Source organism: Nuphar pumila, chromosome 2, assembly GCF_984573655.1.
Source record: "Nuphar pumila chromosome 2, dmNupPumi1.hap1.1, whole genome shotgun sequence".
In the NCBI taxonomy this organism is placed as follows: Eukaryota; Viridiplantae; Streptophyta; class Magnoliopsida; order Nymphaeales; family Nymphaeaceae; genus Nuphar; species Nuphar pumila.
This window is the reverse complement of record NC_143250.1, coordinates 140,615,837-140,738,054: the sequence shown is the minus strand read 5'-3', so window position 1 is coordinate 140,738,054 and position 122,218 is coordinate 140,615,837. Positions and strand designations below refer to the sequence as shown.

At 37.2% G+C, this 122,218-nt stretch overlaps 3 protein-coding genes across 8 annotated transcripts; 2 read left to right on the top strand and 1 right to left on the bottom strand.

Moving 5' to 3' along the window:
* Positions 1–5,675: 5,675 nt before the first annotated feature.
* On the top strand, positions 5,676–13,058 carry LOC149847347 (aspartic proteinase Asp1-like). Of its 5 annotated transcripts, XM_089998389.1 has the most exons (10): positions 5,676–6,086; positions 6,186–6,338; positions 10,619–10,736; positions 10,859–11,088; positions 11,175–11,411; positions 11,934–12,063; positions 12,164–12,358; positions 12,456–12,522; positions 12,606–12,693; positions 12,798–13,058. In XM_089998389.1, exons 3-10 carry the CDS (start codon positions 10,635–10,637, stop codon positions 12,913–12,915), a joined length of 1,167 nt encoding a protein of 388 aa, XP_089854515.1. In that variant the 5' UTR covers positions 5,676–6,086; positions 6,186–6,338; positions 10,619–10,634; the 3' UTR covers positions 12,916–13,058. The 5 variants fall into 5 exon arrangements, 4 of the variants coding, with proteins under 4 accessions (XP_089854515.1, XP_089854514.1, XP_089854513.1 ...); XM_089998388.1 differs by lacking the exon at positions 5,676–6,086 and having other exon boundaries at positions 6,249–6,338; positions 12,450–12,522; XM_089998387.1 differs by lacking the exons at positions 5,676–6,086; positions 6,186–6,338 and adding an exon at positions 9,600–9,946.
* A 4,269-nt stretch (positions 13,059–17,327) lies between these two features.
* On the top strand, positions 17,328–21,799 carry LOC149847346 (aspartic proteinase Asp1-like). Its single transcript, XM_089996952.1, has 9 exons — positions 17,328–17,672; positions 18,228–18,345; positions 20,013–20,242; positions 20,361–20,597; positions 20,836–20,965; positions 21,056–21,250; positions 21,357–21,429; positions 21,517–21,604; positions 21,679–21,799. Exons 1-9 carry the CDS (start codon positions 17,491–17,493, stop codon positions 21,797–21,799), a joined length of 1,374 nt encoding a protein of 457 aa, XP_089853078.1. The 5' UTR covers positions 17,328–17,490.
* A 5-nt stretch (positions 21,800–21,804) lies between these two features.
* Positions 21,805–105,583, bottom strand: LOC149847345 (P-loop containing nucleoside triphosphate hydrolases superfamily protein). Of its 2 annotated transcripts, none has more exons than XM_089996950.1 (26): positions 105,321–105,583; positions 105,093–105,190; positions 102,181–102,270; positions 89,815–89,867; positions 80,180–80,245; positions 80,044–80,097; positions 74,330–74,389; positions 73,683–73,761; positions 73,205–73,272; positions 66,154–66,216; positions 65,879–65,983; positions 53,539–53,643; positions 53,223–53,330; positions 52,992–53,138; positions 50,836–51,015; positions 50,416–50,589; positions 40,023–40,262; positions 28,954–29,094; positions 28,725–28,850; positions 27,645–27,695; positions 27,489–27,536; positions 27,037–27,306; positions 26,140–26,886; positions 25,681–25,770; positions 23,041–23,104; positions 21,805–22,274 (listed from the first exon to the last, which is right to left on the bottom strand). In XM_089996950.1, exons 1-25 carry the CDS (start codon positions 105,551–105,553, stop codon positions 23,084–23,086), a joined length of 3,417 nt encoding a protein of 1,138 aa, XP_089853076.1. In that variant the 5' UTR covers positions 105,554–105,583; the 3' UTR covers positions 21,805–22,274; positions 23,041–23,083. The 2 variants fall into 2 exon arrangements, with proteins under 2 accessions (XP_089853076.1, XP_089853077.1); XM_089996951.1 differs by having other exon boundaries at positions 21,805–22,258.
* Between the last annotated feature and the right edge of the window lie 16,635 nt (positions 105,584–122,218).

The following is a 122,218-nucleotide window of genomic DNA, read 5'->3' as shown; positions in this document are numbered from 1 at the left end:
TGGTTTCTAAAACACGGAGGGGGTGAGATTTTGCTTTTTTGAACTTGTTTGTTGACAGGCTTGCTAGCTTTAACCATCGCATTTAGTTGTCACCATTGAGTTTAGAACATTCAATAAGCTGTCAGTGATAAACACCCATTCGGGTCACTCTAGTGGTAGTGGGCTTGGGGAGAAGGTGCTGACTCTTTCGTCCTAGGTTCGACCTTCACTGGTGAGCTCCGTAAGGGCTTGGGTGTTGGTGATCCCACCCGAAGATTACCCGCTTTGGTCAGAGAACTTTGTCACAATATAAGTAAATAAACTGTTAGTGATAAGCCAAAAGAAGGTGAGGGAACCAAAACACATTATTGTTGCAATAAAAATGCAATATTTTAAAAAAACAGGTGATATTTTGAACATATGACTTGTTTGAGGATTGTATTGGTGCTTAAAAATATGATGATAAAATCACAATATTTTTCAATTAGCGTCCATATTTGTTACTAATAATCCAAACCAAGCATGAACATGGGCATGCTGTTGCACCCCAAAAACAAATTGAAAAAAGTTGGTGAAGTTTGCCATCTATCAAGAAGCCAAAATTATAGGCCCTATCAAAACTTGAATGCGCAAGTGCAGAATTTCTGCAGGGTTATGTGTACGTTGTTACACTCAAAATCGCCAGGTAGATAGACACTTTCAACTCTCTTACACTGCAGTAATTCTATCTCAGTTAGAGAGTTTTGTATTTTGAATAATTATGTGATGTATGTTCCCATACTACTGTACTCCATTTATAACTTTGGAAAGAGTTAAGTTTGGGACACATTCCTGGGAGAAATCCCTTAAGCCCCAAGAGACACATCTCTTTGCCGTTCAAGCATAGTGACCGTTGGGATAGCTTCTCAAGAATCACCTTATGACCATATAACCTTACATCTCCCACTTTACTATAAGGGATATCATGCGTTTTTATGCTTGTTTTCAACCGGAATCATAATTACATACTTTCTGAGTGATCTTTATTTACTCACCACTTAGACATATCTGAGTCACATCTGACTCACATGTCTAGTGAAAACATCCACAGTGATTGCCTTGGTTAGCGAATCAGCTACCATGTCACTTAAAGGAATATGGTCCACTGTTATTTCATTTTTCATAAGCATATCATCAATATATTGATATTTAACTTCAATATGCTTACTTTTAGAGCTATTAACTAATGTTTGTATCAGTCTTATAACAACTTTATTGTAATAATAAAGTTGAACGGGATCTTTTGGAATATCCAATTTCAACTAATTTAGAAAGTGATTTATCCACACACCAAAAGTAGCTGCCATGTTACAGGCAATATACTCAGCTTCCGGGTTATGTTGTGCCACACATCCTTTTTTCTTGTATAACCATGCAATTGCCCCACCTCCTAACATAAATACATAACCAGAGGTGAACTTTACTTCATCTTTATCACTAGCAAAGTCAGCATCTGAATAACCTATAAACTTTAGACTATCTGACTGATAATATAGCTTGAGTTCTTTAGTTTCCTTTAGATGTCGAAAAATTCTTTTTATTGCTTCCCAATGAGAGAATCCGAGATTACTTTGATATCTACTCATTAGACTTACAACAAAACTTAAATAAGGTCTAGTGCAAAGCATTGTATATATCAGGCTTCTAATTGCTTGAGCATAAGGAATATTCAACTTTTCTTGTTCATCTTTTGGATAATTATTCTTACTAAGTTTTAGACCTTTTACTATAGAAGTACTCGTTGCCTTGGTACTTTTCATTTTAAATTTCTTTAGAATGTAGTCAAGATATTTTTCTTGACTTAGACATAACAATCTCGATTTTCTATTTATCTGTATTTTAATTTTAAAAATATATGAAGCTTCACCCATATTCTTCATTTCAAATCGAGAACTTAACCATGATTTAGTTATATTCATCATGTCTATATCATTTTCTGTCATTAATATATCATCAACATAAAGAGAGAACACTGTAAACTTACTCCCATTATTCTTGACATATACACAATGATCCATACTATTTGCCTCATAACCCAACTTGGTTATAGCATTATCAAAGTCAAATACCACTGTCTTGGTGACTGCTTAAGTTCATAGAAGGATTTATTCAACTTATATACTTTATTCTCTTGACATTCAATTTCAAAACTTTCTAGTTGCTGCATAAAAATAATTTCATTTAGTTCATTGTTTGAGAATGTTATTTTCATATCTATTTGATATATGTCAAGATAAAAATAAGCTACCAATGCCAAAATAATACGAATAAATGCATGTTTGGTTATAAGAGAATAAGTTTCATCATAATCAATATCTTCTCCTGGAGAATAACCTTTTGCTACTAATCTTGCCTTGAATTTATCAATAGATCCATCTGCTTTGAGTTTTTTCTTGAACCCACTTACTACCAATTGCCCTATATTCATTAGGAAATGTGGTTGGTTCCTAAACTCCATTTTTTTTTATGAAGTCCAACTCATCTTTCATTGCTTCCTTTCATAGATCAGATTCTTTTGAAGCAACTGCATCTTCAAAACTCAAGTTGTCAAGAGTTTCATCCAAATCCATGAAATAATATAATTTTTCACTCAAGAATGTATAATAATCATTCAGATAAGATGAAAGAGTTCTTGTTCTTTTCTGCTCAATTACCAGTTGTGAAGTTTGCTCATTATTCACAAGTAGATCGTTATGCTTTAACTCTTGAGTAGGTACCTCAGAATCATTTATGATATCTAGAAGGACACCATTATCTTCAAGATCAAAATTACTTTCTTTGATTTTCAGGAACTCTACTTCTCTACTCTATAAATTATTTTTTAGGATTATATAGATGATATCCCTTTGATCCTTTTAGGTATCCCATGAAGATGCATTTGATAGTTTTGCTATCTAACTTGCCTCTCATCTGACTAAAAATCAACACATGAGCAGGTGATCCTCACTTTCGCAAATGACTCAAAACTGACTTCTTGCCCATTTATAATTCATGGGATGTAAGCTCTATAACCTTAGAATGAACCTTATTTAGGATGTACATGGCGGTGTATATTGCTTCTTCCTAGAATTTCTTAGGAAGATTTGCATGTACCAACATGGACCTTGTCATATCTATTAGAGTTCTATTCTTTCTTTCTGCTATACAATTTTTTTGAGGTGTATAAGGCATACTTGTATGAGGAGTTATATTATTATCGTTGCAAAAAGTCTTAAACTCCTCAGAGTTATATTTACCTCCTCTATCAGATCTAACAACTTGGATTTTTCTTACTAGAAATCCTTCAACTTTATATTTATATGCCTTAAACTTTTCTAGAGCTTCATATTTCTTAGAGATTAGGTATATGTATCCATACCTTGAGTAGTCATCTATAAATGTGATGAAATATGATTTTCTTTCAGGTGTTTCTTCTGTTAAGGGTCCACAAATATCTGTGTATACTAAAACTAGTAAGTCGCATGACCTACTTCCCTTAGAAAATGGTTTTCTAGTCATTTTTTTTATATACATGGTTCACATCTTTCAATTCTATATTTTTAAGAAAAGGTAATAATCTCATACTAATTATTCTTTTCATTTTATTGACATTTACATATCCTAACCTTAAGTGCCATAAATATGCATCAATATTAAATGCACAATCAATATAAAAAAAATATTCATTGCATTATTTATAGAAAGAGTTACATTTAAACGAAAGAGACCATGACCAGTATCATAGCGACCCCTGAGCTTCACTTTTTTATTTTTTCCAATAGTGACATTGTCACCCTGAAAACGGATTTCAAAGTCCTTTTTAGCAAAATCTCCTACTGCTAAAATATTTTTTCTCATGAAAGGAACACAAAATGCATTTATCGATAGTAGACCAATCCTTTCTATTTAGAGCATGTAGGTTCCTGTCTCGACTATATCACTATAGGTGTTATTTCTCATATATACCTTGTGATCTTCAGGCTTCAGCTCCTTCATCTCCACGAGTCTTTCCTTTGACTTAGACATATGTTGCATTGCTCCTGAATCAATCCACCATCCTAGAAGATCACTATCTGCGATCAATGATTTAGACACAGTGTAAACTATTTCATGTTCTCCATTTACTTGTTTTCCTAGATTCTCTTTATTGATTCTATTTGGGCAATTATTCTTGAAATGCCCATTTTTTTGCAGAAAAAATATGCTCCCTTGATTGTAGTCTTAGAGTTCATAGTTTGTACTAGACGCTTCTTGTTGAATTTATTCTTCTTAAATTTCTTGAAGAATGTGCCTTTAAGCTTGAACCTATGAGAGGTTTCTGTGAAGGATTCTTGGGTATTCATGATTTCGCCCTTTCTTTTGACATGTGCTCTTGCTCAAGAGCTAATTGCAGAGGGAGCTCAGTTAGAGATAGACTTTGTTGGTTTATCCTCATGGCAATTGACACCATCTTTTAAGTTGGAGGAAGGCTATTCAGTATGGTGGAGATTTGCATTCGCTCAGGGATATCATTTCCAGCTATGACTAAATCCTTAGCCATTACTAGCATTCAATTCACATGATCGACTACATTGTCTGACTCTTTCATTCTTCATGAGTTGTATTGCTTCAAAAGAAATTGAATATGGGTTTTTGAAGTCATATCATGTTTTTTTTTACTTCTTCCATCTTTTTCTTTGTAGTGTCAAAGTCTTCAAATACTCAAATGAGGTCATCTTGCATGAATGTTAGAAGAGATGCTGGAACAAGTTGATCATCCTCGCTAAACTTATTATAAGTTTTCTTCTCTTCTTCACTAGATTTATCAGTTAATGAAGATTTCACATTATTCAATACATGCTCAGTCTTGTCATGTGTTAATAGATATTTCATCTTTCTCCACATTCCAAAATTCGTTCTATTAAGTTTTTCGATTTTAGACAACCCAGTCATGACTACTCAATTTTTCATTTTTCTAATTATAAACAAATATTAGGATTAGTAAAACTTATTTCAACTAATATTTATGAATGTAACCCGTTTTGATCATTCGAAACTAGTTTAGCATATAATAAGATACTTAAATGTGCAAGAAATGCATAAAAAATGCTAAATTCTAAACACTTTTGACAAAAACAAATACTAGGTGGTTTTCAGAAACTCAAGACTATCTTTCTGTAATTTCAGAGAACAAAGGAAAAGGTTTAATGTAAACAAAAACACATAAACTTCTTTTTGCAACTTTTTGAGTTGAACAAAAAATTTTGACCCACTTTTTGTAATATAAAAAAAATCAGATGCCTTGTTCTGCAAAAATTCAATAAAGCAGAACACTTTCTGAAATTTTTTATTTTATCAAAAAAAGAAGAATCACCTTTCTAGAATTTCAAAAAAATAGAAGCCTCTCTAAGCAAAAAAATAAAGCAGAAACCTCAAACAAAAAACTTTATGACTTAAACAGAAAGTTTCAACTCTCTTTCTGTAAATTTAGAAAACAAGAAGTCTGTTTTTGCAAAAATCGATAAGCATAGACTTATTTTAGAAAAAATCTGAAAGTAAGCCTCTTTCTGGAATTTCCAGTAAACAAACCCTTTGAGTAGAATTTCTAGGGGATCCTAAATGGAATTAACTAAAATACATGGACTTAAACAAAAAATTAATTTTTATTTATTAAAAGTAACGAAAGAAGACGGGTTCTCGACGACGAAACCGACAATCGATCCGACGACAACACACTGCACTAGAGGTGGTGATCGGTAGCCACGCAAGATCTCAACCAATGAGGCCACCACCAACGACCGTAAAGAGGCTCTGAGGGCCGAAAAAATTTAGTCAATAATGTCTGGTCTACGACGTCACTACCAGCGCCCCCGACGTCGGATCCTGCCACCAAATCGACGAAAAAAAAGAGATGAGCAAAAAATTTTGAGCCCTCTATTTTTTTTTCTTTTTTGTTTTCTCTTTTCTGTCTCAACGGCTTAGTCGCCGCCCCTATTTGCTTATGCAGGCATTCTCTCGCGGGTCGAGCCCCTTCCCTTGGGTAGATCACCTCATAGTGAACCCCAAGCCGTTAGCCATAGTGAGAGGAAAGGCAGAGAGAGAGGAAAGAGGTAACCAAGCCCTCTTTCTCTCAAGATTTTTTTTTTTGTTTTTTTTTTAAATCCTTAAATTTTTGTGATTTGTCCCCTTCACCCTTTCCGATGATGAAGTTTCTCCATGAGTGGCTTACGGTTTGAGTCCTTCACAAGACTCGTTGCTGTATTTTTAGACGAAGAGCCCTATTGAGAGAGGCAACACTTCTTCGCAGAGATAGAGAAAAAGGAGCCCTCCACCCGCGTTAGTTCTGACGAGTGTATATAAAGGTAATCCGTAAAAAAATTATTTTTATTTTTATGGTCTGATTCTGTTTTGTTTGCATGCCGGGTGGTTATAGCAACATCTGATGACTAAAACTAGAAATTTCTAACCCTTTTCAAGTTTTTTTTTCGAGTTTCTTTGGTCCACCGATTTGCCCAAAACAAAACAAAAATAAAACTGACTTTTTTTTGCTAACTTCTTGTTTAATTTTGATTTTTGGTTTTGTAGTGATGCACGCGATTTCGACTGGCACACACAATCACCGATAGGGGTTCACCAATGTTGAAACTTGAATGCGCAAGTACAAAATTTCTGCGGGATGAAGTGTATGTTGTTATGCTTGAAATCGTCAAAGAGATCTTAGGCTAATCCCTAACATAACAACAGCTGGGCCTTCAGCTTGACACAGGACCTCGCTTAGCACATAGGATACCACCTGAGAGAGGGAAACGGGACGGGCAGCTTGGCAAGCAAGCTACCAGCAAACTTGATTAAACATACAAGTCAAGTAGGAACAAGGAAATCTCAGTTCATATATATATATATATATATATATATATATATATATATATATATATATATATATATATATATATATATATATATATATATATATATATATATATATATTTTACTCAGAGAAACCACTCCATGCGCAGAGACCTAGCTGCGCTGGCTCAGCAGGCCCAAGCTTGGCTCGTTAGGCTTGTTTTACCAGCCGTGTTTAAACATGAAAACACTATTGATGTACTTTTTGTTTACGTATTGTTTCCTTTTTTTCTTGTGAAAATATATTAAAATCCAATAGAGGTACTGTTGTGTAACAATTTTATTTTTTTCTTGTTTTACGAGAAAATTCACTTAGCTTCAATGGAGCATTTTTGAGTTTTGGGGGGATTTTTTAAGCAACAAAAGTAATTAGCTTTATAATATATGTCCCAAGGGCCTGTAAGGTTACATGGTCATAAGGTGGCTCTTGGGAGCTATCCTAATAGTCACTGTGCTTGAACTGCAAAAAGATGTGTCTTAAACGTGAACTCTTTAAAAGGTTATAAATGTAGTACAGTAGTACGAGAACATACATGACAGAATTATTCAAAATACAAAACTCTCTAACCGAGAGAGAATTGTTAGGTGTAAGAAGGAAGGGAGAGAAAATTCAAAGAAGAAAATGGGTTGTTTAGAGATAGTGGTCTTGATGAGGTGGAATAGTCCCATATTGCTTTTGCTTGAGTTTTCTGAGGGCTTTATAAGCAATTAGTGAACTCATACACTTGTTCCTGAGAACAAGGGAGTGGGATGACCACCACACACACGCGTGCGCCTGCCCGCCGCGCCGTGCCGAGCCAGGTTCGGGTAATTGGCCCTTTAGGGCCATATCCAATCAAGACAAAGTATCTTTTTACCCAAAGTTTCTTCGGTTATTTGGATTCGGTAACGGGTTATGGGAATGGATAACGGGTCATGACTCCTCGTATTCCGTGCCCGTTATGGCCCCTCGGATTCCGTAACGGGTCTCGATCTTTCGAAGACCATTAACAGATCACGTCTCCTCAGAATCCGTAACGGGTCCTTCCACGTTTCATAACCGTTCGTGGGTTATAAAAGCGTGGTGAGGGCTAGGGTTACGAACAAGGCTGAAACAGACAAATTCCTGGAGCTCTGTGATTTCCCATCTCCCCTGTTACTCTCTCTCTCTCTCTTTCCTGTGAGTTATCCCGAAAGGAGTTGTTCTGCAACTTTGGTTCGAAGAGGCTGTTTTCGAAGGACGATCCGCAGGAGTGCACCGTTCGGTTCATCGTGGCTATTGTATCTTGGGGGAAGGACGCCGGACCCTGATCTGCAGGGTATGTGGGGGCGAATCTTCTCTAAGGGGAGTACTTTTGTACGCCTTAGCCTTTTGCACAGTATTAACATGCTTTCGTTGTTTTCATTGTGTTCTATGCAACTGTTTGTCTGTTTGTTGTGGTCTGGATTTTGGTTGCTTGCGGAAACCGACATGCCTGCACCCTGTTGTTGTTTCTGTCGTCTGTTAATCATGCTATTTACACTGTTGTATTTCATGATTTATTTCGTGTTTTATATCATGATGACGAATGTGAAACTGTGTGATCCGAAAAATGATCCAACAAGAATTACTACAGTATAAGAGAGTTGAAAGTGTAAATCTCTTTGACGAGCCCCAATGAAAATCTCTTTTAATTTTTGTACAAAAGGCAGACAAAGCAATCTGGCAGGAGCCACTTGTGATCGTCACCTAGTTGATAGGGTGTCACAAGTTTGAAACCTACGGGTGGCATCCCTTATCCCAAGGTCTAACTTGGGTGTACTCAGCTGTGGGCAGGAAGAACTTTCAAGGTTTTACCAACTTGAGCTTAGCCAATGTTACGATGGGTGATGGTTTTTTTTTTTTAATGAATTATAAAAAAAAAACAAAAAACAAAGCTATCATTAAAATTCCACGTTCAATTAGTAGCTTTGCTTTTTTTTACCGCCCATAAAAGTGCATGGAATCGTCCTTGAAAAAAAAAATCACATGGAAAGCCTTAGCTTTGTATTTTGTAAAGCCAAAAGTGGTTGGTACAAGAATAAAGAATGGGCACAACTTAAGGGGAGGCAGTAGATAGGGAAAACGGGGCTCCACCATGTCTTGCTCTGTTTGGACCGGGAATGGAGGATATGAGATGAGGATGGATGTTAAAGTAAAAAATCCTTGGTGGAAATGGACTTACGCTTTCCCCCGCCCCGCCCAATCTTCCGTCCCGATCCCCGTCTTGCCCCATCTCGCTCTGTCTCCAATCCTTATTTAAGAATACCAATGGACTGAAGGGAAATGTGACCCCACCCCACCCCACCCCACCCCACCCCACCTCACCTCACTCCATTTGGATCAAAGATGGAGGACATGAAACAGGAATGAAGGCGGGGATTGAGGTTAAAATCAAAATCCATGCAAAAATGAAAGTGGAGATGAAGGGCAGGATTTTGAAACGGGGCAGGGTGAAAACCTTGTCCCGACCCCGGTCCACTGGCATCCCCTAGGGGAGTCCGACGCTTTAATTGCCCTTACCGTCTCTCAACTGCCAAGTAAAACCCCATAGTGCGCCTTTTTTTTACCGAATCCAACTCATCAGATTCCACACAAAGTCAGAGCTCAGAGAGTTTCTCGGAACCACTGGTGGGTCCATTCGTTTCCATGTCATATCTATAGTGGGTACAAGATCAGAGACTTAGTCGTGTTTGGTTCTCCTGTTGTACTTGCGATCGCTGTTCTGATAACGTAAAGCTCTATGCGCTGATCCCTCACCCTCGAGTAGTCGCCAGGCTTCGGCTTCGGCTTCGGCTTGGGGTTGGGGGTGCTCGGTGTTTGCTTTATCGCAAGTAATAAGCGAGAAACAAGAGGAATGAGGCGCTCTTTTCTGCTGCCAATTGTTGTTGTGGGCATGGTGTGCGTGGCAGCAATACTAACACAGCAGCCCAGCTGCTCTCTCGCCGCGCATGACGGCAAGGCGGTCTCTGCCAAAACCAACAAGAAGGATGGCTCTCTCCTTGCCACCAAACCCCCCAAGTCCACTGTCATCTTCCCATTGAAAGGCAGCGTCTACCCTGATGGGTATAATTCTCTTTCTCTGTCTCTGTAACCAAAACCGATTTTGGGTTCTGTAATTGCCTCTTGAAATTCAATATTTTTTTCAAGAAATGGCGGAGACGTGAGATTTTATGAGGGGTCTCCATGAAAGCAACTTGAAATTCAAAGTTATTTCAAGAAATGGTGTGGAATGAGATTTTATTTTTATTATTTTTTTTTTTTGGGGGGGGGGGCGGGGGCGGGGGGGAGATCCATGGTTTTCATGGTGACCCAAGTCGTCTTCGTTGTCGTCAGCTGGGTGAATCGGATGGTCCTTGGATTTTTTGCAGTTTCGTCTTGAAATTCAGTGTGGTTTGATCAATGAAGTTGGGATTCTAAATTGACTGAATTCAATTGGTTTGTTCCCAAAACGAAAAATGGTATATGGGAGTGATGGGAAGGGCAACTGTACGTTCATCATCAAATTGTCCATAATTTTTCTTCATAAGAATATCATCAATTTGTCTAAATCGATTCAAGGTTCTAAGATCACCCATTTTCTTGGTTACCATGAATTTTTATTTTTCAACATTACGTCCTGTTTATGACTGGAATTCAATCAGAAGTTTGAACCGAATTAGAATGAGGATTTGGTTTTGAAGAAATCCATTGATTGACCCATCATCATCATCTAAATGAATGGTTGGTAATTTTCAGGTTATTCTATGTGACTATGTGGGTTGGCATGCCCCCAAAGCCATACTTCCTTGATGTAGACACAGGGAGTGACCTTACATGGCTCCAATGTGATGCCCCCTGCGTTAGATGTTCTAAGGTAAGCATAATATACACAATTCTCCCAAAACCAAGCTATGATGGTTCCCATTACATCTTTGTTTTGTTTTTATCTTACTGAATCTCTCCTTATTCTTGTGGCCTATCTGTGCATGTTTTTAGGGAGCACACCCTCTTTACAAACCAAAGAAGACCAACTTGGTTGCTTGCAATGATCCCCCTTGCATTGCTTTGGGCTCATTGAAACAGTGTGAATGCGAAGAACCCGACCAGCAATGCGACTATTTGATTGAATATGCAGATCGCAGTTCGTCGCTCGGCGTCATCGTCAGGGACACGTTCCACCTTCGTTCCGCCAGCAGCACCGTGCTTCGACCTTCTCTTACATTTGGGTAAGATGGTTTGCTTTGGAAGGATGAATGGACATAGGGTGTTGTTGGATCATCATGATTGATTCAGTTTGTTAATTTGTTTGCAGTTGTGGATATGACCAACAAGGCTCCCAAACAAATCTCCAGACTGCTGCTGATGGAATACTAGGCCTTGGGAGTGGGAAACCAAGCATTGTTTCTCAGTTGAAGGATCAAGGGATTACCACAAATGTAATTGGCCATTGTATTAGTCCACACCGCAGAGCAGGGTACCTTTTCTTTGGTGATGATCTCATACCTTCTACGAGTGTTGAATGGATTCCAATGCACAACCATCCATCAAAGTAAGCTTTCAATTCACACTCTTATTATAATCAGTAGTATGCAAGCCTTGATGGTGTTTCACATTTGTATGCAACTAGATATGAAGACGTAACATAAGTTTATAGTGTGTTTGTTATTCTCAAAACAGAAGCTTCATAGGGTGTTTGGTTGGACCCTCAAAATGTATTTTAAATATAGTTGTTGTAGAATATACTACTTTTACAAGTTCTACCCATTTGGTGTGTCCCTGCCTGCTCACATAATGTGAATTGGCCTGAACTTTGGGGTAAAACATGAATGAGATAGAATTTGGTGTTCCTAGTTTTATCTAAAACACGTCCTTTCCAAAATAATACTCTCCTAAGACATGCAACCAGAAAACAAGCAAAACAACCATCCTGCCTAAAAGGTGCTAGCAGCCTTGTATGTCTCACTTTTATGGACGCATGTTTCCTTGCTTATGAATTGCAGAATGGAGTAGAAACATTGGTATATCAAACTTTTTTTTCTGGCTAAACTTTAGTAAAATCTTCTCTATTTAGGAAGTACTCGCCTGGACCTGCAAATCTAATCTTGGGGAAGAAGCAGGTTAAAGATCTTATGGTTGTGTTTGATAGTGGGAGTTCGTATACTTATTTCACTTCTCGTGCATATGAAGCATTACTCAACGAGGTGAGTCCAAATGAAACAATCGGAAAGAAAGCAATTTTATAGTGCCTGATTCAGTTCTGCTTTTCCATTTCCTTGATAAACACCGTATTTGTGTTCTCAGGTAAGCAAAGGTCTTGCAGGAAATCCTGTTAAAAGAACAAGTGAAGATGTAGCACTGCCTTTGTGTTGGCAAGGACCAAAAGCTTTCAGATCTTTTTCTGAAGTCAAGAATTATTTCAATCCATTGATTCTGAAATTCAAAAACAGCAAGAAAGCTCAGTTTGAAGTGTCCCTAGAAAATTATTTGGTCATCACTGTAAGGGCCTCCATCCTTAAATTTGCATTCTGAATCTTTCTATTGCCCTTTAAAGTTTGCAAAGAAAAAAATAAGAACCTGAATTCTTCAGGCACAGGGAAATGTTTGCTTGGGCATCTTGAATGGCACTGAGGTAGATCTTGGACACCTCAACCTCATTGGAGGTAACAATGGTTGAATTAAACTGCAATTGTCACTGTCATAGGCACTGAACCCAACTCGATCTTCTTTCAATCCCTTCTTGCAGATATATCCATGCAATCACATGTGATAATATATGACAATGAGAAGCGTCAAATTGGTTGGGCTCCTGAAAATTGCAACAAACTTCCAAGGTTCGAACTCACTCTTTGTGAACTTATTTTGTGATTTTAACATTGCTTTTTGTTATTTAGCTAACTATGCACAGGCTTCTTAGAATTCTTTTCTTTTTGAACAGCATGGATGGTGCCATTGAGGATCTTCTGTCTCAGCGTTGCACTGCTGTTGAGGCATTGTCAAATGAGTTCAAGCAGTGCCCTGCTACCTACCCACTTGGAACAGTTGAATGTGGTTAGTACGCAATAGGAAAGGCTGACTGCTGTAACATACCATTTTTCATTTACATGTAAAAATAGTGGCGATCGTGGGGAAAAAGCATTATACACAGTGTAAAGGCAGAACACAAAGCATGATAATGAGAAAGCAGTGCACTTTGCTACCTTCTGTTGCTTTTATGGTGCATCTAAATTTAAATATATTGGTTTCTCATCTAGTAGGGGCAGCTTGTGAATGTCATCAAGTTGGTGAGACATCACAAGTTAGAAACCCACAGGTGGCCGCAAGGTTGAAGCTTGATGTACTCCCTGGTGGGTAGGGGGGACCTCAACGGTTTTTACTGATAGGAAACCAGTAGAACGCTGTTAGTGATGGGTGTTTTGTTTTTTCGAATTATATCTATTGATTTCTTGAAACTTTCTTGAGAAAAACAAAGTTTTTAAATTTATTGAAAGATTTTCCTTTGCCGAGAAAATCTTGATAATGAGATTTGTAACTATGGTATCATCAATATTAATTAAGATGTGATCATTTGATTGTAGAAAGGGGTGGACATGGGGTCGGGTACACAACCCGTGACGGGCCGGGTCTGGGTCATCTCGATGGAGCCTGATCTAGCCTATCCTGTTTACTACTTGGGATGAAATTTTTACCTATTGAACCTTCTCCAGGAAATAACTGTACTAGAATCTTTTTCTTCTTGTTACCCTTGTATTTCTAAAATAAATTTTCATGAGTTTCTAAAGGATTCGTTAGAAGTGGATCCGTGCTAAACAGAAAATAGAACAGCCAAGTTGAAGTTTCATTTAGGTAGCTCTTCAAAGATACACTTGCAACTCAAGTAATGCTTTGAATCTTTTGATGCACATTGGTAGCAGTAGCAGTACGCTACCAAGCCCAGGGCTTAACACTTGCTTTATTGGAGACAAGAAGATCTCACACATGGGCTTTAAACAATGTCTACCTGTTGCTGGTTTAGGAAAATGATTTACATCAAAGGTTAGAGACGTATACTAAAACAAAGCACTTGCTGGTTTAGGGGAATGATTTATATGAAAGGTTAAACCGTCAAAGAGGTAATACTAAAACAAAACACAACTAAATCCTGAAAATGCAATAAAATCATGGCAAGCTAGGAATCTAAATTAAGGTGGGCACAAATGCACAGTAATCTAAATATAGTGCCACAAAGTTGTTTTCAATTAGGGTTAGGTTACATCAAGGGCTGCTTTAAACCCATACCTTTTTTTCTTTAATTATGGACTAAAATTACATCTTGTATCCAAGTAGAAGTCCCTTGGTGTTGTAGATGATATAGTATTGGTTAGTCAAAATATTGCCAGTACACAGAAGCAACTAAAACTTTAGATGAGCATGTTGGAGAAAAATGGCTTATGAATTAGTAGAACAAAAACTTAAGGGGTAAGCCTTCGGAATTTTATGCTAACATGGACAGAGACCGTAGTATGGCAGGCTGAGCCAGCGCAGCTAGGTCTTAATATATAGAGTACAAATTTAGTTCAGAAGGTAGTGATAGCAATGTTATTAGAATACAAGAAATGCCTATTTAATAATGATATACGTTTCAGTATTTAGGGTGTATATTATAACAAAATGGGGAATTTTAAGAAGATATCACTAATAGGATCAATGTCGGTTGGGTTAAGTAGAGAGAGGTTAGTAGTGTTATGTGATAAAGGAATGTCTCTACAATTGAGAGGACATTTCTGTTACTCCAACCTAGTGAAAACAGGATTTCAGAAAAGAGAATTCAAGCCTAGAGGCACGTTCTTAAGATCGCTATCTTTAGAACTTCAATCGCCCCACTCCGGAAATTCCGAAGATGCGAAAAAGAATTTTGTTACGACTGAGTTCCCAGGATACAACTAGGCTTGAACCTCAAGAGAGTCACTGCTTCGCAAGAACAGATGACCTCTCCCACACATGAACTCTGCAAGCCAAACCGAGAAGAAAGAAAGGAGAAAACTGGAGAGTCAGAAATTCTGATATCCAAAAGACGAAAATAGAAGATATTTATAACCTTTTAGAGAGGCCAAAACGTTTTGCGATAAATGAGATTAAAGGCCATAAATCTGACAGTTTGAAAATAGGATGAAAGGTACCTGAACGGTCACCCATGCGCCTCATATGCACCTCGCACTGCGCCATCAAAACGCCACATTGCGCCTCAAGCGCCCTTGCGCACGCGCGCGTGTGCGCGAACGGCGCGTCCGTTGCTGCACGATGCGCAGCAACGTCCACAATCCACCTAAATACTCAAGGCTTACCAAAGTAAAGAATAGATTACAAACTCTCTATTTAAACCTCTTGAAAAACTTTTCTCTCTTAGATATGGGACTAAACTTTTCAAAACACTTTTGGTAGTAACCATTAATAATTTAAAACTTTCCTAACAATTTCTACAAGACTGCTCGAAAACCAGCACTATTATATGAAGCTGAATGTTGAGCGACAAAAAATGACAACAAGATAGAGTGCATGTTGCAAAGATGTGTATGTTAAGATGGATGTCCGAGGTTACAAGAAAGGATAAAATTAGAAATGACTATGTTAGAATGTGCCTAAGAGTCGGGCCAATAAAGCAAAAAATTATGAATACCATTTAAGATGGTTTGAACATGTTAGAGACCTTTCAACGCCTATGAAAATGTTGGCATGGTACAAGTAGAAGGAATCTGGAAAAGAGGAAGACCAATGAAAGACTTGAAAGGAGACAATTAGAGCTAACATGGTAGATTGTAAAATGACTTAAGTTTTATTTCTGGATAGACAAGAATAAAGAAACAAGACTCACAAGGCCCACCCCATTTACTTGGGATAAGGCTTGATGATGATGATGACAAATGCACAGTCAAAATGAAACAAAAAAATCACACAAAAAAACCTAAAATTATAACAAAAATCAAACATGGAATAATGATTATTGCCAATTAAAAAACACACAAAGAAAACCATGAAATTCTAATAAAAATCAAACATAGAATTATGATTATTGTTAATTGAAATGATAATTGTAAAAGAAAAAAAAAGAAAATGATCAAACCCAAATTAGATATTTATGTCATTTGAAACAATGCAAATTAAAAACCTAAATCCTAACAAAAATCATAGATCTCTCATCTATGCTAATTGATAAAAAAATATACAAAACCGCCAATATTCTAACCAAAATCAAGCATTTATTAGTCATAGATTTTGTGCTTAATGCTAATTAAAAAATTAAAATAATTAAAAACCATAATTAAACATTCATATCATTTAAAAAAAATCATAGCAAAACCCTAATTCTTACAAACACCATATATTATGCATTTAGCTAATTGATATAAAAACTAATGTTTTATCCAAAATCAAGCATTCATTATTATGGATTCATGCCTAATGGTTTTTCATTATGGATAACTGGAAAAAACCACCTCACTCGTGGGCGTGAGGTGTAAAAACACCAAGTTCCCCTTGCCTACCAGGGAGTACCCCTAGCTTCGGCCTTAGAGTAAAGGACACACTGGTAGGTTTCAAACTCATGACATCTCTTCAACTTGGTGTCATTCTCGAGTTGCCCCTACCAGATGAGCCGTGCCCTAGTGGGCAAACTTTAGGTTGATTTAAATAGAAACCAGTAATGGGTCATGAGAGCCACAAGAAGATCCAGAACTGAGTTGCTACCTTCACATTTTTTATGTAAATTTAAAAATAGAGTGATGTAATGCATTTAGAAATTCTGGATCTTTATCAGATTTAGAATGAAACATATCCAAACTCGGCTCATTCGGCCCATCTACCATCTCTCTCTCTCTCTCACCTATTTTTTGTACAATATTTTGATTCTTTCCAAACTATATGTTTGAATTTAACGTTTTAAAACTGTATTCATATTTTGATGAACCTTTTGCCGCTACATTCCCATAGTGGCGTTAAAAAAGGCTATATGGATATATGCACTGTCAAAAAAAAAAAAACTCGGTTTGTCTTTTACCACATCGTGCGAACACAACCACACTCACAAAAGGGCTATATGTATTCTCAAGTTCAACAAAGATGCCACTTTCTGGACAGCACAGATCACAATTAATAGACTCCAAAATTTGTTTGCCTCCCTTCCACACCACCTTGGTATCATCCCCCAACAAAAAGATGTGCAAAACCCCTACTTTGTGGTAATAAAAAGTGCTTGGAGTGAGAATACAGAACCCCCTAACAAATCCTTCACCCCAATTAACAAGAATTGAGATGCAAATGCCTTATTCCCTTCCTTCTTTGCCTTGACTACCAAGCAAAACCTCATCCTAGACACCCTTTTATATAAGCTTTCTCCTCCACCACAACCCAGTCATCAACTTCCTAAAGCCAATCTAGCATACACCCCAAAAGATGAGGGCCAAGAGCTTGCTTGGAGAAAAAGTTCCTAGTGTCTGGGTCCATCTTTTTTGGAGTCTCTCTGGTATTTGACTTTTTTGATTGAACAAGACAGGAAAGAGAACCCATACTGTCTGTCAGTTGAATTATCTATATTTTGGAGGCCACAATAGAAAGTCCTAAACAACTAAGAAATTGTGCAAATTAAAGAGAAAGAAATGGGGAGGTTCTGGTTGCTGATTGTGGTGGGAGTAGCATTGCAGGCTGCCTGCTGCCTGCTGAATGGAGAGGGCGTAGCTTCCAGCAGCAATGAGGATGGCTCCTCCATATCACTCTTTGCTAGCAAAACCCATGACTCCACCCTCATCTTGCCCATGAGAGGCAGCGTCTATCCTGATGGGTCTCTCTCTCTCTCTCTCTCTCTCTCTCTCTCTCTCTCTCTCTCTCTCTCTCTCTCTCTCTCTCTCTCTCTCTCTCGGAATTCAGCTTTAAATTCAATGCCACTGTGTGAGAAAGTGCAGAAAAGTACTCAAAGATATTCAATTGTTTGGTGATGATCCATCGTCATCAAATAAAGGAATGCTTTTGGGCTTTGTTATTTAGTTCTGAAATTGAGACATGATGCAAAGAATTGAGGTTATCCCTTGTGAGATAACCGGGGTTTACTCTATACAAAGGCAGCCGTCGATTTTCATGTTCTGGCATTGTGATCATGGTCAACATGAGAGGTTGGCAACTTGGCATCACATTCTTGTCATGTAATTATCCATGATTTTTGTAAACAAGGGAAAATATTCTTGATTTCATGGTGAGTGAGATAAACTTCATAATAAAAGGAGCCAGTGGTAAATTCGAAGATGATTTCAAAAGCACTTAACAGAGACTCTTTGTTATGAAGGGGTTCAGTGGTTTCAGGAGGAGCCATCATCATCTAAATGAATGGTTTTTTCTTCAGGTTATTCTATGTGACTCTGTTGGTGGGCATGCCCCCTAAGCCATACTACCTTGACGTAGACACAGGCAGTGACCTCACGTGGCTCCAATGTGACGCCCCCTGCATCAGATGTTCTCAGGTAATGATCTCACGAGAAATGGGTCCGTGCTAAACCAATTTGGTGCTAAACCGCGTGTTAAATGGGTTTTTCGAGCTTTTTTCATTTTATTTTTAAATTCTGACTGTACAGATGTGATCTATTTTCTTGATTTTAGTGGGATCAGCTCTTGAAGCGTTTGATTCCAACACACTGGTGGGTTTTTATAAAGTTCAAAAAATCAACAGTCCAAAATCTTTGTAAAGTTTTGAGGCTCCAAACATCATTTTTTTCATGATCCATGTGTGGACTCTTAGTAAATCGATCATGCCCAACACATTTATGAGGCCGGAACCGCATAAAAAGCACCGAAACAGCCCAAAAAGCCCATTTAGCATGCGGTTTAGCACCAAATTGGTTTAGCACCGAATCATTTTCCATGATCTCACTCTCCAATTAGATCTCATTCTCCACTTGTCCAGAAAAGGTGGTATAAGTTGGGATATCTGTCACACGATGCACTACCCCAACATTTTCCACCTTTTTGGATAAGTGGGTGCACTTGTGTTACACTCCCATCCAAGGGAAGCCTCTTTCCTTTGAAAATGGCACCATTAAAAGAGGTATGAATTCATTTTGACAAGAAAACTACTTTTTTTTACATTTATTATTCTAGTCCACCACATATTTCTAATGAAAATGTTTGTTTCATCCCTTCTAAGAGAGGCCTTATTTCCTATGAAAGAGAGCTTCTTTCGTAAGAAATGGTATGAGAAGAACGCCCCCTTAAAGGCATGTTTTGTGAGCAAACAAAGTTGGAAACCCAACCCCCAGTGCAATGTTGTCAGTATAGGTATGGGCCCATACTCAAGTGAATCGTTCTGTATTGGCCAAAAAAAAATTTATTATGTATCAATCATAATGTGACACGTTAAAATAATAATAAAATTTAATTTTTAGTAAATTTTGCATTTATTTTAAAAATAACCCATTCAGGAGTGAAGCTTATCAGCCTATACACTCCGATACCGATAACATTGCCCCAGAGGAAACATTACCGCAGAAACAAAATGGGAAACCCACCCCTAGAGGAAACACATGCCCTTAATAATTTACTTGTTTCATCAGATTGAATGTGGCCTGGATTGCACAAATGCACTCCTTAAAATTCGAAGGATACCCACAAAAGGCTCTGGACACCTGGTTAGGTGGGTTGGCTTAAGCCTTCAAGTTGAAGGCCGTCCAGAGTTTGATCCCAGGATGCAAGTCGCTTGCCACAAGCCTAAAGTCAATGGGAAATGTGGACACTGAAACAGGGCCACATTCAACTTAGCACCTCTCGGCCCATAAAAAGGACATCCAAACCACTGCTTCTTACCATCGTAAAGGGGGTTGGCATAGTGGGGTGAGGCCTTGGCTGCTAGACAGGTGGTCAAGGTTTGATTTCCAAGGGCGCATCTCCTCTGTGCAAGCCGACACTCGGCATAAGGCCCAGGGGTGGGGGTCCTAGCCTCGGAGTTTTACACCGCTGTCATGATGATCATAGGTATGACAGGCTGAGCCAGCACGACCAGGTCTTTGTACCAGGTGCGATTTCTCGAAAAAAAAAATGTTTAACCTCTAAAAAATAACCATGGTCGATTTTGATAGCTTATGTTTTATTGTCATTTCATCCTATTGAATTGTGAGTCTTTCTGGGTATGTTTTAGGGACCGCACCCTCTTTACAAGCCAAGGAAGATCAACCTTGTCCCTTGCCACGATTCCCTCTGTATTGCTTTGGGCTCACTGAGAAAGTACAAATGCGAAAGACCCGGCCAGCAATGTGATTACCTGATCGAATATGTCGATCTCAGTTCATCGCTGGGTGTCCTTGTCAGGGATGCCTTCTACCTTCAATCTGCAAATGGATCCGCGCTTCAACCATTTCTTGCATTCGGGTAATTTGGCGCAATACCTTGGGGGAGAGAGTCTATGGGGATGTTAAGGTTTTGATCATCATGAATGAACTAACAAACATTCTCATCAATTTGTAACTGATTCTTGAATGTTGAGCAGTTGTGGGTATGACCAACAAAGCCCCCAAGCAAGCCTTGTATCTGCAACAGATGGAATCCTGGGCCTTGGAAGTGGAAAATCCAGTATTAGTTCTCAGTTGAAGGAACTAGGACTAGTCAGAAATGTAATTGGCCATTGCATCAGTGGACAAGGTGGAGAAGGATACCTTTTCTTCGGCGACAATCTTGTACCATCGTCTGGTGTTACATGGATTGCAATGCAACCAAACACAGCTCAGTAAGCTTGCAACCCGATTAATCTAACCAGGAATAGTTTCTGAAAATGTTGGAGTTTGGAGTTATTTTTATTTGTAGAAGAATAGTTTTTCACTGTTGCAGACTTCATCTATATGCTAATATATGAAACTTGTGATTGCAGTTCTCATTTATATGCTAGAGATCTTTTATCGAAACGAACTAAAGATTTAACATGATATGTGCAGACTGATGAAATGTTGTTTGCATTTTCCTATCAGGAAGTATTCGCCTGGACCTGCAAATCTAATATTTGGAAAGCAGCGAGTTAAAGATCTTATGCTCGTATTCGATAGCGGAAGCTCGTACACATACTTCACCTCTCGTGTTTATCAAGCTTTCATCTCCGTGGTTAGTGAATGAAGCAGGCAACATGAAAGAAGGTTGTTTTGATTTTAGCATGTTTTATGTTTTCCTGACAATCATACCACATTTTCTCAGTTAAACAAGGATCTAGCAGGCAAGCCAATTAAACGGACATTTGAAGATATGGCATTGCCCTTGTGTTGGCAAGGACCAAAGGCATTCAGTTCTTTCTCTGATGTCAAGGATTTTTTCAAGCCCTTCATATTGGATTTCAAGAACAGCAGGAAAGCTCGGCTAGAAATACCCCCAGAAAATTATTTGATCATCAGCGTAAGCATTTTCATCTTAAGAAAGGCCATAAAAATTCAAGGTCCTATGCCTTTCAATTTACTCTTTTTCTCATTGCATTTGGAACTCAAGTACTTGCATTATCCAGTCACAGGGCAGCGTTTGCTTGGCCATTTTGAACGGTACCGAAGTTGGTCTCAGAGATTTCAATCTCATAGGAGGTACAATGACTCGGAAACTAAACTCCACATTTTCATAATCAGTGAAGGTAAATCCCTGACAAGTGGACTTGAATCCTGAAATTGCAGATATCTTTATGCAATCGTATATGGTAATCTACGATAACGAGAAGCATCAGATTGGTTGGATTCCTGCGAATTGCAACAAGCTTCCAAGGTCTGCAACTTATTATGTTATTAAATGTTCATCAGCTGTATGCAAAATTCTTACGACCATCTTCTTTTGAACAGAACGGGTGTCTCCAACAACGAGGGTTCTAAGCCAGATGCCACAGTCAGCATGAATATCCTAACAAATAAGGTCACCCCATGTTCTGCTACTTACCCACCAGGAACAGTTGAATGTAGCTAAGTGTAGAAAAAAAGATTGTTGCTGTAATAATAACAGATTTCATTTACAGGCAGAAACTGAGATGATGATAGCAAGCTCTATTCCATCAATGTAAAAAGAAATACATGAAAATGATGATTAGCATCAATGATCTTCACTGTGCTGGTTTTACAAAAATGATTTGGATTTTCAGCAAACATTCAAGATTAATGCTGATAGGGAAGATCCACTTGTGATATTCCCATGTGATAGTCATTGTGATTTGCCAAAGATCTGTGCAGTGTAATCGATGGTCTTCCATATATACATGAATCTGCTGACTGCAGAGCAACCGTAACAGTGTTTCACTCTCTCGGTTGATGTTCATAGATATCAGATGTTATCTTCCATAGCCATTTAATCATTCTCAACCATAGCCTTGTGGTCATAAAGAAATTTGCATCATTGCTTACATCCACAGCTTCATGGTCATTGAGAAGTCTGCAATGAAAACAACCTAAATACTAAAAAAATGAGCTAACATGCTTATTGGAGGTTTACCTGAATGGACGCATGATGCACATTGGTAAAGAAACAGTGACTCTAAACAATAGCATGCAGCAAAATATTGAAAAAAAACAAACGAAATCTGAGATGTACACAACACATCCATTTTTACAAAACCATCTGTGTAGAGAATAAAATACAGAAGTATAAAAAGCATAGAAAACTGTTATGCAAGAATAGTACCAGCAACTGACTTGGAAACAGGTGTGTCTTGGCCCTGAGACGCTTCTATTTGATCTATACTTGGTTTGTTTAGTAATGAAACCAATGACATTTTAGAAAAGAAAACACGAGTAAACACAAACTAGACAATGAAACTCATAAAAGGAAAGAGACAAGCTGGAGACAGTGTTGACTATGTCCATGAAGTTTCATGGTGCGTCTGGTGTCATGTCATGTTGATGCAGAACTAGCATGCTAAGTGAGGTGTCTGTATGACAGATTGCAGATAAAACAGAACAGATGCAACATAGGGATGCCCTATCACCACAAAAGGTGTAATCACAATGATTGGCGAAATAAGGTCTTTCATAATATAAAAGAACATATAAATACAAGTGGGAGTCTCTAGTGAAAAGAGCAAAAGTAATCAACAGATACTCTGCTCACCATGAATATTGTTGAAAGTTGGCAGAACAATGATCACTAATTCAAAACTAAAAGAAAAAGCATACCAATGATCACTAAATCAAAACTAAAAGAAAAAGTATACATACCAGCAAAAATGCAAAGATTTTGAACTGCTGTTATATTCATAGGCTATGAGACATGATTTGTACACTGCAAGGGGAAAAGGGAATAAACTGATGTGAATTATTTGTTAATGACAGGCACAAGCATTGAATAAAAATAAGTTAGCCAAACAATGAATAAGGTATGTCCCTACGTCACGCAGACTCTTCTAACATGGCACCGCACCCGCGTCACACCCGCACCCGGGCGGGTGCGACACTTGGACACAACTTCCTTTGTGTTAGGTGAAGTCAACCACACTGAGGTCAATTTCTATCCAAAAGTAGATTCAGTTAAGCTTAATCAAGTCCATTTTTATCTATATTATATATATAAATACATAATTGCACACAAATACACGTAGTGTTAACTTAAAACTGTTAAAAATTATATATATATATAGATATATATATATACTCCCCGCACCCCCGCACCCAAGTTTTTTTAAAGTGCCGCATCGTCGCATCCGCACCCGCACCTATGTGACATAGGTATGTCCTGTCCAAAACAAAAATATTTGTGCTTTATTTTGTTTTATCAAACATTTTCATTAACATGCAATTTAGAAAACATAGAACATGCATCATAATAGTTATCCAAAGCAGTTTATGTCTGTTCATCTGTTATCCTGAAGAAACCTATCCCACATAAGTTTGAAAAATAAAATACAATGACGGGAAACAGCCATATAAAATACATAATGGTCAATGAAGAGGTTCACTATGGAACCATTATCATTCAACAAAGAAGAAAGAAGTATTTTTACCATATCCATAACTATGGACATGAGACGAGATATAACATGGATTGAGTTCCGATAGTACGCAATAAGGTTCAAAAAAATTGTTTGTGACCAGTGTGAGTAAATGCAGGTTGAACATTGGAATTTATTGATTTAGAGACAACTATCATGTATCCCATAAAATACTTTGGAGAGCTGGTTCACCTGACTTTTGGATTTGTCATTTTTTTCTAAATTCTTGGGTGATTCTTGAGTCATGGAATTTTCAAACTTCTCTTCAAGCCTATGGTGGAATCAGCAAGCAAATTTAATGTGCTCCAACCATTTTTTTTAAGACAAAAAAAATTTACTAGATAAAGAAGCAGAACAGGTAAAAGCTACAAATTGGCAGACAAGCTATCTGCCATAAGAAGGTTAAAAGAAATGAGTTCCCAGGTGTCGGCATTCGGCCAGGGAAAACTGTAGGTAGTGCTCGCTTTCCAAGATTGCATCTTGTTGGAGAATATGTTCACCGCATTCCAATGAGCCTCTTTGGTTATACAATTGACTAAAGGAAAGCAAGATGACTCAACAACAGGAAGCCAACTTTGCAACCAACAATCTTTTGGTATTTGCAATGGTGGTCTAGTCTGAATTGAAGAGAATTAAATTACACTCTGATTCATTGATTGAAAGACCAGCAATCATAGCGAAGTACATGAAAATCAGAGAGATTCTGTACATTTGCACTAAAGAAGCATCTCTAAAGATCAATATATCATCTACAAACTAAATGAACGACACATCTACACCGTGCAGTGTCAAGGGAACAATAAAACCCAGGTTAGCTGCTTTCCTGGAAAGAGTCGTGAGTCCTTTGGCCACAAACATTGAAGAGAAGAGTACATGGGTTATGAATGTAGTTGATAGAGGGTCTTTGCAGCCAGACACCTTGAAATAGAGAGATTATCATGCATGACAAGTAAGCTAAAAGTTTATATGGTTTAACTATAACTTTTAAAATATTTCCAGTACAATAAGAAGCAAGCAAAAGGTCGTGAATTTCATCTCCTTTACTGAACGTATTAAAACCCACTCACATAACGTGCCACTCATCAGTTACTTTACCTTCTTGACAAAATTTTACAGTAACGCATATAGGGATCAAGTACTGGATTTATTACTGCAATCAACTTTCTCTATTAGATTCACATTTACAATACCCTGCAAGCATCTATTTTTCGAGTTAACTAATAATGCCAATACAAAAGTTGAACGAACCATTGATGGTAGGATGGAAGAAAATGAAGTGTGAGATATGGAAATCAGGAGAAGCAAGTGTGGACTTCCGGAAGGAAAATGCAAGAACTTCTAAATGATCTATTCATAAGGATGCATGCAAGAAGCAATTGAGAAGTTCCACATCAGCAATTCATCACTATTGAAGAGTAGGAATTTCACAAATACACAACATAATTGAATTCAAAACCGTAAGACAATCCTGGATGACAAAGACAACACACATGCAACTATGCATCTGCATGAATATTTTGACATGTTAGCCAACGAGGAGCAAACCAATCACACAACAAATTGGGGAAACCAAGCAGGGAAAAAGAATAAAAAACACGTCAGAAGGTTCCACATCCCCTTAAGATTTCGAAGGAGAAAAAAGAAATAAAATATCAAAAGAACCTGAAGAAGAAAAATTAGTGCAAAAGCCCCACCCAGGGTTTTCCCTCGTTTCGGCGAGGGTTCCTCGTCATAAAAAAATTCTGTGCAAAAGATATCAATACAGGAGAACTGCTTGCTTGGAAAAGCACACAATGTAATATGATTTTGTTAGTTCAACAAGAAAAGGGAAAATAAAGAAAACAGAAAGCCAAAGGCAACATGTTAGCACCTTTGCATGGCAGATTTTTGTTATTGCTTCAATATGCAGGCTCTGCAATTCTTCAAGTGTAGCGACATCAAGACCAGCAAGGTCTTCACCCTGGCATGACAATGAAGATGAATTAAGCAAACATAGGCACCATCAGAGAAAATGCATTAACCTGCATCTTCACAGGTCATCTTCACATATGGTAACTGAGAAACTTCTTGTACATAAACATCACTAAGGGTGTGTTTGCATCACACAGAAAGTTTATGGCTTCCACTGAATCACACAGAAAATGAGGTGTTTCTGTGTGGCTCATCAATGAGAGATGCACAGGGTTTGTTTTCTGAGAAGAAAACCCAAAATCAATGCTCTGCCCCCCCCCCCCCCAAGTCCCTGTGACATAGCACAGAATTATAACAATTCAACTCTAGATTCTGCATGCAAGTGGAAGAAACAGCATAATCAAATAGTATTATGTACCTTTAACATAGAAACAAAGGATTCTAGCTCTTTGCACTTTTTCCTCTCAGCATCATAACATTCACGCAGTTCTTTCAACAACTGCTCACCATTGTACATATTAGTTTTTCCTTCCTTAGACTTTTTACTTTCTGTGCCATTAGATGATGGCACATAGTCTTTGCAACTTCTTTGTGACATGTTTCCTGAATTCAACCCATCAAATACTGATTCTTCTGGGACAATGCCAGCCTGCCTCATTTTTGCAAAGAGCACCCACATGTTTGCAAGCTCATTTTCCAAGTCTTTTTCTCGATGCTTTGCTTCCTCAATTCTTTTTTGCAGTTCTCCTTCTCTTTGTCCTTTTTGAGACAAGGCAGACTCCAAGGAAGCCTCTCTTTGGCACCTAACAGCGAGTTCATTTTTCAATTCTTCGACCAATACATTATTTGACTCCCTTATACATTCACCAAATTGTCCACCATTACTTAGCTCATGATTCCCATCATTGAATGCCTTCCCCTGACAGCAACTGTTTCTGCAGAGTGACTGTTCCTTAGCTGCTGCTAGGTCACTGTTCAACCTTGCATTCTGATAAGAAAGTTTTGTGACTTCTTCAGCCAAATTCCTAAGCTCAACTGCTGCTGCTGATGCCAAGTCCTTGGCATAGGATGCTTCCTCTCCAAGCTTCTGGCAATGAATTTCAAGCCCATCTTGTTCTTCAAGTAATCTGATTTTCTCTTGCTTAAGTTTCTCAGTCTCCTCAGCCTGAAGAAAGAGATTCATGAACAAATCAAAAACAGAAAAGAAGGGGGAAAACAGCGTAAATTGCAGATAGAGATTACATAATGAAACAACTATAATCGATGAACATTTTCAAAAAGATTGAACAAAGAGACACAGAGGACAGTGAATAACCAGCAAAAGATTTTTCTCTTGCAATGGGTGATTATTCTCACACACTGCACAGGTATCCTGTGAGGATATGGCAGATAAGTTCATAACACTTGTTGGTGTATTCACATCAGTGCCACCTTCATCAAATGAATGACCAAGGTCAATCCATCTAGCCACTTCCTTAGATCCATTTGTGATTTCTTTTTGTTGAGTTGAGCTCTTATCCAACAAAGAGCTTATCTGTTGCCTCAGAAGTATAATAGTCGCCTGCATTTCTGTGTTTTCAGATAACTGACATGATTTAGGAAAACATAACGTTAGTATACAAATTTTCTGGTCATCATTAAAAAACATTTTTATTTATTGAAGACAACAAAACATGCAAAAGTGCAGTACCAGAAGAATATAAGTTGAAAGTTTCATAGGGGAGCAAGAGTATGAAATGAAGTTCATGTGAAGCATAGAAAATTTACCTTCAACTGAAGTTGTTCTTGGAGAATCCTATTGTCTGCAGACTTGATCTTAATAGTTCATATCACATGGTAAAAACGGACACAACATAACATCAGGACACCATGAACTCATGATTGAACCACAGACAAATAATAACATGAATATAAGAGAGGTACCTCAAGTTCAAAAGTTTTTTCATTTAACTGAGTTGTCAGCTTTGAAAGAGCCTGAAAAAATAAAGTTTTAATTCATGAGACAGGAACTAGCCACATAGAATGTGTAATTCAACACTCAAAAACACAGAAAATATAGCAACAAGCTACAGGAAGACCTAAATGTGGCCATCAAAATTAGCCTTGGCAATATCTCAGCAAGGACATTTCTTGTGATCTATGTCACATGGGTGCGGGTGCAACACGGATGCGGCGCAATTTTAAAAATTTTGGACACGGGGACTCGGCTATATATATATATATATCCTGTGTGCATATATGTAGATATTGTCCTCTAAAGTTTGGGACCAGCATGAGTGTTTTTTCTTCTGAGGCTTATGTTTGAGACTCATGCTATATATATATATATATTTTTAAAAATACATAAAAAGATCATTTTTTTTTGGCATAAAAATGGACATTTTTGGACTCAGTCAACGTTATACGAGTCCAAAACAAGGACGGACTCAGACTCGGACTCGACTCGTTGATCGAGTCCGACTCGGCGTTGACAGAGTCTGGGCCGTGTCCGAAGCCACACCCGTGTCGACTCGGGTGCAGAGCCTCCCTAGCCGAGTCTGTGTGACATAGCCTGTGATATTATATGTTTCTGGCTTGGGAAAATCTCAGCATTTTAAAAACAAGATAAAAATAATATAAAAAACTAGATTTTAGCTAATCGTTCACAATATTATAAAGTTCATAAAAAATATCAAATAATACAGAAGAAATATAGGGAATAATAAAAGGAATCATACTTAAATTGCATTAAAAATAACAAACAAAAAAAATATCATTGTAACATTGTCATCTTGCATGATATTGAGTTTTTCAAAATGATAATTTTTTATTATAACATCATAGTTTGCCTTTCTGAATTTTTTCAGTGTTGCAATACTTTCAAATTTCACCTTTATAACTGTGACTATGACTTGAACTATACAACAAGAGAACAAGTCTTACCACCATCAATAAAGAAACACAAATGTAACACCATTACCCCATAAAAATGGGGCAAAAAGTATCCCACGTAAATCAAGTTACCTGAGAAATATCAACTGTACTAACAGATCGAGGAGTCACTTCAATTGCACCTAGCATTCGCTGCTCGAGAACATGCATTTGTAGTTTCTTTTCATTGATTTCATCTTTCAGTTTCTGCATTTGTCCCTACAAGAATGAACATGGACATCTCATAAAATCCATTCAAAAGAGAAAAACAAAAAACAAAAACCAACACATGCAGGTTTCTCCACATGGCTTTTTTACATGCCTGAAGTTGAGAATCATCAGGCTTTTCAGCTACTTGCTCCGCTAATCGTTTCAAAGAACTTGTACAGAAGGCAACTTCTCCAGCCAACATTTTAACTTGCTCGCGAAGTAGATCCATCTGATCTGTAATAGTAGTACCAGTCTGCAGACAAAAAGGTAATAAATCATCCGCCTGACCAATTTCAAACTCTATCCATGATAAATACCCGTGCAGGCATGCTTCTTCTATCCATGCATGTGGGCAGGCACATTGCATGCATATGATAAATACAGATGCAGAGATATTTGAAAATGCATTACATACATATGCACCTTATGCATGTATATGTGTGAAAAGTATGCTGGATGCTTCCATGGATGCATGTTGGCACATTGCATGCATCCGACAAATACACATGCAAGATAATTGTCATATATATTGCTGTTGGCATATTTCATGAATCCGATAAATACACATGCAAAGATATTTGTCATATATATTGCAAGAATATCATAAATGTGCACGCAAAGAGAGAGGTGATTGAAAGAAAGAGAGTTATCAAAGTCAACAATTCAAGTTTGGAAACCGGTCCCTCTCACCTCTCATTTAATTTCTAGAAAAGTGCAATAAAGGAAAGAGGAAAAAATATAGTTGGATGGAAAAAGATCCAACAGTTCAAATGAGGGAGTAGGTGCACCATGAGCACCCTATCATTACTAAATGATTAAAGGTCACGGTCAACTTATTGGAAGATGATTTGGCCTTGCAAATCCTTTATTAGTGCAATCATTATTTTGGTTCAAAACAAAATATTTATTGAACATTGCAGAATCAAATGCACTAGTATGTCACACGTTTGATGTAATTCAGCTGTATACCGGCACTCAATGCCTAGAAGAACCAAAATTATTTGCTGAGGACTTGAAGACACATAGCATAGCAAAAGAATACAACCACCATCCTGCTCAATGTGAACCAGGTCTAATCCAACGCCATGATAGCAATAAATGTTGGGAAGACATTGGCATAGTTTTTCTCCAGTGAATTTTTTAGAAACAAGTGGGGTTCCAGAAAATCTATAGAATTACAAATGAATACCTGAAAACTAAAAAATTGTGAAATTACCAAGAAAATATTGTGATAATGTAATATCGTGTATTTTCACACTTAGTTAAATTTGAGATTTTCGAAAATTTCGCTAAGTATAGAAGAAAAATCGTTTGATTCTCGATATTAGACTGATGCTTTTGAGTTTGGGCTTGGCCCAGGTCTCATCAACTAGGTCTAAATGAGCCACTTAAAACGTGAGAAAAGTTTAATTTTTGACTTTTCAATTCAAGTGAAATTCGAGTTATTTTCGAGCGAATTTCGGAAGCGAAACTCAAGTTATATATCGTTGGATGCGTCTCAAAATTCTGAGCGCAATGATATTTTATTTTCCTCGATTCGAGCTACGGTTGGCCCGAAAATCACATTTTTTCAAAAATTGAGCAGTATGTCGATTCATATCCGAATTTGGATCGGACCGAATCTTATGAATTTGATCCAAATTAATATGGATCTGGACTCTACGTAAAACCCATACTAATCTAGTATTGATCCAGCTCAAGACCATTTGGATTTTTGAAATGGATTTGGATCTTGGATCCGGATTCAAATCCAAATCCATGCCCAATGATTTTTTCAGCTTTAAATTCATCAAACACCTTTAAATCAGAGTTTATTAATATTAAAAAGCCTCCTAAGTTAATTTGGTAATTTTTGGAAGCTTTCAAAAATTTATTTAATATTTAACATTAAATAATGAATTAATTTAATGTAATTCCGAAAATTTATTTTGAGGGTTGTTTAGGACTCTTAATAGAGACCTTAAACATACCTAGAAACATCTAAGAAGGTTGGAGAAGCATGAAGTTTCAAATAAAATAAAACTTTAAAAAAGTTAAACTTAAGAGTTCCGAAATTTTCGGAAAACTCTAAGAGAGAAGAGAGTTCCAGTTGGGGCTGCACTCTCTTCTCCAGCCCATCTAGAGCTCTATAAATAGATAAAAAAAAGGGTAGAATAAGGAGAAATAGAAGAAAAAAGAGAGGAAGAGAGAGGAAGAGAGAGAAAGAGAGAAAAGGAGAGGAAGAGGAAGAAAAAGAAGGCTTCCTTCTTCAATCATCCATCATTTTCACCATCAAAACTATATTTATTTTCGATCTACGGTTAAGGTACGGGTTCTTTCTTCTGATTCAAATAAGGAAAAAGTGCCTAAATCTAACTGTATTAGGGGAAAAACTATTTTCCCATGCTCAAATTAGGGGAAAAACTATCTTCTGAAGCACAATCATCCATCATTTTCACCATCAAAACTATATTTATTTTTGAACGGAACCATGAATCTGCTTCATTTTCCCATGCTCAAATTAGGGGAAAAACTATACATATTCAGAGTATGGATGTATATTTTAGATTTAGGATTCTGGTTTTCGTATTGAATGTGTCATTTACTAGAGATTTATACCTATATGCACGGGATGTACGGTCAAATCTGGAGCCATAGTGATACTGGACACATCAGATCTGTCCTGTCACTTAAGCTGCCAGACCTGGACAGATTTGATGAATCTATTAATGCAGAAATATGTATGTGTATATGCCTATATACATATATTTAAAAAAAAAGGCTTTTCAATCAGCCAATATATATATATATATATATGCAGTTTTGTAACTATATTTTTTTTTGGTTAGTTTAGATCCTTTAAAAGAATTATGTTTTTGACTCAGTGGACTCATTTTTTTTTCTTTTACAAAGTTTGGGGTGAATTAAACAAAAAGAAATATATATGTGGGCCCAGCCGACTGTCGGCTGGGCAGTTATTGGACTGAGCAAGCCCAGCCGACTGTCAGCTAGGCAGTCACTTGCCTGTCAAAGCTCAGCTGACTGTCGGCTGGGTAGATTCAACAAAAAAAAAGGTTATTTCTGGCACATTTAAAACACAGGAAAATTTCTAGGCAGAATATTCAAAAAAATATAGGAATATGTGTATGTAAATCTGAAACAAAATGGGGCAGATTTACATTGCTATTAAGCCCAGTCGAGCACAGGTCGGCTGGGCAGAATAATGTTACTGTTCAGGCCCAGCCGACCTGCTGTTCGGTTGGGCAGATTCCGAGCCTGTCAAGCCCAGCCGAACGCTGGTCGGCTGGGCAAAGTTGAAACAAAAAAAATAATTACAGATATTGTAATAGTGAAATCACTTATCAGATGTCCTACCATATGAGATCATTTACTACTATAACAGATTAGTTGAAGATAGATAAGAATGTATTGGTGGAAAAGTTTAAGCTGCGGAATAATTTAGATTGGCCGCCTAGATAAATGCAGGAATATGTTCAAAGCAAGTTATCAATATTTAACCACATGTTTTCAACTCGTATGGATGTTGTTGAAACGTGAGAGCCATATGGTCTTGTCGTCTTCTAGCAATAGTTGTCCTTTACTTGAATATTTTCTTTAAATGCCAGTTTGATTCAGCTTAGGGCCTAAATTTTAATTATTCGATAACTGAATATGCTATTAAGATCTGACCGTATAAGGCCATTTCAAGGAATGGCAGCAGATGTGGTTTCCAACAAATAAATTACACTTTATCTGGATCTTGTAAACCCCTTTCACATCAGAAGGGCAGATTCAAAAATCTGTCAAAGCCCAGCCGACTACATCGGCTGGACAGTTGCATAAGCTGTCAAAGCCCAGCCAACTCATCGTAATGTTAAGTATTTTTAAATATGAGATTTTCGAAAATTTGGCTAAGTCTGGGAGAAAAATCGTTTGAACCTCGATTTTAGATTGATGTTTTTGAGTCTGAGTTTGACCCAGGTCTCATCAACTATGTCTAAATGAGCCAATTGAAACGTGAGAAAATGTTTTATTTTTTACCTTTAAATTGAAGCAAAATTTGAGCAAAATTCGGGTTATTTTCGGGCAAAATTTGGAATTTGATATTCGTGTAATATGTCGCTGGATGCGTCTCGGAATTCTGAGCGCAACAATATTTTACTTTTCTAAATTCGGGCTATGGTTGGCCCGAAAATCGCATTTTTTCAAAAATTGAGCAGTTTGTCAGATCAAATCTGGATTTGGATCGGATCGGATCTGAGGGATCTTATCCAAATTAATATAAATTTGGAGCCTATCCAAGACCCATATTAATCTGGGTTTGATCCAATTCAAAACCCATTTGGATTTCAAAGATGGATTTGGATCTTGGATCCAGATCCAAATTCATGTCCAACGATTTTTCCAACTTTATCTAAAACCTTTAAATTGGAGTTTAATTATGTAAAGAAGTCTCCCACATTATTTTGGTAATTTGGAAACTTCCAAAAATTTATTTGTAATTTAATATTAAATAAATAAATAATTTAATATAATTCTGAAATTATATTTTTATGTTTGTTTAGAACTCTTGCAAGAGCCCTTAACCATCTCTAGAAACATCTAGGAAGGTAGAGAGACTTAGAGTCCCTTTTTAAACCAGGTTTTGAAAAGGCAAACTTAGAGAGTTCTAAAAAAACGGGAAACAAAAGAGAGAAAGAGTCATAATAAAGGAAGGCTCATAATAAAGAAAGGCTCTCTCTCCAGCCCATTTTAGAAGGAGCTGGAGAAGGAAGGGCGACCTCCCTTATGGGGTCAATAAAAAGACCACAAAAAAGAGAGAGAAAAGAAAAGAGAAGGAAAAAAAGAGGAGAGATAAAGTGAGGAAAAAGGAAGAAGAAGAAAAGGAGTTTGGGCCATCTCCAACCATTTACCCACGTTTTTCAATATCTATCATCGTTTTCTTCATCTCGGATTCATGGTACGGGTCTTTCTCTTGTTTCGAATGAGAAAAAGAGCATGAATTTGTATTCCATGTAATATTTTCTATGAAATCCATGAGGAAGAGTAAACTTAATTATTTACTCTAAGATCCATGACTAAGATTTATGTATTTTCTTCTTTCTCAAAATTTATTTTGGGGATATATATATATATATATAAAGTGTTGTTTCAAATGGCCGACACCTGGATGGCTAAACTGCAAATCGAAAGTCACCTTGAGATTGAAAAACTATATGATGACTTAAAAACATCATATAAGAAAATGAAAAGGCATAACATAAACGGGGCATCATCACTTTTCACACTGTAGTCGGAGAATTTATTAAAGTCGAGTATCTATAAAGAACCATTATAAAGCTTGGTAGGCAACATATTAGTTTCTAGATGATGGAGACGGCTACAGAGATTTGCACAGATGTACCACATTGACCAGAGGTCTGTGTATCTTGTAATAATGGGTCCAGTTCATTTTTAGACTCAAATAACCAGGCTCATGAATTATTTAGGCTTTCATATCCAAGACTCAGATGACCAACATGCTCAAACGACTCAAACCCAAGCCAACATAATCTAAATTCATATACCCATTTAGTTCCTCCAGCTTGAGCCAATTCTGATTCCCTAGATGTGTCATCCATTTCAGGCATTGAAAACTTTTGGCTGCAACAAAGAGCTCCAAAATGTATTACCATCAAAAGTTTGACTATTACAGATAAATGTACTGACGTGTTGTGTCAATTTCTCTAGGCTATTGGTGAGTTGTGAACTTAAACTTCCAAGGCATCAAATACCCTTACTTTCAGGACAAAATTATCCCAAGCTTCAACCAAGATAAATAAATATCACAGTGCAGAGACTTAGTTTATGCACGTTTTGGACTAAACTCACCCTTATCCCAAACCTGTGAGTAATGAAGAAATATATATATATATATATATATATATATATATATATATATATATATATATATATATATATATATATATATAATCGAACTAACAATTGAGTCATAACCAACAATACCGCAAAAAGGAATCTCAAGCACGTCTTTGCAAGGCAAAGTACTACAATGATAAATATATATAACATCGGTCGTTACATATGATCTTATGAACAAGACTTCAATTAATATAAAAAGAGAGCTACACTGTTTGGGTCGGGCATGCAGCGTACCAATAGATGGTCATAGCCCACATATAAAATTTATTTTTGCATGTTCAGCTTATTCCTTTAGATCCACAAGAAACTTCGATTTCAAAAAAAAAGAAGACGACTTTGAGTCATGTGCAGCCAGCCCCAATAGTCTGACTCGGCTGGGCTGGGGCCTGACCCAGCTGACCGAGTCGGTGGGCCAAGTATAGACAGTGTATTAGACCCAGCCGACTGGGTCGGCTAAGTCATCTGATCAAATATATATATATATATATATATATATATATATATATATATATATATATATATATAGTTGGTTATTGAACTATGAGTTTAATGTTTGCTGTTCTACCTGCTGAAATGTACTGATTTTTCCTATACTGTTCATGCATTGGATTCCAATTACATGACCAGGATTGTGCCTAACCGATATTCAGATTTATATATGACTAAAGTTTTGATTCACCCATATTGGGTATGCCTAGTTGAACATGAATAGAAATTCAGCTTGATGCACAAATTTTCAGATTTTTACTTATGACAATGGTTCTAGTTTTATGCATGCAAAAGAATGATATTTTCTTGCATTCTTATGCGTGTCAAGGGATGCACGTTTGTAATAGTAGTGTGCAGTTGTTTTCTATGCATGTGCATACATAAAATTGACAAGTGCTTGCATATAGTTAATGACATGAATGTTCACATGTTTAGTTGAATTGATTCATGAATAAAAACATGCATTGATTCTCATGTATACTTGAATTGGTTTATAGATGAAAATATGCATTGGGCATGATCATGTGAACACATGCATTCGAAAAGTGAATGCATGCATTTGAATATTGTTGTTTCATGCACATCTCTGAATTCTATTGTTGCCACGGGTGGTAGGCCGTGAAGAGTTGCGCATGCTGATTTGCGAGCTTATGTTTGCATGTTGATTTGCAAATTTATGGAATTGATATTAACAACAAGATAAGAAAGAGAACAGTGTAATTAAGGTTCCCTTTATGTTCCTTCTGTGAAAAGGTAATCTTAGGCTTAGTGGTTTGAGGACCGTGAGGATACTAAAACTCTGTGCGCGTTGTTGTCCCTGAACCCGATATTGAGGTTCTTTTCATGACCACGGTTTTAGGGAGAGTCCGCTACTTTGCCTGAGGATAGTGTGTAGACACAAGTGTTGTTTTGGTATACGAAGAAAGCGGCACTTGTAGATGAGTGATCTCTGATATCTCCGACATTAGATGCTGATTTCTAATGTTCTGATGGATGGTGTTGATTCCTGATATCGGTCGACGTCTAAGTTTGAAATTCAGTAATAAAATACAAATTGTGTGCTAAGCAACCCTAGGAACCTAACTTGACCTCGGGGATTTTACCCGTTTGGTGTATCCGCGGACAACAGTAATTAAAAAGAGAAACTTAAATTGTGTGCATTTAATAGAAACATACATATGGAAAAGAAAACTTGACTAAAGATAATAATGTGTCCATACATGTGCATTGAAATCATGCATATTTACTTGTTTCCTTAATTGTGATATATGTTGGTGAATGCATGATATTGTTCTTTAATGCATGCTAAATGTCTAAATTGCTTAACTTGTGGTCCCTGTAGATTATTAAATTGTCTCTCATGCTTAACAATTGTTCTCTATTGCATAAATAATTAATTGAATTACGAATTTGTCATAATTGCATCACTCTAAATTATTGCATGAATTTTATATATGTTCTTTATGCTTATTTGTTTCATCAGAGGGATTCATACGCAGAATTCTTTGGATTCTGATACCTTATTTTTTGTGTTTTTTGCAGCCTCAGATGCCTAGTATGAAGGACTTGCTTTTAAGAAGAGTCACGAGAGGACTACACGACTGCAGGACAGATTATTGAGACAGCGTGACTCCTTTTTGCTTTCTTTACTTTTATTTACTTATGTCGCAGACTCTTTACATTTAAATAAATAAAGTTTGGTTTGATTTTGGTTTGGTATGAAAGATGAGTATAAGATCCCTTGTGGTAGTGGTTGTGTTTAACTGTAAAGGCCTCGGTCTCTGAGTTTGTTTTCGCACTTGTTTAAAAAAAAATCCGCATTTTTTAAGGAGTATGAGTTGGGGTCGTTACACTCATAAGCAGAATCAAATATAAAAAAAACTAGTGTAGTCTGAACGGATTTCAATAAAAAGAAATATATATATATATATATATATATATATATATATATATATATATATATATATATATAATGAACATGTGATTTGTATGTCTGTACATGTTTAAATTTTGTATGTTTATAACTGGGCACCGTCCATTGAAGATACATCCCCAACTGACATATAGTTCGGCCGGGCAATGACTTTCGGTGTAGCGTATGCTGTTAGAACGCCCAACTTTGGACTGCTTAAAAAAAAAAACTGGACTCGGTGTGACCCAATTCGAGCTGAGTTTGAAAAAGACTTGTATGGAAAAGAAAAAGTTTTAAAGCATGAAACGGTTGTATGGATTATGTCCAAACTTCCTGTGTGATTTGTTCATGCCTCAGATCCCATTGCATGCTCAGTTTATGCATAAACGTGGTCCGGATTGTACTTGTTAATGTTCAACTTGTGCTCATCCTATGTGCTTATTTGAATCTGGAATAAAAATTCAGTTTTGGTATGTTAATTTTCAGATTTGTCCATTGTAATAGATTTGGCTTTATACATGCAAAAGAAAAAAATTTCTTACATGCTTGCACTTAGTATATCATGTTTAATCAAAGTATTATTGCATAGTTGCCTTCATGTGCAAGTGCATGCGTGAATTGATGTGTTCTTGCATGTAAATAATGGCATAAGTGTGTGCATGTTAAATTGAAATGATTCATAAATGAAAGCATGCATTTGACATGGATATGTGAGTTGAATGAAAGCATGCATTTAACGTGAATGTGTGAACTCATGCACATGCATATGAATATTGTTGCACATTTCTATATTGTTTTGGGATGAAGGCATTGTTGTTGTTGTTGTATGCACATCTCTATATTGGCATACATGGTTGTTCATTGAAAAGCATGTGAAATGAATGCATAGTGGCATGTTATTCATGATTTTTGCATAAGAATGCATTGATGATCAAAATTGATCATCATGAGCTGTATGAGCCTTGAGCATGTATTGCTCTTTTTTTGAGATATTTTGCATTACAAAATATCAAATGTGATATTATTGTTCTAATTGCATTATTCTATGTTGCCACAGGCGGTAGTCCCACCAAAAATTTTGCATGTTGATTTGCGAGCTTGTGTTATTAATTCTGCATGTTGAATTGCAAATTAAAGAAGATGAATTAATAACAAGATAAAAGAAATTAAAAGAACAGTGTAATCTACGTTTTCTTGATGTCCTTTCTATAGTGTGAGAATCTTGGATATTACGGTTCTGGGGAACCGTGAGGATACTAAAACTCTGTGTGCGTTGTTGTTGCCTCTGACCCTGAAATTGAGGTTCTTCTGACCACGGTTTTAGAGAGAATCTGTCATTTTGCCTAGGGGTGGTGTCAACACAACTGTTATTTTGGTATACCAAGAAAGCGACACTTATGGATGTTGATGTCTCTGGTTTCTCAACATTAGATGTTGATTTCTAATGTTTCGATGGATAGTGTTGTTTCCTGATATCGATCGAGGGCTAAGTTTGGAACCCAATAATAAAATACAACTTGTATACTAAGTTATCTTGAAAACCCTACTTGACCTTTGGAATTCTTACACGTTTGGAGTATCTGCGGGAAACGGTAATTAACAAGAGAAACTTAAATTGTTTGCATTTAATAAGGACATGCATATGAAAAAAAAATTATGATAAAAGATAATAATAATTTATTCATGCATTGCACTGAAATCATGTATATTTCTGTTATACATTACATCATGCATATTTAGTTGTTTCCTTAATTGTGATATATTGGGGAATGCATGATGTTGTTCCCTAATGCATGTTAAATATTTGTATTGCTTGATTTGTAATTTCTATTATTTATTAAATGTTCTCTCGTGCTTAATAATTGTTCCCTATTGCATGAATAGTTAATTGAGTTATGAATTTGTCATAATTATATCTTTCTAAAATATTGCATGAATCTTATTTATGTCTTTTTACTTATTTGTTTCATTAAGAGGATTCGTACGCAGAATTCTTTGGATTCTGACACCCTACTTTTTGTGTTTTTCGCAGCCTCAGATGCCTAGTTGAGCGACTTGCTTTTCAAATGAGCTACGAGGGGACTATACGATTGTCTAGCGGATTCTTTTCGACAACGTGACTCTTCTTTTTGCTTTATTTATATTTTATTTGCTTATGTATCAGACTCTATGCATTTTAATAAATAAAGTTTGGTTTGGTTTGGTTTGGTTTGGTTTGGTATAAAAGATAAGTATAAGATCTCTTATGGTGGTGGTTGTGTTTAACTTTAAGGGCCCCGGGTTTCTGGGAATGTTTACGCACTTGAAAAAAAAAATTGCCGCTTTTTCATGGATACGAGTTGGGGTCGTTACAGATAATATCAAGATATTATCACAATTTTGTTCCAATATTATGTATTTTTGAGTTTTTAGTTTCTGATAACATTTTTTCAGTTCTTCTCAAAAAGGCCGTAAATGTGAGCAAGCATGGAGTTATGGTGCTAGATCTTTTTTTTTTCTGTTTTGCAATTATTAAGAAAAGCTCTTAAAACTATGGAACATGAACCTTTTGAACAAAACTCTTAACACTCCTAAGGTACCATGAATAATCACTAGTGGGAACTATGCTGTAATGCAAGTCGAGTAGGACTTCAAGAATTACAGAGAAAAAAATCAAGTATGCAAGAAGTTCTAACCCAAATAAATTAAATCAACCTCTTATATAACTGCACAGTTCACATAATAAACAAACAGTACAAGACCTAAACAGTAAACTTGATATTTCACATGCAAATCAATGCAGAAGTAGCCCATACAAGGCAATTATTTATGCACCCAGAAAAACACTAACAGGTGACACATTTCTCAAATTATTAGAAGTGAAACTGTTGCAAGCTTACAGGAGGAAGACTGCGTCCTCTAATTGTAGCAGAAAACAAGTCCCCTGCATGTGTTCTCTCTTGAAAGGAATTGACAATTGAAGAACCATCATCACCCATTCGACTCATGGACTTTCTCTGTCCATCCTTCATATCCAGAACTAAATCCTTCTGTTGAGATGATCGTGAAGATGCAGGAGAACCACTTGCTGAACTTTCACAATCAGTATTAGATGATACCCCACTAAAATTTTCAGGACGCTGAAAAAAAAACATTAATATGTCAAGTGACTAAATTTGAGTAACAAAAACAAGCAAATAAAAGACATTTAAGCAAATGAAGCAAAAGAAAATTAGACACACTGGAAATCCGCTGTTCAGAAGAGTAACAAGGAACCAACTGAAACATGAATATGAACCTAGTGGTCCACACTAGTTCATTAGTAATTTAAAGAACAAAACCAATGGAATTTTGGAAAGGTCAGCAGAACAAACAAGAAAAATATGAAATAAATACTAGTTGCCACAACATATCAAAACTAGAAAATTTGCAAGACAAAATGCATGTCAGGTCAGCAAAGCAACAGGAGAGCTTACCAAGGAATTTAAAAAAGCAGACACATGATTAACATATACAAGAAAGCAAAATGAAGTAATTGCAATTAAAAAGAATAAGAAATATAAACCACTGTTTTATCAGCAAAGTATAGAAGCAAAATTCGAAACAAATTGCAAAAGCTTCACAATGTGGATATGGTGATGCATTTTATAAATCCTAGTTAAATAAGAATTTAAAACAAATAGTAGAGAGCTTCAGTAACTTGGCTAACTGGACATAAAGGTCCATACTTAAAATGGGACATGAATTGGCAGCACCATTCATAATTAGAAAAAGAGAAAATAACAGTGGTATGCCAATATCAAGCAAATGAGCAAAAGACTAGAAATACAAAATAACGGAAGATTAGCAAAAAGAACACTGGAAGTAAAAGCCAAAAGAAGGGGTACCATGTATCTTGGTTTGTAAAATGCATTTGAAAACACAAAAACTTAAAGATTAAGAAGAATATAATGGTATTTAAAAACTCTGGTAATTTAAGAACTAGAATCATACCCAGCAACATGCAATCATGAAGTTATCTGTAAGTCAAAAGAAAATTAAAAGACAGACCAGAACAAAAGCAAGAACTAGGAAATGACGATACTGCATGGATTTAAATGCACAGCAGTTCAAATCGCAGCGGATAAGAAACAGGAAAACCAGAACTGGAACTCTAAAACCAGTACACAAGCTTCTCACTTTGATTCATCTAGTTAACAGCAAAAAGTTTCAGCTACTAAGGACCCAGCATGTGTTAGAAACACAAGAACTAATGCACAAAGCAGCTATAGTTTCTAAAACTATTTTTTGTAAAATTTACTCGATTTGCTTCATAATAAGCATTTGCATTTGGAAATGTGAATGATCCCCATCCGGATCAGAAGCATTATGATACAGGTTCAATGAAATCTTATAACCAGATGTAACAGTTGTTAAAATATATATGCGTATATGTTGTCACATAGGTGTGGGTTCAGATGCGGATACAGGTGCAGATGCGGCGATGTGGCACTTTAAAAAAATTTGGATGCGGTGGTGCGGGGAGGGTATATATATATATATATATATATATATATATATATATATATATATATATATATATATATATATATAATAGTTTTAAGTTAACACTAATGAAATAAAAGCAATTATCATTATCATCAATTCATTATGAATAAATTCATACAATAAATCAAACTAACAATCTACAATTGTTATTCCTCATCAATAAAAATAGCACCTCACTGGTACGGAGGTGCGTGTATATATATATATATATATATATATATATATATATATATATATATATATATATATATTGTAATGAAATGAGGGATCACAAGTGATATCCCTAAACATGCAATAACAAGTCACTAATGGGCAAGATACATAAAGTCACAAGGCCACTAATGGGCAAAATACATATTCACAAGATGTCTAGGCACAATAGCACAAGAGAACATAAAAGAAATGTATTTTATTGATAATGCTTTAAAGAACCATACAAATAAGAGGGGACAAGGTCCCTTATTTATACAACAAAAGGGAGCTCAATAGAGCTGTTGGGAGGCCCAACGGTCACAAAAATGTGACCTTTGGGGAGATTAGGAACAGTCCTATAATATGGACAATTTAGTACATGGTCAAAAAGTCAAAAAAGTAAAGATAGAAAAAGTAAAAAATAAAAAGAGAAAAAAGTTTCTAATGGACTGCGCTAAGTACATATGATAAGAAAGACAAAAATACCCCTGAGGGTTATATATATAGCATACACTTTAACACCCCCCCACCCTCAAACTTACGGTGAGATCATTGAAAGTTTGTTAAGTTGAAAAATAAAATGAGTGGGAAGGGCTTTGGTGAAGAAATTTGCAAGTTGGTACTTCGATATGACATACAGTAACTTAATAGTTCCTTTTAAATGTTCATCACAAACATAGTGGTAGTGCATCTCAATGTGTTTGGTTCTTTCATTGAATATGTGATTGCTTGCTATGTAGATTGCACTTTTATTGTCACAACACATCTTCGAGGATTTCGAGATGGAAACACCCATGTCTTGAAGAAGAGATCTAAGTCAAACAAGCTTCATTGTTTTTGTTGTCATTGCACGATATTCTGCCTCAGTTAAAGATAATGAAACCTTCTATTGTTTCTTACAATTTCAACAGATCGACGAATCCCCTAAAAAATACAAAAACCAGTAGTTGCGATTCTATCATTTGGGTTACCACCCCAGTCAACATCAGTATAAGCAGTTACATTTAAAGATGATGAAGAGGATAAGAAAATCTCTTTTGAAATGGTGTTTTTAATGTATCGCACAATCCTCATAATTGTTGCCATGTGCACTGTGGTAGGGGCATGCTGAAACTGACTTGCTGCAAGAACGACATGAGCGATATCAGGTCGGACAATGTAGAGGTAAGTGAGAGATTCAATCAATTGACGATATGAAGTAGGATCTTCAAGCAATACACCATCTTAGAGTCTTAATTTTGCATTTATGACTTCTGGGGTCTCCACCTTCTTTTCATCTGAAACTCTTGACCTAGCACATATATCAACAACCAATTTCATTTGGGAGAGAATATATCCTCCGAGAAAGTAGGCAACCTCAATTCCTAAAAAGTATCACAAAAACTCCAAGTCAGACATATCAAAAGTTTTCTTTAAAATAAATTTAATTTCAACACCTTTGTCATTTCCTGTGATGATCATATCATCAACATATAGAAGAAGAATCACAATTGCAGTACATGTTTTCTTGACAAAGAGAACAATGTAAGTATAACAAAAGATAAATCCTAAATTAATCAAAATATTACTAAATTTATTATACCAAGCCTTAGGAGCTTGTTTAAGACCATACAAGGCCTTTTTAAGTTTTAAATTTTTTTCATTTAAATTAACCTCTAGGGGGTACCATGTAAACTTCCTCACAAAATTCTCCATTTAAAAATATATTTTTAATATCTAATTGGAAAATGGGTTATTTTTTAATCGAGGCAATACAATGATCTGTCACTAGTCATTCTTGCGACGAGAGCAAAGGTTTTCTCATAATCTATTCCATATTCTTAGACATACCCCTCGGTGACTAACCTTGCTTTATATCTGTTTAATGATCTGTCACTTTTGGTTTTGACTTTAAACACCCATCTACATCCTACAGGCTTCTTGCCTAAAGGAGGATCAACTATTTTCCATGTGGCTTTTCTAAGAGCATTAAGTTCTATTTCCATTGCTTCATTCCAATGAAGGTATTGTTTGGCATCATTATAATGAGATGGTTCATAATAAGAATAGAGAGTTATTACACATGCTCTAAAGCTTGGAGAAAATGAGTCATGATACAAATTTACTTGGAGCACTAGAGATTCGATTTGATCTCCTAAGTTAGGATTCTTCTAAGGGTATGTTTTGAGAGAACTTGTCAAGGGCACATGGATATTACCTTCCTCCCGTCTAGTATACACATGCACATCATTTGATACATTTTCATTCAAACTTTCATGTCGATGACTAACTTCATCAACAATCGGATGATCAATACTAGAGTCATTGTCAAAAGAATCAAACACCTCAAACTCAACATGTCTTGGCGATAGATCAAATAGAAATGAGTAATCAATTTCTTCTTTAGGTCCTCTACTATCAAACACATTTTCATTTTCAAGAAAGGTGACAATTTTTGAAACATAAAGCTTGTTATTTATTGAATCAAAACATTGATACCCTTTTTTATTTTCACCATAACCCAATAAAACGCATTCAATGGCTTTTGAAAATAGTTTATCATTTTTATGAGTAAGCGCATACCACTTACAACCAAAGATTCTTAGTCTTTTAAAATCAGAAGTCATTTTAAAAAGTTTTTCAAATGGAGAAACATTTTGTAACCAAGATGAAGGAGTTTTATTTATTAAGTTGAGGTTAAAACGGCTTTGGCCCAAAAAAAATTTGAATGTCTCTTGAAATTAAAAGAGTCCCAGTGGTTTCTATTATATGTCTATACTTTCTTTTTGCTAACTCATTTTGTTGTGGAGTTCTAGGACAAGATCTTTGAAGACAAATTTCATTTTGTTTCAAGTAACTTTGAAAATTATTTGACATGTACTCCTCTCCCGAATCTGATCTAAGAATAAATAAGTTGCTAATAAATTGTTTTTTAACCATTATATGAAATTCCTTAAATAAAGAGACTCCCCTTGAATCTAAACGCAGGATTCTTACTTTAGTTGCAAATTGAGTCTCAATATACACAAAATCTTTTGAAAATGTCAAACAATTCACTATGATATTTCATAAAATATATCCATGTATATCTGGTAAAGTCATCAATAAAAGTAATAAAATACATGAACCCTCCTTTGGACACAATAGGGGAGAACCCCATACATCAGAATGTACTATCTCAAAGGAACTTACAGACTCAATTTCCCTAGAGCTAAAGGAAAGATCATGACATTTAAACAACCTACAACTCTCGCAACACCTAACATCACTAGAGACATCATGCTTACAAGTATTTCCAAGAAGACCAGAAGATACCATAAATTAAAGCTTATAACTAGACACATGACCTAACCGACAATGCCATAATACAGAAGAGTCCAAAACTGCAGCACCAACTCTACATCCACCATCTTCATGACTTTGATCAAGCTGATCCAGAAAATAAAGATAATATTGCAATTATACTGAGTGATCTTACCAACAAAAAGTAAATTCATGGCAAGAGATGAAACAAGAAATACTTATGGAACATTAAGTTTTTCAGATGGATTGGATTTAAAAGTAACAGAACCAACTTTTAAAATAGTCAATAAGGAGCCATTTGCAGTGTGAAAGGCATTATAACATGATTTACTATTGATTAATATACTCATTTGCAGTCATATGACATGACGCTCCTAAGTCTATTAATCAACCTGGTGTCATGCTAGGAATACCTACACACGCACAACCATGTGTACCAGTAAAAGCAGATACACTAGAGGAGGTAGACAAAGAGAAAAGATGTTGGATTTGTTGTGCTAGCTGATCAAGTCTAAAAGCAACAGAGGCTTGAGCATCAGAAAAGGAGGTGGAGGTAGAAGCTGCAACAACTTGATTTTCTCCCTTTTCAATGCTCTTTTCTCCCCCAAAAATCCCTGAAATTGTCTCACTTACTCCCATCTTCATCCCCTTTAGTACAAGGCATGATTTCTTAATATGCCCCATTTCCTTAGTGGTACCGTACACTACTCATGTCATACATGAGAGATCCCATCTTCGCCCCACCATAGTTGTTGAATTGTCTGGCTGCCACCATAACTGAGTCACCAAAAAAATAGGACTGAAGTGATTTCATCTTAATTTTCTCAACAATAATTTCAGAAAGAGCCTGAGTGACCTGAGGAAGAAATGTCCTATGAATAATAGTACTTCCGACAATGTCAAATTCATAATGCAATCCCATAAGAAACTCAATTATTCCTGTCTCCCTAAATTGCATTTTTGTTTTCATACAAGCCTTGCAATTCCTTGCACTTCTCATACTTTCTTTGCTGTCAATCAAGGACAAAGAATCCCATATGAGTTGCATTTCAAAATGATACTCCTTAACTTTCTCCTCTGCCTTAGAGCTCTCAAATTTTGCATCAACTGATGTTGCCTTGCCCAGTTCTCCTGCATATACACTTGCTTGAGATAACCCAAAGAATCTTCAGCTTCTACAAACTTCAAGATATTCATAGCAATTCTTGGTTCTACAAAACCAAAAATCCATAACTTAACTTTGGCATTGTTCATCTTTCACTCCTTGACTACATTTTCATAATTAGGATCCCCAAGTTTAGGCTTCACTGCAGTCCCATCAAGGAAGCCTCCTAGCCCTTTGCCATCAACTATAGCTATCATAAAGTCGGACAAAAAAAAAGTTGGTTTCATCCAATTTTACTAGAGTCATCCCTCAGATTAAGTCCACCATCATGTGCTTGGAACCAATATAACAACCTCATTCCTCAAATACAATTAACATGTTGCATACAAGCAAGTCAAATCATACATTTTCTAACAAACAGCAGTTAAGCACTTATCCCTTTAGTTTAATTTTTCTTGACATACCTAATTTCCATTGTCCACAAATCATCGGACTCAAGTACCCCCATCGGTACTTATGTATTAGGTAAAAACCCAAATGGTTCACTTGGAATCATACCATATAATCTCAATGGTGTTATAACTGGTTTATGTCCGTATCAATTTTATGCACAACATACAAAATAAATTCAATGAAAACTTAATCTATCTTTAAACCAATTGTTGTTGATAAGTAAGTAATATATTGCAGCCCAATCAATGATGACAGTAACAGTAAATGTTGTCGAGCAAATTGCAGTCTAATCAAAGATACATAATCATGTGTTTATATTATTTTTTTTACCATGTAACATAATCACAGCTCCGAACCCTGTTTGATGAAATTATATACATGTTGAATCGTAATTAAAGATTGTCAAGTTGTCCTTACTAAAACTCATTCTACTTCAATTCATCAAATTGCACATTCTCAAACCAGAACTCAATTCAATATTAACTTTCAGAACACAGACTGATACAGTCTGTTTATATACAACAAGTCATTACCCGATTACACAGGGGCGCAGAATAATTCACTTGAGAATAGGCATCTGCCGATTCATCTGAACACCGATAATAACAACATTGTGCCACTCCATGTCATATATTTTGCGCAAAAGACCATGCTGTCATCTGTCTCTAAAGAGCCAAGTTTTCAGTCCTTAAATGAGATATTTAATTTGCTTGTCTGAGTTTGCATAGCAACAAGAAATCACATCTTAACGGTAATGAAATACAAAAAAATCAAAGTTAGATTAAGAAAAGGATAAGTTGCCACTAGTCCACTTTCTTGTTCAATAAAATTATTCACATATTGTACACCAAAATGTTTTTCATATAGAAATGGTACATGACTTGTGTACTCATCGATAAAAAATAAACAAACTATACGTTAAATAATAATCTTTATTAAAGTACTGGTTTATATAATGCAAATCATTAATTGGCTTGTCCATGACATGGAAAAAGATAACATCTCCTATGTGTTAAATCAAATTAATTGCGTCATAAAATAGATCGTATTAACAGGAGCAGAAATTTTATTGAAAAGTGATCTAGGATTGGATTGGAGGATGAAGAGATGAACAAAGATCATGATGACAATGATATCGTCAAATTCTTATTTCTACACCAAGAACCAAAAATCTGTAACAATACTTCTTGCATCGTGGAATTCCAACAGAAAATCATAGAAACATTGACAGAAACATCAAAATCCTATAGAGAACTTTTTCCACCGTAATATCGTGCATACGAGACATCCATATATGCAAAACACTGAAACCCATTACCTATATCCCAAGGGTTTGATTTGGGCTTTTCCCCCAATCGTGATCTTTTAGGCAGCTGAAACCCCCAATCAGTCGATGTGGGGTTTTCAGAATCCATAACCCCCACCCCAACTTCAGGTTAGGGTTATACATGAAAACCCCCAAATTTGGGTCGCAACCACCGAAAAAACCGATATCTTACCATCTGTGGTTTTCCGGCAGCCAAGAACCCCATCCAGAACGCTCGATTATGCGATAGCAGGGTTCTTAGCTTGACTGACCCACACACACCCGGATGCAATCAACATCGACAAGAAAAGTGCAGAAACCCTACCTTTTTCGGCGACTGGAGGAGGAGGTGGTTGTTGCTGCAAGAGGAAGGTCGTCGGCAACTCTGGTCGTAGGCGATGGCGGCAGCAGTTGGTCGAAGCTCCCGTCGACGTGCGTGAAACCAAAAGAGAGGGATGCGAGCAGCAGAGAGAGTGAAGCCGAGAGGAGGAAGAGAGGTGAGAGGTGAGAGAGCGAGACCCCCCTCCATTCCCTCTTTAACGAGCCGAAGTCCCCCCCCCCCTCCCTTCCGAGAAAATCGGAGGGAGTTGGTTACGACCTCCATAACCTCCTCCCCCTTCTTGTTTTGCAAGAATCGTGCTTTATTAATAGAGGGCCGGGTCCGGGTCCGAGCCCCGCGACCCGCGATGCCGGATCCACTCTAAAGTGGATCCGGGTCGGCCAAGAATGAGGGATCCACATGGATCTGGGTCGTAAGGGAATGGTGGATCCACATATTGGATCCATTTGGGTCCAACCCCAATTACCCAATATTATTACGTATATATTTTTAATACCCATTTATATATTTCCTTTTGGATCCGGGTGACGGATCCCTGGTGCGATATGTATAAAATCACTCAAATTCTTACGGGTATTACACCCCCACACTCCATTATCAACAAGAGTAACCATTTTTCATGCAACTAAATGCATTTTAATATCTTTCTGTCCTTTCCAAAGGAAGGATGAGAAAATCCTATTAAACCACTTTTCGACCTTCTTAGGAAGGGCAAAGATGGAAGGGAGGTAACATGGGATGCTTGAAAGTACATGTTTAATCAGAACAAACCCCCCAGCCAAAGCAAGATACTGAGTAGATTAGGATTGTAGCTCTTTACTAATTATGTCTACCACCATTGTCCAATGGCATGCTTTCCAAACAACCTTGACTAGGTTCAAACCAACATATTTCTTAGGTAGTAACCCTATAGAGCATCCAAAAAGTAGCTAAGACGGCATGTTTGTCACTGTCATCAGAATTGAAGACAATCAGTTTCACCCTTGCTCCTGTTTACTCCTAAACCAAAAACCCAAGAAAAATAATACAGTACAAACACAACCATAATTGTTTAATAGCCAACAGTATCATCTGTCAAGGGAAGATGTCTCGGTGGAGTCATATCTGGAAGGATAGTGTCTTTGATGACGCCAATCTATAAGAAACTTGAACCTTCACACAGTAAAGAGGGTTCCCTTGACAAGCAAAAGGAACTGATTAGATCCATTGACTGAAACCGAGACCATTGCTAAATTGATAATTCTCACTATCCATCTGCCATTTTTCTCAAAACCCAATTCCTTCAATAGACAGAGTAAGAAAAGTACCAACTAACACCATTGAAGTCTCTCTCTCTCTCTCTCTCTCTCTCTCTCTCTCTCTCTCTCTCTCTCTCTCTCTCTCCAGATCCACCCTTCAAAGCAAAGACCTTCAGATTCTCCGAACAGATAGTGTTGATTGCCTCATTTGCAATGATCTCACATTCTTGGTTCTCTGGACCCACACACGTTCTGGTTGGGACTTGGGAGAAATAATCAGGAAGTTTAGGATTTGTGACGAGTCTTGGACATGAATTTAAAGGTGCTTCTTAATATTCGCGGTATGCAAATAAGATAGAGAATCAAGCTCAAGCATAATGTGTCACAAAGAAGAAAAGGTCCTTATCTCCAAAACGTAGAAGAATAACTATCAAACAAAACAGAATCTAACCAAAAACCATTATTATTTGCAGTGCACTGTAACTAGATATCAATACACATACCATAATCCCTTTGTATAGTTTTACTTACCAATCAGAATGCAGTCACACCAAATGTTCAAAGGATTGACAATAAATTCACAAGCATCAAGCAAAACAACACAATCAAATAAAAAAATCGCCATTCCTCATGAACAATCGAAGAAAAACACTACAGATTCAATGCCTTCCAAAAGAAATCAACTCTTTCAAGAGGATTACAGGATTGGATTTTCTCAAGAAGGCATATGAAACTGTTCATGCAACTAAAATAATCAACCCAATTGAAATTGGAGTGAATAAATAGAAAACATTAACACAATACAAGGAATTCAAAAAGTGAAAATCACCCGCGATTTGAACCACCCAAGCATTCCACGCCTTCTTCCCTTCTTATCATCTTTGTTGAATTCTTCCAAACCCATGCTATCACATCGTGTTCTGGCAGAGAATTCTGAATCAAGACTACCAACATCATCATCATCAAACAAGTAGTCCCTTTTCCTGTCTGGTAAATATATTAACTGCATCAGAAAAATGTAATATATCAAATGTCAGTATAAGAAGAGAACATAGATAAGGTTCACTTTTAATAGAAAACTATCTTTTAAGTAAAAATTTAATGCCTAGATGAAATATCTCGGTATGTTCATTTACCTATAAATACTTGAAAATGGAAAATAGAACATGTTAAACGATTCAATTGTTAGTTTTTGCTTTTGGAGATTGGATTTACGTAAATCAAGTATATATATATATATATCAATCACCTCATCTTCTCCGAAAGAATGTCTCCTTCTGTGACCGGCCTTCACTGGAGGGTTGGGCATTACATTCTTTGTTGATACCAATATTAGCTTTGTCAATCGTTGGATCCTTCCCATAAGAGCTGCCTTTGCTTGTTCTTCCTCTTCCAATCTTGACCGCAATTTGACTTGACCAGCCTCAAGCTTAACAAAAAAGTAAATTGTGCATTAGATAAAAATAAATAAAGAATGAAATCCACATATCCATCATGCTCACTGGACCCACAATTAACAGTACAGAATGATATCAAAATAGGGTTTCACAGAAATGATACTACAAGGTAGAGAACCAGATAAACAGAGTGATCTCGACGCAACAGCATAGTACAGAAAATTTTCAGTACAACAAGTCTAGAAAGGCAAATTGGCTTTATTTGTCAATGCAGAGAACTGCACATTCAACAAAGAATATTTTAAGCTCACATTACATGCTTAGCAGATCAAATAGCTAGGATTAGGGATAAACTTCTTAACAATGCTGGGAAGAGCAATGATCACAACTATGGATGTTATCCAAAGGAAATCACCAAGCCGTTGATTTTCCATCAAGAAGATGATGAGAAAATGTTTCTTTTTTTCTTTTGCAGCCACAAGTAAAAGAGTTGAATTTTAGTTCATGTCAAAAGTAGAAGTGAATGAGATGTGGCACAGGGCATTCCACCCAATGATAGTGATCATTGAGCCCTCATACCAAGAGCATCCTGAGATAACTTACCTTCAATATGGATCCAAAAAATGGCCAGGTTTTCATCATTAAATAAAATACATATATACATTATGTATGAATGGACATACATACAAAAATACATGCATTGCACATACAGCCATACATCCACCCATGCATGTGTGCATTCATACATGCAAAGATAAATCTAGAACACCAAAGAATCCTGCATATAAGAACTCATGTTAATCCACTAAAAAGAACATTAAATGCATGGATAGAGATGAGCTTCTCCTTCTATTCACTATGAGACATGCATCATGCACCACCACCTAAAAAAGCAGCTGATGTTTCTTCCTTGATGTGAATAATTTAATAATCTGTTCAATCACCCTACTACAATAACAAGTCCCAGTTTCCACCAATATATCAGGACAAGTCCTAGACTTCACCAGTACGAGTTGACTATTCCCAAATGACACTGTAAGAAAAAGGCCAACATCAAGCAGGAATACGGTAAACTAGCAATGCAGAACATCAGTTATAATACCAAAGTAGTACTCACATTTAGGCACAGTAAAAAGGAGATAATGCATTCAAAGAATGCAGCTAATCATATCTTGAGTGTTTGGCAGCATAGATAGTGATTCGGCACAAGAACAGACTCAGTAGATGCAGCAATATGGCCACATGCACCCCCCACACATCTTCATCATTATCGAGAAATAAAAGAATGTTCCCACTAGGAAAAGAATTATCCTTTGTAAAATTCATACTCTCACAGGTTCAGAATGATAGTAGCCCCTCAATCAAACGAGCTTCTCATTAAAGGGCACACAAAAGATTTTGCTCATCGTCTGAATTTTTTTTCTTTTTGAGGAGCAAGTAAATTCATTTAAATGAAGAGTGACGAGGATTCACAAAAAATACAGGAAACAGCAGCAAAGTAACAAGGCAGTTAGTGAAGATCCATAAGACCAATTCTAGGTGGCTCAATTAGCCCTTCATTGAATATAAAAAGAACAATCCACTATCTCCAGTGATCGGCCGGCGACAGCAGCCAAATACTAACCAGTTTGACTATGGAAGCCGACTGAGCTAGGCCAAATAGCTGTGATCACGAAGATCACAAGCTTCTGATCAAAGGATCAGCCAAAAGGGAAAATGAGAAAGCCAAATTTCAGCAGCAAAGTAACAAGACAGTTAGTGAAGGTCCATAGGACTAATACTAGGTGACTCAAACAGAATCCATTGAAAATAAAAAGAACAATAAAAAATTTATCCATTTCATGACTTAGGAAGAAATTTTCCCAGTTTTGAAAAATAACGCCCTTGATTCAAAATGAAAGGACATCAATTAAGACCATGTATTGGAACTAGAAAAGTGAACTAGCAAAAAGTGAAAGACAATGGAATACTAAGATTGAATAAAATATTAAATCCTAAAGCCAGGTACCTGTAGCTTCAAATTGACAAGATCCTCTTGATTAGACACAAGCGAACATGGCCTTTCCATCATACCACGCTTTAATTGTTGAAGCTCTTCTTTTAAGCTCGAAATCTCCCTCTGGTATTTCTTTATTAGTGATTTTTCATCCATTATCTAAAGTACATAAATGGGTTAGATTCACATATAAATAACAACACACAGAAAGACACAAGGAACTTTTAAGCATCAAATAAATACCTTATTCTGAGAAGCCTTTATTTCGACATGTTTGCTCCGATATGCAAATTTCAAAGTATTGTGTGTCTCCTCACTATTGCTAGACGCCGGTGTAACAGTGCAGATCAGCTACTTAAAAGAGAAAGACCACCCAAGTGTTAACGATCTTAAGAAATTCACCTTGTGTATCATTTCTAAAAGAGAGTGCAAAGGAGAAAAAAAAATCTCAAAAGATCAAACCCTCAATAAAAAATTCCCTACAATCAACCATTGTACCATAAGTTTTCAGGTCTAGAACCAAAGCAGACAAAAAGAAAATCATGAGTCTGAGACTTACAGAGATGCGCCCATGTCCACTTAGGGAGGACTGCAACAGACGAGTAAGCTTTGAATCCCTATAGGGAATATGTGTCGCCTTTCCATCAGTTAACTTAGCTATAACCTGCAATATTTAATTAAAGAAGCCCATTTTGAGAATGTAACTCCAAGTTCACATGATTATTCAAATACAGAACAGGACAAAAAACTTGAGTAAACATAATGGAAAATAAAATGTTCAACCATATACTAAAATTGCTTGAGAATTAACAGTTAATCAAAATTCTTAGGCCCATCTTAAACATTGATTTTTACAAGCATGTATACAAGTTTACTGGTCTTGTTACAGTCAGATATTCTCCGAAATGAATTTACAACTAAAAATTGTAAAGGAAAAGAAACACATTGAAGTAAACATCGAATGATATTGTATACCATGCAGAGAACAAGCCCACCTCGAAGGATAATTAAAATTCCCCCCACATATGGCAACTCTATGCAAGTTCATCAGGATTTAACTTCTCCGATTGGAGAATTAATGAACAAAAGTAGTGATTTTTTTAACATACTAATGAGATTTAGGGAGACATGAGTTGCAATAAATTTGAATATAAACATTTAATTGCCAATCACATCAATTTGCTAACAATAAGTGACACTTTTTCTTAAAAAGCAAGAGACCTCCCAGTACAACAGCATGCATATCCAGAGAGCTTTCTCATTTAAAGAAACAACAATTTGTGGAGATACAGAAGACTAGCAAATATTCAAAATGGTAAGTGTCAAACAATCTGAAGTAACTTAATTAACATTAATTTACTGAGGAGTCTAGTTCATACTGTCTCATATTCTAGTAACTAAAAGAGTCCCACCAGAGTTTACTATTGACAGGAATTATATGCTTGCCAACATAATCCCATATCCTACAAAATGACATCATATTCCCAGTGTTTGAATACCTAAAAAACAGTAATTTAAATCAATTTAAGGTATGGCAACCATTACCAGAACTGAACCCTCACTACACTACCCTTGAATACTCCCCACAAACACAAGTTTGATTCAGTGGATACAAAAGTTTCATTCCTGTGCCTCAGAAATACAGGACGTGATTATCTTCATCAGTATAGAATCAGCAAAAGAAACTGCAACAATCAATACGAGGAACAAATAGGATCAGCCATTCATGTACTTGCAGTTGCACTTGACATGATTTCCATAGTACAGTCAGATTCCAGGTGCAAATCTCCAAAACTTTTATAGGCTAGTAGCCTCTTTCTAGAAAGCTAGTTTCAAGGTGCTACTTCGAAGCAACTAGGGATATCAACAGGTCGGATACGATTAGAAATCGGATTCAGGTTCGGTATTGAGTTTTTCATTAAAACCCGACCCAAATTTGACTAAAATCCGAACCCAATCAAGTGTAAATATCGGATTCGGTTTTGACTTTTTCCATGGGATTCCGAATCTGATTGTCGGATCCGATTCGCTTTTTATCTTTTCCATCCGAATCCAACCCATTGACATCCCTCACAGCAACTAATTTTAAGTTGGTGATCAAGTAAAAAGCTGAGTCTGAACTCGAGGTAATGAATAGAGAAGGGGCCTATGAATCAGGCCTTTCAAAAGGAGTCACTCATGTGACCTTAAGCTCGTAACATCACCATCCCACAGTGCAGAAAATATTTGAATCATAAGAGATGTATCCAAGCACAAAACAAGATGGCCAATGCTACTTTTCTAATAAACTACACATGTGGACCATGTTAAAATATGTATATATATATATAAATATATATATATATATATATTCTTAAGTCAAATACCCGATAGGGGTATTTTTGTAATTCCCCATGTATTTTTTACTTTTAGGTTTTTTTCCTTTATTTTTCTTTTCTTTTCCTTTTTCATTTTTTCTTTTTATTTTTTAAAACATTGTAAAAGGACCACTAGGGGGCCCACCTTCTAGTCGTTGGGGCTCCCAACGACTAGAAGGGAGCCCCTATGTGGTCCCTCTCTCTACCTCTTTCTCCTCTACAAAAAGAGGGCTCTCCCTCTTGCATTGTATGGGTTTTTAGCCCACTTTTTCTTTCTTTCTTCAATATATTTTTGCCTTTAAGGCACTTTACCCCTTACTGGGTTATTTGCGCACTTTACGTGCTTGTGTTCTCGGCTCTTTGTTTGACTGTTTTAAAGAGTTCGTTGGATCATTGGTGCTTCCGCTATTTTCATTACATGGTATCAGAGCCATTGGATTTTCTATATTCTTGAAAGATCTTTGGAGCTCTTCATATTCTATCATTCCCATCATCAATAGAGCATGAATCAAGAGTTGAGTTCTCCTTCAAACTCAATGGCGCAAACTATCTTATGTGGGCATCGGCTATGGAAAATCATCTAAGAAGTTGTGGGGCTTTGTGATGGGCACCACTCTTGAACCCACCTTAAAGCTCACCAAAATTGAAGGAGGCGTTGAGAAGCCTCTAGATGGTGATGACAGCATCGAAACCATTAATGAGCACCAATCCAAGGTAGAAGATTGGGAAAGTAACCATGTCAAGATTTTGACATAGTTTATGAACAATGTTGATATTAAAAATTGTGCCAACATTGCTAAATTTAGGAAAGCCAATAAAGCATGGTTATTCCTTAAGGGTATGTATACCCAAAAATATCTAGCTAGACAATTTTTTTGTCAAGAAAAAATAAGATCTACTAGACAAGGGGACATGAGTGTCCGTGATTATTTTTGTGCTCTAACCCCTCTATGGATGAGCTTGCTCTTCTTGAACCCAAATCGGTGGTTCCAGAAGATATTGAGCTTAGAAGAGAACAAATTGAAAAAGAGCATTTCTTTCAATTTGTTCATGGGCTTAGGCCCGATTTTGAACAAGTTAGGGCATCTCTTCTTCATAGAAGTAAAGCCTTACCTATTGAAGATGCTCTTGCCGAAGTATGCCAAGAAGAAACTCGTCTTGACATAAGTCTTAAGAATGATGAAATTTTGGTCGTTACTAAGCAGAGAACAAATGTTAAAGCCTATAGACCGCCCCATTTTTCAAAAAATAATGGATATAGAAAAGGGGTGATTTGTCACTATTATAATGAACCGGGACATATTAAGCAGGTTTGTCCTAAGCTTAAAGGAAAGGTGGCCATGGTTGAAGAAAACACTCCAAAGAAAGAAGAAAATATCAATGGAGGAGATATCAAAGAAACTCTTTGCCAAATTTCCGAAGTCCTCCAACATCTTCTCAAGACTTCTTCAACATCTACTTCTGGAGCCGCTATAGCCCATTCATCATCACCTCCAGGTATGTGGATACTAGACTTTGGTGCCTCCTTTCATATGACATCTCATAAAAATTCTCTTTCAAATCTCATTTGTGACCCTATATCTTTGTATGTTTCAACGGCCGATGGGACACTTTTAAAAATCGAGAGTATTAGAACACTTAGACTTAAAATCCTCTCAAAAAAATTTTGTCCCAAAAGTAAGAGTTGTTCCAAAAGTCAATTTAAATCTTTTTTCGGTCTCTCAAATTACCGATCATGGTTGTCAAGTCTCTTTCTCACCTAAAGATTGCACCGTGCAGGATCTCCTGTCACGGAAGCTGATTGGGCAAAGCCATAAGAGGGGCGATCTTTATTACATGGATTTTTTGTCTCTTCCATCCAAGTAGTTTTGTAATTTTATAAATGTCAAAAGTATTGAAGTTTGGCATAAGAGACTCGGTCATCCAAATTTTTTAAAACTGTCTCTTTTTCCTTTTTTGGACAATACTTGTAAAGACAAACATATGACTTGTAAAAATTGCATTTTTGGGAATTCTAAAGCTATTCCATTTCCTCAAAGAAATTATGTTTCCACACGGCAGTTCGAACTTGTTCATTCCGATGTGTGGGGTCCTTCTCCTGTTACATCCAAAGGAGGCTTCTCATATTATGTTGTTTTTGTTTATGATTTTACTCGATTTACATGAATTTATTTCTTAAATCGCAAATCTGAGGTTTTCTCTTTTTCAAAGAATTTCATGCAAACAACAACAACAACTACGCCTTCATCCCAAAACAATTGGGGTCATTTCAAAGAATTTCATGCAATGGTTAAAAATCAATTTTTAAGAAACCTTTCAATTCTTAGATCTGACTCGGGAGGTGAATACATGTCCAATGATTTTCAAACATATTTGAAAGAAAATGGAATTGTTCATCAACGTTCTTGTCTAAACACTCCGCAACAAAATGGTCTTGCGGAAAGAAAGCATAGACATATAATAGAGACAACAAGAACTCTATTAATTTTCAAAAATATTCCAAAATCTTTTTGGGCCGATGTTATTGTGACATCAGCATATTTAATTGATAGAACACCCTCAGCTTCTTAGAAAAATCTTTCTCCTTTTGAAAAACTTTACAATATGTCTCTCGACTATAAAAGACTAAGAGTTTTTGGATGTAAGTGTTTTGTTCTAACTCACAAGAACGATAAACTTTCTTCAAGGGCAATTGAATGTATTTTCTAAGGATATGGTGAAAAACAAAAAGGTTACCGTTGCTTTGACTTACTAAAAAACAAACTTTATATCTCAAAAGATGTCACTTTTCTAGAAGAAGAAAATGGTTTTTCGCATAACCTAAATGAAAATATTGATTATTCCTTTTTGTTTGACTTGTTACCACAAGAAAAATGCATTGATAATCATGTTGAATCTATTGATCCTCCTAAAGTTGTCATTGAAGATCATATCGAACCTCAAAATAATGAGCAACATGATTTACATAAAAATTTAAATGAAAATATAACAAGTCACACACAAGTTTAAACTAGAAGAAATGAAAGTAATCCTCCTTGTGCTCTTGAAAAATTCTCTCAAAATGAATCATTAGAAGAATCCTCTCAAAGAAGATCAAATCGTATTTCTAAAATACCTAATAGATTTGTATCTTATGATTCTTTTTCTCCTAATTTTTGAGCTTGTTTGTTAGCTCTTCATTCTTTTCATGAACCATCCCATTATAATGATGCCAAACAATATGCTCATTGGAATGAAGCAATGCAACTTAAACTTAATGCACTTAACAAAGCACAAACTTGGGAAATCATTGATCCTCCTAATGGCAAGAAACACATTGGATGTAGATGGTTTTTTTAAGTAAAAACTAAAAGTGATGCTTCTTTAGAAAGATTTTGTAAAACCCAAGTGAAAAAAAATCGAACCCGGGTCGGCCCGGGCTCGGTTCTTGTTAGGGTTTTAAAAACCCAACGCAGGGTGAGGGTTTTAAAACAAAAGACCCCAAATGCGCCGCACCTCGTCCGTGTTGTTCCACCACCCCCCCCCCCCCCCCGAGCTCTTTAAGAGCATCGCAGGAGGGGAGGGTGGGTGTGCTTCCCTTCTCCTCCTCCTCGCTCTCCTCGCACCGACGCCCCTTCTCGCGAACCTCGACGCCTCCTCCCTCTGGTCTTATCGACACTGTCGCCGCCACCATCGTCGTTGATCCTCTCCCAGGTACGCCCTTCTCCTCCCCCGTCTTCTGATCCTTCTCCCTCTCTCTCTTGAGGTTCGCCGGAGAGCCGGCAGGGGACCAGTGGCCCCTACAGCACCCTCCCTCCCTTGTGGGTGATCAGACGGCCAACTGAAGGTCAGTTGTCCCCCTGTCACACCCCCTTCCCTCTCTCGGTGTGTGGGAAGGGTCCGGCAAGTGGCCCCTGCCGCCCTTTCCCCTCCTCTGTGACCTGCCAAGAGGTTGGCAGGAAGTTGGTGGCAAGGTTTTAAAACCCGTGACTCGGAACTCAACTCGTTCTTTATTGACTCGTGACTCGGCAGGTCAACTCGGTGACTCGGACCGGGTTTTGTTAACTTTTGATTTTAAAAGAAAAACAATATATAATTTGTCTCAAACCATGTTTTTCAGTAAACATATAGTCTAAAGAGTTGACAATAAAAATTTGCAAGTTCAGAGTAGAAAAAGTACAAACTTCTTCATAACAAGGTCACATGGAAAGATCAAGTTACATGAAGAAACTTCTTCATAACAAGCATGTCTTTGGTATTCAATGAAGGCCCCATGTAACTGAGTCTAGAAAGTTAGAAACATACTTAAACTCAAGTTTTTAAATAGAATGGTTTAGGAATTTCAGCTAAACTTCTCCAGAAGATAACCTAGCTTTTGTTAGCTTTCCTTTCTAGTTATCTCACCTCATTGAGAACAGCAACACATCATCTTGCATAAAAATCCAGATTGAATTAGTTGCAACAAGGTAAAACAACAATAAGAGAATGAATCACCAGAAGAAATTCCAATTATGACCAAGGGAAATGCTGTCACATGGATACATGTACAAGCATACTGTACAAGATCAGCACAACTGGTATGATATGGGTGTTTCTGTCAAAAAATAAGGATGACAGGGTACAGATTGTAATGCACATGTGTGATACAGACTTTGTACAAAAATGTATTTTTATATACAATGAAGGATATGATATGTGTTCATAAAACAACACTCAAAGGCACCCAACACCAGAACATGAAGTACAGGCACCGATACGTGTATGCTTCACTTTTTTGTTAGATCTTGAATCATTTTTTTTTTGCCAATATGTTTAATCAACACATAAAGATTGATAGAATATTGTATCTTTGAACTGGTTTGTCTTGTAATTTATTATTTATTATTAAACTGTTGCTTTGAAATACCCAAAAAATCAAATTTCAAATATCCCAGAACTCGACCGAGTCAGACCGAGTAAGGCCGAGTCAGGCCGAGTAAAGGCAAGCCGAGTTTACCCTGCTGGGTTGACTCATTGGAGGGCCGAAGCCGAGCCGAGTCAACCGAGTTGACTCGGCAAGTTTTAAAACCATGGTTGGTGGCTCCTCTCTCTCTCTCTCTCTCTCTCTCTCTCTCTCTCTCTCTCTCTCTCTCTCTCTCTCTCTGTTGGTCGTTGGAGGTCCGACAGGGGGGACTGACGGCCTCTGCCGCACCCCCCCCCCTTCTCCTATTCTTTTCTTTGCGTTGTCGGGAAACTGGCAAGGGGTCGACGGTCCCTGCCATGCTCTCCCCCCCCCCACCCCCTATTCGTCGTTGTGTTGTCAGGCAGGGGTCGAGTCCCCTGCCATTCATCGATTCGTTAGGCAAGGGCCGAGGCCCCTGCTGTTCGCGGTTTTGTCAGGCAAGGGTCTTGGGCTCCTGCCATTCAATTCTTTCCTGGTAAGCAAAAGCCTTGACCCCTGCCAGTCATCAGATTCCGTACGACAGGGGTCTCAACCCTTGCCGCTTATGCTTTCCGTCGACAGGACAGGCCTTACCGCTGCCCTTCTGTTCTTTTTATAACTATGGCATAATAGCTTTCACACTCTTGTAGATTTACGCAACGGGTCCCGTTGCTCCGCAGCCCGAACCATGTATCATCTACACTCGTAGGCGCACACAGCTACATAACATCCCGAGGTAGGGGAAAGTCGCACGAGGATTTTGGATGAATGAAATAAAATATAAGAATTCTGAGATAGAATAATTTATTTTGCATACATGTAGAACAATATAACTTGTGATTACTTGTTTGTGTTTTCTTGTTCCTACTCTTCAAAAATTACATGCTTGATGTATACTGTATGGGTAGACTCATTTCTACATGAATTCCTATTACTGTGTTTTTGTACTTGCTCACCATTATGATTGAACTGTAGATGCCTTGTTTGTTATTGCATGATAAATCTTGTTGCCACCCTCAGGCAAGTCTCGTGGGGTGTGCATGTACATGTACCATATTTTATGCCTTTCAAAAAGGTGTGGAATTTGGGTACATGCATCAAATCTCTTGAAGAGGGTCTTCTTAGTGCAAGGCTCGACTTCTCGAGCACGATATCTTGTTTTAAAAATGAATATTTCATCTATGTGTTGCTAGAGGCATCTAAAAGTACCCCGAGTAGGTTACTCGGAGGAAATGATTGGGTCCACAGCGATCCCAGGACTTGTCTGAGATTTTTTGTTTCTTAGTAATTGAACATGCCAAGTATATTACTGATTTTATGGAATACTGTGATAGGTTATCCTTCGAGAAACCCACAAAATGCTATCGTAACCGGACCTTTAGACAGGTATGGTATATATAGTGCGATAAGAAGTATGAAAGGTCGTTTGGTACCTCGAATTGTACAATAAGTACTTTATTGAAATAAAGGAAATAAGATGCCGGCCTGACAGGCCAAATGCTCAAAGAGCAATGCATATCATGTATAAACTAAAAGAATGGCAAGATATTAATTGATTGCCCTCTCATCGTAGTCGTACCTCTAGGTAGGTACGTCACGTTGGTGTTATGATGTTTGGATGATGAGGTTGCAGCAACCTCGAAGCGTGCATATGGTACAATGTTGAGATCACATAAATGGTAACAACTCACATTCACAAGCAAGATGCTCGAATGGGTCTAATAGACCAGAACATTTAGAATGAGGCGGCTGTTAAGAAACCCCCGTCGTACTCATTCGACCTTCACGGTTCATCAAGAGAGAGGATGGATGGTACAAAAACTTCGATGAACAGGTTATTAACAACCACCCCACGGGCAAAAGACTCGGTTTCCTAGTCATTAAAGTTAGAGGAATCGGGATTACCATAAATTATCCTAGATGGTAACTCTCAGACACTTTTGCAGAAGTTGGATGCATTCATGGGCCACGAATGCCTTTGGGGATTTACTCTCTTGGTCATTGACCGTCCTCTCAGGAGCGGACTCAGTCAGTCATCCAGGTTAATGAAAAACACCTGACATAATAAACCCTCGGATCGGTCTCGGTTGTTTCTATGTTTCGCGTCTGTGCGTACCCACAGGCCAGTTAATATTAGAACTTAAAGAATATCATTTTCATAATGAGTTGTAGATGATTGAGATTTATACTACTCGAAATGTTGTTGCTATATATGTTTCAAGACAATAGATCTTTGCATATGTTGTATCTACTTAGAGTAGATTACTTATTGTGCTTGTTGCTTTTAATGTAATGAACTGTTTATCTCATGAATGTCCTGCTTTATTATATTTTACATTGTCTATTTGTGCACCAACTAGTTTGTTATGAAACTGGCCCATTTTATGAGCAGGTGATGAGTAGGAGTTCACAGGCGGCCGATGGTGCGATGCAACATGGCTCAAGATTTTCCTTCTTTCTGTTGTCGTCTTGGCTCTGAGTTTTGAGTTTTTCTTTAGATTATTAGATAGTGGGAAAATGCTCATTTTGTAATAAACTGCAGATTTCACTAATAATCTATTATTTTATTTTCTTATTTCTTTTAAGTAGTTGTTTTATGTGAAATGATGATTTTACTAATAACGTACCTAGAATTTGGTAACTTGTGGCCCTTTTTAAATTGCTTTCGTTGTCGATTTTAAAAGCAAAAACTTAAATCTTTGAAAGGTTTTCGTCAATGTTTTCGAAAACACAAATTGAAATTTTGAGGCGTTACAGATTTAAGGCTTGATTAGTAGCCAAAGGATATGCCCAAGAATATGGGGTTGATTATGATGAGACTTTTGCTCGTGTTGCTCGAATGACTAGTGTTTGAACCCTTATTGTAATAGCTTCTATTAAAAAATTGTTCATTTTTCAACTTGATGTTAAGAATGCCTTTCTAAATGGAGAATTAGGTGAAGAAGTCTATATGGAACCACCTCCTGGTATGAATTTAAATGGAAAATTCTTGAAATTAAAAAAGGCATTATATGGCCTTAAAGAAGCCCCAAAAGCTTGGTATGACAAGTTCAGTAATGTATTAATCAAATTGGGTTTTATTTCCTTTTATACTGACACTGCTCTTTTTGTTAAGAAAACAGGTGACTCCATTGTTATTCTACTTCTGTATGTTATGATCATCAGGAAGTGACAAAAAGGGAGTAAATGATGTTAAAACTATGGTAAAGAAAACTTTTGATATGTCAGACTTGGTGTTTTTGAGATATTTTTTAGGAATTGAAGTGGCATATTCTCCTCGAGGATACATCTTATCTCAAATGAAGTTAGCAGCAGACATTTGTACCAAATCAGGAGTTTCAAATGAAAAAAAAAAAGTTGAAACTCCTGAAGTAATAAATGCAAAGTTCAGACTTGAAGATGGCGTTCTTCTTGAGGATCCTACTCCCTATCGGCAATTGATTGGATCCTTTACTTACTTATCCATCACCCGTCCAGATATTGCTTATTGGGTTCATGCTGCAAGTCAATTTCAACATGCTCCTACTACAGTTCACATGGCGGTCGTGATACGAGTTGTGCGATACATCAAGAACACTATTTTCAAAGGGCTTTTCTTATCCTCATCTTCATCTCTTGAATTAACTGCTTTTATTGATGTAGACTGGGGAGGAAATACCAATGATCGTATCTCAACTACTGGTTTTTGCATTTTCTTAAGAGAATCCCTTATTTCGTGGCGATGTAAGAAGCAGCAAACAATCTCTTTATCATCCACTGAAGCTAAATATCGGGCTATGGCAAATGACAACTATGGAAATTATGCGGCTTAGAAGTCTCGTCTGTGACATGGGCGTCCTCATTTCTTTCTCCACCAAGATGTGTTGTGATAACAAGAGTGCAATTTACATTGCAAGCAATCACGCATTCCACGAACGTACCAAGCATATTGAAATGGATTGTCACTATGTTCGAGACGAATTTCTCAAATGAACCACCACACTACCATATGTTACTTCAGAATATCAGTTGGCGGATTTCTTCACCAAAGCGCTTCCAACTCCGCGTTTTTATTTCTTCTTGGCAAACTTTCGGTCTTCTCCCCGTAAAGTTTGAGGCGTGTTAAATATATATATATATATATATATATATATATTCTTAAGTCAAATACCCAATAGGGGTATTTTTATAATTCCCCATGTATTTTTTACTTTTAGGTTTTTTTCCTTTATTTTTCTTTTCTTTTCTTTTCCTTTTTCCTTTTTTCTTTTTATTTTTTAAAACATTGTAAAAGGACCACTAGGGGCCCCACCTTCTAGTCGTTGGGGCTCCCAACGACTAGAAGGGAGCCCCTATGTGGTCCCTCTCTCTACCTCTTTCTCCTCTATAAAAAGAGGGCTCTCCCTCTTGCATTGTATGGGTTTTTAGCCCACTTTTTCTTTCTTTCTTCAATATATTTTTGCCTTTAAGGCACTTTACCCCTTACTGGGTTATCTGCGCACTTTACGTGCTTGTGTTCTCGGCTCTTTGTTTGACTCTTTTAAAGAGTTCGTTGGATCATTGGTGCTTCCGCTATTTTCATTACAGACCATACGATATACACTACTAACTCCATTCCTAATAAATATAATATAAAAACCAATGAGGAAAAAGAAAAGGCATTGGATATCAAGCGATGATAAAACCCGAAAGCTGTAAGTTGGTCTAGATCTCTGGCAAATGCGCCATGAAATCTTCATGGCCTCAATTTGCTTGTTTCTTCAAATAAATGCCATATGATAGGCAACATATACAGCAACTTTACGATCTCCACTATAGCAGCATCACAAGAATGAAAACATTTAATCACCAAGCACAAATAAGCAAAGAACATGGCTTTATGTCAACATCATACTGCACATTGCTCCCAGAATAACATTAGATAACAAGAACTCCAACAAAAACATGACAGGCTGGCACCTACCACTGAAAACACTACCAGTCCAATTATTTTAAAAAAAAACTATTGCCTGAAAAAGAAATGGAAAAAGCCTACTTATCAACCATTAGAGAAGAACAAAAAATGTGCATAGCTATAGATCTTTTACTCAGATATTCACAGCATTTGATTCCTTTATAGAACTTCAACAAACGGATTTATTCAGACAACCCTTTTAACAAATTGTTGAAAATGTTTCAATTAACAAAAAGAACACAATTTCTTTTCCTTCAACCTTAAAACATACTGAGAAAATCCAGCAATATTTTGGCACAAAGGTTGTGTGAAACCTAAATTTATCAGGAAGTGCAGGAGGATTCAGCATCTATTGGCACAAAGAACAAATGGTGACTACTGGAAATTCATGAAGGAAAGAACCAAGTTTGCCACAGAATGTTCTTGATGATGCAACAATAATAAAAGACCCATGAAAAGTATAAGGTTATCACAGCCCTCGCATAAGCATGGAAAAGGTAGAGAGTTTATCAGATGTTTGTCATCTTTAGGCTACTCCACCCATCTACAGAGAAATTGACAGTACAATGAAACAAGAGGCTCATAATCAGAAAGCTCAGACCAAAGCTACCTTGAAAAAAAAAGACCAACAACAAGCAGAGACAACCACACAGAAGCATATCAAACAAAAACACGTAGGAGTCGTAGGACCCATAGATGAGTAGCTTACAGTGCCGAGTGTCAGTAAACTTTTATTTATGTAAGAACCTTCCTTCCTCCGTAATCCAGTAGTTTCTGTTTTTGAACTCTCAGAACCTGCAAGATCAATCAAGTTCTGCAAATGAAGGTTGAGTAAGATTACAAGAAAATAATCCATTGAAAGATCAAAACATATTAGTATCACCAGACATGAAAATGCCAAATGGAAATGTTTAAATAAAAAATTAAATTATGAATATGAAAATAAGCAAACAGGAATAAAAGAATTGCAAAAAGGCTATTTACCAGCTGTGATAATGTCACATCCTCCTCCCCTAGGTTCTCGCCACGTGGACTACTTTCAATGGACTGAAAAGTATGTCATATTTGTGAATGCAACAGAAGAAACAACCTCAAAGGAAAAGAGAAAAAAACAAAACACAAAATAGCAATAGAACCCAGCACAGGAACATGCATATGCATTGGAATTTCAATTGATATCAAAAGATGTGGAACATTTGACATGTTAAAATTTTTACATATTAACAACTAGAAACTGATGGTAACAATACCATACTTTTCCAATTTAACTTCGATAAGAACAATTCTGTCCCTATATATCATTCCCATATTATTTTCGATTCTAGCATGGCATTTCGAGCATTGCCAGATGCAGATTAAGAATAAATGGGAACTGTTATTCCTTTCCAAACCAATAAGAATTCAGTGGAATCCACACTTGGAAAACATATGTGCAGTAATATATGCACACATACTGCAGGCTTATGCCAATGGAAGAAATGAGTATCAATGAAACAAGAGCTTCCCTGATTCATCTTTTATGATCATTAGATAGTTTACCCAATTCTAGTAATATGTACAGGTCCACATCAGCACAGAGTGAGGCATGATAACCTTGCAAATGCATTTTGCATTAGAAAACATTGCTTCCATTATATGATGCTAGTGCAAATAAACTACATACAAGCTCCATCTTGCAGACCATATGGACACAAGTACATAAGTTTTTGGAAAATTGGGATATTGGACACTATATTTTATAAGTTTATAACAATATTTTATGCAAAAAATGTGTTTCAACCACTGTCACCAATATCGCCGATATTTTGAAAATATCGTGATATTATTGGCTATTTCAAGGTAGCCGATAATATCGGGAATATATCACAATATTCTCAAAATATTGCCAGAAACAAAATATTGCGATATTTGTTTAGCATTTTTTTTAAGTATGCATTTTTATTTTTTTGTTTCTTTTATATTTTGAAACCTTTAAAACAAGTTTCTTTATATTTTTGAAAGAAAAATAATGCAAAACTTATTATTTTCTTAGTTTTTTTGTTGCTATTTATATTTTTTCCATTTTTTAAACTCCCAAGATTTACCCAAGATTTATCAACTTTTGAAAATCTCTCCAAGAAATACCCTCGCCGAGAAATTACCTTTAACGATACAGGTGACTATGGTTTCAACTTTGTTGCTAATGGTATGTTGTGCATGTAAGCGCACACATGTGTAATGAAATGGTGGTCTTCAACAAATGCACAAATAACTCACAAACAAGTGTCTATTGGAGACACTACAAGCATGACCCTTGAAAGGGTATAAAGGGAAGAACACTTGAAAAATAAATAATACTTTATTCATGAATAAAATGCTTAAGAAGCATGGTTATTTACATTGAAGGGGTTCACCCCTATATATACAAAAAGGTGGGAGAGAGAGGAGAGCTCATTTTGAGCTCTCCAAAAGAGACGTTGGATTCCAACTTCTCTTAATATAGCTGTTGGACTACAGTCCAACAGCATTTATTATTATAGCTGTTGGACTATAGTCCAACAGCATTTATTATAGCTGTGTTGCACAGTCAAGTTCCAACAGGAACTTGACTGGATCAAATATCTAGTTTCTATTGAACTAGATGCTAAAAAAGAAAATAAAAAAAAATAGAAAAAGAAAATAATAAAAGAAAATATAATAATATTAAATAATATATATATATATATTACAGTTTACATTTTAACACTCCCCCTCAAACTTATGGTACAATGAGCGAAAGTTTGTCTAAGAGGAAGTGAAATCTGGGAGCAGCGAGAGGCTTGGTGAAGAAGTCAGCTAATTGATATTCTGATGTAACATATGGCAGATCAATGGTTTCATGTAAGTATTCCTCTCTGACATAGTGACAGTCCATCTCAATGTGTTTAGTGCGCTCATGGAATGTCCGGTTGCTTGCAATGTAGATCGCACTTTTGTTGTCACAACACATCTTTGAAGCTTGCGTTGCTTTAGCTCCCATATCCGCTAGCAATCGTCTGAGTCAAACAACCTCCATAGTGGTGGTTGTCATGGCTCTGTATTCAACTTCGGTGGAGGAAAGAGAGACTTTCTGCTGCTTCTTGCACCTCCACGAAATTAAGGTTTCACCTAGGAACACACAAAAACCAGTAGTTGAGTGTCTATTATTGGGATCACCTCCCCAGTCAGCATCAGTATATGCAATTAAATTTAATGAAGATGAAGCAGACAAGAAGAGTCCTCGTGAAAGAGGGGATTTTAAGTATCTAATAATACGCAAAATCGCTCCCATGTGCACGGAGGTGGGAGCATGCTGAAACTGACTGACTGTATGAACCGCATGAGTTATATCTGGCCTAGTAATGGAAAGATAAGAAAGAGCTCCAACAAGCTGTCTATAAGGAGTAGGATCATCAAGAAGTTCTCCATCATCAATTTTCATTTTAACATTGACAACTTCTGGAGTGTCTACTTTCTTATCATCTGTAATTCCAGACCGGGAAACGATATCAAGAGCAAATTTAGATTGAGATATCAAATACCCCCGAGGGGAATAAGCAACTTCAATGCCTAAAAAATATCTTAATAAACCTAAGTCAGTCATTTCAAAGTGAGTTTTAAGAAGAGATTTGATATTTGCAACTCCATGTTTGTCGCCTCCGGTGATGATCATATCGTCCACATAGAGAAGAAGAATAATGATGCCTGCATCAGATTTCTTAACAAACAAAGCAGTGTCAGTTAAACAAGGTTGAAAACCAATATCAAGCATAACATGACTAAATCGGTCATACCAGGCTTTTGGAGCCTGTTTAAGACCATAAAGAGCTTTTTCTAGACGAAGAGTTTTACTCTTAGGGATACTAATACCAGGTTGGGCTTCCATGTATACTTCTTCAACGAGATTCTCATTCAGAAAAGCATTTTTGACATCTAATTGAAAAATAGGTCATGTTCTAATGGAGGCCAAGGCTATTAAAGTTCTAACAGTGGTCATACGGGCCACAGGAGCAAATGTTTCTTCATAATCGATGTCATACTCTTGGGCATATCCTTTTGCTACTAAATGGGCCTTATATCTTTCCAGGGTCCCATCACTTCTGGTTTTGACTTTGTATACCCACCTACAACCTATAGGTTTCTTACCCGAAGGAATATCTTATATCGTCCAAGTATTGGCCTTTTCTAGTGCATCCAATTCTATTTTCATGGCTTCTATCCATTCTATATGATTTTTTGCTTGAGAATAGGATGATGGTTCAACATATGATTGTATTAATGTAACGGCGGCCCTATACGTGGGTGAAAAAGATTCATAAGACAAATTTTTTTGGAGGTTTAGAGATTCTAGACGTTCTTCTAGGTGAGACTTTAGAGTATTTTTGTAATGCACATGGAAGATTTTGCTCTCTACGTCTTGAATATTGTAGACTAACATCCCTATGGATTTGCTCTTCATTATCATCATTTTCAACAACAATAGGACTTTGATCATTGTCAAGGTCACATCCAACATCACATTCATTGGATTTTGAAGTTGGATCAATTAAAAACGAGTATTCAGTGACATCCTTGGATTTTTCAAATTCAAAGAAGCTTTCTTTTTCCAAAAAAGATACATTTCTTGACACATATAATTAGTCATTTTAAAAATCGAAACACCTGCAGCCTTTTTTATTATCAGCATATCCTAAAAAGGCACATGGGATTGCACGAGGAGAGAGTTTGTCATTTCTGTTGGTGAAAACAAAACATTTGCATCCAAAGACTCTTAATCTAGAATAATCTGGAGTTAAATTAACAAGCTTTTCTATTGGAGTTGTATTCTTTAATGAGGAAGATGGCATCCTATTAATGAGGTAGGTGGCAGTTAGGACCGCTTCAGCCCAAAAACTTTTTGGAACTTGATTTGCAATTAGCAATGTCCTAGTAGTTTCCATAATGTGCCGATGTTTGCGTTCGGCTAGGCCATTCTGTTGTGGAGTGTGTGGACATGATCTTTGATGTGTAATACCATGTAAATTGAGATAGTCTTTGAATTCGTTGGACATAAATTCTCCCCCCGAATCAGTGCGAAAAACAGAAATATCATTTTGAAACTTATTTTTAACCATTTTATGAAATATTTGGAAGTTAGCAAAGACATCAGATTTATGTTTAAGAAAATAAATCCAAGTATGTCTAGAAAAGTCATCAACAAAAATGACATAATATGTATAACCACCTTTGGAAATAACTGGTGTGGGGCCCCAAACATCCGAATGTATTAACTTAAGTGGTCGTGAGGAAACAAAAGTTCTACTAAGAAATGGTAACCTTTTCATTTTGCCAAGAATGCAGTCTTTACAAGAAAAAAATTCAGAATTACAAAAAAATTTCAAACTTGGAAAATATTGAATTTTAGACATATGAGGATGGCCAAGCCTTTTGTGTCATAAATCCAATTCTAATTTCTGAATATTATAACAAAATGCATTCTTAGGTAATTCCAAAAAGTCCATGTAATAAAGTCCTCCTTCTCTATGGCCTTCCCCAATCAGCTTCCCTGACTGGCGATCCTGTATCCAACAACCATGAGAAGAGAAGGAGATATTACATCCATAATCAGATATTTGCGAGACAGATAAGAGATTCAAATTAAGTTTAGGGATATATCTAACTTTTGGGATAAAAAATCTTTTTGATTTTTGAAGATTTTCAAAACATCCTATTCCTTTTACTTCGAGAGATGTGCCATCGGCTGTAAAAACCTTTGACACACTTGAGTTATTTTTAAGACATTCGGATAGACTATTAACATTTGAGGTCATATGAAAAGAAGCACCAGAATCTAAAAGCCAAGGAAAGTTACCTGGACCGGAGAAAGATGCAATTGCCGCTCCAGTTGAGGCTTCGGTTGAGGAGGATACCCTTTTGAGAAGAGGTTGAAGGATTTCCATCAGTTGAGCCATAGACACAGGTGCATCTTGATCTTTTGACTCAGATTCAACAGATGCAACTCTTTTTTCTTCTCTTCTTTTTAACTTTGGACATTGAGGCCTATAGTGCCCCGGTTCATGACAATGATGACAAATAACTTTTCTTTTATCAAAGTCGTCGTTTTGCCTTCCAAAATGAGGCGGCTTGTAAGTACGAGTATGATTCTCCGGTCTAGATACAGCTAAAACGGAGTCATCATCAACTTTTGGAGTACTTTTTCTAAGTCTATTTTCCTCTATAGTGAGCTCTTCTATAGTATCAACAATAGAAGGAATTTTTCCACGATGTAAAAGGGCCGATTTGGTGGATTCAAACTCCGGCCTTAGACCATTCACAAATTGATAGAAATGTTCCATATCGAGTTGCTTTTGGCGAAGCTCGATGTCTTCGGCACAATGCCATTTGGGCTCAAGAAGAGCCAACTCTTCCCAAAGTTCGGACAACTCATTATAATATTCTTGAATAGTTTTATCTTTTTGAGTCATTGTCCGAACTTTATCTTGTAAATTGCATACATGTGCAATATATTTAAGGGAATACATGTTTTTGAGGTATTCCCAAGCCTTATTGGCATGCTCAAACTTAGCTAGACTAGAGCATTTTTTAATGTATATGCTATTGATGAGCCATGACATAATTTTTGCATGCCCTATCCTCCATTCTTTCCATTTCTTTTCATAAGTGGCTAACGCCTTACTCTTCTCTTCTTCCGTTAGAGGAACCTCTTTATCACCCTCTTTCTTGGTAAGAGATAGTTTAGGTTCCAAATCGGAACCATCCACTATACCCCATAAACCTTTTCCCCAAATGTGGTGCTTCATAATCGAAGCCCACATTACATAGTTAGTATCATTTAGCTTCATAGGAATGATGGTGATCTTATCATTGTCATCCATCTTTTACAAGGGTAAGAGAGGAATAAATAGGAGGAGAGAGAGAGAAAAATAAAAAGAAAAGAAAAAAAGTAGGCAAAAGAATAAGAGAGGATACAAAACCAAAATTTTTTTAGCACAAGTTCGCCTTTCTTCAAACAAATCTTCTTGAGCCAAGAACAAGGTGATGAAACACCTTTTGTAAATGTGGCACGGAAATCGAGGCGAAAGCACTTCAAGATCTAAAGATTTCGTAGCTCTGATACCATGTAATGAAATGGTACAAGCATGACCCTTGAAAGGGTATAAAGGGAAGAACACTTGAAAAATAAATAATACTTTATTCATGAACAAAATGCTTAAGAAGCATGGTTATTTACATTGAAGGGGTTCACCCCTATATATACAAAAAAGTGGGAGAGAGAGGAGAGCTCATTTTGAGCTCTCCAAAAGAGACGTTGGATTCCAACGTCTCTTAATATAGTTGTTGGACTAGTCCAACAGCATTTATTATAGTTGTTGGACTACAGTCCAACAGCTATTTGCACAGGAACTTGACTGGATCAAATATCTAGTTTCTATTGAACTAGATGCTAAAAAAGAAAATAAAGAAAAATAGAAAAAGAAAATAATAAAAGAAAATATAATAATATTAAATAATATATATATATATTACAGTTTACATTTTAACAACATGCATATGCATGTATGTAACAAAATCACTCATTCAATGGTTACTAAGTCTAGCAAAATAGTTGTGCCAAATGCACAAGTCATCACAATCACATACAACTGTAACCACCAAAAAAGCCAAGGCAGGCAACAGCTTAATTAAATCATTCAAAATGCACACACGAATAAGGTCGGGCAACAGCAAAGGAAATCACATGAGTCCATGACAAATAGCATCTATAATCCAGTGGCAACCCAAGTAGCTTACTCAACAAACGACAATTTACTACATAGTAATTTATGATAAATTGATAAGGATCAATTGCAATATATTAGAAAATACCAAAACCCACAGTACCTTTTTGTCTGCTAAATCAATTCTACTTCCACATACTTGTAATACACAATTGAGATCAATCAAAGAATTTCACATGAGAAAAGAGTCCCTCAAGAAAATATAGTGCTTACAGAAAACCTGTACTAAACTTTCATATAGGCTTCCAAGAATAAATTACCAGGCTAAATATCGTATGGCTCCGACTGCTAAGTAAATTGAAATTGTTGGAACCAACATGCCGGTGCTCTGTAATATAAAAAACGTCATATTATTCAGATGGTAAAAGAAAACAAATTGATCAACATTCATCAAGGTCTAAACTTGCTAGAAAACTTCAAAAGGATGAGAATTTTATCAGAAAAATACTGAGCTTCAGGGGCACCATTGGTTAATAAAGTCAACAATCAAGAAAAAAAACTGCAGATAAAAAAATGCCAATGAAATATAGTGGCAGACAATCCCCAAAAAGCTACGTCACAGATTTTGATTCCTGTTTCATATCCCCTTATATATAAGTCATATTGGGAACTTCATAAAAATGCCTATATCCCCATATCTGCAGCCATACCCATGTGACATAGTCAAAAAGTACAAACAATGGTACTGGATTTCAGAATAATGTACAAGTACATAGTGCATCATCTAGAAGACTTCACCTTCCCCAGATGCTATCAAGGAAAGAGCATGAGCAGGAGATAGAACAACCTCCTCTTTAATACCATCCACATATGTGCCCTGCATAAAAGAAACTTTCAACAGATAACAACAGACACGAAGCATAGGGCTGTTAACTTGAAAGATCAGCAAAGGTGTGATGGTTCCCAACAGTCCATGGGGGATGAATATAGAGATACAAAAGATGAACAAGCAATGGCACATGTCAAAATGATTCAAATGAAATATATCAAATGAAAGAAGCTATCTTAGCATACTCAGGAAGAATACTTTCCAGAGATGTCACTTGGTCGAAATTTCAAGGGCAACTTTCAACATATTTTGTTCCGTCCAAAACCCAATGAAATTGAACTCGAATATTAAATGCATATTTTAAAAAAAACATTCAGCTCTCTAGATTCACAAATGAAGAAAGGCTAGGTAGGTGTGAACAAAATAAAAGACAAATAATATTGCACTGAAAACACAAACAAGAGAGAGGGAGGGCAATAACCAAGTGCATGTGTGCCAAATACAAGTAAAAAAATAATGGCTCATAAATAATGTCCCTTAAAGGATGCGGGGAAGTCCAAATGTGGCAATGGCTGAAAGTGAGCACAATGAGTCGCATAAATAGCATTATATGTACCTGTGAATCTTCACGTATCTTTAGGTTTTGCCCTGTTGGGTTAAGTAAATCATTGATAACCTGGAAAACAAGATTATGTTCATGAACAAAACTACAAAAGCAAATTACCATTGTAGACAATGATCATATAGCATGCAAAAGAACATAACTTCAAAAGTTAACAAGCTCCAACCGCAACATATTTTTCATTCTACATGAATTGAACAATTTAATCACTCATGAAAAAATTAAAGCAACATGAAGCAATATCAAAAAAAACTCCTGTGTGCATGTGCATGTGCATGTGCATGTATGCTGGGCATAAAAATTTCACAAGAAAACCAAATAAACAGGAAGCTTCAGAAAGTGGAAGGTTACAGCTTCTAGTTTTCTAGATTCATAGCAAAAGGCATGGATTTTAAAACAATATAGGATTGCACTCCGCTAAGCTGACAAACATTGCCAACAAGACTACTGCACATACCTAAAGTCTATGGAAAGATAAACCATGACATTGGAATGGACAACAAACAATATCATGAGAATGACATCCAAGAACGGCATTAAGCACCATACGTCAAGAGGGGGGAAGATAAACACATCACACAACCAAGGTAGATATGTGCAATTACAATCTCTTACATACATGAGTCCATACTCTATAGAATGTGTTGCATGGCCTTAGTTAGAACTTATTTCATAGTAAATAAAATTCAGTCGCGATCTCAAATTTTAATTTCTCCTGCTAGTTAGATGGCACCTAACTCAAACCAGAGTTACTGCATTGATTTGAAGCAGTTATACATACTTGAACTCATTTATCATTCAGAAAGATTTGTGTTGATCTACAGTATCGAATTATTCTAGTTGACTTTGATAAGAACCAGGGTTGACATTCCTATTTTATTTTTATTTTTTAATAGTGCTCAAATGTGGTTGATGGCTGCACCCATGTACGGTTCACACCATACATGATTGGTTTCATTAAGTTCAAAATGTATCAAATCTATGGCCCTTTAATTTCCAAGCAATAAACTCAAAAATAATTCTTCAAATATGAATCTGTTTGCTACAATAAAGTGTGATCTAATGCTTGTTTTCTCAAAATATTATGAAGCCATTTATGGACAAAATTAAGTATCCAATGCTTTGTTGTCTATATAAAGTTTTTACAGGCCACGCTTTTGCAAGAAGTCAGTATAATAACAAATTGTTGACAAGATAGAGACCTATTATTTTAGTTCACATGAAACACATGGGTAGTAATTTCATCTTCACTACTGAGACAAAAAGTGCATGTTCAATAGAAAGATTTAAGCGAAACAAAATTAATTCATTGTGCATGCCACATATCAAATAGAAAGAATTAAGTGAAACAAAATTAATTCATTGTGCATGCCATTGAAGTCGATTGGAGGGGAGGGTGAGAGGTGAAGAGGGAAAATTCCAGGTCAGCACAAACACCACCTTGACTTATTCAGTGATGGGTATGTTGGTTCTTGAACCCAATATCGATAGTGACTGCCACAAATGTATGTCCAGTAGAGGGAGACACCTATGGAAAAACTATTTCAAATATTAACAAGTATGGAAGTACACTAGGTGCTCTCTAATGCTTTAACCTTTACTGGCGTCAATGTTATTTATGCCCTAAACCCAATAGTGTACTATATGCACAAAACCAAGGGAAAGATATTTTTGAAATTTGAAGCAATAACAATCAGTAGATATATAAAGGACATCTTCAACATGGACTTGTTTATGCCAAAAGAAATAATCTCTTTTAATGCTTTCAGGTTATTCTGACAATCCATAAATAGATGCATGCAGCAATCTTATAGCAATACGGTTTCAAACCCAACAAAACCCTAAATACGGTTTATGTTTTTGAGGAAAGAGGAAATGGAAGTTGACAGTCAATTGAAGGGCATCCTCTTGGGCACTATTCACTTTAACGCATCATTCACAATCTTTATCATGAATTAAGAGAAAATTTTTTGGGTTCATTGATTATTATCGCCCATTGGTGTGCATGGTCAGGCATTTCTATTCCTTGTTTAACTAAGCCATAATCAAATGTACTATCACTATAAGAAAAGTCTGTTCAAAACCAAATTCCAATGATTGTGAAGATTCACTGTCAGACCGTAACTTGTGAGACGAGAACTGCTTTTAGTACTATAGTCTGATTGGTACCCATATCCTTGGTTGAAGCCTGACTGTGATGTGAAATAGAGTCTATTACAATTAAATATGTGGACAGCAATGGAACTGCTATGTAACAGGGACACCTCTAAATGGCCGATGTAGTGTGACATGTGCAGGTGCAGCACCCGATACAGCAGAACTCGGGTCAAGCAATGTTGGATGCCTGATTGTGATGTGATATGACATGATATAATAGATTGCTGTCTTTGACCTTTCTACCTTACAATACACTTTTTACAACATTTCTCTACATTAAATACTAGTAGGTATTTGCTCTCATTCACTCTAAGGTCTGATGACGATTAGTAGAGATTTATTAGCAACCAAATCCTCCACATTCGTTGGGTCATAGCTTCTCCAACCATCAAACAATCATCTGCAAATTGTATATTTATTACTAGTGGAATGCCCAGAACCCCTAGTCCTTTAAGGCACCCCGCCAAGCCTTCTATACATTCAAAATGAAGCCCTTAGTTATTATCTTGAAAAGAAAAGGGGACAGTTGAAATGAAACAAAATGTGCACAATCACAATGCCAACAAGGGGCTACACGAGTGCACAAACACAAGGTCTCTAATGGACCGATTACAATCTCATTAAAGAGATACACAAAATCACAATCCACACAAAAGCACAATATAAAAATAAGTGTTTTTATAACTTCACAAATATGCTTCTCAAAGCATTGATACACTTTACAAAGAGACTCTATTTATAGAGCCTTTCATAGAGAAACAAAAGAGTAAAAAGGAAGGCAGTCCAATGCAGAGTACTCGTCAAATGACTTTATTGAATATCTTCAAGAAAATGGAGTCAATCAGAGAGTGTCTTGTCCCCGGACACCTCAGCAAAATTGGTTTGCCGAGAGAAACGCAGGCACATAGAAGAGAGTGCTTTTGCTATGATGCATGAAGGACGTGTCCCTTTGTTTCTCTGGACGGAAGCCTTTCATACAATGGTTCATATAATTAACATGCTGCCAATGAAAGTGCCCTAGGATAAATCATTGTATTATGAGTTGTTTGGGCAGCATCCTGATTATGATTGTCTAAAGGAGTACGGTTGCACTTGTTATGTTCATATTGATTCATCTTTGAGAACTAAGTTTGACAGAAAAACATATATTTGAAGTTTCTTGGATATGTTGATGATTACAAAGGGTATAGATGTTATGATGTTGAGAACAAGTGTATTCGTATTTTGAGAAACGCTTTTTATGAACTGAATTTTGGTTCAAAAGACAAGTTCCAAAGTGTACAATCCCAGCCAAATTAACTTATCAGCCTTAGTTGAATGATAGTTTGTTTCACATGGAGACGGCTGCAGAATACAATGAAGTTGACAATGAGCATGCCAATTAAGGAAACAGTATAGTAGAGAAGGTTGTTATGAGACAACAAATCACTAGAATAGATTAAGTAGATGGGAAGTTCAAAGGTATTGTATACAGTCGCATGAACAAAAATACACCGGAAAATGATTTGGAACAAGGAACCGTTGAATTGCAGGATTATCAAAATATCCAAACAACAAGAAGATCCAGAAGGGTCTGACATCCCATTGATCAGTGGGTGACCTATGAAAGTTTTAGTGTTGAGCATCAAGCATTTTTTCCACCTATCTCAAAACAAGAACCCTGGTGCTACAATCAAGCCTCAAAATCCAACAAATGGATTAAAGCCATGAATGAAGAGATGCAAGCATTGAATGAATGCAAGACATGGGATGTTGTCAAGAGGCCTACAGGAAAGAACGTGGTTGGATCCAAGTGGGTATTCAAAATCAAATACAAACTAAATGGCGGCATAGAAAGAAGCAAGGCTGATTGCAAAGGAGTTTAATCAAGAACATGGATTGGATTATGAAGAAACCTTTAGTCTGGTGGTAAAAATGAGGATATCAGAGTTATTCTCTCCTTAGTCATGGATCACGGTTGGTTCTTGAGACAACTAGATGTCAAAAATACTTTTTTACATGGAAACCTTAAAGAAGAAGTGCACATGGAACAATCACAAAGATATAGTGAAAAGGACCCAACCAGTTATGTGTGTAAGCTAAACACGACCATATATGAGCTAAAACAAGCATCCAGATTGTCTCTCATGAAACTCAAAAACATGGCTTCCGAAGATCTCATCTAGATTACTCGCTTTTCATTTATAAAAGTTAAGACTGGATAACAGTGTTACTTATGCTGATGATATCATAGTTGCAAGGGACTTTGAAGAGCATATTAATGAGATCAAGGAGGTGTTGAGTCGAAGATTTAAAATGGACTTAGGAGATCTCAAGTATTTCTTGGGTGTGGAAGTCGATAGGAGAAAAGATGAGTTGGTGTACACTCAACATAAGTATACAATTGATTTGCTCAACAAGGTTGGGATGAAGGATTGTAAGCCATTATTGACTCCAAGTGTAATGCAGCAGAAACTTGGATGTGATGGAGAGATTTATGATGATCCTACGAGGTATAGAAGCATTGTGGGTATGCTCTAATATCTCACCTTTACTCGCCTTGATGTTGTATATGCAGTGAATCAAGTTTCACAATTCATGCATTGCCCACGCACTAGTCTTGTTGAAGCAGTTAAAAGGATCCTTAGATATCTAAAAGGCACTCTTGGAGATAGACTGTGTTATCAAAAGAAGGATAGTGGTGAGAGCATGTTAACAGTGATGGCCTTTTCGGGTGCGGACTGGGCGGGGGACCTACATGAAAGAAGATCGATCTCTGGGTATTGAGATTTTAATGGAAAAAAATCTAGTCTCATAGGGAAGTAAGAAGCAAAAGGCAATGGCTTGTTCCAGTACTGAGGCCGAATATCGGTCAATGGAGGAAACTTCATCAGAGATAATCTGGATTATGTATTTGTTGTCCGATCTAAACCAACAGATGCCAAGTTCAATATTGTTTTGTGATAATCAAAGAGCGATTAAGATCTTACTTAATCCATTTCAGCACGGAAGAACCAAATATATTGAAATAGATCAGCATTTCATCATAAGCAAAATAGAAAGTGGGGAGATTGTGACTAAGTTTGTTGGGACTCAAGATCAAGTGGTTGATATGTTTAAAAAGAGGTTAAGCAAACAAAGATTTTGGTACTTGAAAAGCAAGTTGTGCACGGTGCTCACCAAGCACAACTTGAAGGAGGTTATTGGGACGTGATGTTTCGGGTCTGAATTCAGATCCAAATCTAGGTCCAGACTGACGTCAATTATGTTTATAATGTAATGTCCCTTGTGTATTATTATTGTTTCCTGTTTTTCCCTTCTTATGTAAATTGCTTTGTACAATAGCTTTAGGGGCATTATTGGTCATGTAACTTTATTTTATTATAACCCACAACCCATGATGAGAGGGTGGAGATTGATTTGTTGCAGCCCTCTTCTTCTCCTTTCTCCTTCCCTGATTTTCAAACAGAAATACATGTATGGATGTGTGCCTAAAAGAAAAAGAAGTATCATATGGTGATTATTTCATAAATCTAATCAACATAGGAAAAAGTAGATGTAATTACACTAACCTCATTGTATATTTCCAAATATGAAACTCGGAGCAGAAACTCCCGACTAGGTGTCTATGAAACAAGAAAAATAAGATCATATTTAAAACATTGCAATAACGTTAAACAATTGTCACATACTCAAAACTATGATTACCTCTTGTATAATGCTGAAGACATCCTTTATGGCCAACGGAATGATTCCTGGAGATTTTTGCTCCCCCTACATATTTTTGCAAAAATAAGGACTTCTTTGTTAGCCAGAAGATATAATTATAGTTTCTAATTGCTTCAGGAAAAAAAAAATTCTCAGCAAGAAGCTGAGAGAGAGAGAGCACACACCTAGAGGCATCAAACATTAACGGTTCTTTTCTCAAGAAGATGCAAAAGGTGACAAGATGCCATTGAACAAAATTTAAGCTACACATAAATGATCAATAGGAGTTTAGATTAAATCTTTTGTAGAGTTCAGACCTAAGATCCATTAAGGTTACTTGTTGCTAAGTTTATGTATCCTTGTTTTCTTCTGGGAGGTAATCACTTCATTTTAAAGAAGAAACAACAATAAATGAGAGACAATTGGGGATGCAAAGTTAGAGAATGTTTTTCATAAGGAATATAGATGAGAGAGAGAGAGAGAAAGAACTTCCCCCTATAAGCTATATGCTTTTAGAAATTATCCCATCCTCTAATCCTTCCTAGCCATACTCCCAAGATGTTTTTCTCCTTTCCCAATTTGGATCTTGGATAGCTCATTTCAGGTTTCCATCATTCAAGTTCATGATTTATTCTTTTCTTAGAGTAAGGTTCTTAGCCAAGCTCAAATCCTGGATGGAGTGGTGTTAATCTCTCTTCCAGCAAATTAAAGAGGGTTCAAAAGGAGAGGTAAGGCACTGTTGCAAACCAATTTGGCAAATGAGTAATGATCTTAAAAAGAGCTTCAAAGAAATTAATAAAAAAATTTAATGAATTTAATTATAAAAATAATTAAACAAGTTAAAAGATGTCAGATTTCCCAGTACGGTCAAATTATAACCTAGCATATGGATCAATTTAGGTAAGGGTGGCTTGCTAAAGAAAAGAATATGAACATAAATCTTAATTGTGGAAAAACTCTCCATATACGGAATTCATTGTTTCAATTTTAAAATCCAAGTAAACCACTTGACAACTGTACTATAATAATAAGTAGAGAGAATTACTACTTGCTTTAATAGATAAATTAGCCACAGCTAAAATACAACTGGTGGCTTGCACAATATCACACCAATTTTGCACGTCAAACAATGCAAATAGAAATTTCTGTACCAGATATGTTTCCAACAGCCCAATACACAAGTGGATATTCCCTGGTCGTGAATTAATGTAAAGAATGAAGAAACCGTGGTTCTCCCTAATCTTTAATCTCTTCCTCATTTGCAATTTCATCTATAATAAGTTCTACATATTCCCCTTTGACTTGCTCAACAAAGAATGCCTAGATAGTGTATTGGATCTTGGAAAGAAAGATAGGTACAAGCTATATATGAATCTACACTTTCTACATGATGTTTGCTTTAAGCATCACCTCTCAAACCCATTTAACAAGGTCTTCAATGTGATCATCATGCAGCTTGCAGCTTATGTTGCATTGTTGTAGCTACAAGCACTATCATGACTGGCATTTTTTGCAAGCAAGACCATATTTTCTTTCCCACAGTGCATTAATCATGTCATGTCTCAAAGCATATTAGACATTCCTCTTTCAACTTAAATGAATCTTTATCAATTTTACATTATTCATAACAAGCAAGAACACATTCATTTGTTATTCTCGCTCTTTGCATATGCTTCTGCTTAATTTTCCAAACATATTTAATTAGACATTAACCTCATAGTCCAAAATTGAAGTGGAGAAGAGAATTAATAAGCTTTTTCCAACTTTCACTAAAACGGAAGCAAATGCTCAAGGGAATTGCATCTGATATCTTGGTCTCAACTCACCAAGCCAACAAAAAGTAAGGGACTTGGCATTCAAGGGTTAAACATCAAGATTAAAGCATTCATCATGAAGTGGTGGTAGCTATTCCTTAAAGAATGTAAGTCGTGGTCTCTTATCTTAAAAGCAAAATATAGTATAAAAAACCTTCTTGCAAAACAAGGGTGATTGTAAGAACTGGCAATCAGCTTCAGGCATATGCATGGGATGGTTGAGTTGTTTAGAGGATTTTCTGTGAAGAACTAAACTAAAAATGGGACATGGCAGATGAAACAAGTTCTCTTCTCAAAGGATGCGCGGTCAGGTCAACCTTCCCTCAAGTTGGTCTCTTCAAGCATATACCCAGTTTGTAATAGGTCATGCACGATTTTTCAAATGATGGGTAGGAAGAGGTACACAGGATCATATTTTGGAACCTTAATCTTAGCTCTATGGGCAAATATGCAGAAGAATCGGTCCCTTATCTGTAAGTGGTGCCTGCCACTTGTTTGATGACATAAAAAAAAGAATAAGGGGATATTTAAAGAAATCGTCTGCACACCAGCAATTGTGCATTGAGTAATTCAGGGATTCATCACCCAATAGGATAGGGATGTGGTCAAGACAAGACCTAGTCTAGATTGGGAGGCATAGATTGAACCACTTGGCTAATCTATACAATGACTCTTGCAAGGATGATGTGTTATCATATCCATTTATTTTCTTATTTTTACCTTAATTAACTTGCTCTTGATTTTTTTTGGGGGCGTTTGGTTTGTTCACTACTCGTTAATGTAGTGGTTTTAAGAATTTCACAGGATAAAATGCTTACATCAACAACAGCCTCTAGCCCAAAGCACAAAATGAGAAGGAAAAAAAATATAAAACAGGAAATTATCAGTGTGGCTGCGAAATATTGCGTATTTCCAAAAATGGCTGCGACATTTGTAAAATTATATAACCAAAGTTTGATTTGGTGATTTTTTTTGGAACAATTTTACCCTTTCGTCTGAAAAATAAATGACTAGCTAGATGTTTAAAAAAATTAAGATAACTACTTATTTTCTTCCATTCCACCCCCATCATCCCCATCACTACCACCACTTCTCCACCATCACCATCACCACCACCATCATCACTACTACTACCACTTATTCACCATTGCCACAATCATCATCACCACCACCATTATTATCATCACCATTGCCTTTCTGCTAAAAGTTCTATATACCTCAAAAAAAAAGGGTATGTCAACGATTTTGACAGGCACTTTCTAAATCTAATTTGCTTGTTGTTCCTTGTTTAGTTTATACTTTTTGGCCCTTCATTCATTCTATTCATCTCTGTTATAAAAAAAAATCTTCAATCATGAATTTGTCTGCTCCTATCTCATCACGTGGAAGAAGCAAATCATTCCCTTCATATGCAATCTTGATCTTATGGGTCATCTTGATGGATCTAAACCAGCCCTGCCGGAGTTTGTGTCTAAATCACAAGGAGTTACTGAAGAAAAAGACAAAGGGGAAGTAGAAGATGTGATGATTCTTGTCAAAAATCCAGCGTATTCTCCATGGTTCAAGAATGATCAGTCTATTGTAGCATTCATCATGGCGACCTTGTCCAAGCAGGTGCTTCTTCATACTCCTACAGGTGGTGTGACAGCATATGAGTTATGGGGGCTTTTGCATAAATGGTATGAATAGATTTCTCTTCCAAAGATTTATTATCTCAAGTCAGAATTTGGTTCCTTGAAGAGAGGAAGTGGCAGTATTGTGGACTTCCTAGACAAAGTAAAGCATATTGCTGACCAGCTAGCTACTATTGGAAGTGCTCTCCCAGAAGATGATGTGATAACTCAAACTCTTCATGGTTTGGGTGACAAATACAATCTTTTCATAGGAAATTATATTGGGCGTGAGAAAAAGGATACTTTTTATCAGCTAAGAACCAATCTTCTAGAATTTGAGTCCACATTTAATATCTCCAGCAAAAAGGAAGATCAGAATTCTCAACAAGAAGTCCTCCTTGTTGCTAATTCGACACTCAGATGTGGTCAAGGCAGGAATAACTTTAATAACAAGGGAGTTGGCTTACTCCCTAGTCCAAATCAGTCTAATGGAGGTCGGGGACAAAATGTCAACTGTCAAATTTGTGAAAAACGTGGGCATATTACCTCCAATTGTTATTGTAAAAACCATAATTTTTAAGGATTATTAATAAATAAAGGATTCATTTTTTTATCTCCAAATTAGAAATGTGTTTCTAACTTTTGAATTTCATTTATTTATTTATTACATATTCATTTGTTCATTCAAGCCAATCAGGGTATAATTTGCATTTATAGAACTATTTTGAGCTATAAATCACTATTTATATACATATATATATATATATTATATTTGAATAGATTTTTTATGGAGTTTGTAAATTATTGGAGTGTATTTATGTGTTTTTTGGCTCTTGGTAATGATTTATAATGTAATTTGCTATTTTTGGCTAATCTTGTTATAATTGGCATTTTTTGAGTTTTTGCCATTTGTGATCGCACACGAAGGGTTCGTTATATTGCTTGGGTAGCGGTCTTTGCGGACTTCGAAACTCCTCGGTCTTTTGAGTTTCGATTCATTGTTCTTCACATTATTAAGGTAAAATACCTTTAGAGAGCATGTTTAGGCACTAATTGTGTAAGCATGATGTTGCACTGAATATCTAAATGAATTGCAAATACAAGTTATGTTCACACACTTCACTTAGTTGTGGATATCTAGGACTCTTGTGATTGTAGTTCGGAGATCAAGCTTGTCATGATTGTAGTTAGCAGAATATGGAGTGTGTTTACTGTAGGTACATTTGTGTGTGGGTTTGAATGCCTGTGCACTTATGAATGCATAATGTGTACACAATGTGTGTCATCATACTTTGGTTTGCGCATACTATGTTGTTTTGTGTGTTTGTATGAATTTGATACATGGTGCACATATAACTACTATGGATATGTATAAGTCGTATTTGATGCATATTGTGAATGTTATATATATTGTTTTGTCATATGATGGACTCATTTATTCTTGTATAGAAGAAAGCATGTGAATGTTATAAATTTTTTTGAACTTGTATGTCTTATTTGCTTGAGAAATATATGTGTATGATGTACGATAGGATGGTCAGTGAGATTTTGACCAACCCTTACACAATTATATCTAAGGTGATATATAATTTCATGTGATGAAAAATGCATATGACTTTTATCGTGTGTGCAAATCTCGAACTACGAAGGAGTTATGTATGTTGAGGTTTAATTGCTTCGTATTATGAAATGTGCATGTTCATGTATGCATGCATAGAACTCATGTTTTGTTTACGCATGCTTCGAGGTTCAATTTACGAAGTACAATGTTCTTTGTGGCGATGATATGATGTGTAGGATAATATGCTTATGTATGATATGATTTAAATGCCACGTGAAATGAAATTATGAATGCATGCGATAAATGTTTAAGTTCAATATTGAACTTTGGTTCATGAAGCCTTATTAGTTAAATTTGTGATTTTATAATTTTAATACCATATGAAGTGATGTATGGTGTGATGCTTTTATTGTATACATACTTATGCTCGTGTTGATGGCTATCGATCCTGAGAGTGGTCAATTGTATTGATGCATGTACCACAATAGTTTTCACTGGATATGGTACCCGTTGAGGAACTGTTCTCAAAGGATTCTCTGTGATGGTGTGCATGACCAGATCAGGTAATCCGGCTAGAGCGGTAAGTCTCTGTGAAGAAGTGCATTGTCCAAGAGCAGGTAGCCCGCGAAGACGGTATATTCCTGTGAGAAAGTGCATTGTCCAAGACCAGACAGACCATCCGTCTAGAGCGGTAACTCCTTGTGAAGTTCTACATTTCCCAAACCAGGTGATCCGACGTGGATTTTGTAAATCTTTATTATAAATAAATGAAATGTTATGATGAATTGTGATGATCTTCTAAGTTGATTGAGATAGTCAGTTATGAATCTATAAATTTGGCTTTTCTATTATAGCATGATTATATACTAAACTCAGATATGATAATCAGATCCTTATTAATTTTAGATCTTGATATGAGGTTATAATTGTGACACTTATGTTAGCGTATAGGTGAATGACACATCACGCCTACAAATGATTAGTCTTGATTTATTAGGTGAATGATACATCACGCCTACATAGTTTGATTGCATTATGATTGTCTAAGTAAATATATCACACCTATGTATCATGATTGATGTGTATCATGAATATCTAACTAAATTACTTATAAGGTATGTGCGTGTGTTTCACGTTGGAATTGTCAAATGTGATTTGACTTATTGTTTATAAGAATTATGAATGCATATGAAAATGATGCAATGATCTGAATGTCTTAGATGCATATATATATATATATATATATATATATATATATATATATATATATATATATAATGTATATATATATATATATATTTGTGTGATGACTTGTATGACTTAAATGCATATAGATTATACTTTATTACGTGACTTAAGGCTGAATAGAATAAGTGATGAAATGCTTTTAAATGCTTTATGTTCAAATGCTTGAAATGAATGACTCATAGGACGTTGTTCCCTTGTCTATCACTTGACGATGGATGAATAATATATCTTTGCCTTTAAATGCTTGATATGTTTTCTTTAAGTTTGAGTTTGGTTTGTTTTACCAGACTTTAGCGAGTCTGACCCCGTTTTATGGATAACACGTAATGCAGGTAAAGTATGATGAGTAGTTGGAGCGAAGGGTTGATCGAGTTGCATCCTCAAGGGTCCACTCTTACCTTGTGATCTTGGTATTCATGATCTTTTCGTTTTAAGTACTTGATCATGTAGAGACAGAAGTATTGTTTTCATACTCTGATTTGAAATGAAATTAGAACTTTTCATATTTCAGTCTTATATTGTACGTGGTTTGAAATGTGTATATCCCGCACATTTTGATTTGATTGTTATCTTTAGTGTAACCGCGCCCAAAGTCTTAACCGTTTTTAAAAATTGTTTCTGTATTATAAGATCTGATTTACTTATACTTATAAAAAAAATGGTCTCGAAATTTCAATATTTGAACTATAATTAAGGTTAAATTTTTTAGGGTGTTACAGTCATCCTATTGTTTGATAGGTAAGTTATGAAAATTTAAGTGTAGAACATCAAATATTTATGGCAAAGATAGAGAAACATGAAGAGCCAAGAAATTGTGTGAAAAAATGCAAGAAAATGAGATGGATAGAAGCCATGAATGAAGAGTTGAAAGCCTCAAATGAGTGTAAAACATATGAAATAGTTAAAAGGCTAAAAGACAAATGTTGTTGAATCGAAGTGGGTGTACAAAATTAAATACAAACCAGATGGGAGTATAGAAAGGTATAAAGCGAGGTTGGTAGCAAAAGGATTCACTCAAAAATATGGCCTGGATTATGAAGAAACCTTTAGACTCATAGTTAAAATGGGAATTATCAAAATTACCATGTCTTTGGCATTAGATCATGGTTGGTCGTTAAATCAACTCGACGTGAAGCATGTCTTCCTTCATGAAGGTCTTAAAGAAGAAGTGTGTATAGAGCACCCTAAAGGTTTTGGCAAAAAAAGATCTTGAAAAGTATGTTTGTAAACTAAAGCGCGATATATGGGTTGAAGCAAGCATAGTGTTCGTGGTTTGAAAGCTTCTCAAATGAAATCAATAGGCATGGTTTTGAAAGATCAGCATTGGATCACTCATTGTTCATATATAGAGGTAAGGATCATATCATTCTATTACTCATATATGTGGATGATATAATTAGCATCGATAGTTGTGAAACCCATATTGAACAAATTAATATTCTCTTGAACAAAAGATTCCAGATGAAGGATCTCGGAAGGCTAAGTATTTCCTAGGAGTGGAAGTTGATAGAAAGGCAGAAGAGTTAGTCATGACTCAACATAAATATACTTTAGACCTATTGAATAAAACTGGGATGAAAGAGTATAAACCATCAGCCACTCCCAGTCCAAATTCATAAGAGATTGAGTGTCAATGATGGAGACCTATATGACGATCCATCCAAATAGTGAGCATGTTTTAGTACTTGACATTCACCAGACCTGATATGCATGAGACTAAAAAAGGTCACATGGAGGCAATTAAAAGACTCTTATGGTGTCTAAAAGAAACCATTGGAGATGGATTAGTGTACAAGAAAAGAGAACAAAATAAAGATGTATTGATGGTTATAGCCTTTTCTAATGCTAACTAGGCAGCAGACCAGACGAAAGAAGATCAATGTCCGGATATTGTGTTTGTAGGAAGAAATTTGGTATCATGGAGCAATAGAAAACGGAAGGCAGTGGTGAGATCTAGCATTAGAGGCTGGGTATCGCTCTATGGCAGCTGCAAAGGTTGAGTATCGCTCTATGGGCAGATGCAACTTCATAAGTAGCGTGGATTAAATATCTTCTAGCTAAGTTGGGTGAAAGAATTACATCTATTTTGTTTTGTGACAATCAAAGTACTATCAAAATTTCATTGAATCCAGTTCAGCATACAACAACAACAACAACTACGCCTTCATCCCAAAACAATTGGGGTCAGCGATATGAACCAAAAAAGAAATTCATTTTGGGTCTTCCACATGAATCCTTTTCCTCCAATCATTTCTATCCAACGCCATGTCCTCGGTGAGGTTCAAAGCATTCATATCCTTTCCTATCATCTCCAGTTCAGCATGAAAGAACAAAAAACATTGAGATAGATCAACACTTCATCAGACAAAAAATTGAGGATCATGAAACAGAAGCTAGATATGTTGGGACAAAAAATCAAATTGTTGATCTTTTTGCAAAAGGACTCACCAAACAAAGATTCTGGTTTTTAAAGGGCAAGTTGTTCATGATAGTGACCATGTACAACTTGAGGGAGGTTGTTGAGACATGACTAGGGTTTGGATCTGGATCCAAATCCAGCTCCATGATATGTATATTATTTGCTGTTCTTATCATTTGTTCTTGTTTCCATTATGCCCTTAATTTTTCTTTCATTGCATTTTATCTCATGAGGGCAGATTTGTAACTTGTCATGTAATATAATATAAAAGTCACAGAGAGGCCCATGATTCCCATCTTTGGGACGTGAGGAGTTGCAACCTTATCTCTCTTGTCTTCCTCTTTTCATTGCACGATTTCTCTGACTGAATGCATATCGATACCAAAAGTTACCCCCCCCCCCCACACACACCAAAAAAATCACATATTGAAATGTTTCTTATTTTGATCAAGTTCGGGCTCTTAACCTTATTAATCAACCCTTATTATGAAATGTGTGCTTCAAGGCCCATGAGGTGAGTGAGTTAGGGCCTTTGCACCTCAATACCACATCTCAAGGTAAGGCATACCTTTTAGGTGAGTCAAGTTTTTTATAACGTTGGCCAAAATAAAGTATCACTCTAGTACTTATTGTTGATATGAAGTGTCATTTATTATTTAATTAAGAAAAAATAACCACAAATGTTGACAAACACATCAACATCCATTTAAGACCATGGAAATTTGTTTTAATCTCAATCAAAAGCATATCCATTTCCCTTAATGTTTTAAACTTTATGTTTCTATTTTTCTAAATTTGAACCCATTTAAGCAAAATTTTGAATCTCAAGGCTTCTAAATCATATTTGAAGCAGATTAAGTTTCTAGCCAGTCTTCCATATACATCTATCAACTTTAAGCAATATTCTCTAGAAATGAAAAAGAGTAAGCAATTTATTTAATAAGCAAGGCTGTCATCCTTGAGAAATGAATGTAACTTACATGCATGGTATGGGTCTTTCCACTACTAGTAACGCCATAAGCAAATATGGTTCCTGTATGGCAAATAAAATAGATAATTAGAATTCAAAAATGACAATCAACTTTTATAATGACAAAAAGCTGTTCGTGTATACAATTCTGCCTCCAAAGTCAACAAAATCTTCTAGAATACATTAGACGGAGAAGCTAATCCCTTAAAAATATACTTGCTTTACATTGGTAGAAGCTTCATCAATTTGTCCAAATCAATCATAGCTAATATAATGAAGAGTATAAAAACCTTCTTTAGAATTCTAAAGGTACTATACAAAGATAAATGTAAGTGATACATAGTTGATAGACTATTGTAATAACTCAAATTTATAATTGTGAACCAAAAGGTCAAGCCTTTTGGAGTACCTTTTATATAATATAATGATACATATAATGATGGGAAAAAAATAAAAAAAATGTTGGATTTTTATACTTTTGCAGTGATTCTCATAGGCTTAGTTATTGATTCTCCTTTCAACAAAGGCTCAATACTTAACTCAGTTGCCTGATTATACTTTTCTGTTGAGAAACTCACTATGAATTAGAATGGAAAACACATAAAATGATTAAAAAATACGAATTAAATTGGAGATAGATCCATTAAGGGTATAATATGAATTCATTGGATAAAAATCATGATGATGCACTACAACCCTCATACCTGAAAAAGTGTCAGCCCCATCTATGGAATATTGGCCTTTCAACATCTAAGTGATGCAGTCAATTGTTAAGATGGATGTATTCTTTTATATATATGTATGTGTATATATATATATATGAAGATATATATTATATTAATATATTTATATTATATTAATATATTTATATTATATATATATATATATCTTAGTCAACCTAGGTTGACTATTTCTAGCCATTGGAAGCTAGTCCAACGGCTAGAAGGGGATCCTTCTTCTTCCTTTTCTCTCCTCTTCCCTCTATAAATAAGTGGGTCTATGTCACATGGGTGCGGGTGCGGCGCAATTTCAAAAAATTTGGACACGGGGACTCGGCTATATATATATATATATATATATATATATATATATATATATATATATATATATATATATATAACAATAAATTAACACATAAAGATTGTAAATTTTAAAGCAAAAATAAAAAAAGCAATTCTTAACAACACAAACTTACCAAAATATAACACATAAAGAAGCTTGTGAGTGTGATAAACAACAAAACTTATCATAATCTGCCTCATCGTCTGAATTGGAGGGAAGAACAGGATCGAGGTAATCCATGTTAGGTTTTATCACCCACGTTGCATTCACGCAGCAGCACCAGAGAGAGAGGTTGGAGACGTCTGCAGCAAAGAAAGGCTGATATAGTTCTCTACTTGAGAATGTGCCCTAATACTCTTTATATTACTTATGGGTCTAAAGTAACAATAGATAACGGGTCTGCTCCAGACCCAAACTCCCGACCCATGAAGAGATACAAGCATAATACATAAAATAGAGATACAACAATGCAGTGACATAAATACCCTTGGACGACTACCATCCTTAATAGTCCATGTTGAAAGTATGCAAATTATGTTCTCCCTCCAAGTCAAAATCTTCTGAATTTACGTCCTAATTCTTGGATGGTCCACAACTACATCAAAAAATGACTATATTAGTATCTAACTTAAAACTTTGAATACAAAGAAAAAAAAGTATTTATACTCTTCTTTGATGCGGCGAGAAATTAATCGCAGATTAGAGTGAACATAAACCAAATCCTCTGTTTTTTTACTAGTGAGTTTGTTTCTTTTAATGTTGTGAATTTGAGCATGTATACTCCTATTTCTTTCACAACAAGACGATGTAGCAGGTTGGGATAACAACTTCATTGCAAGACATTGCAGATTTGGTGTCTCTGATTCATATGCTGCCCACCAATTAAGGGGATCTTCCCCGTCCCTTGCCACGAGTGCTGCTAAAGAATCAAATCTACCACTAGAAAACTTGACAAACTCACTATTTACAACCTTAAACATGTGAGGATCATTAAAAAGTCTTTCCAAACATATCATTCTATTTCTTGATATCTCAGGATCTTCATTTGGAGAAACACGACCAAACACCTGCTGTCAAACATTTTTTTGCATAGTATTTTGGATTGAGATAGTGTGTCATGCAATGCAACAATGTATTGTTTTTATCTCATCTTCTCACTAAGACTGAATGTACATGATTGTAAAATTCTGAATCATCAAGCGCAATATCTTTCTTCTCATGTTTAAAAATGATACTTTGAACCTTTTCTATAAAGTCCCAAAAAAAAAAAAAACAGAGTCTGACACGTGTCTCGGTTGGCCGTTGATACTGGATCCGAGTCAGACCTGGATCCGAGCCCAGCCCGGATCCGGCTTCTCGATTTTCGAGAAGCCAGTACACCCCCCTTTTTATAAGGGCACGAGTGTCTCGGGCGAGGGCATTTGCCCTCGCCTGATTCTCTCTCTTCTCTTTCTGCCCTTTTTCTGTCTCCGTCACCTCCGGCCGACGGCCGTGCGAACGGCTCTCCGACTCTCCGGCAACTGTCTTGGTGACAGTCGACCCCCCCCCTCCGTGCTAGCGTCGGTGACCCGCTGTCTTCACCTTCTTCTCCGGCGACTCGCCGCCGATAACCGCAGGTAGCTACCCCGCTCCTCTCCTCCTGGATGTTCGTACGTCGATAGGGGGTGCTTGGCCCCCTGTCGTCGTCGGGTTGTCGGCAGAGGGCTCAGCCCCCTGTCACCGTCGGCTTGCCGACAGGGGGCTCGGCCCCCTGTCGCCGTAGGCTTGCCGGCAGGAGGCTCCGCCCCCTGTCGCTGTCTGTTGCCGGCAGGGGGCAGAGCCCCCTGTCGTTGTTGTGTTGCCAACAGGGGGCTCTACCCCCTGTCGCATCAGTTTGCCGGCAGGGGGCTCCGCCCCCTGTCGTTGTCTGTTGCCGACAAGGGGCTCCACCCCCTGTCGTTGTTTTGTTTGTCGGCAGGAGGAGGAGCCCCATGTCGTTGTTGTGTTGCCGGCAAAGGGCTCTGCCCCCTGTCACATCGGTTTGTCGGCAAGGGGTTCTGCCCCCTGTCGTTGTTCTGTTTGTCGGCAGGGGGCTCCGCCCCTTATCGCTTCTGTTTGCCGACAGGGGGCAGAGCCCCCTGTCACTGTTGTGTTGCTGGCAGGGGGCTCCGCCCCCTGTTGCTTCTGTTTGTCGGCAGGGGGCGGAGCCCCTGTCGTTGTCTGTTTGCCGGCAGGGGGCTCCGCCCCGTGTCGCTGTTGTGTGTTGTCGGCAGGGGGCTCTGCCCACTATCGCTGTTGTGTGTTGCCGACAGGGGGCTCCGCCCCCTATCACTTCTGGTTGTCGGCAGCGGGCAGAGCCCCCTGTCGCTGTCTGTTTGCCGGCAGGGCAGAAGGTTGATCCACGCTACGAAGGGTTAAAGGCAAGTGCGGCTCAAGATGATTCTTCGTTCCAAATAAAGGAGGACGGTAGTGTTTGGTTCAAAGATCGCCTTTGGGTCCCTAGTGACCCTGTCCTGAAGAATGAAATCTTGACCGAAGCGCACGAACCCAGGTATACCATCCATCCCGGGGGTACAAAAATATTTAAAGATCTGCAGCGGAATTTTTGGTGGAGCGGCATGAAGCGTGAGGTAGCAGAGTTTGTGTCTAGATGTTTGACTTGCCAGCAGGTTAAGATCGAACACCAAGGACCAGGTGGAATCATGCATCAGATGGAAATCCCGCTATGGAAGTGGGAGGATATCGCTATGGATTTTGTTGTCGGGTTGCCTCGAACGAAGAGAAAACACGACGCGATATAGGTGATAGTTGATCAACTCACTAAATCAGCGCACTTCTTGCCTTTCCGTCTCGGCCAGTCGCTGGACAGCCTTACGGATATGTAAATTCGAGAGATCGTGCGGATGCACGGAGTGCCAACTTCTATCATATCCGACCGTGATCGGAGGTTCACCTCGAGATTTTGGGGGCAACTTCAGCAAGCTTTGGGCACTAAGCTAAGGTTTAGCACAGCTTTCCACCCTCAGATTGATGGGCAGTCAGAACGCACTATTCAAAACCTCGAAGACATGCTGCAAGCTTGTATGATAGATTGGTATGGAGAGTGGGATTCTCATGTATGTTTGGCCAAATTTGCGTACAATAATAGCTACCACGTGAGTATCGGCATGGCTCCTTACGAAGCCTTGTATGGGAGGCCGTGTCGAGCACCGGTTTACTGGGATGAGGTAGGTGAAAGAAGGCTTGAGTCACCCATCGTACTTCAGCACTATACTCAGCAAGTACAACGAATTCGGGAGCGTCTTCATACAGCTCAGAGCCAACAAAAGAGTTATGCCGACCATCGTCGTCGAGAACTTTCCTTCGCGGTTGGAGATATGGTGTTTGTTAAGTTATCTCCGACAAAGGGTGTCTTTCGTTTCGGAAAGAAGGGAAAATTGAGTCTCAAATATGTTGGACCTTTCGAGATTTTAGAGCGGATAGGTGAAACAGTCTATCGTGTGGCATTACCCCCGCAATACGCTCAGATTCACAACGTATTTCATGTGTCCATGTTGCGGAAGTACGTCCACGATCCATCCCATATTATTTGCTTTGACAACGTGGATATTCGCGAGGACCTAACCTTCGAGGAAAAGCCAATAGAGATTGTTGATCGTTGTGAGCAAGTAATGAAATCAAGAACGATACCTTTTGTTAAGGTTCGGTGGCGGCATCATGGCATCGATGAGTGTACTTGGGAGCCAGAGCCTCATGTAAGGGAAAAATACCCTGAATTGTATGCTTGAATCTGATCGCAATAAAATTTCGCGGACGAAATTCTTTTAAGAAGGGAAGGATGTAAAGTCCAAAAATAAATAAATAAATAATCGAGTTAGACATGTATCGAACACGCGCCAGGCACATGTCAGACACGTGTCTCGGTCGCCCATTGATACCGGATCCGAGCCCAACCCGGATCCGGCTTCTCGATTTTTCGAGAAGCCAGTACACACCGCTTTTATAAAGGCACGGGTGTCTCGGGCGAGGGCATCTGCCCTCGCCTGATTCTCTCGCTTCTCTCTCTGCCCTTTTCCGTCTCCGTCGCCTCCACCCTCCGGCCGACGGCCGTGCGAACGGCTCTCCGGCAACTGTCTTGGTGACAGTCGACCACCCCCCCTCCGTGCTAGCGTCGGTGACCCGACGTCTTCAACTTCTTCTCCGGCGACTCGCCGCCGGTAACCGCAAGTAGCTACCCCCCTCCTCTCCTCCTGAATGTTCGTACGTCGACAAGGGGTGCTTGGCCCCCAGTCGTCGTCGGGTTGCCGACAGGGGGCTCAGTCCCCTGTTGCCATCGTTTGTCGACAGGGGGCTCGGCCCCCTGTCGCTGTCGGCTTGCCAGCAGGGGGCTCGGCCCCCTGTCGTCGTCTGCTTGTCGGCAAGGGGCACCACCCCCTGTCGCTGTCTGTTGCTGGCAGGGGGCGGAGCCCCCTGTCACTGTTTGTTGTCGGCAGGGGGCGAAGCCCCCTGTCCCTGTTTGTTTTTGCTGTATGTCTCCTGTTTTGTTGTTCGTCGAGGACTCTGTTTCCCCTGTCTTTTCTTGGTGGCCAGGCCTTTGTTTCACCTTTTTCTTGCATGCTAACCTTTTTACGCTTGCAGGTTGCACGACGGAGCGTACACGTGTCTCGTGGCCCGAGACTCTTCGCACTTACGCCCGCAGACATCCAGGAACTCGCAACTCCCCAAGGTAGGGAAAAGTTGCGCGAAAGGACTTTGAATGAACAAAACTGAACTAAAGAAAAGATAATCAAACAATATATACGTATACACATAAGCTATATGTACGTTCTTTAACTCAAGGACGTGGTTTCGCGATCCTTGTCCTGTTTACCTTTCAACACTTTCCTTTTTGTTGTCGTCGTGCTATATGTGCCTAGGCTTTACTTTCCGTTCTTTAACTCAAGGGCGCGGTTTCGCGATCCTTGTCCTGTTTACTTTTCAGCACTTTACTTTTTGTTGTTGCCGCGCTATATGTGCGTAGGCTTTACTTTCTGTTCTTTAACTCAAGGACATGGTTTCGCGATCCTTGTCCTATTTACCTTTCAGCATTTTACTTTCTATTGTCGCTGCGTTATATGTGCCTAGGCTTTACATTTTGTTCTTTAACTCAAGGACGCGGTTTCGCGATCCTTGTCCTGTTTACTTTTCAGCACTTTACTTTCTGTTGCCTCGCGCTTTATGCGCCTTGGCTTTGTGCTAGACCTGCTTGTCTATGCTTTTACAGATTCACTTCTTGCATGCGCCATATATATTGCGATCATGCTATTGTTTCTACTTTTCATGTACCTTTAGAAATCGTTGTCAGCAGTTGAGCTTGTTTTGAGTGTTTCCTTGTGGCTTGTAGCTATAAGCCTAGCCGCATCTCTTGGCAATGCTATGTGATGCTTTGATGCGTAGCACGAAGTGAATAGGCCTTATGGTATGCGAAAGAGCACAATTATGGGCATCTCATTAAATGATAAACATGCGCCTTCACATGCAAGATGTTCGAGTGGGTCGAATAGACCAAGGCATGTAGTGCAAGGCGATGATGAAGAAAAACCCTTCATCGTACTTGTTCGGGCTGGTTCATCAAGAGAGGATGAATGGTACAAAACCTCTGATGGACAGGCCATTCATGGCTATTACGGGCAAAGATCCGGTTTCCCCAGTCATCGGAGGTAGGGGAAATGGTGTTACCATAAGTATCCTAGGTGGTAGTCGTCTGGCACTTCTGCAGAAGTTGGATGCATCCTTGGGCCTTGTTTAGCCTTTGGAGACTTACTCTCTTGACCACTGGTCGTTCGCTTAGGAGCGGACTCAGTCAATCCTTCATGGTATAATAAAATACATAGCTTAATGAACCCCTGAATGGATCTCGACTGTTTCTACGTTTTATACATTGTGCGTACCCACAATGTTCAGATAATAATCAGATCACATTATTGCATGCTCACAGCTGTTCTTTGTTCTTGCTTTTGATTGTCTGCTTTACCTTGCTACCAGTTTGTTATTTGCGATAGTTAGAAGGTATGCATGATAAGTCTTGTTGAGACTGCTTACAGTTAAATTGTTATCACTGTAATACTAGCCTGTTTGAGCTCTTGATGATATCCTGGTTAACTTTGCTATGCACCTGCTCACTGCCTGTTGCATCAGTTTCTCTTTGCTTAGATTTGAGCATGATTTAGATTAGTTGTTGTTCATCTTATTCTTTTTGCGCACCTACCAGTTTTCAGGACTGACCCTATTTTTATGGGTGTAGGTGACAGGTAGATCTCCTTACTGGTGGCGGTGCAAATGCTACATGATCAAAGCATCACTTCTCTCGTCGACACACTGGCTATTTTCACCTTGGGTTTTGTACTTTTGTTGTTTTTGGTGGATACCCTTCTGCTTTGTACAGACTAAACATTTTAATGGATAAACTCTTTTTATCTTTTGCTCACTGTTTCACTTAGTTAGGATATGGGTTTGTATTGAGTCTTTTTGGCTAACGTGATCAGAAAAATCGACTTGTGTTTTTATAAAAAGAAAACCTTTGCTGCAACTCTGATTTTTTTTTCAAAGGAAATTTTTTTCTCTTCTTCTTATCTCAAGTCGAACTTCTGGGGCGTTACATTTTCAATCATATTGTCCCACATTTCATAAATTCTATGAAGCATGGGTATATCTCTGTCAACTTCTCCCAAATAGGCTCTGTAAATTCAACAAAATATGTAATTTTATCCCACCAAAAATTATCACAGATGCATTTTTTGATAGCTTGAGCCTTGACATCATCTTCGGTGCGATAAAAATCTCAATCTTGATCAGCCACCATCATCATCAATGCATTCTTGAGTTGCTTAATTCTTTTCATCATAACAATGTGAGAAGCAAAACGAGTTTCAGCAACTTTCAGTAACTTGAGATCAGAATGCCTATTAAATATAGAAAGGGCATGATTATGGTTTATAACAAAATTTATAATATTTCGAACATCATGCTCTATTTCCTCAATCCATAAACACATTTCATGTGCATCTGCATCATCTTTTGATGGATTGCATATACTCTTTATGTGTCAAATTTAAACTGTGTGTTGCACAAGGAGTCCAAAACATATGTGAATATGTATCTTCACTTGCCAAATTCATTCCTGCACGACTGCAAACTGGAGCATTGTCAGTAATGATTTGCACCACACTTTTTTCGCCCACTTCTTTTATCACTTCGACAAATAATCACTTTAGATATTTAGCATCTTTATACTCTCGAGATGCATCAACAGTCTTCAAAAAGATTGGCCCATTAAGTGAGTAAGCAATGAAGTTTATCAGTGGTCACCTTTGCATATCAGTCCACCCATCATAAACAATCGACACTCCATGTCGTTTTCATGCAAATTTTTAGGTCTCTAACAAGTCTTCAATTCTATTTTTTTCCTATGCAAGAATGACCGTTCTTAGTTCTTCTGAAGTAGGAGGCACATAACCACTCAAATTACAATTAGCCAAAGATGTAATCATATCTTTCCAGTATGGACTTCTAGCTACATTAAAAGGAATTGAGCTTGAGTAAAAGAATCGACCAATCTTTTTATCAATTTCTGTTATTGCCATGTTTTTGAATGACGCTTGTATTGTTTTATTGTTTTCCATCTTTCTTTTCTTTAAAAGCTCTTCTTGTACATCACTAGCAATAAGAAAAGAAAAATTAATCAAATCGCTTCTCATCTCTGCAATTTTCTTCTTTTCAGCTTCCTCTTGTTCTTTCTTTAATTGCTTTAACATGTCTTTGTCAACCCAGAACATGCCCTAATTCCTTGACCACGAATATGCAAAAGATGTGCTTTCACACGCGTATAAGAATCCGTGAAAACAGTCTTACATAGATTACAATGAAACTACACATTCCCACCACCACCAATAGCTTTTATCCTCTTTGCCACAAGCCTCCAAAGTGGTTGAGAATCTTCTAATTCAGGGTTAGAACTTGAACCAAATGTATTGACACTACCGCTAGAACTCGCCATTATATCTGAAAAGTGAAAACTGAAAAGAAAATAAGTAAATAAAATAAAGTTAATAAACACTTCAAAATAATAGTAATAGAAGCTCCAGGTTCGTTCCCCCTGTGCAAATTACGTTCAAACCAGGCCCTCCTCTACGAGGGGATGATGCAGAGAGGGGGTTTGTTCCCTCTCTGCAAACCAAGTTCCGGTCTGAAGCAAAAAGGAGGGGCAGGGCAAGCCCCTGCCTCGTTCTTATTCCCCCCCCCTCTGCTCGCAGAAGAGGGGCTCGACCCCTCCCTTTGCCTCTGATTCACAAAGGAGGGGCTCGGTACCTCCTCGTTTCCCTTCTGTCCGGTGGGCAAGGCTCGGCTCGGTGTGTCAGTTGAACCCCCTCCTTCCCCCACTCCTCCTTCCTACCCCTGCTGGACAAAAGGGAAACGAGGAGGGGTCGAGCCCCTCCTCTGTGAATCGGAGGCACAAGGAGGGACCGAGCCCGGCTTCTGCGAGCAGAGGGTGCAGGGGGAGAGGGCTGCCGAAAAATAAGAACGAGGCAGGGGTGGAGCACCCTGCCTCATTCTTTTTTTTTCGGCAGGGGGCGGAGGCAAGGGGCTCCGCTACCTACTAGAAAATAAGGGGGAGCCCCCTGTCGGACGAAGAGGAGAGATTGGGAATGGGGGGCATACCTATTGATGGAGGAAAGGGGGAGACGGTGGTTGGCGTCGCCTGCGGCTACCATCGTCGGAGTTTGGATCGCCGGCGTGAGGAAGCTGCAAGGGGATGGGGGGAGGCAAAATTGACATGGTAAGCCCATCCCCCTGTCGTAAACTCCTTTCAGGGTTTGAGATGAAGTTTGGATCTGGGTCGGGTCCAGATCCGAACCCGACCCAAATCTAAAACATATTTCAAAATGGGCATTTTTGGACTCGGTCAACGTTGACTGAGTCCAAAACGAGGATGGACTCGGCCTCGATTCGTTGACCGAGTATGACTCATCGTTGACCGAGTCTGACTCGTCGTTGACTGAGTCTGGACCGTGTCCTAAGCCGCACCCGTGTCGGGGCGTGTCGACTCGGGTGCGGCACCTCCCTAACCGAGTCTGTGTGACTTAGAAGTGGGTGTATGCATAAGTGAGACTTGAGAGAGTGATGGGTAGTTTTAGGATTACGCGTGTGATTTGAGTGTATTGTAGTGAGGATTCTTTATAATTTTTATTTCTTTCATATTATTTGAATTTCGTCCTTAATGAAATTGTTTATTTTTAAGTCTTGTGTTTTATGAGCATTTTTATTGTGAGTGTGTGTTTAACTACATTATATTCTTGTTCCATGTGACGGAGTGTATTGAGATCCGTGTCATTTTGTGACATGGTATCAAAACGAGGCATCGGGGTTGTAGTGATGATTCTTTGTAATTTTTATTTCTTTTGTATTATTTGAATTTCAACCTTAATGAAATTGTTTATTTTTAAGTCTTGTATTCTATAGTCATTTCTATTGTGAACGTGTGTTTAACTACATTGTATTCTTGGTCCATGAGACGCATTCTGGAATGCATTGGGATCGGTGTCATTTCATGACATTAATATAATACACAACCAATGTATATTCTAATTTTTAACATGTGCCCTCTTTCCCATACCATTAACACACAATTTTATGACACTAGAGGACAATTCATCGGCATTACAAAGTTATTTGGCCATGGCCATTTTGTCCCTGAAATCCTATTCATAAGATAACTAAAGTCAACTTAGCTGGCCCAACATAGGTTGAAGTTCTATATGGCAGAGTTTTCATGAAAAAACTTGTGGCACACAGTCAGTACCTAAAGCAGACAGCATTTGTAAACCTTATTTTGATCAAAAACCAAACCACTGATAGCATCAATTTGATAGAAAATCATCTACACTTTGTTAAGAAACTACATGTAGAAGAGCACCACTTAATGTTTTACAGTTAACATTTCTAATACAAAAATTTGAAAGCCAAAACTTCAGAATGAGTAGTAGTCAATCAAATCCCAAAGTTGAATTGGCATTCAATAATCCAGTATTGAAGAACTACATAGGTTAACATGGATGCACTGAGAGTTTGCTCACTTTCAGTTCAATAACTTAGGCACGGTTTTTTTGGTTAAGGCGCCCTTAACTCTGCATTTTGATTACATTCATCTGTTATGCAATACTCAGTAGGGACATCACTCTTATCATCAAGATTTTTCAAAAACCTTTCCCAGTGATCATTTGATTCTTCCAACAAACAGTTGGAAGTGCCAATTCATCCTAAAAGTATATACATTGTGGACCGGGAAGTAGATGATGCAGATATGGTGGGAGTAAAACAGAGAGAAAAGATACATGTAATGTCAAGCAAATTTGCTAATTCTATTCTGACTTGAAGCCAAAAGCAAAGGTATGGGAGAGATTTTCTTGTGTATCAAACAAATACAAAGGGTGTCAAAGAGAAAATCACATAGAATGGGGTTGGCATGGAAAATTTTCACGGTTGAACCTTTTTTCTTTTTCTTTGGAATAATGTGCCACGACTCAAATTGAAATCAATGACAAGTTTTAATCTGATATCACTAACAATGTCTCACTCAAATATCACAAATAAGGCTGGTAAACAAGCCAAGATAAAGCTGTTTTAGCTCGGTTAATTTAGATTCAAATTTAGCTCGAGCTTATGTTCGAACTAGTGATAAGCTAAGCCAATCCCATATGTAAGAAATTTCCAATGAATAATCTTAGGTTCATGCATCTTCTGACAATCTTACATAAATTTTCAATGAACAAACAGCCAACTGAAACAGGAAATGTAAGTGAACACAGCACTGATGAAAATATTGAAACTAGCAGAAGCTACGCTGTAGCACCCAAGTGCATGCTTGACATTGGTGCAACATTTTGGAGAGATAGCAAGCCTAAGAAGAAAAATATAATAAGAATAAAATGAATAAGTAGAAAACTCAAGAAAAATGAGTATCACTTGAATAGATATGCTAGGTTTTCCAGTTGACCCAGTGTTTATCTATCTTTTATCCGAGAGTTGTGTGTGATCAAAAGTTCCAAAGGATCTTCCATACAAAGTTCATGCCGCCACAGTTTATTCTAATATTGCTAAGTCATATTGATATCATTTCAAACTCAAGATAAATGGTGTTAAAAGGAAAAAAAATATGAGGATTTGGAAAATAAACAATGTCATTATCTCCTAACTGTTTCAAACTACTCAATGCTAAAACCAAAAACATGATAACGCATTTAATTCTAGGAAAAACACATAAAGTTCAAAGTAAATAATGAGAGAGATACATGATTACCATTTATTCCTTCCATTGTGCCACTTACTACATGTTGTGCAGCTACATCATAAACATGCCGAGTAGTTGTAGCAGGTCCAAATACTCTATCTGCATTAGGAGAACAAAAAAGCTATGAGTAGCAACGCATAACAGTAAGATCTAGCAAGTCAAACAAAAGATGTTGGCTTATTAATGTGAAAGGATATCCATGGACCAACAAAAAAAACTTCAAGGGAATACTAGTCTGAAATACCGCCAAGAGAAAGTATAAGCAAGCCCAAAAGGCATTAATTACAAGAAAAAAACATGTAGCTAGGTATTTGGATAACATGAGATAATCAGAAAGTTGTGGCACCTTCAACCTATTTTATTACGCATCTTGTTCTGGGATATGCTGATATACATGCATATATACATAAATACTGGAAGTAAGCTAAACTCAAGCCTGTTGCTTAAGTTGAAGAATTCATCGGGGTGGAGTGACCATTTCCCATTAGGAATCGGTTGATTCCCTAGGTGAGCACTTTCATTAGAGCTACAGTCCATTCACAACCCAAATCTTCCAAAAAGTGGTTTCGGAGCTACAATTTGGAATAAAAATCGCCAAGATTTAAATATGGAAAGAAAAGATCAAGCAATTGTGCAGTGACTTCAAGACCACAATGTAGCTAGGTTTGCGAGATAATCAAATGGCATTATCAATGGAAACCTATGTAGTCAAAAGCACCAACTAGGCGGCTAGTCGGGCTAGGCATCAGGAAACCTAGGAACAGTTAGATTCCTAGGTTTTCAAAACTGGGATACCATTTTTGCCGACTAGGCATCTAGTCGGCGCCTAAACTGCCCTTGCCTAGGTGCGAGGGCACTGCAGTAATTTTTTTCTATTTTTACAATAACATGGGTAAGGGTTATAAACCTCTCTCTCTCTCTCTCTCTCTCTCTCTCTCTCTCTCTCTCTCTCTCTCTCTCTCTCTCTCTCTCTCTCTCTCTCTCTGGCCGTCGCCCTCACCCCCACCCCTCGCTCGTTGTCGTCCTCCTCCTCCACCTCCAAGTACCTCTTCTTGTTCTTCTCCTTTATCTTTCTCTCTCCCCTTTCCTCTGCCTCTTCTTCTTCTTCTTCTTCTTCTTCTTTGTTTTTCTCTCTCTCTCTCCCCTTCCTCCGCATCTTCTTCTTCTTCTCCTCCTCTCTCTTTTTGTCACTCTTCTTCTCTTCCTCTTCCTCTTCCTCTTCCTCTTCCTCTTCCTCTTCCTCTTCCTTACTCCCCTTCTTCCTTTTCTTCTTCTCTCCCACTTCTTCTGCCTCTTCTTCTCTCTCCATTCCTCCGCCTCTTCTTCTCTCTTTGTCTCTCTTTCTCCTTCCCCCTTCACCTACCTCTTCTTCTTCTTCTTCTCTCCCCCTTCCTTCGCCTCTCTCTTTGTTTTTGTCTCCCTCCCCCTTCCCCCGCCTCTTCTTCTCTCCCTCTTTCTCCACCTCTTATCCTCTCTCTTTGTCTCTTTCTCTATCCCCTTCTTCTTCTCTCCCTGTTTTTTGTTGTTGCTCCCTATTTTTGTTATCGTTGTAATTGCTCTATCCTTATTCTTTGTTGCTACTGATTTTGTGATTGTATGTTGGACTTGATTTTTAGGTTTACTTAAGTGCATTTGTTGCTTTTTTGTATTAATTAATTTATTATGTGTGTTTGTTTATGTAGATGTGACATTGAATGAATATACATATGTATATTTTATTTGAAGCTTAATTGGTTGTCTTTTATTTTAGATTTATTGATGGAGCATCAGACGTGGATGTTATTTTAATATCTTTAAGACTTGATATTATGTTTAAATTATATAATATGTTTACTATGTTTGACAATAGCAATATCTTATGCTTTGTGCATTTTTTGTTGATTAATTTTATGTTGGATACATGTTTGTTGTTAGTTTTAGCACTTTATTTTAAGGATTTAAATTATTTTTAAATTATTTGACATTTTGTTGATAGTTGTTTGCTTTTCTTATTCAATTGTTTTTAATATTTGAGCAGGTTTTGTAATGTTTGACATGTTTTTTTATCTTTTGCTTATTGTTGAATGATTTTATGTTGCACACACATTTGTTACCAATTTTAGGAGTTCATTTGCATATTTTTGTTTTTTTAATTAACGTACCGACCCGTAAGCCTAGCCTCCAACTAGTCTTTTTAAAGGTCCACTGACTAGGCACCCTCCTAGCACTTTTGACTACATAGGTGGAAACACAAACATGTCAAAATCAATCATTATTTTCTTCCTTTGAGAAGATAGAAACAAAGAAATAAAATTATGACAAACACTTCTGGTGGCACCATCTCATTATGTTCATGCAATGCCAAGCCAGTATTCACCCAAACAATTTAGTTAAACCTGAAAGGTCTAAATTGCAGCAAAATAAACCACTCTAACTCAAAAAACCAATCCTAGAACAGTTCCAATATCACTACAAATACAGCCTATCCATTCATTAAAATGCCAAAATCCACAGAGCTCAATCACACTCAAAATACTGCTTTGCTCCAGAGGCAATTTCTCAATAGATATGATCCTGCAATGAACTACACCTAAACTCGACAGACATATTAAACCTAACAAAGGAAAAAAAAAGAGAGAGAGAGAAACGCTCTCCTTAATCCTTCCTAAAATGCACCAGCCAGGGACAATCCTCTACATTCAAATTCCACTCATATAAGCACTCTTTATGCTACATTATACCTACATAGACACGTATGAATCGATCTCCTAACAATTCCAAGCTCAAACAACAAGAATTTTCTGAGCAAATAAAAAGTTGAGCTGCAAAATCCGCTGAAAACGCCACAATGCTCCATTCTAAAAAATCAACAAGAACACAAAAAAAACGACGACCCGAAACGCAAAAAATAACAGAACTAGATAAGGAAAACGATCGCGCACCGAAACTGTAGGCGATCGACGCGTTGTACTCGTTCCGGACCGTGTAATCGCCGTCCGCGTACCAAGCGATCTCGTCTCCCTTGTTAATCTCCCGAGAGCTGACGTAAGCAAGGAGCCGATCAAAAGCAAACTCGCATTTCAAAACTGACGTGCACAAGAAGAAGAAGAATAACGCCAAGGAGATAAGCGTGAGGTGTTTTTCCTCTTCTTCTTTTGTTTCGTGTTTACCTGAGGGGGCGAAATCGGACGGTGACGGTGACGTTCTCCTTGGCATTGTGTGGATCGGCCGCCTCGGGGCTCGGGGGCGACGCCAGGGGCGCGCTCGCCCGAGGGACGGGGGGCTTGGCGCTCGAAGGAGTCACGGGGCGGCCGGAGCCCTTTGGGATCGCCGGAGACTTCCTCGACCGGAAGGGCGAGACGGAGCTCGACGATCTCTGCGACCTCGAGCTCGAAGAAGACATCTCTCTCTCTCTCTCTCTCTCTCTCTCTCTCTCTCTCTCTCTCTCTCTCTCTCTCTCTCTCTCTCTCTCCGATTACAGAAGCAAGAGAGAGGGAAAAAATCCGAACCAGAAAGCGCTTTTGCTCAAATTACAGAGAGAGAGAGATTTTCACATGCGCGCGGGACGGTTTCTCTTTCTTCTTCTTTTTTTCAGCTCTTCTTTTCTTTTTGGTTTTGGGGGTTTCCGCGGGGCCCCGAATAGACCACCCTAATCCGCGCTTTGACCTTTTCCCTCCTTTCTTGGCAATTTTCTTTTGACGATCACACCCTCAAGAATATACAAAAGTACAAATTTGTTACCGGCTTTATTGGAGTGTTCTTTTTTTTTATCATATAGTGACAAAGTCTCGGTTTCGGAATTTTCTCATTCACCAACGGATAAACTAGCGATATTCTCAAAAGTTTTGTTTTTTGCCGATAAAATATCAACATGTTTTTAAAATAATGAGAAATTATAGTAGAATAAAATGTTTTAAATGTAATTTATATAAAATGTTAATATTGTATCAATAAATCAACAATATTTTGCTATTTTCAAAATAAGCAATATTGTGAAAATATCATGATCTCTTCCGGATTTTATTATTGGGCTTTGAAAGTACCATGATAATATCAAAAGATCATGTTCTTTCCCTCTTTTTTAGCCTTTCCTGAGTTGGCTAGTTGTTAAAATGGTTGATGCGATGATATGCCATAGTCCCCTCAAACTTTTTGTATACTCTCTTTTGTTGGCAACAACTAAAAGTTTTTAAAACAAAAAAAAGGAAGTATATAAGTTGCGATAAAATGAAGTTTTTTTTGTTTCCATGGACGATAAAATAAAGTTTTGTGTGCGGCATTTTTGTCATTTAATACTTTTTTTATTATTCCTTTTGGTTCCTTGTAAAAATTCATACGTTAACTTGAGGGGGCGTTTGCATGTCACTGAAGGGGGCGCCGCGTCACCCCTTTCCGTGGAATCTACTGCCCTGGAAAGGGAATCGGACTCTCGCACGGGAACCGTTTTCGCAGAAAAGGGAGGTCCGGTGTGCATTTTGAATATTTGACACGCCCATCAAGGGGACGATACTATGTTTGTTTAGAAATTTTGATCGCCGCAAAAATGCACGCCCATCGATGCCTTTCTGCAGAAAATGCCCATTTTCCGTGACATGCAAACGCCCCCTAAAGGGGGCACGAATAAAGCGTATGAATATTTTCATAACGGACTTTATTTATTATCTTTTGTGTTCAGTTTAGGGGTAATTTTGTTATTTTTGGAAGGATCGTCAGTCACCCTCAGACAGTGACGCTGTTCCTCCCGTTTTGGTCGAGCGTTGCCAGTTTAGTTAATTACGTAAACGTCCCTCAGTGGGATTCCAAGACGTGCTTAAGGGTATGATCGTCATTTCTAGGATCTCTCTGCCTACTGGGACCATCTAGGGGAAGCGACGTTACGTTGCGCGGTCATAGAAAATGTCTTAAATACTCCTTGGACTTTCTGTTTTGACCTCGGTTCAAAATAATGTCTTAATCATTCCCTTTTCCCTATTCGGATTTTGGATTCTGGGTCTGGGTTCATTCGGATATGTTCATCAAGCCCGTTTTGGTAAAGACCAGGGTGGCACTTGTTGGACAGGAACTTCGGTTTTCCATCATGTGTGGATATGACCTGGATCCAGCATTGCCTGGTTCATGTAGACTGTATTTGGACCTTACAAAACCAACTGATTGTGTCCAAAATTGATGTTACGTGGTGTCCTTGTCGGATATTATCTAAATCCAGTTCGGATCTAACACTTCTTACACGATTGAGTTTGTAAGTAGGATATGGATCGGGTATTGATCACTCCTTAAACGGTTGTGGACCCTGCCAATTGGTAAGCATTACCCAATCTTGATCCTTAACCTGCACCCATCCAACACTGATCCGATATTGACCACAAAAAATCTAAAGACCAATGGAGGAATGGGTCGGACTAGAGATCCTCCAATCTCTGGTCAAAGATCTCTCGGTTCTCAGATCCAAGGGATTCAAACACACCCGCATATCCATTTGGAGGGTTGGAAATATGAGGCTTCGGATCATGGTATCAAATTTGGTGATCCAAAATTTTTCAAATGACATCTATCCTATCTATCTCAAAATTCAGCATTTGCTAGAACTACCGATGCAAATGGGTGAGGATCCAAGATGGAGGTTTTGCAATTTTTTGCTGTTCTGGATCTAACTCTCCCATGTACTTGTTGTTCCTGATTGAAACCATTTGCATCCGCAGCTAGAACCTCTCTAATATTGGATAAGACCCATAAAAATCCAAGGTTGGATCCATGATCCAAGTTAATTGAACACCTCAAAATTTTATTATTTGACGAAGATCACAAGCCAATTTTTTGGATTAAGAAACCGCACCTGTCATGAAGACCTGGTCCCATTGGCTCAGCCTGCCATACCTATGATTGTCATACCAGTGGTATAAAACTTTAAGGTTGGGACCCCACCCTCAGGGCCTATGTTGCGCAGAGAGGAGATGCTCAAGTGAATGGAACTAATTAAGAAAGTATGAATAGTAAAGGCAGTAGAAAGAACTGCAAAAACTCATCATGGATCGGACCCGACCCGTTATGCCAAATTGAAGCCATACCCCCACATTGACCCCATGAAATCTTCATTTGTATATTTGATCACCTGGCATTTGGGTGTAGCTGATTCTGTTTTTGGCTCTAAATGTAATAGAAGGACAATAATCACTTTTGGATTTGTTAATAAGTAAGATTTCTTCTAAATTGACCCCTTTGGACACTATTTATGTAGAGACATGTGGGCAATCCTACCTACCAATGGTTACACTTTACAATAAAAAAAAAAATTTGTTACTATGATGTAATGTCCCCCACAAAGCTGCAGAGTGGGCCTGGTCCAGCTCAAAGAATTGACCTAAGCCCTTAACTTTTGTCCCTTTTGGTAATGAGTTTGTATGCCTTTATCAAGTTTGTCAAGTTGTTTTGTTGGTCCGGGGAAGTGTTACGATTCAAAAGGCTTTCAACCTCTTCCCAGCTCTGTGGAAAGGTTTTCTATTCGTGTGCCTAGGTTGAGGAATCAAATCCAGCCAATTTGAATTCCTACCTCTCTTGGTTTGGGGTTAGTTTTATCTTCCTTCATTCTTAGCTCTAGTTCAGTTATTCGATCGAATGCCTCGGGTGGGGTTGAGATTCAAATGTTTGCTTTTTTGGTTCCGCTCGGTTGAGTGGGTCGGAAAACTTTCATATCAAAAGGGATAGTTGGTTAGCTCCATTGAACGACTCCGCTTGTTTGGTAAGAGAGTGAGTGCACATCACCTTGTGTTGGGGACGTTGCAGGTTCAAATCTCAATGGTATGGTTGTATAACTGGTGGTGGTGGGGGGGGGGGTCTACCTAACCCCAGCTTGATTATCTAAAAAAAACATAGTTTGACTAGGATTGGTCAGGTGTATGCCTAACACGTTCTTTAAGCAGCGAAATGAGAAAGGAAATAAGGTGTCACATTGATTCGTGGACTCGAGGACATGGGATTCAAATTGGACTTGAAAGCTAGTAATTCTTTTTCAAAAATGGGACACAAGGATATGCTTTTTTTTTATGTTTATTTTTATTAATGAAAACTATTTTTAAATGTTTTAACATTAAAATGGGTTTTTATTAAAATAAAATTAAAACATAATAAATTATTATTAAAATAATATTGTACTTGTGGGTGTGTCACTCAGGTAATGTGGGATAGTTTTTGTAAATTTCATAGCCGCCTTAGAAACCTAGTCTATATCATTACATTTAGGGCTGGTAAACGGGCTGCTCGATGAGCATGAAGTATTCATGCTTTACTTATTATTGTGGCGAGCCAAGCCTAGTTCAAGCTCATAATCTGTTTGACTTAAACAAGTTGAGTTTGAGATGACTTGTTTATACAAAAGATGTATTGTTTTAGAGCTGAAAGGAATAGGATTACAATTAAAATATGCAAAAGATATATTTTCTACTACCAAACAAGCTTATAAGAGTCGAACCCAGTACCTATTGTTCATATTTTGATTAAGCCCTTTATGAGTAGCTTGAGCCACAGGGGCTTGGCATGTTTGCCCTACTTAGATTAGCTTTACCTAATTTAGGGTGTCATATTGAAGTTGGTTTTACCAACAAGGTTTTTCAACGTGTGGTCAGAGGTTTTAGGTCAGAGGGTTTCTTTGACTAAGCAGAAAAGAAAAATAAAATAAAATAAAATAAAATAGTTGGACTAAATTGACTTGCACCAACTTTAGTGTTTGATTAATTATCTAAGTAATGACTTTCACCTGTCATGAAATTAATGTTAGTTAATGTTGATATTGATTTTGCATGTCCATGTTGGACTTGTCTTGTCTTGGGGTTAATTTGTGGATATTGTTGCTGTGATCATTTGTCTATTGATCATTGTCATTGGCCAAGGTGTGTGTGCGTGGTTGTGTGTGTAGTGCACCTACATTTATCTAGATACAATAAAATCATATAACATGTCATCTGCTAGCCAGTAGGGTTGTTGTGAGGGCGCTGAGACAAAGGCACCGGATCAAACCCCACTGACGCATGGGTGTGTACATCGCTTTTAGAGGTAGGCCACTTAAGGCAGGGTGGTCATGGGCCCCACCTGGGAGCGTGGGGTTTCTCGTCATGAAATATGCTTATGTTATATATTTTATGCATATTATATATACAATATACATCATATGCATGTTACATATGTTTTGTACACATATTACAATATATTATATGCATTATACACATATTATATATATTTTAGTAAGGCTGGTAAAGGAAATGAACTCGGAGGACTCGGCTTGTTAATGGTACACCCCTCCTCAGGCTTGGCTCGTGAGTAGGTCAAGAGCCGAGCCTGTGCTTGTTAAGAGTTAAGCTTTATGAGCAGATCATGAGCTGGCTCGTTTTCTAAAAAAATATTAAGTGCTTTGAAGTTTGATAATGTATAAAATATATATAATATGTGTATAATGCATATAATATACTGTAATATGTGTACAAAACATATATAACATGCATATGATGTATATTGTATATATAATATGCATATAATATATAACATTTAAAACGAGCCTATAAGAGCTGAGCTGAGCTGAGCCAAGATTCCCATGTTCATACTCAACTCATTTACATAAATGGGCTGGCTGAATAACTCAGCTTGCCAAGCTCAATTCTCGAACCAAGACTAGCCGAACGGTGAGCTGCACAACTTGTATCCTAGGCCTAAGTACGTGTCCACAACCACATGACTTAAAACTCGTTTTGTACCAAATAATATATTTACATAAGGTTAGATTAACAAATTTAATACTCATAAGTATGGAATATAATATAATGGTCTCTACTAAAACACACATATGTATATATAGTTTGTTAAGTAGAAAATAGTTTTGGACCACAATTTTGCACCACGTAAGTTGGTTTTCTAAAGGCTTTAGTAATCAATGGTCCATAATATACATGAATTTTATGACTAAAGAAATATTTTATATTACAAATGAATGATCCAGTTGTAACCCTGCGGCGTTTCGCTTGCCTTCAAAGAGTCGCCAACTTGTCCCTTGATCTCATTAATGCAAGGAGTTGACACTTATGGGAATAGAACCTTGAGAACCCGACCTGTGGAGAGGGGATCCAGAGAGCGCTCAAGTACCCTGACTATGTGACACAGCCAATCACATGACAGAATTCAATGTGGGGCCTGCAATATGCTGTGGGCCCCATGCACTGCTATCATGTGATTGGCTGTGTCACATAGTCAGGGCACTTAAGCGCCCTGGATCTCCTCTCCACCCAGTGACCAAGGCCCCCTCTGCTATTCCCAACCCCGCAGGGGGCAGAGGATAAATATTATTGTTTCAGGACGTTTTTTTCCAAAATTTTGTAGATCTAAACCTTAGATGTGTGATTTACGCATTTGTTTACTAAAAATTAGGTTTTAGATCATGTATTTGCAACATGTAAGCAGGTCTTAAGGCCTTCAAAAATCATTAGTTTGCAATGTGACATATTCGTAAGAATCAAAAGATCTTTTTTTTTTTTTGGTAAAAATATGATCTAAAAACTTGTTATGCACATCTGTGTGGCCAGATTGTGTGGACGCAACTTGCAATCATGATTTTCCAACTGGATTGTACATATCGTCAATACTAGCATACATATCATATGTGCTAAAAAAGCTGAAAAAATTTAGAATACTATACTTTTTCAATAGGAGGTTTCTTACCTACAAGTAGGAGTGTCAATATGCTCGGTTTACCCGGAACCGACAGGAACCAAACCCTATAAGGTCCGGGTATGGTGATAAATAATAAGACCTCATTAAGACCTAGGTCCGGACCCGAAGGTCCAATTAACACATGAACCCGGGTACAGTTTGTCAATTTTTATACCTGACCTGAGTTTTGATTAAGACCCATAATTTTTTATCTGGTATGATACATGTAGTTCTTATCGGGTCCGGGTATGATTTTTTTTTTTATAGTGGACTCGATTAGACATGGGTATGGACCCAATACCATACCCAAAAATCTGGTCCAAGTGTGGTTCCACATGGGTCTGAACAAAACATGACCCATTGACACCCCTACCTACAAGAGTAGCAAACATTACCAACCCCCCCCCCCCCACACACACACTATATATATATATATATATGGTGTTATTGGAAGCACAACTGTTAATCTAGAAATTATAGGATCATGCTTTAATGACTCAATCTGAGCACATAGATGCATTCAACATGGTTTATTTAGTAAGGATCTAATATTAGATTGTGTAGTTTAGATCTAAAAATATGATTTTTTGGGTCATGAAATTTCCATTCATTATGGGCCACTTATTTATAAGCTCTCAAAAAAATTGCTTACATGTTAAATTCACATGATTCAAAACACAAATTCTACAAAAACCTTGTAGATCACATCCATAAAATATGATATACAAAAAAACTTAAATAATATTAAAAGGATGTGATGCATACTCCATAGTTTTGGGCCTTAAATAGCACTAAATGTTAGCTCTCTATCTATCTCACTTGCACACACATATAGTGTGTAATACATGCGATTTTTTATAATTAATATATAATTAAAATATAAATTTTATGTTTTAAGTTGGTGAAATTAAAATTTTAATTGAATGTCAATTCAGTTTCGAATTCAAACTACACATTAATTTAAATCACAATTGAATTAGAATTTAAAATTTAATTTGAATTTGAATGCTATTAAGAGTGAATTCACATTTAACATTTAATTTAATTCGAATATAGTTTAATATCATCTTGGATTTGGATTTTAGAATTTAAATATGGATACAGACAGGATGTGGTCTACTTAAATTAATATGGATTTAAATTGGATTTGGAATCCAATATAAAAATCCATTTGAAAATTAAATAAGAATTTAACATAAAATAAAATTTAATATTTAGTTGAATTCAATTGCAAGTAGGAGTCCAATATGGTGGGACGTTACCCTATGTGGGCCCATCCTAGTTGGCAATCCCCTAGTTTGATATTTTTTGAATTCCTAAGAAAAGTATCTACCGTAAACAAAAATAAAAAAATTACAAAGTTCCCTAATTTGAAATCAAGGCTAATTAACCATGGACTTAACCATAAAAAAATTTAATTTGATTAAATAACTTTTACTTTAAAGCAAGTCAAAGAAAAATCCATAACTTTCGAAAATTCTAATTAAGACCTAAGCTTAGACATCTAAAAAAGAGTTCTAAATACAATAAAAAGCAAATAAACCTAGTGTTTGTTTGAGAATGTCAAATAGGAAAGTTAGCTCCAGAATTTTAGTAATGAAAGGGAGATTAATCTTACCTTAAGGGATTTAGATATCTCCAAAATATTATAAATGGAGGATCTCATTTACGCCCCCTTATTTTCTTTTCTTTAAGTCTCTGTCTCTCTACTCTCTCTCAATCGCATTCCTACTTCACCCTCTCTTGCCTCTTCTTCTTCGCCCCATGTGTGGAGGATTCCAGCAAGGGTGGTGGTGTTGCTGATAGGAGGAGGACAAGCATGCTGATCCATTCAACCCAACCAACACGCCTCTGTGATTCAATTCCCGACATTGGTTTCGAATTTTCGAGGTAGGGATACATCAACCCATATGTGGGTGCATATGCATGCTATGGAGTTCCAAAAGATGATATATCCATGTCAGTCCTTAACAGGGTTAGGATTGATTGGATACGAATCTTAGAGGGATTAGATCCCTAAAAATGGTTTTGATAAAAAATGATTTTTAAGAGATCAAGCCCTATTAGAAAAAAAATTATTTTCCCGAGGTTGTTAGTTGGTTCATATGGGGTGAGCCTCATCTATGGAATGTACATGGCACATCAGTCTAAGGAGACCAATGGATTGATCACATGTATCATACTGAATGGGGCTCCAAAAGAATTTTGGGTAAATTGGTTTTGGAGAAAACTCATTTACCCAATTGTTTTCTCTTGAAAGAAATCAATTTGAAATTTTGAAATGTGTTTTTAGCATTGGATTAGAGAGGACCTCTACATGCACATATAAATTTCAAATTCATGATGATGAATATGAGATTTCATAAGCATTCTTTTATACGTACTTCAAAAAGAAAGAAAAAAGCCTCATTATGAAAAACGTTGAGTTTGTAGTCAATAATTTGGTTTGGATATTTGGTTGATAATGGTTATAACATGCCTAACACTAGAGTTAGTGAATGTTAATGCATGTAAATAGTATGTTAGGTCTGAAAATGTATTAGGGGCATTTGGTATGTCGTTATAAGTTAAAATATATATATTTTTTAGTCATTTATATGAAAAGCTTGCTAATCAAGTAATATCCATGTTAAGAATTAATTTCTCTTGATTTCAACTTGATTATGATGATGTGAAAATATTTTTAAAACATCTATGTTCCATGCTTAGGTTTTTACCCTAGAATATAAGTGTTTTATTGGGTTATTTTGCATGTTAATAATAGTTAGTGGCTTGATTAAATGACTATATGCGGTTTAGTATTTTTTGGTACTTGATCGGTTCCAAAGAATGATATGTAACTCTCAAACCATGAACCCAGTGGCCGTAAAAAATGATGGGGTCTTTTATATACATAGAACGTGTTAAAAAAAAAAACAGGGCTTAGGGGTGACATGGTTTGAGAGTAAAGCTCACCATGAAATGAAACAGAACATCTGCGCGGTTCGCAGGGATGCTTAGACACATAGTGTCTCATTTTTATCTCCCAAAATATACATGATATGGGGACAAGATTTTTACACCTGGCATACCATACATGGGACAATATAAAAATCTTGGAATTTTTCTTATTTTGAGTAAGTACCAGAAAATCACGCAAATACGATAAAAATCTAAATTTGTCTGAAATAGGTTCTATCATGTCCCATGAGTAGTGATTGATCCCAGATTTTTAATTATTTATTAGTAGTGAATTTGAATGCAATGTTTTCTATATACGAAAGCTAAGTTATGTAGAAACCTTCAATAAAAAAATGAAATTCTATTTCAATCTATAAAATTCACGGTGACTCTACTTTGATGGCAGTCGTATAACAAAACTAAATTTGTTACATGCAATTTAGAAAAAATAGATTTCGATATTTAGTTTATAATTTTCAATCCACAATGAGTTTTAAAATGAGGTTTGCATGGTTTGAAAGCTCACACACATGGGTACCTTTGGTAAAAATTTGGGGCACTTACTCAGATTGTACAAATGTGAGCAAGTGTTATAACAACAACAAAAATTCTGCACTGCCAATCCCGTGTAAAGGAGTTGACTACGTATTGTCTAATGCCATGATTTTCAGTTTGATAATTTGATGTCATGCCAACTACTAATATGTGACGTACATGCATGCAAATTGATTATATGTATGTACGCTAATGTACCAATGCATGTCAATGAATTATACAAATGTGATATACTACAATGTGTCGATGCATGTGATTGAAATATGCAATTGTATGATATGTCAATGTATAATTGAATGGTGCTAATGCATGATATTGAAATGTGCATATGCATGTTACTAGATTATGCTCATGCATAATATTCTGATATGATTGTCATGCATTGTGAGATTGTATGATTCATGTTTGACCGTGCTCAATGGAGGCTAATAACTTGTGATTGGTTAGCTAAATTCATACATGCTAGTGCCCAAATTGAAGGTTGATGACTTTAATAAAAATGGTTAACTGTGTTTATGCATGTGTGACAATAAAATTAATGAAATAAATAATAATAAGTACATTAATTCTACTGACGCTTACAATGAGAGGGCAGATAATACTTTTGGCTCTGTGATATATTTTTTAAATGATGAAAAGTTGCTTCTCCCTAGCCATGGGTGTAGGAGGATCTGACTACCATTGCAAGTGTAGGGTGGTATGTATATAACTCGTGAGTAGAGTCTGATATTTCAAGATAGAGGTGTTGGGACCTCTTTCTCGACGATGGTTGTCCCTCACCTAATACTGGTGAAAGGTATACGATTAGGTTAATAAGTCACAAACTTGTTTGAATCTACCTATGAGTTGTACCTTGATCGAGGACATTGATATATGTTAGTACCCATAGATTCTAGATATCGAAATAATTATTGATTACACATTTTGTTTCGATTGTGCATTTTATTAGGCATTGCATGCAAACTTTATGGAAGAAAACCTAAATAAAAGATGGTAAATTCATTCATGCATGAAGGAGATGCCTAACTCATACTTGTAAGTACGTGCATCATTTAAATGTTCATGCATGATTATGATCTTTGCACCTAAATTAAACTGACATGCATTTGAAATTGATAAAATGTTTTGATTAGAACAACTACTTAATTATTTAAAATTTGATATCATGTTTTGATTAGAACAACAGTTTAATTATTTTGAAATTAATATCATGTTTTATATGGAGATAACTGCTTAAGTGTTTCGAGATTGATATCGGATTCTAATAATTGCTTAATTGTTGTACGTATGTAAATGAATTTATGTTCTATGTATACTTGGTTCTATCCATATGCATTGTGTTATTGTATTTCTTATTGAGACTCAGGTAGTCTGACGCCACTTTTAAACATATTGGTACTGATTGAGAAGAGTTGTAATGACGGGATGTTGTTTCGTTTTTGGGATTGGATTTTAAAAAATCAATATTATTTATTTTGGGCTTGAGATACTCTGAATAAACTATTGATTTATTTGAGACTGAATTAAATTTAGTGATGATTGTTATTAATAATTTAATTCAATTGAGATGATTGTATGATCTATAACTCACTTAAGGTTTTAACCAAAAGCAAACCAATGTTTCCACAGTTAAAAAAAATTACATGTTTTTTTAAATTAAAATTTTGGAGTGTTACATAGTGACTATAATATGAGAACTAAAATACAAGAACTAAAAATATGGGCATTTTCAACATTTTTGTTTGTAAATCCAACCATGTAGATGTGCTCAGCATGGTGAATTTGCTAGGAATTAACTTTTGGATTGTGTATTTTCGATGAAAAATGTGATTTTTGAATGCATGAATATTTATGAAGATTATGAACCGTTGTTTTGAAAGCCTTAAAAATATCGTTTTATGCATTATAATCCGATGATTCAAGAGCTGGTCCTTATAAAATAAAGCATGTATATGACATCATGTTAGATTAAAAAAATAAATAAAAAACAATAATGAAAATCGCAATTCAACGGACAATTCTCATGTTTCCTAAGGCAAGGAGAGTCATCAAAACGATTTTTAAATGGTGATGAAAAGTTGTGTGTAAACAGGAGGTACAAACAACTTGCTTTTCAACTCGATGAATTGTTAGAGTAGATAGAGAGGTAAACAAGCTTAATAAAGTGTTCAAGCTTGACTTGTTATTTCTGCAAGCCATGCCCCATTCAAGCTCGTAATCAGCTCAGAGTTAAACAAGCCGAGTTCAAGCTAACTTGCTTAAATGTATATATATATATATATATATTGTTTTAGATCTAAAAGAAATAAGATAATATAAAAAAGTATATGTAACATATATCATGAATATATTTTTTACTACTTAACAAGCGCATTGAGTAGAGTCGAGTACCTATTATTCATATTCAGCTTGTCGAGTCTATTTTATGAGTTTAAAACAACTCTTTACTAGTCAAGGCATAAGTGGTTGAGCTTCTTCTCAAGTTAGAGAGAGGTTTACTTTTTTTTATCCACTACTGTGAGACACCAACATTTGTGGACTAGCCATCATTAATCATTTTAAATCGACGTGGAAACTAATGTAAAACAACACTCACTTTTGAGATTGTAACGCTGCCAAAATCCTGGACTTGTAACTTTTTAGAAAAATTTTGAAAGCATTGTAATCATTTCTTTATCAGAGTTTAAAATAGCAGTTCATCAGAAAAAAATATTTAAAATAGCAAGTCAACGAAGGTTGGGCGCATTACGGGTGAACCTTTTCATTACACAATGGATTCGTAACTCCATACATTCATTGAAACCAAATAGATACGATGTTTTAAAGTTTAGATAAAAAGTGAAATTTCAAAAAAATCCTTTTACCAAATTACAAAAGATGTCATCAGAAGCAAAATGTCAATAAAAGAGTCTCATTTTGATATCATCACCTAAGATAATGTTTGGTAGCCCAGTCCCCTAACTCCGATGACTTGGGACACCGAGTTATTTGCTCGAAGAGTGATTATTAATAACCTGTCCATCAGATTTTTTCTACTATCTCATCCTCTTTCTTGACGAAACCAAGAGACAAATGTGTATGCCAGGTTCTATTTTAACTGATGACCTATTCTACATACTCTGGTCTTTCAAACCAAATCGAGCATCTTACCTGTAAAAGCTATGATCACCATTTATGTGATTTTTTTCATCATTATGCATTTGCACATTACGAGGTTACCATAAACCTCTCATCCAATCATCATAGTACTAACATGCCGTGCATATTACAATAAGAGGGGTATCAGTTTCTTAAAAAGAAACTCCAACATTTACTTGAAATTCTGAATGTTTTGTTTATCGTCATTTATGTGATTTTCTTTTTATCATTGTACATTTGCACGCTACGAGTTTATCATAAACCTCGCATCCAATCATCGTAGTACTAACATGCTATGTATGTCTGATAGTACCGCTATGATGAAAAGGATATCAGTTTCTCAAAAAAAAAAATCCCAATACTATTTAGAAATCTTAAGTGTTTTAGGTCGTGAGTATCTGAGTCATTTGGATATCAAACAAAAGATCGTACATACCTCTTAGGGCTATGCAGGTTTGAAAAGAAGGCTTGGATGCGAATGAACAATCATTAGGTATTCATTTTTGCTTTTTCAAAACCACACATATTCAAATACTGGAATCGCATAATAAATTCTTTTTTCTTTAAAGCTTTGGCGGACATGCGCGAATCTGCGTCTTAAAAAAAAACAAGCATAATACAGGACTGAGTACGAGACATTGTGTACCTTACAAGATTGTAAATATGTATATATATAATACATATATCACAAAGCGTAAGCCTGTACACATTACAGTGCGACGACAATATAAATAACATAAAACAAGACTCAATATGTGAAACCACACATCGAGCTAAATACATTGTGTAAGCAATGCACAAGATACAAAATTGTACTTCTGCTAAATAAATTGCGTAAGTAGTGCACGATGTACAAAACCGTACATCAGCCAAATAAATGCGTGAGCAGTGCACGAGGTACAAAACTGTACATCGACTAAATAAATGTGCAAGCAGTGCATGAGTTATGAAACCATACATTGGCTAAATAAATTACGTAAGTAGTGAATGATGTACGAAATCATACATCAACCAAATAAATAAACAAACAGTACATGAGGTATGAAACCGTACATCGACTAAATAAATACGTAAATAGTGCATGAGGTACGAAACCATACCTCAACTAAATAAATGCGTAAGCAGTAGCCTGTGCACATGATAGCGCGTTGGCAAAGTAAACGATATAAAGAAAGACTTGATGTGTGAAACCACACATCAAGTTAAATAAATTATTTAAGCAGTGCATGATGTGCGAAATCGTACCTCGAGTAAATAAATGAATAAGCAATAGCCCATGCGCATGATAGTGCGATAATAAAGTAAAAAACATAAATTTAAATTGACAAGGATACACAAAACTACATCCTTGAGTTAAAAGCACATTATATATATATATATATATATATATATATATATATTTGTTAGAAGTGTTCGGCCATTATCCTTGTATGCAACTTTCCCCTACCTCAGAGATTCGAATGCTTGACGATTCTAAGCGCAGGTGTTATCTTGCTCTTGTCTTGATATTCTTGTTGGAGGTACAATATCTCGTTAGTCGAGCTGATATGATGTGCTCAAAAGGTTTTTATCGATCTGCAAAAAAATGAGGTTATAAAAGCATTTTCTAACGAAAAGAGGCGATTGTGGGGTCATCAAGGTTGAACACAAACTCTGCTTGAGTTGACCGGACCAAGCCGGGCTCAAAATGGTTGACCCGAGTGACTAGGCTAATGGAACGACTATGTTGGCTGAGATGGGTTCGTAGGCTGATGCACGGCTTGGTTAGGAGTTATTTGAGTCGGGTTCGTTTTATGATAATGGCTCAAAACAAAAAGGGAGGGGGCTCGGCTTAGCTTAGACTTAACTGACCCAAGCTCGGTTGAGCCCTAGCCGAACCTAACCAAAGAGAGACAGGGTTGGGGCTTGAAGGCTGAGTAGGCTCGGCTAGCAAGCTGAGCTGGGTTTGATTCCAAAAAGACAAGGGAGGCCAGATGGCCGAGCCAGGCTCGGTCTCATACAAAAAACAGCGGCCGAGCTAGATGGTTATCAAACCATGCCGGTTTGATTATCAAACCGTGCCGAGCTCAATGCGAAACCCTAGGTGTGCCCCGTCTCGGGGCACCCTGGCCGGGTTGGTGACCCAATCGGGTCGGGCCCAGCCCAAAAACCTTACGGCTCAGCTCAGTTGGGCTAGCGGCCACGACAGAGTCAAGCCCGACCCAGCCCACCCAAACTGGCAGCCCAAATGGGCTGGTGGGCTCGACTAAGTCAATCCCGTCCCAGCCCACCTGAGACCTCCACAGGGTTGGGCTGGTGGGCTTGACTGAGTCGAGCCCGAACCAGGGCATCTGGCTCGACTGGTTGAGCTGTCCCTGCTCCCAGTCAGGGTCCGAGTGTCTCCGGACAACCTGTGCCCAGGCCGGCATGGCAACAGCCCTGCAGCTGCCATCACGGGCTTGCTGTTGTCGATGCTGCAGCCAGGGGCGACCGAATAGAACCACCACCACTGGTGGCTCTGGTTCCCTAGGAGAGAGAAAGAGCGGGGGAGGGGGGACCACCTCCCTACATGTTTAAATAGAAACACGGGGGGCTGTGCCGGGTTGGATACCAGATCCAAATATTTTTTTTAGACCGGGTTTTACAGAGATGGGATCGGGTCAGAGTGTGCTCTGACAGCAGAATAGCACTTTTGGATTCTGGTGATCTCAAAATGACCATCACCAGGATGATGAAAAGATCGGGTGCAATGCGATTGCACAAACATTTGTGCATTAAGCACATGATCACCCTTCATCTTGGGGACAGGCCTGTCAGCTGATTGATAGAGGGCAAAAGTGCTTGCACAAATTTTGTGTCATGTGATTGCACCGATCCCGACTCCTCTAGGATGAGCCCCACTCCTTTTTTGATGTTGTTTGTGTTTTGAATGGACGGCATCATAATGGTTTAAAATCTAACGGCTCACGATGAGCTCATTTGTTGTTTTGATGGGTGTTGTTCTTTTTTAAGATAAACGACATCCAAGGCTCCTCTAACCTAATCCTCTCTCTACCAAAGCCTTGGTTTGTAGGAGCTGTCAGTGCTCGTCTCCTTGTGGTGGGAAATTGCAGGTGCTAAAAAATAACAGGTGGCGGGTCTGCCTAACACCAGCTTGCCTTTAAAAAAGAAAAAACTTTATCTCCTCTCCCCCATATTTTAATTGTTGAAATACTTGGTAGGGGTGGCAATGGGGTCGGGTTGGCGTGTCAGCATACCTCAACCCGAACCCGACCCGTTTATTAAACGGGTCAGCTGTGGCAAACACGAACCCGACCCATTTAATAAACGGGTAACCCGACACGACCCGCCAACCCATTTAATAAATGGGTTGGGTCGGGTAAACGGGTTTTCAGGTTGGCGGGTTGACGGATCGGGTAGGCAGGTTGGCGGGTTGACCCACCCGCCTAACCCGTTTATTAAACGGGTCAGCCGGGTTGGCATACCCCCAACCCGAACCCGACCTGTTTAATAAACGGGTTACACGGGTCAACCCGTTTATTAAATGGGTTGGCTTAAGCCCAACCCGAACCCGCCTAAGAGGCGGGTTGGCGGGTCATGTCAGAAATTGCCACCCCTAGATCTGAGCATGGGGTCCATGCATGATTTGAGAGGATTCAAAGAAGGTATCTGAAAGAAATTGGAGAAACAGGGTTTTGAAAATTTACAACCCTTCTGTTAATTAAAAAAGAATCAGAGATCTCTGGCCTCAAAGAGAGGTTCATTT

Bases quoted from the DNA above. Each gene is read 5' to 3' on its own strand.
- LOC149847345 (XM_089996950.1), bottom strand. From the start codon at position 105,553: ATGTCTTCTTCGAGCTCGAGGTCGCAGAGATCGTCGAGCTCCGTCTCG. The intron at 73,273-73,682 runs GTGAAGTCTTCT...TTTATATTACAG, and splicing joins CTTGATAGCATCTGGGGAAG to AGCACCGGCATGTTGGTTCC. The intron at 50,590-50,835 runs GTGATTGATATA...TTTCTGATGCAG, and splicing joins ATTCTTTCGGAGAAGATGAG to TTAATATATTTACCAGACAG.
- LOC149847346 (XM_089996952.1), top strand. From the start codon at position 17,491: ATGGGGAGGTTCTGGTTGCTGATTGTGGTGGGAGTAGCATTGCAGGCT. The intron at 17,673-18,227 runs GTCTCTCTCTCT...TTTTTTCTTCAG, and splicing joins GGCAGCGTCTATCCTGATGG to GTTATTCTATGTGACTCTGT. The intron at 21,430-21,516 runs GTACAATGACTC...CTGAAATTGCAG, and splicing joins AGATTTCAATCTCATAGGAG to ATATCTTTATGCAATCGTAT.
- LOC149847347 (XM_089998386.1), top strand. From the start codon at position 9,738: ATGAGGCGCTCTTTTCTGCTGCCAATTGTTGTTGTGGGCATGGTGTGC. The intron at 9,947-10,618 runs GTATAATTCTCT...GGTAATTTTCAG, and splicing joins GGCAGCGTCTACCCTGATGG to GTTATTCTATGTGACTATGT. The intron at 10,737-10,858 runs GTAAGCATAATA...GCATGTTTTTAG, and splicing joins CCTGCGTTAGATGTTCTAAG to GGAGCACACCCTCTTTACAA.